At 40.9% G+C, this 112789-nt stretch overlaps 1 protein-coding gene and 1 pseudogene across 2 annotated transcripts; one reads left to right on the top strand and one right to left on the bottom strand.

Moving 5' to 3' along the window:
* Positions 1-1751: 1751 nt before the first annotated feature.
* LOC130026714 (uncharacterized) lies at positions 1752-2073 on the bottom strand (annotated as a pseudogene).
* An 11114-nt stretch (positions 2074-13187) lies between these two features.
* Positions 13188-100851, top strand: PTBP3 (polypyrimidine tract binding protein 3). Of its 2 annotated transcripts, XM_056117317.1 has the most exons (15): positions 13225-13277; positions 16550-16583; positions 47563-47644; positions 55302-55471; positions 59477-59623; positions 69287-69451; positions 73740-73850; positions 75037-75211; positions 85103-85180; positions 90938-91077; positions 91702-91735; positions 93582-93674; positions 94761-94977; positions 96914-96991; positions 97162-100851. In XM_056117317.1, exons 1-15 carry the CDS (start codon positions 13270-13272, stop codon positions 97292-97294), a joined length of 1665 nt encoding a protein of 554 aa, XP_055973292.1. In that variant the 5' UTR covers positions 13225-13269; the 3' UTR covers positions 97295-100851. The 2 variants fall into 2 exon arrangements, with proteins under 2 accessions (XP_055973293.1, XP_055973292.1); XM_056117318.1 differs by lacking the exon at positions 16550-16583 and having other exon boundaries at positions 13188-13277.
* The last annotated feature ends 11938 nt before the right edge of the window (positions 100852-112789 follow it).

Raw genomic sequence — 112789 nt, 5'->3', positions numbered from 1 at the left:
GGTAAAAATCAAAAGAAGACCACCCTAAGACTCCATTTTCAGATGATAAGAAATACAAAATCTAAAAAGACATAGTAGGGGCCAGAGCAATAGTAAAGCAGGTAGGGTGTTTGCCTTGCATGGTCTGACCAGGGTTTGATCCCCGGAATCCTATATGGTCCCCTGAGCACCGCCAGGAGTAACTCCTAAGCACAGAACCAGGAGTAACCCCTTAGCATTTCCAGGTGTGAACCAAAAAGTGAAAAGAAAAAGAAAAGAAAAGAAAAAGACACAGTATACCCATATTTAATTTTTCTAAGACTCAGTTTCTTAATTCATAACTAAAATTTGGAAGTGAGAGGCAACAGAAGAGTTAGCAATAACATGCAAACAGGCTGAAAACTGTTGACCAAAGTAAACTGAGCAAAGAAATAAAGTGACTATGAAAATATTGTGACAGGCTAGCTCTCTGGAAACTCTGCAACAACTAAAATTACTCTCTTCAATGTTAGAAAAACAAATCATCAGAACTTGGTTTCTAACACTATACTCCTACCCACCCCACACCAAAAAGTGGGGAGTTAAAAACAGGTTTTCTTGGACAAATGATTGATTCTAGCACCAGGACAGAAAATATACAAGATGAAGCAAATAAAAACTGGGCAAGAGATCTGAATAGATACTTCTACAAAGAGAACATACAGATGGCAAAAAGGCACATTAAAAAAAAAAGCCTCATCATTTATCAGAGAAATGCAAGTTAAAAAGCAAACTGAAATCGTCTCACACCCGTCAGACTAATTTTACATCCGAAAGAGAAGTGTTGGGGGTTGGACAGATAGTACAGTGGGTAAGGTGCTTGCCTTACATGCTGCCAACCTGGGTTCAATCCCTCGCACCACACATATGGTTCACCCAGGCACCACCAGAAGTGATGCCTGCGCACAGACCTAGGAGTAAGCCCTGAATACTGCCAGATGTGACCCAAAAACAAGAAAGGAAAAAGAAAGCAAGGAAACAATTAGCTATAAAATTCAGAATGATCATTGGTTACATCCTAGGGACAAGAAAGATTAGAAATGTGATTAGAAAAAGACATAGATGGACCTTCCCGCTGATAATCAAAAATTCAAGTTCTCTTTGTGGCCAAATTATAACTATTCTTAACACTTCTTCTTCCTTTTCTTTTTTTTTTAAATAATGTAGGAGTATTGCCATTTATTCAGCCATTGATTAGGCTGATTGAGCTGGGAATGAACTCCACCTTTTTTTTCCTTTTTATATATTTATTTATTGAATCACCATGAGAGCAGTAACAAAGCTTTTGGGTTTAAGTCTCGGTCATGTCACTGTCACTGTCACTGTCCCTTCACCAGTGCCCATTTTCCACCACCAAAAACCCCAGTATACCCCCATTCCATACCCTCCCCCTACCTGTGGGGCAAATGATTTCCACATTACTCTCTCTCTAATTACATTCTATATTTCGACACCAGATCCACCATTATTATTTGGGATTTTACCCCAGCATTCAGATCTGCTGAAAACGCAACAGTAGACAATTTGTTTTTTATTTGGGATTTTACCCCAGCATTCAGATCTGCTGAAAACGCAACAGTAGACAATTTGTTTTCTATTGCTGATTATAAATAGCATATGATTTTGGAATTCCAAAATTTTAACAATTAAATCTGGAGGGATTTCTGCCCAAACCTGCTGGATTCCGAAACTTGTTCCTGAGTCTCTGGGATTATGGCCGTTAAGCAGCTTGAAAAAATATGAAACACTTCAGGAAATTTGCGTGTCATCCTTCCGCAGGGGCTATGCTAATCCAATTTTAGGACTGGAGCGATAGCACAGCAGGTAAGGCGTTTGCCTTGCAAGCGGCCAATATGGTCGACCCGAGTTCAATTCCTCCACCCCACACGGCAAAGCCTGGCAAGCTCCCTGTGACGTATTCGATATGCCAAACAGAGTAACAACAAGTCTCACAATGGAGATGTTACTGGGCCCACTCGAGCAAATCAATGAATAATGGGAGGACCGTGACCGTGATCATTTCAATTTTAGTATATGTGCTGCCGAAGCGAGCACTCTTAACACTTCTATGTGGTGTATTTATTTCGGGGTAGGGCACACCTGGCAGTGCTCAAGGGCCACTCCTGGCTCTGTGCTCAGGGCCATGCCAGGTGGTGTTAGAAAACCATGTGTGGTACTGAGATTCGAATCAGGGTTGCAACTGGGACTGCATTCACATGCTAGACAAGCACCTTAATCTCTATCACTCCAGACCCGCCATGTATTTATTACTTTTTCATTTTGAAATAAAAAAGTTTTAACTTTCAGAAGAATTGTCAACATTTTACAGAGCAGGGATGGAGAGCTAGTTTAGAGCTACTTGGTCCAATTCCCAGCACCAAGGCAGGAACCCCACACAGTGAGGAGGAGTCCCTGAGGACCACAAAGGGGAGCCCAAAAACCCAACAAAAAATGTTTTGCATTCCCAAGTACTATCTTTAACACTTTGCATAATCACAGTACCATTAGCAAAACTGCTAAAAAAATATTAGCAATAGTATATTATTACTAAATAAGCTCTGCATAGAACAGAACTCTGGAGTTTTCCTCACTTTACCTCCAGTAATATCCCCCCTGATTATTTAAGCATGAGTGAAGAAGCTTCTGGGAATGAATTTTATAGATGTTGTTATAGTTCAAAGTCAGTTTACTTTGTTTTTTTTAATTTTTGGGTCACACCTGGCGATGCACAGGGGTTACTCCTGGCTCTGCACTCAGGAGTTACTCCTAGCGGTGCTCAGGGGACCATGTGGGATGCTGGGAATCGAACCTGGGTCAGCTGCGTGCAAGGCAAACGCCCTACCCGCTGTGCTATCTCTCCAGCCCCATCAATTTACTTTTGAGGTACAGGGATTACCCACTCAAATCAGATGAGGAATTGTAAAAGCAGAAGCTTTCTCTGGCGAGCAGCAGAAGAGGGAAGCAGAAAGAGAAGTCAGAGAATTTGAAGTGTGAGAAGGACATCCTGACCACTGCTGCTTTGAAAATAGAGCAGAGTACATAAGAAATCCAGGGCCTCCAGGAACTGAAAGTGATCCTTGGTTCACAGCTGGGAAGGAAATAAGGACCTCAGATTCACAGGAATTGGATTCTGATGACATTATCAAGGAGCTTGGCTGCATATTCTTCCCAGACTTTCCAGAGAAGAGCCTCTAGAGACCCATCCTCTGATTTTGCCACCATGAGATCCTCAGGCGAGAACAGAGCTAAGCCCACCTGGATTTCTGAGCTGTCCAACGTGAAGTGGTAAGTTGTGTACTGCTTCAAATTTCTAAATTCCTGACGATCTGTTATTTGTTAATTGCATTTTATCTACTTGTCCACTAATGTCTCCATTGCAGGATCCCACATTACATCTATACCTAATTGCACCTGCACTCAATTGGTACAGTGTAGGCTAATGAGTAGATCAAGTCTTCTGGGAGGAAGACCTACTCATCCTAAGGAAAGTGGTGAGGAAGGAGCCCTTCATTCACTGTGACATCAAGCCAAATGAATAGAAGAGGATTCAAAAACTTCTGTGAAAAGGTGCCACGAGAACACATAACTTACTTGCCAGGTCTCTGTACTTCCGCTCCCTTCACCCTCCCCAAGTAGTTGAAAGGCAATACAAGATTACAAACCATTGAAAACTGGCCCTGCAATAGGATTGAAAAAAGAAAACAACAACAATAACAAATCACAAATACCAGATAACCTTTCAGTATCTATATTGTAAACCACAATACCCAAAAGGGGGGGGGGGAGGGAGAGAGAAGAGAGAGAGAGAGAGAGAGAGAGAGAGAGGTGCCCACCAAAGAGGAATGCTGAGGGGGAGGGGTGGTGGTGACAGGAGGGAAACGGGGGACACTGGTGCTGGGAAACGTACAAAGGATCGGTATTGGAGCACTGCATGACTGAAGCTTAATCATGAGCAGCTTTGTAAAGGGTCTGTCTCACAGTGATTCAATTAAAAAAAATCTTAAAAATCAACCACAGATTTCTGAGCTCCCAGCTCACACTATTCTTTTTTTTTTTTTAATGAATTAATGGAAGTTTTGTCTGTTGGAGTCACACCTGGTGATGCTGAGGGGTTATTTCTGGCTCCCCAGTCCGGAATTACTCTTGGCAGTGCTCGGGGGATCAAATAGGACGCTCGGGATTGAATCTGGGTCAGCTGTCTGCAAGGCATATGCCCTAACTTACTCACTTTGATTACTCTGCCCACCCCCAATCCATACTTAATTGCTATCATGCAGAATGAACCCTTCTCGTCTGCCCTCCGTGCACAAAGGAAGCCCCGACAAGCAAACTTGGAATAAATGTGAAACAAAATATGTAAAAGTACGAACATTTTTTTGTGTGTTTGTTTGTTTGTTTAGTGGGGCCCACTCATAACAGTGTAACACCAGGGATCAAACCTGGGGCTCCCACATGCACTCCAGCACTTAAAACCACCTTCCTAGTCTAAATATTGTACTTTTATTTATTTCTGGTTCTGTTTTTTTTTGGGGGGGGGGTGGGGGGGAGGGATGCACATTTGATAGTTGTCAGGGCTTCCTTCTGTCTCTGCACTTGGGGATCATTCCTGGCTGTGTTTGGGGGAACCGTATGCGCTGCCAGGGACTGAACTCAGGCTAGCCACATGCAAGCGAGGTCCCTTACCCAGTGTAGAATCTCTCTGGCACAACCAGCGCCCCAAATTATACTTTTCAAAAAAATTTTTGGGTCACACCCGACGATGCTCAGGGGTAATCCTGGCTCTGCACTCAGGAATTACTCCTGGCAGTGCTCAGGGGACACCATATGGGATGCTGGGAATCGAACCCGGGTTGGCCGTGTGCAAGGCAAACGCCCTACCCGCTGTGCTATCACTCCAGCCCCCCAAATTATACTTTTATATAAGAAACAACATAAGAAGAAAACTAAAATATTTCTCTGTTATATTGTTAATTCAACAAAAACACTGTGAAATAAGATTTTTAAACCCCAGATAAGTCAAAGGCAAGAGATATGACATATGAGAAAGTAGCACTGTAGCATTGTCCTCCTGTTGTTCACTGATTTGCTCGAGCGGACACTAGTAATGTCTCCATTGTAAGACTTGTTACTGTTTTTGGCATATCGAATATGCCACGGGGAGCTTGCCAGGCTTTTTAAACCCCAGATAAGTCAATAAGAAGAGATATGACGTACAAGAAAGTGAAAAAAAAAAACTGGTAGAGCTAATGAAATACAGGGGGTAGATTGAGCCCCACACAGCAGGGCTCAGGGGCTATTCCTGGCTCTGTGTTCAGGAGTGATCCCTGGCAGTGCTCAGGAAAGCAATGTGGGTGTGGGGCATCTGACTCATTGGACAATATGTACTACAAGCATCTTGCCCCCTGTAATCTCTCTCTGGCCCTATTAAATAATTTAAAACCAGTAATAAACTAATAATTCAGAAAGTTGACTATTAGAGAAAATAGGGATGGGAAAGTCCTATCACATATATAAGAAAGACAAACATGTACTAAAGAAAAATATGGAACTGATAAGAGAGCCAACAAGTACCAGTAAGGCTGAGAAATATCATAATTTCCAAAATAAATACAGTCTGTACAAGGAACAACCTGTTCCATGCTTTCATTTCATAAAATACTGAATGCCTCTGATGTGCTATGCATTGTTACAGTTGCTAATCCAGCAACAAAACACATAAATATCCATGCCCTCATGAATTTTACACTTCAGTGAAAGGAAGAGAAATAATAAAATAATTAGATGACGAAATGAGAAAACAACAAAAAATATGGGTGAAGACGCGTAAGTTCCCATTTTATTTATTATATTTTATTATTATTTTGTTTTTTGGGTCACACCTGGCACTGTTCAGGGGCTACTCCTAGTTCTGCATTCAGGAATTACCCCTGGTGGTGCTTGGGGGACCATATGGATACTGGGGATTGAACCCAGGTCAGCCGCATGCAAGGCAAATGCCCTACCCGGGCCCTCACTTTTTTTTTTAATTTTGGGGGACTTTGGAACAATCCTTGACAGTGCTCAGGGCTTGCTCTTGTGCTCTGTGCTCCAGGTTCACTTCTGGCAGTGCTCAGGAGACCATATACAATGCTGGGGTTCGAACAGGCGTTGGCCATGTGCAGCCAACTTCAGGTCATAAATTCCTATCTCACCAGCTTGAGTTGCAATTTTATTATTATTTGGTGGGGGGGCATACCCACTAATACTCAGGTCTTACTCCTGATTCTGCACTCAGGATCACTCCTGGCAGGCTCAGGGGACCACATGTGATATCGGGGGTCCATATGTGCCTTGCTCATATGTGTGTAAGCAAGCACCCTGCTCGCTGTACTATCACTCTAGTCCAGTTCTCGTCTTAAATAGAGATCAGGAAATGTCTGTATGGGAAAGTTCCAAAGAAGAAATACAAAGGATTCTAGAAATAAAGAGGTAAACTGTGGGAACTAGAGTTGGGGAGAACTTTGAAGCCAGGTTCATCACTCAGAGTAGGCAAAGCTGGACCAAGCCTGTGTGTACCGGAATGTGTCAGTCTTCTTGTGTGTGTTTTGGTTTGGGACCATATCTGACCGTTCGGAGCTTCCTGGTGGGATTGGGAGACCAAATGGGGTGCCAGGGACCAAACCAGTGTCAAGTGCATGCAAGGCAAGCACCTCAACACTCTACTATCTCTCTGGTCCCAGCGTTTATAAGCTAGTTTGACTACCAAGGTGATATGGTCTGAACATATAAATTATATCCCCACACTTTTTTCTCAGGCCTTTGAAGTTTGTTATTGCCTAACCATAGAATAAATATGTATTAAGAGGATGCTGTTTTTATTATTTTATTTTGAAATAATGAGATTAAATAAAGTAAAAAATATACGGAGGACCTATATATCCTTCACTCTGTCTTCTTCATTGTATCTTTTCCCTTTTTCTCTTCTCTTTTTTCTTCTTCCCTCCTTCCCTCCCTGTCCCCCACTTTCAGGTGGGGTGTTTTGTTTGTTTTGCTAGGCATAGAATTCAGGGTCTCATTCATACATGGGGAACTAAAACTCTACCATGAGTTCCATCCCCTATCCTACAACGGTAACGTCTTAATAACTAGTAACATACCAAACCAGGAAACTGATACTGGTATAACAACAAATCTACTTTGGATTTTGCCATGTTTACACACACTTACATGTTTAAAGTTCTGTAAAGTTATCCAAGGTAGATTTGTATTACCAGACTCATAATCTAGATACAGAAACATGTCATCACCACAAACACCCCCTTCCTACTCCATGTGGTCACACCCACCCCTTCCTTCCACAAACCCTCCCATCCTATTTCTAACACCTGACAACCATTAATCTGTCCTCTATCTCTCTCCACTATATGTAACTTTTTTGATTATCTTTCTTTCACTTAGTATAATTTCATGTTTCAATTTGGGAATACAAGTTAATGATTATGATTTTGTATTAGTCATGTGATAAAATGATATTATCTACCTTCCCAGGTTCACCTAATGGCTGGTCTTATTTCTGACCTATATTAGCATCTTGGTATTACTTTGTATCTGAAGAATACAGTAATGTCGGTTAAATGTTAACTACAACTGCAGGTTGAAATAGTTATAGGCAAGTGTTCAAAGGTTACATTTTGTTCTAACATCATCATAATAGGTGGGAAGGTATCTCTTATCAGATGAAGGTATTTCTTAGGCCAATTAGAATAAAAACATGAGAAAAATAAAAATCTTTAGGTGTATGAACTAAGTTTTCATATCTTTACTTTTCAAAAGCATAAGGATATACAGTGCCTTCTTCACCATCAAGTCAGTATACAGAGAATATAACTCCAGTGCCAAATAAGGTCAAACAGGTGCGATCTGATCTTTCTAGAAATCCAGAAGTTTCTGCTGATGTTACAAAAGACTTTAAAAATAACAAAGATTGTCTTTAAAAGTGGCCCTGAGGTATGTGGGACTTGTGACTGAAAACTCCTGGTTCAACGGAGTCAGGAACGGGTGGCCTCCCCCCACGTCCCTCTGTTGCTGGCAGCTTGGCAGTCATGCCTATAAACTGCCTCTGGAGCCATCTGATCTCTTTAACAGCCATGATCCAGAGACTCAACAATAAATCTCTCAGAAGAGAGCACAGAACGACATGCCACAGAGCTGCCTGCAGACCCTGAGCAAGGCTGTTTCAGGGCAACTGGGGGGGGGGGGGGGTGAGGCCCCTCCCAGCCCCAGAGGAACCTCAGCAGTGGAAAACCTCCAGAATTCAGCCATGCTTTCGGCCACTCTCTACACACTCTGAGGAGCCTCACCCACGAGTCAACCTGTTCCGGGACATCTCGTACACCAGCAATATACCGAGAGTAGCACACCACATTTGATGGGGTTTAAAGTAGCAGGCAACCAATCTTAGGGGAAAATATATTTTTACATATTTATATATGCACATAAACTTCAACCATTAACAATATGTTACTAATTTCCTATAGAAGGGAGTAATGGCTTTTGGGTGAAATACAACAATCTTCTCATACTTTCCTCTAAGAAAACTTTTAGGATCATTTTCAGTGAATTATTCATAACAAGCAATACAAAATAAGACCCGCCTGTTTGGTTCTGCTTTGGGGCAGAGTTTGGGGTTTGAGATGGAAACATCTGAAATATGGTGGTGTTTGAATATTAAATGTAATAAATTATTGTGAACAACCTTATAAAAATAAAATAAAATAAATGAAAGTGCTCTAGAAGGTTAAATTCCATCAGAAGGACTCAGAAATCTGTGGTACTCAATACATGAGAAACTTTTTTATTGTTATTTTGTCTTGGGGCTACCCCTGGCAGTGCTCAGGGCTTACTCCTGGCTCTGTGCTCAGGGATCATTCCTGGAGGGCTTGGGGACCATATGTGGTGCCGGGGACCCAAGCATGTAAGGCAAACGTTCTACCTGTACTATCCCTCTTGGCCATCCATGAAAAGGTTTTTGAACAAGGAAAGGTTTCCCTTTGTTGTCTGTTGTGACTATATTCCTATATGGAGGATTTATATATCTTGGAGAAAACCAACTCTCTTCCTCTGTTTTAATAAAGGACCAAGCATTTTTAAAAATAATCATCAAATTTGAAAATGCTTATATCCTGTTCTGCAATTCTACTTCTAGGAATCTATGCTTCAGTGTGCCAAGATGTTGCCACATAGTTGGTGTTCTTCGCAATTTTGCTAGCTATTGAGTAATTAGTTTTATTTTGGGGGGAGGCTGGAACTGGGTCACAGCTTGTAGTGTTAATAACTTACCCTTTGTAGTGCCTGCGGGAACAGTATGTGCTGTCTGGAAGAACCATATGTAGTGCTGGAGATCAAGTCATTGCTACATGCAATGTAAGTGCCTTAACCCCTCTCTTATCTGTCCAGCGCCTCAGTAATTAGAACAAGGTATAGTTCCACTATTTTGGAAAAGATTAAATAAGTAAGAATATATTAAATGATAAATGAAAGGACTGACTTGAAAAAAGTCCCCAGGATTCTTAGGTACAGAAAGCAAATCAAGAGTTTGGTTTGCTTAGAAGGCTTAGATACAAAACTTTAGTAATTTGGGGCAGAAGATGGTTCACAAAGAAAAAATAGCTGTAACTTTAAAATATTTGATGCATGCAGCCAAGCAATAGTACAGCAGGTAGGGCATTTGCCTTGCATGCAGCCGATTCAGGTTCGATCCCCAGCATCCCATATAGCTCCCTGAGCACCGCCAGAAGTAATTTCTGAGTGCAGAGCCAAGAAAAATAGCTGTGCAGTGTCAGGTGTGACCAAAAAGAAAAAAAAAAGTTTATGTAAAAAAAATATTTGCTGTGGATCTGGAGTGACAGCACAGCGGGTAGGGTGTTTGCCTTGCACGAGGCTGAGCCGGGTTCGATTCCCAGCATCCCATGTGGTCCCAAGAGCACCGCCAGGAGTGATTCCTGAGTGCATGAGCCAGGAGTAACCCCTGTGCATTGCTGGGTGCGACCCAAAAAGAAAAAAAATATATTTGATGATATTTAAATTTTGAAAAATGAGCTTGTATCTTTATATTAATCATGTAGCTAAAATTTTTTTTTTTTAAAAAAAGAAGCTGGGAATGTGAGTCACTGGTATAGGACGTGTCTTCATGTAAGAGGCCCTGCCTGGGTTCATTCCCAGCACTGTCACTGTCACTGTCCTCCCGTTGTTCCTCGATTTGCTCGAGCGGGCCCAGTAACGTCTCCATTGGAGACTTTGTTGTTACTGTGTCTGGCATATCGAATACGTCACGGGGAGCTTGCCAGGCTCTGCCATGCGGGCGAGATACTCTCGGCAGCTTGCCGGGCTCTCCGAGCGGGGCGGAGGAATCGAACTCGGGTCGGCCATGTTGGCTGCGTGCAAGGCAAACGCCCTACCGCTGTGCTATTGCTCCAGCTCATTCCCAGCACAGCAAAATTAATAATAATAATAATAATAATAATAATGGGAATAGAGCAGGGGAGGTAGCGCAGTACAGAGGAGTCCAAGGCTTGTACATGCTAAGACTGAGTGCGCACCTTGATGCCACACAGCCCCCCACCACTCTGGGTGTAGCCCTAAAGACCCCCAGCACCTACAGTTACTGCAAGGACAAGGCAGTCCCACATTCTCATGTGGGCACAAAGGGACTATGTAGGGGAGTGGCTCCTGGGCTCCCTGAGCAGTGCTTGCAGAGCCCTTTACTTAGTAATAGTTAAGGAGGGGCCAGAGCAATAATACAGCAGATAGGGTGCTTGCCTTGCAAAATACTGCCCTGAGTTCAATCTCTGACACCCCAAACGGTTCCCTGAGCCCTACCAGGAGTGATCCCTGAGTGCAGAGCTAGGAGTAAGCCTCAAGCACAGCCAGGTGTGACCCCCTAAAAATTAAGGACAGTTCCCCCAAATAGCAAGATTGAGAGTTACCTTTCTGACATATTAATGGCCACTTAGCAACATACTTAATATTTGACTGTCACCCACAAAAATATAAGGGCAGAGAGATGTAACGGTGTTTGCCTTGTATGCAGATAACTGTTTTGGATCCATGCAACACATGTCCTGCACGACTAGAGCAGCCCCTGAAAACTACAAGGTGTGCTCCACCATCCCCCCAATACCCCCAAAAAAGAAAGGAAATATATGGGGCTGGAGCAATAGTACAGTGTATGCTTTGCACACAGCTGACCCAGGTTCAATTCCAAGCATCCCATATGGTCCCCTGAGCACTGCCAGAAGTGACTCCTGAATGCAGGCCAGGAATGACCCCTGAACACCACTGGGTGTGACCCGAAAACAAAAACAAAAAAATAAGAAAATATATATGTCCTTTTGGAAAGCAAAACTGAGGTAATGGTTTCACCAATGGAAATGGTGAAAAGTACAATAACTTTATATATAAAAACTGGGTTAACACTGTTGTAATAACGTTACTTCAACTACAAAAAAAAAAGGCTCAGTAAAAATGAGTTACCTGAGATATTTTAAAATAATTTTATAGTCCTAAAAAAATAAAGTGAAGCACACTGAAGGCTGGACCCTGATATTCTTAGGTGCCCCTGCAGTACCTGTTACAGAGCAGAAAAAAATAATAACAAATGATGAATAGATCATTTAAGCCTATTTACTAGCAGGCAATTCTTTAAAGACAGGAAATAAGCAAGGACAGGAGGATGGTGATTCTCATTACTTGCTTTTTAGATGAGGTGCTTGAGAGGGGGCAGCCTGATCCTTCCACTCAGGTTAAGAATTAGGTGGAGTCATGAAACCCTACCAGTAACAGTACTGTAAACTACAAGTGCCACAAGTTAATTAGAAAGTGCCTTAAAAAGTCAGAGAGGCGGGCTAGTGGGGGGTGGGGCGGGGAATGGGCGGACTGGTGGAGGGGAGAGGACACATCAAAGGATGGGCCTTGGAACACTGTATGCCTGAAGCCCAATCATGAATAACTTTGTAACTAAGTAAAAAAGAAATTTTTTTTAGTCGATATGATTATGATTTGAAAAAAAAAAAACCCAAAACGGAATTAGGTATAGAGTCCCCTGGCTCACGTTTGGGAACTCACTTAATTGCAAAACTCGTCGGGAGACGAATGGGGGGCGGGGGGAGCAGGGCAGCTGCCCCTCCGGTTACAGAGCAAACAGATCTATAAATCTCTGCTCGGGTTCGCGTGTTTGCTCGGACGGGAGCAAAGGCCCTAGTGGCAGGCGTTTGCCTTGGCGGCGAACGCATCTTTCGAAGCGGCGGAAAGTGGGCAAATCACGCAGCTCCAAAGTTTTCAGCCGAAACACCGGCACGCGCGCTCCCTCGTGGATTCTCGCCTGTTCGGGCGCCGGGACAGAACCGGGACACGTGGAGCGCGGCCACTCCAAAGTCGTCGCAGAAGGTCCGGCGGACAAGCCACCGCCAACGACGCGCTGTCAAGGGGTCGCCTGGCTCTCTCGAGTCGGGGGTGGGGGGGTGGGAGGGCGATCTCTCCCCCCCGCCCCCCGCCCCCCGCGCACTCCCCACCCTCCGCCCCGAGCCGTGCCCAGCTTCACCCCGGCGACACCTTAACGGTGCCCACCCGGGGCCCGGCGGGGAAAGCCCCGACCGTCGTCGCCCAGCCGGGTCCCCGCCGGCGCCGTCCCGGGACACTCCTACTCACTCTCGGGGCGCGGGTCCCACCTCTTCCCCGCGGCTCGAGGGCGGCGTCCAGGTCGGGCCACCTTTCGGCCGAGGGAGGACCCGGAAGGCCGGCCGGGGCCCAGGGGACGGCGGGTGGGGCGGGGAGAGGCGCGGAGCACAAGGCGCGCGCTCCCGCGGACGCCCGGGCGGCGCGGGGCGGGCGGGGGGCGCGCGGGGCGGGCGGGGGGCGCGCGGGGCGGGCGGGCGGGGGCGCGCGCACCCCGGGGCCCGGGAGGCGGAGCCGCCGCCCCCTCCCCCCGGCAGGAAGAGGGCGCCCCGGAGCCGAGGCGGAGGCGCGCGGGCGGGGCGAGGGCGGCGGCGGCGGCGCGAGGGGCGGGCGCGGGCGAGGCGGGGACGCGCTCGCGGCCGGGAGGGCGGGGGCGCGGCGCTGGCGGGAGCGTCCCTGGTCCCGCCCCTGCTTCCCACTCGCCTTCCAGCGCCGACCGGCCGGGCTCGGAGCCGCCTGCCGCCGCCGCCGCCGCCGCCCGGTGCGTCGCGGCCAGCCCGCGCGTCCTCCCCGCCGCCCGGGGGCTGCTCCGTCTGGGCCATGGATGGGTAAGCGCCCGCGGGAGCCCGCCGCCCGCCCGCCCTGCCCTCCGGGGGCGCCGCGGCGACGCCGGGCCGGGCCGGGAGCGGGCCCGACGGCGGGGCTTCCGGGCGCCTCCAAGGGGAGCCCCGGCCGCGGGGGCGCGCGGGGGCGTGCTCGTGGGGGTCCGCGGCGCTTCCCCCTTTCCCCGTCCCTCTTTGGAATTTCCCCCTCGCCCGCACGCCCCTCCGCACCCTGCGCGGCCCCCGGGGGCCGAGCGGAGCCGGGGGCGCGCCGGGAGCGCCGGGGCGCGGGAGCGCGGGGTCCGCCCTCGGCCGGGCGTGCGGGGCGCCGGCCTCCCGCCACTTCCTCCCGGAAAATGGTGCGCGGCGCCGGGGGAGGCGGAGGCGGCGCTCGGGGCGGGCGTCCTCCCGCCGGGGACTTGCTGTTTACCGGCGAGGTGGGGCGTGCGCTGGCGCGGGGCCCCGGCGGACGGCGGGGCGCGCGGGTCCCTACACGTCCGGGCGGGCGGGCGGGCGGCGCGCGCGGCTCCCGCGGCTCGCGCGCGGGGTCGGCGGGGGAGCCGCCCCGACGGGGCCGCCCGCGGGGTGCGGGGCGGCTGCCCTCGGGGGGCCGTGGGCGTGGGCCGTCTCCCCGCGGCGCCCACCCCGCCCCCACGCCCCGGAGCAACTTGCCGAACCCTTTCGCTAGCCGCGTCTGCAAAAAAAAAAAAAAGGGGGGGGAGGGGGACACGGGGGTCGCCTCCCCCCCGGGGCTTTCGAGCGCTCGGGGACGTTAATGAGCTCCCGGGGCCAGAATCCAAAAGATTTAGAGCCTTCCTGGATCAGTGTTTCTCGGGGGAGCGGGGTGGTGGTGGTGGTGGGGTGGACCAGGGATTAGAGGAAACGGGTCCTGTGACTGGTTTTTTGAATGACGAAGAGAACGAGAACCGGGTTGGGGGTGGGAGGATGAATTGAATTAAAAGGTCGAGGTAGATGGGTGCTTCCAGAAAAAAAAATTTTTTAAACGTCCCGCTGAGTTGCAATCTGCAAATCCATTTATCTGTTTTGCAGTGTACATCGAGGGGCTTTCCTTTCCTTTCCTTTCTTTTCCTTTCCTTTTCTTTTTTCTTTTCTTTTCCTTTCTTTTCTTTGCTTTTCTTTGCTTTTCTTTCCTTTCCTTTCCTTTTCTTTTCTCTCTTTTCTCTTTCCTGTTTGCACGCTCTCGAGGGCAAGGTTTCCGTCCACTTGTTGGTCGCAAGAACGTTGAGGAGCTGGCTTCCCCGAGAAAGCCGTGCACATGTTGCCATGTAATGACTCTTGCCTCGCCATGGAGTCTGGAAAGGCGGTGGAGCCCGTCCCGCAGTCCGCCTGCTTCCACCCTGTGAAAAATCTGTGGTGTATTGGGTGAACTCACCGACGTTAGAATACAGTTTTAGATTTCTGGCTGGGATGAAAAGCTCGGCATTTGATCGAAGAAGCAATATATATCTTTTTAAAAATTTGTGTAATTGAAGCTTCTCTGTCAGCATTGTTGAAAACTTATTTCACAGGTCCTCATTCAGTTGAACCCTTACCTGTGTGTGTTGCAAAATTTCGTTGTTTTAATAATTGGTGTAACTCTGCCAGTGTTTCGATTCAGGAAGGCTCAGGAAGGCGGTAAAATTCGTGTTGCATTCCAAGGAGTCAATTATGCCTGAGCTGCTTTTTTTGAGGAGTGGTAATAGTCTTTTGGGTCTTCGGGTTAGCTGTCTTGGTTGTGAACTCCTGGACAACTGAAGTGCAGACTTAACTCTTTTGCAAAGTGTTTAACAAGTTAAGCCTCTCTTCAACCTTTAACCCTCTCTTCAACCTGTGGTTTTAAAGCGAATAGATTATTAAAAGTAAAGGGAGCTCACAGCATACGACAAAAGTAACTTTGAGATTTGGAGAAAAATACGATGATTATCAGGGGGAGGAAGGTGGGAGGAATGGAGATCTGGGTTCAGTTGTAAATGACACTGGAATCTTCTTGGGGGGGGGTGCACTGTTGGTATCTATACATTTCCAGTTTGTAAAGGGGACTCCCAGATATTATTATCACGCCAATAATATAATAAACGTATTAAAGAATCAGTTTATTGTTTTCAATATGAGCTTCAAGTAGGGCTTTGATTCACTCTGCATCATAACCAATACCATAGTATTTTGATTTATTTTCATGCACACAATAAGGGGTTATTACCTGTAAATTTCAGGAAATAAATTAATTTTAAATCCCATCTCTAATCTGCATTCATAATTACTCCAGACGCTTTTGCATCATGGTGCTGTCTTAAATTTGCATATTAAATGATAAAGGTTATTTTGTTTTATTAGGGGAATTTGCGGCACACAGGGTCTGTGCAGGGGGTGGCCTGGACCCATGAGTACTATGGGACTCACGCAGTGCCCTCTGAGATGTAACCTTGACCTTCCCTCCGCTCAGCCCGTTGAGCTATCTTTCCCAGCCCAGGACACTAGGTTCTTAACAATGTATACAGTTTAGTTGTAACTTTGTTTTAGGAGATACAGAGGCAAACAATTGAAGACAGTCATATTCTGAGTCAGAAGAGACAGATTTTTGTTCAGCTGAGCTTTGACGGTTTTACAACTTGGCCTTAAGTTACGTGGTTTTGAACTTTTTGTTTTCAGGAAGCTTATTAAATTTCTGTATATCCCACAGTCAAAAAGGTCCTTTTTTTTTTTTTCTGGATCTTTAACAAACCCCCGTCAATGTATCATTCTAGTTCCTCCTTAGATCTCCATTGCGTTTGTGCAGCTGTGTATGTGCTAATTTCTTACAAAGATAATCTTGCTTAACCACAGTTTTGATGTAGAATTTTTCAGTAAAGCAAATCAGAAACTTTCGGTATCTTGAAATTTGGTATATTTTAGTTGTGAGAGACTAGATCCTTTTGGGTAGTAGATGAAAATTTTAAGTACCCTCTTTTTTCCTTAAGGTCTCACTAGTTTCATTTAAAAGTTTGGGCTTGGATTGTTTAGGAATAAATAAACATTTATTGAGGCACAGCTACACGTTGCTAAATACTAAAAGCAATTGATTTATTTCCTACATTGCTATTAAAGTTTTGTTTTGACCACTTTGCTGTTGCTAGACTGTCCTATCACTTTTCTTTTTCATTAACATTTCACAACTCATCACATTCTTATTTTTATTATTTAACATAAAGCTTTTTCTTTTCTCTTTGATCTTATCTGTCGTTTTAAAACTTGTTCTCTAACTTTGTTTTCCATTTTCTCTTTTTACTTTCTCCATACAGTGTTGTTACAGATCTTATAGCAGTCGGTTTGAAGGTAGGAATCTTTTACTATCCTTTCATAAACATTTTAAAATCTTAGTTTTGGCGTCTCCAATGGTGAAGTCGTCTCACCTGCTATAAAATTATGTTTTGTTGTGTGATAATATGGTTTTGTTTTTATTTTATTCATATTCAAAATTAGTGGACCTGTAGCTAATTTTGGATTTTGCATATTTATAGAGAGGGACTGTCCTTTTATCCTCTGCATCTAAAATGTGAAGAAAAAATTAGAAGCCCAAAATTTTTACTTGAACTATCGGCATTTTGTTTTGTTTTAGTATTTAAATATAACCCAGTCTGATCTGTGTTCTGATCATGTCATTTCTTATATCTTCTTTCAGATGTGTTTGTAACTATTAAATTAATGCTACCAGCTAAAGTTTCTTTTTGCTAACTGTTTTATGTGTATTTCCACTTATCATTATAACAGTTCTTCAAGGTAGGTATTAATATCTCATTTTAGAAATGAAAAATTAGGTTCAGAAAGTTTGGTTTTAGATACACCTAAGTTTAAACCTACATACACTTCAATTTTAAACCCTCACCCCTTATACCTAATTTTTAGACATGAGGGTTGTATCTGAAAGGTGAATGGCAGAAAAGTGGAATAATTAATATTTTATGGTAATGGTTTTTCTGTTATTAGTCATTTGAGTTTTTCAGTCATTTGAATTAGTCTTTTCGTTTTTTTAGAATCTCAAATAAATATCAAGATAAAAAATGAAGATTCAAGTCACAAGCGTTTAAATTTTATATGGGTTTGCTCTAGGAATTTGCTCTTTGATAGAGCTGAGAATGTAGTTCTAGAAGCCACTTTGAAAATGTAGTTCTCCAAAGGGAGTTCCCTGCCACAGAGGCAAAGGGGGATGGGGGATGGGGGTGGGAGGGATACTGGGATTAGTGGTGGTGGAGAATGGGCACTGGTGGAGGGATGGGTACTCCATCATTGTATAACTGAAACCCAAGCTCAAGAATTTGTAAGTCTACAACTGTACCTCAGAGTGTTTCACTAATAAAAATTAAAAAAAAAAAGGAACGTTACATACTTGGGGGGGAAAAAAGAAAATGTAGTTCTCGAGTACAGATACTGTAGAAAATAGTAAAAAGTTAAAAATTCATGCTTGTGTGTTTTTATGTAAACTAGTTTTATAACTTTCAGCCCACCACTCTTCTTAACAACAATTTTCAACACTTTTGCAATTTGTTTTTGGGAGTTGGTGATGGTATTCATATTCTTAAAATGCCTTAAAAGTACTAAGCATATACAACATGTGAGACAAGCATAAGGATATCCAAAATTAAAACAACTGGAAACTATCGCTTATTCTAGTTTTTGTTTTGTTCTTGAAATGGAGTGAAATTAGCTTGCATTGGCAAACTTTGAACATTGTAAATGGTGAAGCCTCTTTTGATAAATTATTTAATTAGTTTTAGATAACTAAAAAAAAGACACGAACCTTAGAAACTAGATATGCAGGCTCAACCATATCTAATGTTTCTCTTGGTGTCTCTGTGAGTGCCTCCGAAGGAATATCAATGAATGTTCCTTTATCAGAAGTGTAATTTATGATTCTAGAGCTTATCTGGGGAAAATAAATGTATGTGACATTTTAAAAATTTACCATTTTGGACTTAGGGAATTTTGCTTGAAGAACTAACCTGCGTTGTGCAGTGTGTGTGTGTGTGTGTGTGTGTGTGTGTGTGTGTAATATAATAACAAAGAAAAATGCAAGTATTAGGTATAGGAATCAATTTGAATATCTGATTTGAAATTTCCTACCATTTCTTAGGCAGCAGCTATTATTAAGATAATGAAGATCAGGTCCTATTCTGCAGAAAAATAAGTTGATTAACTCACTAACTAGATCTATATTTTATAGGCAAATATCGTAAATATCTGTAAAATTATTCATTAGAAAGGAAATTTTAAGGGCTAGAGAGATAGTACAGGGAGTAGGTTGTTTGCCTTGCGTGTGGCCAGCCTGGGTCCCATCCCAGGCATTACATATGGTCCTCTGAGCCTTGCCAGAAATAACCACTGAGCGTCACTGGGTGTGGCTCAAACCCTCCCTCCCAACCCAACCCCCGTTCCCCTCCCCCCAAAAGGGGGAAATTTAGGATTGTTATACTTTTTTTTATTCCAACCTGAAAGAGTTTAGTTATGTCTTATTTTTCTAGATTATACAAACTAAAATTTAAATATCTCTAGAGTAGCAGTTTTTATCTTTCTGTGTTTGTTCTCTGGGTATGGTGTTAAAACAGATTAGCCAGTGGCAAGAGTGGATTTCAGATTATGTACCATAATCTCCTGAGTTCAGGAAAGTAATGTGGACTTTTTAAAAAGAGTTGACTGGGATGTAAGTTTGTGTAAATTAATAGTCTAACCTTTGCAAACAAAGCTTTTCTCTTAGATTTTGGAGAAATAAGAATTGAAAATATTCTAAATTTGAAACATACTAGAGAAAGAAAACAATTGTTTATAGAGATTAAATGATTAGCTAGAATGACAGCAGGGATTTTTGGTATTTTCCTTCACTTCTGTGTTTCCTTTATCAAGTACTTAATAAGCCGTCAAAGATGCTTGATTAACAAATAACAAATTGCCACACAGGTTGCAAACTTAAATTGGAACCTGAGTCTTCTAATTTTGCTAGTATTTTTTTCAACTAGGTATGTACTCTGTGGTGAGAGGATTAAATTTATTTTTTTAGATTGGCATTTTCTGTTACTAAAAACTGTTTTTATCATAGTTTGTATAATATGGTTGCAATAGTGTTCAAATTTATGGTATTGATGAACAGAGCTACTACATCCAACCACCATCCAAGTGTCCATGACATTGCTCCATCATGAAGACAAGCAAACGTTTTCAGGCAATTTAGAGTCACATTGCTTATGAGATAACTCATACCTAGTTGTACACTCTGGATAAAGGATGATCAGTTTTTGAACCTTACCTAAATTAGAAGAAATTAGTTTCTGGAACTTCTCATGAGGTATTTATTTCCTTATCCCTTCTCACATTTGAAATGTATTTTGATAAACAGTGGAAAGTATATTTGCTATCCTTAATTTTTAATGTAAATGAAGAATCAGCCAGATGATTATGAGGAGTACTGGCCATGATTCAAGAACTTTAAATCACCAGGTAGAATAAAAGCGTCATTATCGTGGGTCATATTGTTAGTGTGTGTATTTTTTTATATTTAAGTGTATTTTAAATGTCCAGCATATTTAGGTAAATATGTAATGTATATGTAAACACACACTCACTGGAAGGAGATTTAGGGTCATACTTGGTGGTGGACGGGGCTTACTCCCGGCCTTGTGCTCAGGAATCACGCCCGGCAACATTCAGAACCATGTGTATTTCCTGGGCTCAAACTATGGTCAACAACCTGCAAGGCAAGCTCCGTAACTGCGGTTGGGCCCCTTTTTTCCATGAGCTCCAGTTCATGAAAAAACAAAAAAGCGTAGCTTGCCTATTTTTTAAAATGGGAATGCATTGCTTCTATTCAGAAAATTCACTGCACACTCTGAAGGGCGGCCATTTGCAGGTTAAGTACCTTCCTACCATACTGTCTTGCCCCATTCCCCAGCTTAATTATTTAATTATTAATTTATTATTTAATTAATTAAAATTAATCTTAATTATTCCCTGGTTTATGATCAATGCTAGTGTGTCTTATATTTCTGTTTGTATTTAAAATATATCAGTGATTGAAGCAAGTTGACTTTTCAATGATTTACAGTAAAATTTTTTTTCTGGGTTGTTTTCCTATTATAAATGATTAGATAAGTATAAGAAAAATTGAAATTTTTGAGTATTGTAAATGTCTTCTAATAATTGCGCTTGTCTTTATAGAGAAGGAACAGTTTACTATGTTAGTTACTTTTGAAGATCATTTTTTCTATTTGTTCAATTAGGGCTTAGCAAACTTTAGTTTGTGAACCAAATCCAGCTTGCTACCTGGTTTTGTAAATACTTTTATTGGAACATAGCCATGCTCACTGTTTTCATCTTTCCTTCATACCGTCATAATAATACAGTAAAAGAATTGGGTAGTTGTAATAGATCATATGACCAGAAAGTGTAGAATACTTACTTTGGCCTTTTAAAAGTTTGATGACTGCTCTGAGTGTAAAGATTAAAGGTCTTTATTGTAAATCCTTTTTCTTTTAAACAACTGTGATTTACTTAGAGGAAACTGTCAGATCTCAAGGGCACAATGTCATAAAATTTGACTATGTATCTGCCTTTGTTTCCTACTTAACAATCAGATCAGTTGATCTTATTTTAGAAGGTAGAGGACCTAGTTCTGATTCTGTCACCGTGAATGGATTAATTTTGTGGGGCTGGAGAGGCCGGTATAGTGGTAAGGTGCTTTCCTTGTGTACATCCTGCCCAAATCCAATCCCTTGACAACTTTAAAAAATATTTTTTGTTTTGGGGCCACACCCTACTCTACTCAGAACTTACTCCTGGCTCTCCGCTCAGGCATCATTTCTGGAGGTGCTTAGGGGACCCTAGGGGTGGCCAGGACTTGAAACCAGGTTTGCCATGTGCAAAGCAAACACCCTACACATCTACCCACTGAATTATCACGGGAGTCCCATTGGCTTCCTTTTTTGTTTTGTTTTGGGGCCACACCTGGCAGTGTTCAGGGGTTACTCCTGGCTCTACTCTCAGGAGTTACTCCTGGTGGTGCTCAGGGACCATATGGGATGCTGAGAATCCAACCCAGGCTGCACTGTCTAGGGCAAACACCCACCTGCTGTACTACTGCTCCAGCCCCTGGCCACCTATTTTTAATTTTTAATGCTACTTGGTGCCTAACAATATAACTTCCCTTGTACAGTAAAATTATTTTAACTTCATTCATGTTGTGTGCATGTATCAGTAATTTTTCCCCCCCGAAAGCATTCAGCGAGATTGCTGCACTCCAGTATTTAAGAATCCTTTCTCCTATTGATGGACCTTTGAGTTCTTTCCAGAATGGACTATTATGAATAATACTGCTACAAACTTCTGCTGTGATTTGGGGTAGATGTATATTCCAGTTTACTTCAGGTCTAGGAGTAGGATTTGGTTAAGTATACGTTTAACTTTGTAATAAACTGTTGGACTGCTTTGTAAAATGCTAGGCCACTTCATACTCTGGCTCCACATCCCTGTCAGTACTCTGCATTGCTAGTTTTTACTTTTAACTGTTCCAACGTATGTAATTAGTGTATTTAGTGTCTACCACTTGAGTTTGCCTTGACCTATTATCTGGTAGTTGTGCATACCTTGTCATTGCTGCTTTACTGGTTACCCTTTTTTCCCTCCTTGATTTTTGGGCCACACCTAGCCATAAACAGGGGTTACTTTTGGCTCTGCACTTAGGGATCATTCCTGGTGGGACTCAGGGTCCTTTTGTGCAGCTGGGGATTGAACCCAGGTCAGCCATGCACAGGGCAAGCACCCTTCCTGCTATACTATCACTCCAGCCTGCCTATTTTTTTAAAAATGGATTTTATAGACTATACACAGGTCTTTTTTTAATCCCCTTTTGACAAAGTGGTGTATATATGTTCACATGTCAGGAGATAATTTGGTTGAATTAAAGTTTGTTTGTTCATGAGTTTACCATTCATTGTCCTTTGTTTTTATTTTCTTCCTCTCATTTTTTGCCTTCTGATTTTAATTAAACATTTTATTACATATAATTCTATTTATTTCCTCTTCATTAAACTTTGATGTTGCAATAGGCACTTAAAATTCATTTAAGTCTTCAGAAAAAATATTGTTTCATATGAACTATTGGTTCCTTTATTGTTTTTTGGGCCACACCTGATGCGGCTTAGGAATTATTCTTGGTTCTGTGCTCAGGGATCAATTCTGGGGACCATCTTGGGTGCTGGGGATCGAATCTAGGTCAAGCATGTGCAAGGGAGGTGTCCAGTCGCCACTGTACTATCTCTTCAACCCAGTATGAGTTCCTTTTAAAAGTACATCCCATAAAGTTTTTGAGACACCACTTTTTTTTAATAGAATATTGTTACCATTCTGTTTAACTATTACTTGTTAATGTGAGTGTGTAGAGGACAGATAATGTTAACTCTTTCATGCATTCATTGTCGTTTTTGATTTCAAAATAACTTCTGAGAAAAGTATGCTTCTGTATTTTGTTCTTAGAAGTAAATTGCTATGGGCAGCCCACATTTCAGGGTAGGTAGTAACACGTGGGCTTTAATGTTTGACGATAGAGATCCTTCAAAACTATCTTAGAGGTTTTTCTTGCCATGCCAGAAGAAAAACTGTTGTGTAATAGAGTTTACCAGTTAATTCTGTGTTATTGTCTAGTGATGTCTGAGTTATTACAAATTCTAACCAACATTCAGGTCATTCTATTTGAGGTATTTTTCAGTGTAATTATTGATTTATTTTTGCTTTTTGGGTCACATCCAGCGATGAACAGGGGTTACTCCTGTTTCTGCACTCAAGAATTACTCCTGGCAGTGCTCAGGGGATAATATGGGATGCTGGGAATCAAACCCAGGTGGGCTGCGTGCAAGGCAGACGCCCTGCCCGCTGTGCTATATCACTCTAGCCCCATTGTAATTATTTAAAGCTCTAAGTTTCCCTCAGATTGAACTTTACCTGCGTCCCAAAGATAATTTGTTTCCACTTTCATTAAACCTCAGCAAAGCAGAGGAAATAATAAGTAACCTAGGAAAAAAGTTACATATTCCTTGAAAGGCAACTTCTCAGATGAATAAAACTGACACAAGTTGGGAAGTGTCTCCTTCTCTTTTAAACAAATTTGTGTAAAACTGGTATTATTCTTTCCTTAAGAGTTTCATTGAATTCATTATTATCTGTGGGTGCATTTTCTTTGTGGGTAGGTTTTTAATTATGAATTCAGTTTAATAAAAAGATAATGTGAGCGTGGGTTTCTTGGTACTACTGGATTTCTGGGCAGAGCTAGATGTACCCATAGTAGCTTCTGAACAACCAGTCCTGAGGCCCACCCTGTGTGGCCAAGAATCATCTAGAAAGTGTCATGCTGCATTCCCCCTTTGACAGACTAGTGTACCGTTGAATTTGGGAGGGATCTTTAAGTTTGCTTGGGTTTTTTGTTTGTTTTTGTTTTTTGATCATACCTACCCAGTCATTGTACCCAGGGCTAACTCCTGGCTCTGTGGTCAGGGATCACCCCTGGTGGTGCTTGGGATACCCTAGTTGGTGCCAGGGGATCAAACTGTAGTCAGCTGTGTGCAGAGCAAACAAGCAGCTTACCTCCTGTCCTGTCCTGTCTCTCTAGCCCCAGATTTTTTAAAAGTTTCTCTGCCTGCATTCCACTCATTTTAATAAGCCAACTGTTTATTTTTACTTAGTTCATAATTTTTGCTCTGTGAAAAAATATTTTGTGTGCAAGTATGGTGTACGAGTATGGATTTGGGGAAGGAGCTGGGAAGAATGACTGCAAGTAAGACAAAACTTCTTAACACGGGGCTGGAGCGATTGCACAGCGGGGAGGGCGTTTTCCTTGCACGCAGCTGACCCGGGTTCGATTCCCAGCATCCCATATGGTCCCTCGAGCACCGCCAGGAGTTATTCCTGAGTGCATGACCCACGAGTAACCCCTGTGCAATGCCGGGTGTGACCCAAAACGCCAAAACAAACAAAGAACTTCTTAACATACGTACTGTCCTTCCAATCCCAATAGATATTTTCTTGGTAGTACCAGGAATTGAACCCAGAACCTCACCCATGCAGAACAGTGGCTGTATCACTGAGCTATATCCCCAACCCTGCTTTGTGTATTTTGAAAGTCAGTTATTAGAGCATTCAAGTTTAAGAATGTTAAAAGTTTTTGATGAATTTTTTTTTTACCATTTGAAATACACACGCACGCACACACACACAAATCGTAATAGATCCTAAAGTCCAATTTGTTTGATTCTGATGCTTGCTTGCTTGCTTTCTTTCTTTCTTTCTTTCTTTCTTTCTTTCTTTCTTTCTTTCTTTCTATTTTGGTTCTTTGGGCCATACTTGGTGGTGATCAGGTGTCACTCTGGTGGGGCTCAAGGGACCACGTGTGGTGCCAGTGATTGAACCTAGGATGGCCAGGTACAAGGCAGGCACAAGCCCTATCTGTTTTACTGTCTCTCCAACCCTGTTCGACTTATGATTAGCATTTTCATAGTGTATATTTTTTGCATTCCTTGTCTATTTCAGTCTGTCAGAATTTAAAATTCAGCATGTCCTGAACCAAAATAATTTCTGTTCCTGATGTTGGTGACCAAAAATTTCTATTCTGCACCGTCTGTGTGGAGTTTGCACATTCTTCCCATATCTCTCTGAATTCTTTTCTTGGTATTCCAGTTTCCTCCCAAATTCCAAAGATGTGCGTGTTAGCTTAATTGATTTATCAGCTGCCTCAGTATGAGTGCATGGTGTGTGTTACCTGTGGGTTACAGTGGGTTACCTTGTTTTACCTGTGGCCACTTGGTTTAAATCTCCTATACCACCACATATGATCCACTGAGCGCAGCTGTGGGGCCTAAAATCTAGGAAAGGGGGGGAGGGAAGATGTGCAATAGAGGTAGCAAATAAGATGGTAGGCTTAAATATGCTTGCATGATTAGGTCCCAAGACTGTCCTGCATTTCCTGCTCTGCTCAGTGTGTTAAAACTGATTGGCCGCGTAGTGAACTTAGGAGAGAGTCACATACATACCTCGTATTGCCAGCTATCGCACAGTATTGGAAGTAGATCCTTCATTTCCTCAATTAGGCATGGATATGATTCCAGTCTGTGAGTGACTCTTAGTCAGTAGGCCTAACCAAATCATGCCCAGATTCCCCACTCAAATTTAGTTAGAAAATTTAATTTTTGGAGGTATTTTTTGCATTATCTCTTGGCTTAATTTTTAAATTTAAGTCTATTTCCCCAAAATTTTAAAACATGTTCCTGTGCATGGGGAAAAAAAATCTGATGGGGCTTTAAATACCTGTGAATATTTTTAGGCAAGAAAGAATCTATCATTTGGGGGAGAGGAGTTTGGCCACTTCTGGCAGTGCTCAGGGATCCACTCCTATTGTAGCTCAGGGATATGTAGTGCCAGGGATAGAGCCCGGGTCATCTGTGTGCTGGACGAAACAATTAAACAGTATTAAACAATTTTTAACTCAGTAATCATTAGATCAAATGGTATTTTTAAACAGGAAATAAATTAGTTTTGAGGAAGAATGCTAATTCTAAGGACAGTGTGGGAAGAGAGAAAGGGAGGGAGGGGAGGGAAGCAGAGTGGAGAAGACAGGAAAGGGTACTTGAGCTCTTTCTCGACAGACATGCACACCTGCAGGGTGGAGCACTGTATAAGAGATTACACACCCAGAGTTGGGATGGCCGCGTTCCACAGTGGAGTGCACCCAAGTGATTCGTTTTGAGGCTGTAATTATGGGGGTATGCCCACACCCACCATGTTGCTGACAGAGAAGCAGCCCGATGTCACATCTCCAAAAGAACATGATACTGCGGCATCTTCCTAGGTAGACTGGTCGGGGCTGGGAACTCTGGGACCTTCTTGGAATGCGGGCTGGCAGATTTTCCTTCCTGCCTAAAGACAGACTAACCCAAAGTCGTACCCAACACCCTCCAACATAGAAACGGCCCAGCTCCACAACTGAACCTCATCAAACTGCCAGGCCACCAAATTGTTCCAGATCTGTAGCTCCCGGATCACATGGCCAGATGCTCAGCCCGGTAGGAATACAGCACGTCTGATTGCAAAGTTGCTTAGAAGACCACCAAGCTCAGTGAGAATAAGCTCAGCAATAATACCAAGCTCAATAGTAACGGAAGACTCAGCGAGCACTTACCGGCTCAGTAGATCCTCGGTGCCTTTACTAACATCACTGAGATAGAATATTTATAACTGAGATGCAACAATTATCACAGACTCTTTTTTTTTTTCTTTTTGGGTCACACCCAGCGACGCTCAGGGGTTACTCCTGGCTCATGCACTCAGGAATTGCTCTTGGCGGTGCTCGGGGGACCATATGGGATGCTGGGAATCGAACCTGTGTCAGCCATGTTGGCTGCGTGCAAGGCAAAAGTCCTACCCGCTCTGCTATCACTCCAGCCCCAGACTGACTCTTTTTGATTCAAGTTTTGATTATTTTATTTGTGTTGTAGCAAACGATATGAAGTGAATTTGTTGGTTCCTGCGAGGGGGCAGGCTAAGGTGGTGGGTGCGGAAGTGGGGACATCGGTGGAGAGAAGGACACACTGGTGAGATTGGCGGTGGCATTGGTGTTGGAACATTTAATGATGGAAACAACAGTATTATGAACAACTTCATAAATCATGGCATTATAATAAAAAATTTTTATTGTGAGGATAGAATTTTAGGCATTCCTGGACTCAGATCTTATCTTCTCTTCCCAGTAACTTAAGTCATTGTTTAAGGATCTGTTTCTGCAAAATTACAAAGTAAACTGAGTACAGGCACAGTGGAAGTTTGGCAAAAAGTTGAGTCAATTCAAAAGAAAAGAATAAAGAAGGCTCAGGTTAATTTCTTATTTTTAATTTATTTTAAAAGTTCACAATAATTTGTTGCATCTTATATTCCAACACCAATCCCGCCACCATTACACCTTCCCACCACAATATTTTGACTGTTTCCACTCCTGCCCCCAAAGAAGGACGTAAATAATTTATTTTGTATTGCTTGTTATGAATAACCCACTAAATGTGATCCAAAAAAATTTCCTTAGAGGAAAGTGTGTGAAGATTATCGCGTCTCACCCTGGAGCCCTTGTATAAGAGATTACCAACATGTAAAATGTTGCGTGGCTGCAAATGTGGTCGCACGCTCCAAGAATTCTAAAATTTTAATTATGGTTATACAGCTGAGATAATTTAATTTTTTTTCTTAACTTGATGGTTCTCGGGGTCCAGAGGCATCTCTGATACAGTAAAGTGTGAGGAAAATGCAATTAAATATGAACACCCAGTAGTGTTGAGGTTTCACAGCTGATGAGAGGGAGAGAGAGAGAGCTCAGAGGGCTGGAGCACATGATTTGCATACAGAAGGCCCAAGTTTGGTCCCTGGGCATTGCTTATTCCCCTAAGCACCAAACTGGGAGTGACTCATGAGCACTGCTGCTTTTGGCCCCCAAATCAGGGAAAGGAGCAGGGAAAGCAGAACTGCATTAAATTGGTCTGCTGTGAACTAACTTGGAATTTGGCCCAGGAACCGGAGAGAGACATCAGCTATTAGTGCTTGCACTCAGCCGACCCAGATTAGATCCCCAGCACCACGTATGGTCCCTTGAGCACTGCCAGGAGTGATCCCTGAGTAACCTGGGTGTGCCCCTCACCCCCCTCAACTATGGCCTGATATAAATTATAAAATACAAAAAATTCCTTTGACCTCGATTCGAGGAATAGTCTTTTCACACTGTCCTAAGATTTTGACATTAGACTGCAGAGAGTATGTGTTTCCTTGAACAATATTTACATAGTCATAAAAATGTAAATGTCACTTATTGATTTTTCATTTTGAGTCAACCTTTGGACAAGAATACAGTTGACAAAGCCCAGAATGTAATTGTTGTAGGATAGAATGTAGGAACCATAGCAACTTTTTTTTGAAAAAGCAGTTATTCAGAGAGACAGAAGAGAACAGGTTAAAGACCAGGTTAGGGGCTGGAGAGTTAGTACAGTGGACAGGGTACATGCCTTGCAGGCTGCTGACCCTGGTATCCTATATGGGCCCTTGAACCCTGCCAGGAATGACTCCAGACGTTAGATCCAGGAGAAAGCCCTGAGTACTGACAGATGTTTCCACAAGCTAAAAATAATTACAATTTAGCGTTGGGAAGATACACCTCAAAGGTCTAGAGCATATATGCTTGTCCTACGGGAGGACTGGGTTCAGTTTCTCCAAGCATTGACTAGGGTGATCCCCGAAGATGCACACATACAATTTAAATAAGTAAGTGGTATACCCCATGCTAAGCACTGTATTTCCCTGTGTCCCACTTCTCAACGCTGCCGGGTGTGGCTGGTGAGCCCTGGGCACTGCTTGGAAGTGGTGGAAGGCCGTTCCTTGTCACCATCATCACTGGGTATGGTCCCTATTTAAATAAAAATTATTCATGAAAGAAAAAATTTTGAAATTTTAGTTGCGTGTATGTAGAGAACTCTTTTGCTTTGTTGCCTGCTTTCCTTTTATTTCCCCTAAGGTAATGCTTTTTTTGTTTGTTTTTTGGGTCACACCTGGCAATGCACAGGGGTTACTCCTGGCTCTTCACTCAGGAGTTACTCCTGGCGGTGCTCAGGGGACCATATGGAATGCTGGGAATCGAACCCGGGTCGGTCGCGTGCAAGGCAACCGCCGTACCTGCTGTGCTATCTCTCCAGCCCCTAATGCTTTTTTTTTTTTTTACATTTAAATTTTGATTCACTTGGTGTATGGTATGGAATGTGGAATCACTTTATCTTTTCTCAAACCGACTACCTAATTATTCAAATGCCACTTATTATATAGTTCATTTTCTCTACTTTAAATTGATGTTAAACGTTGGTACTTCTAGTTGTAGTAGCAGAACTATGGATAAAGATCATGGCTTATTCTAATATCAGTTTACCTGAGTTAGAACAATGAGTAGGGAGGGAAGGAAAACTTCCTTTTATTATTTATTTATTTTTGCTTTTTTGGGGTGACACCTGGCGGAGCCTAGGAGTTACTCCTGGCTTTGCACTGAGGAATTACTCCTGGTGGTGCTTGGGGGGACCATATAAGATGCTGGGAATCGAACCCGGGTTAGCCACGTACAAGGCAAACGTCCTAGCTATTGTACTATTGCTTCAGCCCGGAAAACTTCCTTTTAAAATAATAATTAACTACTGGGCCAAAGAGAGTACAGGGGGAAACACACCTTTGCTTCATACTGCCAGGCAATCCAACTATCCCCAGAACCACTGTCCTCTGAGCACAGAGCCAGAAGTCTTGTGCATAGCTGGTTATGACCCCAAAATAATGAAATCCTTTATATGTATTTTTGTATGTCATCTCTTTAATACTCTAAAGATACTTGTATTTTCTCTGTTTCTGATGTATCAAGTGGCATGAGATCAAATGGCATGTTTGTTGCATGATAATAGTTGATTGAAGAGATCTGACTAAATCTAGAGGTCTGACTATACACTTTTTTTTTTATTTTGGCTTTTGTGATGTTTTCCTTTATTTAGAAAGTTTTACTTTAGCAGCTAATGATTTCCCCACCCTCCTGCACAAAGGCAGCAATGTCTTTTATTTTTGAAACTGAAGAAAGCCTAATTTTTATTGTGACTAACTGCTGCTTACTAAAATTTATTTATTAAGTTATACATTTGTCAATTTCTCATGTTCATCAAGTTCATTTATCTTATCCCCTTGCATGATATTTGTGGGTCTTTTATATTTTAATATTTATTTTTTATTTTATTGAATCATCTTGAGAGCTTTACAAAGCTGTTCATGATTGAGTTTCAGTTACATAGTGTTCGAAAATCTTCTTTAACCCATTGAACCGAACAGTATAATTTCCTGTAATGGATGCAGCATGGAGTCTTCAGTTTCCCCCTTTTCAGAAATCTCTTGCTAGTCAGCAGCAACAGTGGCTGTGGAAAAAGAACCTTAACTTTAAAGGTTACTGGGAATTGCAAGAAATACTACCATTTAGTTTACCATTTGGGTTTGGCAAGTATGCAGAAAATAGTTAAAGTCACAAGCTTGGGACTACCATTTTTTTTTTCACCAAAGAGAAAATGATTTTACTTATTTATTTTAATTTTTAGTGAGACACCATGAGGTACAGTTGTAGACTTACAAATTATTGTGCTTGGGTTTCAGTTATACAGTGATCGAGTACCCATCCCTCCACCAGTGCCCATTCTCCACCACCAATGTGCCCAGGATCCCTCCCACCCATCCCCAACCCCCTTCCCCAAACTGCCTCTGTGGCAGGGCACTCCCTTTTGTTCTCTCTCTCCTTTTGGGTGCTGTGGTCTGCAGAAGAGACATTGGGTGGCAGTCATGTTTGGTCTCTAGTCTACTTTTGGCATGCATCTCCCGTCCTGGGCGGATCTTTCTTATAGAAATTTGCTTGTTAAGTTAGCCCTTGGGGGCTGGGAAGATAGTGTAGCAGGTAGGGCATGAGCTTTGTACGCGACCTGCTTGGGTTCAGTCCCCTTCAATCCCGGGCACCACAGATGGCTCCCTGAACAGCGCTAGGAGTGACCCTGAGTGCAGAGCCAAGAGTAAGCATTGAGCACTGCCAGGTAGGACTCCGCCAACAAACAAGAAATTGACCTGTGGCAGCATTTTGGCTGCTCAGCAGTTCCCTTAAGTGTGGCTGATTTTTGTCTCACGTTCATCGATTTGCTCGAGCGGGCCCAGTAACGTCTCCATTGGAGACTTTGTTGTTACTGTGTTTGGCATATCAAATACGTCACAGGGAGCTTGCCAGGCTCTGCCGTGCGGGCGAGATACTCTCGGGAGCTTGCCGGGCTCTCCGAGAGGGGCAGAGGAATCGAACTTGGGTAGGCCATATTGGCTGTGTGCAAGGCAAATGCCCTACCACTGTGCTATCACTCCAGCCCAATTTTTGCCTATACTGTGTAAGTGATAAAGTGTATGCTCTGTGATATCAGACATTTTAGTGGATACTAGGCAAAAAGGTGTGTGACAAATGAGCAAAATCCACGAGTAGTTAGTCTCTGACGACTTTCTCTTGTAGACAGCATTACACTTACGTTGTCACAGTTCATTACTAAAGGAATTAACTGTTTCTGATGTGCCTTCACTAGGCGAGAACTCTAAGGAGTGTGCCCCTTGTTTCCTCCAGATTTTGCCTCGTGTATATTTTTCCCTTTTTACTTGTTTTGCTTTTTGTTCTGTTTCCTCACTGTAACAGGTCTTAGCTGTGAACATAGCATAAGGCCAGCTCCCCTGAGTTCTAGAGCAGCAGTATCCAACTCTCGGTCAGCAGACGAGTGCCATCCCACAGGTGGAAAAAGATTGAAAACTGCTAAAGAATCAAGGAACCTCGGAGTGGTCTTACAGCTAATTAGAATTAGCAGTGACTGCTCACAATTCCCCCTGGCCCCGATCTGGATTGTCATCGTAGTTTCCTAACTAGAGACTGCTTCCCTCCTCAGCCTATTAAAAACGATTGCAAACACATAGACTAAAAAGATACTTTAACAAATAACTCAGGGGCTAGGGAGATAGTTCAAAGAAAGGACTGGAGCACATACCTTGCAAATTACTTTTTATTTTTATTTTTAGGGGGGAGAAGGGGCAACACACTTGATGGTACTTAGGGATTACTCCTGGCTCTGCACTCAGGAATCACTCCTGGCAGTGCTCAGGGGACCATATGAAATGCCAGGGATTGAACCTGGTCAGCTATATGCAAGGTAGGCATTATACCTGCTGTACTATCTCTCCAGCCTTGGGCCTTGCAAATAGTAGCTCTGTTACCACCTGGCCCCACAAATGCACCAACCACCTCATGGAGTGATCAGAGCCCGAAAGCATTGCCGGAGAGTCCCTTCACAAAATAAAATTTAAAAAAAAAAGGAATTAGATAGCTCAAAGGACTATGAGTATGCTTTGCATGCCTGAAACCCAGGTTTTATCAACGTGATCCCTTGTGCACTGCTGGGACTTACCCCTGGACACAGGGAGGAGTGACCTCTAGCTTTGCCGGATGTGGCAGAAAATAAACACCCTAATGTGTCATTTTAATGTTCATGTCTTTCTCTCTCATTTCAAGCGGTAACATTTTAGAATAGTCTTTAAGGCCCTATACACCCTCCTACCCATTTTAAATTCTTCTAGTTTTACTCTCTTTTAATCACAGTTGCTTCCTCATAGTTTTACTGGACATGTTTCATTTCCCTTCTGGTTCTTCTGCCTACAACCTTCTTTCTCCCATACTCTACACGGCTTATTTCTTGTAACTTTTAAGACTTACTATCGTTTTCTCATATTGTTCCTTGACGACTTTCTTCAAAATCATAATTCAGAACATCAGAGTTCTTGCTTACTGGCTAACCACCCCTTCTACCTGTTGTACTGAATGGATTGTGGTAATGCTGTTGAACTTATGGCTTCACATATGGGAGATATGCACACTGCGGTTCTTTCTTTTTTTGACTATACCCAGCAGTTCCGAGAGCTACTCCTGGCTTAGTGCTCAGGGTTCTATGCAGTGCTGGGGATAGAACTTGTATTCCAGCATGCAAAATGTTTGCTCTAGTCCTTTGAGTTTTCTTTCAAGTACCTTTATCCTAAATATTAAAAAAGATTTGTACTTATGACAAAATCATTAAGTGATTTTCTTAATTTGATTATTATTATTATTTCTCTGTATAAATTGTAATCTCCATAAGGGCAGAGACTTTTTTCTTTTAATTAAAATTTCCCCAGAGATTTAGGGCCTGGCATAGTTGGCTTAGTAAATATTTGATGGATTTGTTCAATGAATGAATATTACTGCCAAGACAATTGTAGGTTTTAAATTTGATATGTATAGATTATATCTATGTTGTTTGAAAGTAATAAAATGAGTAGCATTTTGCCTACATATCATTAAAAGGCTTTTGGAGGATAATTTGCTCATCATTAAAGTTACTATTTTATTAATGTTGCTTTAAAATGGAGGCAGTCAAAATTGTTTCGTTAAAACCATATCATAACCGGTATTTTGTTTGTTTGGGGACTGTTCCCAGCAGCGCTCAGGGGGCCTCCGTTCAGCCCTATGCGTAGGAGTCACTCCTACTGGTACTCAGGGTACTGTGTGGTACTTGGATTAAATCTGGGCCTCCTGCATTCAAAGTCATTGCTACAACTCATTAATGAAATTTTGAACATTGCTGCCATTTGAAGAATCTTCCCTATCTTTAACCTTTTTTTTAAGGGTCTCTTTTAGAGATCCTGAGATGGAGCGGGGGGGGGGGGGGGGGGTAATGCGGTGATAAGCTCAGGGTCTCCCACATGTTACTGCCGGAGCATCATCCTTGGCCCTTTTTTGTTCTGTCTTAAACTCTGTCTTGGAAAAGAGCATGGCTACTGCTGAGGAGAGCCACAGAGGGCCTAGGCACATGCTTCACAGGAGGCCGAGGTTCTGTCCCTAGCACCCTTGGGAGTGACACCCCCTCCCCCACACACCCCCAAGCATCAAAGTGGAAGTAGTCATCTTTGCTATCCCCCAGCACAGACACAACCCTCAGAAACAAGAAAGGAGGAAAGAAAGGAGAATGTTGCGAATGAACAATTTGATTGTTGCTCTTTTTCTTTGGGGGAGGCGCGGAAACAAACTTTCGGAAAGATATTTAGGAAGTAGTCACATTAGTTTAACAGATGAAGAGTGTTGATGCGACTCTAAGTCATCTTGCGACTCCGAGTCACTTGTAAGATGTGTTACCAGCAATAAAGTGCTGAGTTTTAGATGTGTTGCTAGTAATGAACAAATGTTAACTAAAAGCTCAGTGTTAAAAGAAACCGGAGATTTTGTGTGTTTCCTCACAGTCAACTCATCTGAAACCCTAACTGAATATTCAGTTTATTCATATATATATTTTTAAGCAATAAGTTAAACCATATTAATAGTATTAGAGTAGTTTTGGGGAAGGAGAATATAAGTGATTCATCAACAAACCATAGTCAGCAAATGTATATGATATAGTGGGACTCTATATAGTGTACTTGCTTTATTTGAGGGCCACCTCTATGGTGTCCAGGGACCCCTCCCAACTTGGTGCTGGGTGCAGGAGATCACTCTTATCAGTGCCCAAGGGATCATGGGGTGCCAGGGATCAAACTCGGGGCTCCAGCTCAGCATATGATGTCAGTTTTATTTCTCTTTATGGCAAGTACGGTAACAGCAGAAATAGCATGTGGTTTTCTGCTTGGGGACGTATGCACAAAGGGTTACTAGGCCCTCTTCTAAAAATTCAGTGGAGAGAGTTTACCTTGGCTTCTCTGTAGAACTTATGTTTTCGTTTGTTTGTTTTGGAGTTTGCTTTCTGCCTGGAAGTGCTCCGGGCTCACTCCTGGCAGGATGGGTGCTGGGGATTGAACCGAGGTCTGCTGCGTGCTAGGTAAACCTACCTACTGTTCTATTGCTCTGGCCCCAGGACTTAGGTATTAACTTTGCTATTTAATCCCCTTTTATTGGAAAAAGTTTTTGAGGGATGTGGAAAATTAGTCTTCTTTAAAAAATGACTCTTAATGGTATCTTGATAAAAGCGAACCATATCTTGAATTCCACGTTTAACTGAAGTTTAGCAGTGAGTTAATGGTTTAGAATTTTACATGTTACTTGAGTGACTGTTTCTCAGTGTGTGAATTTATCATTAATAATCCACTTCAGTGCTAAGCCTAGCCAATTGTTATCAGATTTGTTAATGAAACACTTGATTTTGTGCTGCTTAATCACAGTATCCCTTTTTCTTTGTGGGCCCCATGTATTTAATTATTCTTCAGCAGGAGGGAGCTTCTGTAATTGATACTTGAGGTAGTGAAACTGATTGGTGTGTTGATTTAGCCAAAAGCTAGCAAGTCAACACAGCAACTCCTGCACTTATGTAAATTTGCTTTCTGTCTCTAAGGAGTCTGTTGATCCAGCGCCTTTCATGCCCACCCCGCCATCACCATGATAGCTTCATTATTTGGCTTGTTAAATCCTTTCTTCACTGTTAATTTGTTCACCTGTGTTGTAATCTTCCTCTCTTTCCCTTATTAACAGACAGACTTTCCTTTGTGTTTTTTAAGTCTTTATTCTCCTTATCGAAATTTCATCCATTGCTTAAACCTGAGGTCAGATCTTAAATGATTTTGGAAATACTTTCTTTTGTTTTGTACTGCAGTGTCGGTATAGGCAGTGTTGTGTTTTCATTTTGTTTTTGGGCCACATAAGGTGGTGTATGTATAAAGCCAGGGTTTACTCCTGGATCTATGCTCAGAGATCACTCCTGGCAGGGCTCTGGGGACATATGAGAGGCCAGGGATCAAACCTGGGTCATTGTGAGCACGGTAAGTGTCCTAGCCACTGTACTCTCTCTCTCTCTGGTCCCTAGTCATCTATTTTTAAAGAAGACTTTATGCCTATAAAAGTAAAGATTTGTTATTTATTTAGTTTATTTTCTAATGTAAAATAGTTCATTGTGAGTGTATACTATTTTTAAGGAGAATATTGGCTTCCTCAGAGAGAATCCCATAAAAGAAAGTAAAATAAATTATGCACCCATATCTTCAGCATGAAGTATGCAACATTTGTGTTTAGAAGAACAGCATTTTTTGTTGTTGTTCTCTTTGTTTCTTATTTTTACTAAGACAATGTTATTTTCAAAATGGTTCGTAGTCCATCTGTTTTAGGCATACAATATTCCAACCTCAATCTTACCACCAGCGTGCCCCTCCCACCATCATTATCCCCTGCACACACCCCGCCCCCTTGTCATGCGTATAACAAATTTATTTCATATTGCTTGCTCCAACAAAACTTATGTGAATAGCAAATGGAATTATCAGAAAATACATCAATAAAAGTCAATTTGTGAAGATTGATTGCTGTATGACTTTAGCCTTTGTAAATAAATTCAAGACATTTAATATACCTACTCTCATTTACATAAATAAGTTTTCAACTCTGGCTTCTAAATTTTATTTTGTACTTCTACGTTTTTTTTCCTCCCTTTTTTGGTCACTCCACTTCTCACCCCCACCTTGCCTATATTTGGTAATTATTGTGGTGATTATTATATTGCGTCTTCCCTGTCATAAATAAATCTATTCTGTGATAATATATTCCTCCGCCCCTCTCGGAGAGCCCGGCAAGCTACCGAGAGTATCTCGCCCGCACGGCAGAGCCTGGCAAGCTCCCCGTGACGTATTCGATATGCCAGACACAGTAACAACAAAGTCTCCAATGGAGACGTTACTGGGCCCGCTTGAGCAAATCGATGAACAACGGGAGGACAGTGACAGTGATAATATATTTTAGAGTTCACATGAAAACCTACAAATTTAAAATTGATAAGAGTGAAGAGAATTGGAAAAATTTAAAGGGGAAATTTTGAACAGGCCTATAAAAGTACAAAAGTGTATTATCCTAAGAAAGGGGATATTGGTTTTATATTAGTAAATGTCATAGTACTGGTACTGCTGAAGTGCCTGTATTAATTTTTTTTATTTTATTTTATTTTTGTTTTATATTTGGACCATACTTGGCAATTCTCAGGGCTTACTTCCAGCTCTTAACCCAGGGATCACTCTTGGTGGGCTCAGGGGGGATATCTGGGGTGCCTGGAATTGAACCCAGGTTGGCTGCATGCAAGGCAAACACCTTACCCACTGTCCTATCCCTGACCTTATTGTCTACATTAATAAGTAAAAGATTGCAGTAAAAATCTCTGTGGATATAAAAATCTAATCAGACATAGAACATTCAATATAAATGAGATGCTAATTCATTATTGAAAATCTGTGAAATCCCTAAGCAAGCTAGGAGTAAATGTAAGTTTCTTAATCTACTAACGGGCAACTTTAGCACCATGTGTGAATTCCATCCTCAGTGCTGTAAGCTGGAAAGCTTTTCTTTCCTTTAAAGCAGCTCTTTTAACACTTCTTGCAAAACTGGTTTCAAGACTTTGAATTCCCTAAGCCGTTGTGCTGGAGCAATAGTACGGCCACTTGGGCATGTGGGTGACTCATGTTCAGTCCTTGGTACCACGGAGTGGTCTCCTGTGCCCCGCTAGAGGTAAACCTGAGAACCACCAGGTGTGACCCAAAAAATGAAACACAAAAAAAGAGTGGTATTTTAAAAGTAAAGCGACATTTTTTTCAAGGCGTTTACAAAAGTTTGGTGAAGTAATATGACTTGGGACTTGAACTTTATGTTATAAACTTTGTTTTCTGTAATTTAAAAATGAAATTTAAAATTCTGATTCTCAACTTGCATTTTCAAATGTAGACTGTTTTTTTAAATCATATTCTGAACTTAGTAGACGAAAAGTTAACATTTAGGCCCGTAATTGTTTGAAAAATGAGTTGTTTTGTATGTCGAGTTGTGAACCTCATGTAAAATAGAATTTCCACATATGAAACATTATCACCAAAATTTTATTTTGCTTTTGTTTGGGGGCCACACCTGGCAGTGCTCAGGGGTTAGCCCTTGCTCTCCACTCGGGAATTTCTCCTGGCAGAGCTTGGAGGACCATCCTGGATGCCAGGGTTGGAACCTGGGTTGACTGCATGCAAAGCAAGCATCCTATTCCCTTGCCTCAGGCCCATCATCAGGTATTTTAATTTGCCTTGTCTAAGTAAAGTAAAAGAAAAAGCCTTTATTTCTTAGTACTGTAGGATTTATTTTACTTTTCCTTTTTAAGGCATATCCTTTAAAATTGTTTCCTTTTAATAAGTATTAATAAAATATTATTTTGAAAGCATAGTAAAATGCTTATTGTTTTTGAAAGATCTGAGAGAATTATCAGACTTAGTGATTTTATTTAGAAGGCTTGGCATTGCTCACGGTGGGGTTATTTTTTGTTTTATTTTATTTTTTTTGTCACATCCAGCAATGCTCAGGTGTTACTCCTCGCTCTGCACTCAGAAATAACTCCTGGTGGTGCTCGGGGGACCCTATGGGATGCTGGAAATCGAACCCGGGTCGGCTGCGTGCCAGGCAAACGCCCTCCCCGCTGTGCTATCTCTCCAGCCCCTCATTGCTCACTATTTGCTTTTTACAATAGTTTATATTTTGTATGCTGGTTATATTGAATATGATTGGATATGGAGTTAATTTATAGATGCCATATAAGATTAATTTTTTCCAAACTTGAATATTTGATTACATTTGAAACTAAATCTTTTTCTTTACATGTAAAGTCCGAATTGTACGTCAGAAGATTGTATAATTTTTTTAAATGTGCAAAATTAATACTTTTATTATGCTTGCCTTATTCATCTTTTAATACTTAACTAGAGGACCAGGAGATAGTTAAAGATACTGGACCACATGTTTTGCATGTGGGAGCCCTGGTTTTTATCCTGGGCACTGTGGGGCCCAAAAACCTTGAATGAAGTTAAGCCAACTGTGAAGTTTGGTGGTACATTTCACATTAGACTGCCCTCATTTCTAACACCGGTGTTAAAATTGGGAGATTCCAAAACTCCCTCAAGTACCATACTTTGCTAGAATTTAAGGCGTTCACGGAATACAGTTGTACTCATGTGGAAACATTTTTATAGGAAAGACTGCAGTTAAGTCAGCTGAAGGAAGGAAAAAGGACAGACCTGAGAAAGTACTAAAGAGCTTGCTCCGTGTTCTCCCCGTATCATTGGGACTCATTATTTTCGTAGCATCTGTGTGTCCAGCACGCTGAGAGTATTGTCAAACCAGGAAGCTCATCTGTGCTTTGGTGATTGCGTTCTTTATTAAGTGGCTCCTTCACATTGATTGATTATATTGATTTATAATTGATTGCCTCTGATGCTGATCTCATTCTTTAATCCTTAGCCTGTGGTGTGGCCAGCTTCCACACAGAGGTAACCAAAGCACCCGGGTTGAAAGCAGACACCTCAGGGATGAACTTCCATGGCTTTGGAGATTACTTCCCAGAGCAAGGAGCAGTAGCCAAGCCTTGTTTTTGGCAAGATCAATTTATTTTTTGATGGGAGCCTGACAATTAGTGCTTCTAGGCCCAGCAGTAGACAGTGCTGTGCTCTGCAGCAGTGCTGGGGTCACTGGATCATTCCATGGCAGGGATCATATTTGGCCTTGCATATATGCAAAGCTGTGTTCCCAGCCTGAGGTTAAGCTTTTAACACACAAATCATGAGCCAGATTCTGAGTTACGTTAAAATGAGCCCGTTGTGTTAATTTTTAACAATATTTGGAAGGTGTAAGAATATAGACTTTTTAAAAAAGAATATAGACATTCAAAAAGTGCTGGTTAGTATGGTGACTTAAAACGTTTACTTACTTGCTGCTTTTATAAATTATTGGGGCCAGAGAGGTGGTAAGGCAGATGAGGTAGTTGGCTTGTACGCAGCTGACCTGGATTCAATCTCCGGCACTCCATATGGTTCCTGGAACACCACCAGGAGTGATTCCTGAGTGCAGTCAGAAGCAAGCCCTGAGTACTGTCAGGCATGGCCCCACCCTCCACCCCCAAAAGAGGGAAGAATTGTATATTTCACATTTTCTGGGTAGGATATGAAATGCCATGCTGCTGTGTTCTATAAGATTTGTAGTATAATTCATGGCATTGATAAGCTATAAGGAATACCAGTATTTAATTAGTCCATTAAAAATAATCATGCACTGGGGGCTGGAGTAATAATAGCACAGCGGGTAGGGCGTTTGCCTTGCATGCTGCCAACTCGGGTTCGATTCCCAGCATCTCACATGGTCCCCTGAGCACCACCAGTAATTCTTGAGTGTAGATCCAGGAGTAACCCCTGTGCATCACTAGGTGTGACCCTTTCCCCCCCAAAAAATTACGCACTAGTATTATTAAGACTTTGGGTTTGATATGGCCGGAATAGTAGTACAACAGGTAGAGCATTTGCCTTGCATGTGTCTGACCTAGGTTCCATACCCATCACCCCATATGATTCCCTGAGGATTGCCAGGTGTAGCCCAAAGCACCCCTCCCACCCCACCCCCCCAACAAAAGAAAAATACTTTGAATTTGGTCCTGGAAATTTTAAAAGAAAAATAATTTGGTGGACCTGGAGCAGTAGTACAGCCAGTAGAGCATATGCCATGCATGTGGCGAACCCTGGTTTCCTGGTGCCCCATATGTCCTCCCTGCCCCACCCTACCCCTCACTCCCAAGCCCACTACTTGTGATCATAGTGCAGAGCCAGAGAGCCAGGATAAAGCCCTGAGCACTTCTGGGTATGGCCCAGAAAGAGGAAGTGCAGATGGAGGGGAAGGAAAGAGAGGGAGGGAGGGAGGGAGGATGAGGTAGGAAGAGAGGGAGAAGGGAGAGAGAAGAGATTTGGAGTTGGTTAAAGATAAGTTTGCTTTTCATGTTGTCGAAACATGGTCCCCTGAACACCACCAGAAATTATTTTTTACAGAAGCATCTTTATACTTTTGTGCTTTTTTTTTTTATAGCAAGTAATCAGTTGCCTGCACGTTGACAGGTGCCCTAGACTTAAGAATCTCTAGGGGTGAAGCCTGGTATCTTTTGAAGAGCTGACATGTAATTGTAATGCATAACATTACATTGTACTATGTTCTGGCCTGTGAGGGAATATAATCAAGTATAAGCTACCTCGAAGTAGCCGAGTTAAAAAAAGAAACAACTTTGTGTATATATTTGAGGAGATAAGTGATGACATAAAGGAGGACTATGTTTGTAAACTGTACTCGGGTCCTAGAATTAGATGCATTTTAGTGCTGAAAGAAAATAAAAATTAAGTTCAGCTTTTTTACTTTAGGAGTAGAAAAAAATTTAAGAGTGAGGTAATAATTATCTGTGACCAAAAGGTAGAACTGCATATGTAGTAAAGTAACCCTAGAGACAGGAGAATGGCATATAAAGAGGTAAACATAAATAGGATGCTTGGGAGGCAGGTTGCAAGTAAGGAGTGTTATTGTAAATAGGAGGTCCAGACAAAGATAAACCTTTAATTGCTGCCAGAAAATACTTAGACTTGGTTCAGTCAGCTGTATGGAAAAACTTCACATTAATGGTTGATTGGAAGTTTGGTCAGAAGCAAAGTAAACAGAATTTGTTGAATGAAAGAAATGTGAAGAACTGCTTTTCTCACGTTGAAATTGAGCTGGTGTGTGTGTGTGTGTGTGTGTTAAAGAGACCACAGTCAGCACTTTGGTTTCTTTTTTTTTTTTTCTTTTTTTGGGTCACCCCCGGCGATGCACAGGGGTTACTCCTGGCTCATGCGCTTAGGAATTACTCCTGGCCGTGCTCGGGGAACCATATGGGTGCTGGGAATCGAACCCGGGTGGGCTGCGTGCAAGGCAAAAGCTGTACCCGCTGTGCTGTTGCTCCAGCCCCAGCATTTTGGATTCTTAACCTCACACCTTTTCTGGCACTGTGTTAACCAGCGTAACAGCACATTTACCTTTTAGGTAACCTCAAGAGCCTCCAAGAAAGTGCTTTTCATGAAAATTTCTTTCTAGCATTTTGAAATCACAGAGTAAGAACCTGCTGATTTCTTACAGCAGGAAATGTCTTGAGTTCTCAGAACAAGCTGTTAGTTGACAGCTTAACTGATATTTTCTTGAGGTGATGGTGATGACTATTTTAGTCTATTGATGATGACTGTTTAGCAAGGTTGATGATGACTGTTTAGCAAGAAATGGCTCAGGGGAGTGAATTCTCAGATAAAGTGTCTGGTGGCTTTCTTTCCTTTTTTGAAAAAAGCATTCTATTTTGAGGAAAAATTGGTGGGCTGGAATTGCGTCTCAATGATACAGCGAATGCTTGGCATATAAGGCTCTGGATTTGATCCAGACTACCAAAAAAGAGAAAAACACTAGAGATTCACAGTAAGTTACTAAGATACTAGGACCAGGTCCTGTAAACTCGTCAGGGTTTCACTAAAGTTTATATCTTAGTATAATTATAAATAATACCAAACGAGAAAACTGACAATGCCTTTATATGACTTTTCTTATTTTTGGGGGGACCACACATAACATTGATCAGGGTTTCTCCTCGCTCAGTACCCAAAAGTCCCCCCAGTACCCGAATCAAAACTAGGCCTCCTGCATACAAAATGTGTGCTCTCGCCTGTTGAGCTGTCTCTCCAGGCTGCATGTGTATTCCTCTTATAGTTTGATATATTTACCACCACGATCACCATATATAACTAGTTCCCCTCTGCAAATATTTCCTTAGTGGACTGGTACCTTTTAATATCATACGCCACTCCCTTTGAGCCTGACCATTGTCACTCCTTGGCGACCACTATTCTCTTTCCTACCCGTGTAATTTTTTTTAATGTTGTATAAAAGGAAATCAACCATGAGTTTTCTTTTGAGCATGTGATCTTTTGAAATTGCCGTGTACACGTATCACTAGATGAGTCACTGTGCCATTTTATATTCCTTTTGGCATTGTAAGAGATCCAATACCTTCCACATTCTTCTCTGCATAGTATTGTTCCCATCTTGTTTGCTTGTTTTGGGAGAGCCTGGCAAGCTACCCGTGGCGTATTCGATATGTCAAAAATAGTAACAATAACAGGTCTCATTCCCCTGACCCTGAAAGAGCCTCCAATATGGCAGCGTTAGGAAAGACGAGTAAGGAGAGGCTGCTAAAATCTCAGGGCTGACGCACACTCTAGGGGTAAAGGCAGCTCAGATAGAGAAGGGAGCACCAAATAAAGGGTGTTGGGAAGATCCACCCAGGATGGGAGATGCATGCTGAAAGTAGACTATAGACCGAACATGATTGCCACTCAATTCCTCTCTTGCAAACCACAGCACCCAAAAGGAGAGAGAGAACTAAAGGAAATGCCCTGCCACAAGAGGCAGGGTGGGATGGGGGGTGGGGGATGGGAGGGATACTGGGTTTAGTGGTGGTGGAGAATGGGCACTGGTGGAGGGATGGGTACTCGATCATTGTATAACTGAAACCCAAGCACAAAAATTTGTAAGTCTACAACTGTACCTCATAGTGTTTCACTAATAACAATTTAAAAAATAAATAAAGATAAAACAAAATCTCAGGACTGGGAAAAATGGAGACAGAGACAGTACTGGCGCCCGCTTGAGTCAATCGATGGGATGACAGTGATACAGTGTTTGTGGGAGCCACAGCTGGTGGTGCTCAGGACTCACTCCTGTTTCTGCACTCAGCAGTCATTCCTAGTGGTACTTGGGGGTGGAGGGCTGGGGATCAAACCCAGGTCAGCCGCATGTGAGTCAGGTCACTGCTGGCTATACTATCTCTCTGGCCCCTGTAGTCACTGTTTTTTTTTTAATTGAAGTGCTTGAATGGTTTTGCTTTGCATTGTCTTTTTTATTTGCATTTTCTAATGTCTTATCTTTTTCTTTGAGAACTTCTATTCATACTCTGTGCCTGTTTTTATTGTTGACTTATAAGAGTTTCTGTGGTCTGGGAGCCAGAGGTATGTCTCAAGTGGTAAAGCATGTGCCTTCTTTGTGTAAGACCCTCTGTAATACACTCTTAAAAAAAAAAATTCTGTGTTCAGGATACTAGTTCCTTGTCAGATGATTTATAAACACTCCCACCTCCCAACACCACCAACCCCCACCGTTCCTGGCTTGTGATATCTTTTGTGATATCTTTTCTTAGTGATATCTTTGAAGTTTAAACGTTTTTATTTTGAACTTGTTACCTATTCAATTTTTTTTTTGGCTTTTTGGGGTCACACCCAGTGTTGCTCAGGGTTTACTCCTGGCTCTGCCTTCAGGGATCACTCTTGGCTGGCTTGAGGGACCAAATGGGGTGCTAGGAATTGAACCTCAGTTGGTTGGGTACAAGGACAAGTGCCCTGCCTGCTGTGCGGTCACTCCTGCCCTATTACCTATTTTATTGGTAAATCTGCTTTTTCTTGTTATAGTGATGTTAACAAATCTTTTTTAATGGTGGGAACATTTGGGGAACACCAGTGATGCCCAGGAGTTACTCCTGACTCTGCACTCAGGAATCACTTCTAGTATTGCTCAGGGGACCATATGGGATTTTGGGGATCAAACCTGCATCAGCTGCATGCAAGGCAAGCACCTTACCCTCTGTACTACCTCCACGGTCCAATAAGCTATTTCCTAACCCCCCAAATATGAAGAATTATTTCTATTTTATGCTAGTATTTGAGATTTTAACTTGGCATTTCTTTGATTACCATCAAATAGAACTTCTTTTCATTTTTATTGAATGTGGTACTGATAATTTAGATAAAACTTAGAAAAACATTTTGTGTTCACTTACAGCATTGATAGTTGTGTAGAGTTATATTGGGAATCAGGCTAGAAGAGTTATCTTTGGAATGTGATTTTGTTTCAGATGGTAAGAGAGAAAAAGAAACTTGTGTAAGCAGAAACTACAAAAGAGTTATAAGTGTTTGGGATGTGCTTTTGTTGTTCCTGCTTGAATATATATTAGAGGCCAGGTTAATTTCTCATAAGTCAAACCTTAACCACCAGTATGGCCCCCAAACCAAACCAAAACAAAACTAAAACTCTTTATTGGTTCTGTACATTGCAGATAGCTTTCTTCCACTCTCTGACTTGCCATTCGTCTTATAATGTCTTATTAAAAATATATTTTAAAATAAATTTTGTGTAAGTAGTAGTATTGGGGCAAACACCCCACTTTTCATACCCCAAATTATGGGGCAAATTATGAGGATATTCTTTTCTGTTATTGTCTAGACTCTTTATTTTTATTTTTCAATCTTCACTACCTAAAATTAATATTCAGTTGACAAGTTCAGAGATAAAGCTAAAATGATCTGTTTGTAAGTTCAAATCAACTCATTTTGTACATAAAAGCATTGATCCTAAGCTTGCCATGTGTCAAAGGTGTGTCTGCTAGTAACACCTACTTTACCAGATTTCTCATTTATTAAACATGTTAGGTATCTTCAGTTTTTTGCTGCATTTAAAAATCAATTCCTTTTATAAAATCTTTTCATCTATCTTTGGCTGTTAGTATATCCATGTCATACTTGAAAGACCTATGCTTTAAGTAAGATAAAAATCTTGGTCTTTCTAGGGATATTGAGAGTTTTGGTTTTATTTCATCTTTTACACTTACTTAATTTCTTCCTCATGGCCGACCCGAGTTCGATTCCTCAGTCCCTCTCGGAGAGCCCGGCAAGCTACGAGAGTATCTCGCCCGCACGGCAGAGCCTGGCAAGCCATCCGTGACGTATTCGATATGCCAGACACAGTAACAACAAAGTCTCCAATGGAGACGTTACTGGGCCCGCTCGAGCAAATCGATGAACAACCGGAGGACAGTGACAGTGCCAGTGTCCCAAGCTGTCTCTATAAGCTAGAGTAAGAACTACAGGGATATTTAAATGGGCAATCATTTTTTAAGTTTTCTCTTTATGTAGGTTTATAACTTTTATTTATTTTTATTTAACCACCATGACATACATAGTCACACAGTTGCGCCAACACTAGCCCCTTCACCATGTACATTTCCCACCACCATCCCCTGCCTTGATGGCAGACACTTTTCCTCCTCTCTCTCTCCCTCTCCCCGTCTCTTCCCTAACTCCCACTTCTTCCTCTCCCCGTTTGGGCATTATGGTTTGCAGTACAGGTACTGACAGATCATCGTGTACCTCTTTTCAGCGCTTAGTTCTTGTCTAGCGTGGTCATTTCCAACTATCATTGTCATAGTGGCCCCTTCTCTATCCTAACTGCCCTCTCTAATTGGGCAATCTTTAAGTAATTGAATTTCTCTTATGCAAATACATTGGTGGTTTGTTTGCCTTTCTTCAACAAAGACTAAAACTCTCTCATTACTGAAGTGATACTTACCTCTAAACACTAAATTTGTGTTGTAGGAGCCAAAGAGATAAATGGACTGGGATACATGTTTTGCTTGCAGGCGACCAGGGTTAGATCCTCAACACTGCCTGTGTTCTCCTAAGCACTGCCAGAAATTATCCCTGAGCACTTTCCCCAAACAAAAAATATATAAAATAAAACAAATACCTCTTGAAGCATTATTATTTTAGTATTTGTAGCATGGTTTTATCATTCAGCTGGTGAAAAATTTGTTCTTAAAAAAATTGATCATGCTGGGAGGGATGGGGGTGGGAGGGATATTATCCTGGTGGTGGAAAATGGGCACTGGTGGAGGGATGGGTATTTGATCATTGTATAATCGAAACCCAAGCACAAAAAATTGTAAATCTGCAACTGTACCTCATGGTGTTTCACTAAAAATAATTAAAAAAAAAAGTCGATCATGCTAGTAAATAGAGTAATATTTGAAATAGATTGATTTTTAATATTTAATTTTATATTATCCTTCCTAAATGAATTTTTTTGCATTTGTAATAGCTATTACAAAAAAAACTGTCTCATATGATTCTAGGATTTCAATAGTTTAGTTTTGGGATTGGTCAAAATTCTTACATGAAATAAATGATACTTTAAGAAAGAATACAGGGAGTGGCCAGAGTGATAGTACAGTGGGTAAGGTGATTATTGCCTTGCATGCTTCCTACTTGGGGCCTGACACCAGACATGATCCCTGAGTGCCGAACCAGGAGTAAGCCCTGAGAACCACTGGGTGTGAATTCCCTCTCCACAAAAGATAAAAAGTTGAAATTTTTTCCTCACAAATTATTTGCATGCACATTTATGCTACAAAAATGACATCAGAATGCAGCCTCTAAGTGTAATTTCTGGCACTTCCACTGCAGTGTCTCAGAGAACAGCATTTTGAATAAAGAGAGTTATATTAACAGTTCCGTTTTTTGTTTATTTAAGTATATAGTAGTCAGTTGGGTGTGTAGTAATTTGTCTTTACTGTAGAAATATAGTTTACTGCTACCTTTAGATACTGTGGTTCTAGTCAACAGTGGTTTTTAGAGGATCGAAAATCACTGATTGTCACAGTGGTTATTGATTTGTGGCCTGGAGTTTCTCTATAAATATCTTGATATTCAGGTGAACTTGTATTTTTAACTTAATTTTGTTTGTTTTAGTTTTGGGGCCTCAGCCTGCTGGGTATAGAGCCAGCTTACTCTTGGCTCTATACTTAAGGGTTGCTCTTGGCAGTACTCAGGCGACCAGGGCACTGGTCCTATGTGGTACTGAAGATCAGGCCTCATTCAAAGCAAGCATCTTCCCCACTGGAATCTCTTTCTGGACAGTACCGTTTACTTATTTAGCAGAAAGTGTTGACTGTTATCTAAAACTGACTTTAATAACAGAATGTTGCTTCTTGCCTTTCAGCGGGGATCTGATGAGCTTCTTTCTTCTGGCATCATTAACGGACCTTTTACCATGAACAGTTCTAACCCAGCAAGTGTGTATGGTGAGTTTTCCAAACCTGAAATGTTTGCTTTACTTGTGTTTGCGCGCGCACACACACACACACACACACGCACACACACTTGTTTGTTTTTGAACTACAGCTTTCAGTGTAGTTCAACTACAACTCCTGGCAAGTTGCTCTGGGTTGTTTTCCTTGGCACTTGGAACAAGAGCACTTGCTCTTTGAGCTAACTCTGGATCCTCCAACTTTTTTTCTTTTAACAACATTCTTAGTTTTCTCGTCCTATAAACTTGTTGAAATCCCACTGTAACATAGCTAGAGAAGGTTTAGTCTCCTTATTAAATCATGCTCTCTACCCCAGTCATATTTTAATTATTAATATTGGAATAGATAAACAATTTCTATTAGTGCCATATTTTGATACTAATAGAACGACTTCCCAAATGCTTTTTATAAATTCGTTTGGATTTATTCCAGTGTATTCAATTGGAATGATTTGATATGAAATCATTAATGGGAAATACTTGATTTTCTAATATTAGTAGATGACATAACTCACATAACCGGGGCACGGGGAGCTCAGAGGCGTGGAGCACAGGCATTGCATAGGAGAGGTTCCAAGTTATAATCCCCAGAACAGTATAGGTCCTCAAGCACTATGTCCACCCAAATTCCCCAACAGCACTGGGGAGGCCCAAGATCCCAAAACAAAATAGCTGGCATAATTGAATTCTTTGAAGAATTCTGATGATAAAGTATTTTGTTGTTTCCAATACTGCTCACTGTCACTTGCTCACATATGAGGAAGTTTGCAAGTGAAATTAAGAATTTTGAATTGAACTGGCACGATAATGCAAAGATTGAAAGTGCTTGCCTATCATGTGGCTTCGTCTGCCATCCTGGTTGTAATCCTGGCACCACACATGGTTCCCTGGGCACAGCCTGTGCGGTCCAAAAACCAGACGACCGAACAAACATACAAAGATGTATGATTTTGCTGCAAGATGTCAACTGAAATGATGATAAACAGAATTGTATTTCATATGCATTTGGCCTGTAAGTCTGATGTTGTCACTGGCAACCTGTTAAACAGAATAGGAAGTAGGTTGCATATTGGTAGTAGGAACTAGGAGTTAAACTTTGCTGCTTGCATCACGTTCAACTTTATTATTTAAATTTTTTGTTTCTGTGTTTGGGGTCACACAAGGCTCTGTGCTCAGGAATTACTCCTGATGATTCTTGGAGGACCATATGGGATGCCAGGGATTGAACCTGACTCCTCCTTGTGCAAGGCAAGCGCACTACCTACTATACTATCTCTCCAGCCCCAGTTTTATTTATTTATTTATTTATTTATTTTCTTTTTGGGTCACACCCGGCGATGCCCAGGGGTTCCTCCTGGCTCATGCACTCAGGAATTGCTCCTGGTGGTGCTCAGGGGACCATATGGGGTGCTGGGAATCGAACCTGTGTTGGCCATGTTGGCTGCGTGCAAGGCAAACACCCTACCTGCTGTTCTATCGCTCCAGCCCCAGTTTTATTATTTTTAATCAAAAATTTCTGAATGTCGCTTGTGAAAGATGTGTAATTTCTCACCTGTTGACTTTCAGATTTAAGCACTCTTCATGTAATTTATAAATTATTAGATAAGAGGATGGCAAAAATTGTTAGAGAATTGGATCTGCAAAGTCTATTCTGTTTTAATTTAATGCAGTTACTAATAGCTTTTTTTTTTTTTGTAAAGATATAAACTACAGGATACTGGAACAATGGTGTTAAATTTTGTATTGTCCTAGGCATACTGGGAAGATGATCTTTCTAATTAGCTGTTACTTAACTAATTATTAATTTTCCTTTTATGTTGTTATTGACATACCTTCTTTCATGGACTTTAAATACTCTTCTAAAAAACTTTACAAAGTTGTTCATAATACAGTTATTATGGTCTCTCGATATTTCAACACCAGTTCAAACACCAGAGTGACCGTCCCTCCACTATTCTCTCTATTTTCACAATCACTCCCCAAGCCTGTCTCCTTAGCAGGCATACAATAATTTATATTTATATGTTAGAACTAAATGGCTAAAGGATTTCTCAAAAATACTTCAGTCAACGAGGTTGTGAGTCATTAAGCCCTCTTATACTGTGTTTCTGAGTTCCTGTAAAAGCAAGACCTAAAAGCTCTATTTTCTGACAAACACAGGATGATCTCATTTATCTGAGGTATATAGAATACTGGATAAGGAAATTTATTATAGTTAAAGGTGGGTGCCTAGATCACTCATTACTCCACTGTAGGAGAAGGGCAGAGAAGGAAAGAAATCAAGGTGGGAAGAGAACAGGAAGTAACGGGTGAACAGGCCTCAGGGCTTCAGTTATACCGGTGATATGGGTGAGTGGTGTAACCATATATCCAAAACACAGACTCAACAAAACTAAAAACAAGAAATCTAAGGTGGAACCACTGAAACCTTGTAACCTTCCTGTCAGAATGACAGTTGACATCACTAACATGTTGTTAAAGGTTGAGCCCTGTGTGCTTATTTACATACATATATATTTATGTAAATACTTATATATGAATATATATATAAATATAAAATGTATATGTCTGTAAAAAAAATTTCCCTCTCAGATTGGTTGCCTCCTACTTTAAATTCCATCAAATGTGGTGCGGTACTATTGGAGTGTGGGTGGTGTGAGGTATGAGTTGAGTTGTTGTGCGGCCACAAATGTGGGTGAGCCCTCCAGAAATACGTTCACTTCTAGGTGAGGCCTCCCCCGAGCATGTGGAGGGCCGTGAGCCTGGCAGCAGTTGAGTTCTGGAGGTTTTTTGCTGCCGGGGCTGGATCCCTTGGAGTGGGGAGGGGTCTCACCCGCCCCCCTCTGGGATGCCCAGAGTGAAGCAGTCTGGCAAGGGGTGTGGTGGCATGGATATGATGTGTGTCATGTTATGCTCCCTTCCTGGAGAGAAGGACAATGTGACCTGTTTCAGGTACTTTTTTAGAAGAATCATTCGAGTTTTCTTTGTCATCTGCGAATGTTAATAGTTCAATGTCTTTTTCAACTTGAATTTCTTTTATTTTTTTTTTCCTTGCCTAATTTTTGTACTGAATAGAATTCCTGTACTATTTGAGGGCCAGGGAAAGATAGCTCAGAGTTGGACCATTTGTTTTGCTCGTGTGAGGTCCTGATTTCCATCCCCAAAACCACCACAATGAAATAGTTCAGCCAGGGGACCAGAGGGACAGTATAGAGGGAAAGATTCTTGTCTTCTATGCAGTTGACTGGGTTAAATGCCCAGTACCACATACGGTTCCCCAAGCTACAAGTGATCCCTGAGCACAAAGCCAGGAGTAAGACCTGAGCACTGCCAGATGTGGCTGAAATCCCCATCTGCCAAAAAACAGTTTAGCCAGTACTTCATTGAATAATAGTGATTTAAGGGCTATATATCCTAGCCTGGTCTAGAGAAAGGATGTTCAGTTTTTCACCATTGGTTATGATGTTGGTTGTGGATTTGTTGTATATGACTTTTATTGAGGTATGTTTCTTGTGTCCCCATATTGCTGAATAATTTTTTTTTCTCAATCAGAAATGTGTTTTGAATATTGTTAAAAGCTTTCTTTCCAGTTAAATGATATAATTATGTTGGGATTCTTTCTTATTTTTAGTTGTGGTTGTAGGTAGGGGAACTCCTAAGCATTGCTCAGGAAGGCTGGGGGCCCCACCAGCAATTCTTGGCCAACCGAACTGTTGATTCAGTGCACGGGCTAAAGGATGTTATGCCGCTTGTGCTCTGCAGTGCTGGGATAGCTTGTTATGGTCTGGTCCTGCTGCTTTCTATATATATTTTTTTCTCTTTAGTTTTTCCCATATTAATTACAATGTCTGTGCTCCTCTTTGAATTGAATTTGATTGGAATTTTTTTTACATTCTTTCATTTGGGTTTTTGGCTCCTGCCTCAAATTGAGGAAGTTCTCAACTATAACTTTTGACCAGTAATTTTTCCCCTTTCTCCTTTTGAAATTCTTACTATGTATATGTTCCTCTTCTTGATATGGTCCCATAAATAGTTTTTTTTTTTTCATTTTCCTTCCTATTCTTTCTTGATGGTTTCATCTACCTTTTTCTTGAGCATACCACTTCATCCCTCTGCTTCTGTCATTTTGCTGCTGAGCCCTCTGTTGTATGTTTTTCTTCACCTATTTTTGTATTTTCAGCTCAGCAAGTTTTGTTTGGTTGGTTTTGGGCCCACACCTGGAGATGCCCAGGGGTTGCTCTGCATTTAAGAGTCACTCCTGGTGGCGCTATCTCTCCGGCCCCATTGACTCCGTGATTTCTGACTTTACGTCCTCTCGTATGTCCAAATTTTTCTTTTCTTGTTAGAGCTTTGTTGATTTCTTTAATGCATATTGGACATCCTTGCCATTGTTGCTCTCAAGTTTTCATGAGGCCATTTGGAAACTCCTGATGTTCCTGGGCTCCTTCCTGGGCCTTTGTCTTTCTCCTTCACTGCATTTTGAATTCCTCTTCTCCTTCATTTTGCTAAGTACTGTGTCAGAGATAGGGGTGAGTGTCAGTTTTGTACAGACCTAGGCAGTCATAAATTTAGATTAATGCTTGCAACTTCAAGACAGTGACCGGCTCTGAGATTGTATCACTCTGGACACTGCTGGAAATTTACTCATAAGCTTACTGGGGCACTTACCCCTTGAGAATTGGGAGCCTGGATTGTTTCCCATAGTGCCTGACAGTGGCCGTGGTATGAATGCCCATCAGGTCTGAGTAGCAAATGGTGCCTCACACTAACGAGTGCCCAGGAGGAGCTAGAGAACCAGGCAGATCTGTGTAACACTCCCATGGTGTTGTGTTTGCTAGGTCCTGACAGCAGCTAGACTCACGCAGACCTGGAAAGTGTCCTGTGGATTTATGGCAGTGTTTGGCGTCAGGTTTGAGCAACTCCTACAGAATTCCTGCAGTTCAAAAGCAGCTAGACATGAGCAAGCCTCCTAGTGTTTTTAATTTCTGACTCCAGAAAGCAGATTTTAGGTGGTTGTTCGGTGGTTCTGTGAGTCAGAAGTGGTATTGAGAGGAGCTGACTTTGTTCAGCCTGACTCTGAGGAATGCCACTCAGTTCCTGTGGCCCCACCCTTCCATTGCTGAATGGTGGAATTTGCCCTCGCTTTTTTTTTTTTAACTGAAAGAACTGTTAAGAGGATGGCTCCCTGGAGGTTAGCAAGGGGCTGCTGAGGTGTGTTCAGTACCTATGCCAGGTTTTAATTCTTACTCAGGTTTTGTTTTATTTTCTGGATTTCGGGGCCATACCCAGCAATGCTCAGCTAGGCATTACTCCTGGCTCTGCACTCAGGAATTACTCATGGCTGTCTGTGCACATGGAAACATACGGGATTCTAGGAATCAAACCACGGTTGGCCAAGTGCAAGGCAAGCGCCCTATCCATTATAGTATCTCTCCAGTCCCCCAGTCAGATTTTCTAATAGTTGAATTTTCAGGGTGGAGGGCTGGTTTTTGTTTGCTCCTCCATTTTGCCAGGACATGATTCTGCACAAAACAATTCAGAACAGCGGGGAGGGTGTTTGCCTTGCACGCGGCTGACCCGGGTTTGATTCCCAGGATCCCATATGGTCCTTCAAGCACCACCAGAAGTAATTCCTGAGTGCATGAGCTAGGAGTAACCCCTGTGCGTCTCGCTGGGTGTGACCCAAAAAGGAAAAAAAAAAAATTAAGAGCAATTTAGAAATCCCTCCAGGCTGTTGATTTCTGCTCTGCCCTGCCCCCTTCTGTGGTACAGTCACACTCCTTAGCCATTAAATTGAACTGCTGCTGATCCATACCTCTGCCTCCTCTCCTGGAGATTGGAGCTAGATTCTCCTGTCATCTTTTCCAGTGGGGGCTCCACTCAGAAGTCTGTGTTTCAGTTTTGGTATAGATTTTGCTGGGAGTGTTCTATGATCGCTCCCTTTCCGGTCATCTAGTCAACATTGGTTGTAAGGGAATGGTGTGAGGAGGGTGCATAGTGCAGAGAGGTTGGTGAAGACCCAGGAAAACCTGAGCAGATACAGTGTATGCTTTTAACAATGCTCAGGCACTTTTTATAATGTAGAACAATTAACCTAGAGCAGTGATTTAGAATTGCACTTCATTTGCCTCAAACTTGCCAGAATGGGTCTTGAATAAGGCCTGTGCTGGTGCAGCACGGGCTCAGATGGTATTCATTTGTTCTCACACAATTTTTGTTTATTTTTGGCCTCCGGAGCAGTGCTCAGGAGGCCCCTCTGGCTGGTTCTTGGCCAGCCAGGCTAGGGTTCAGTGCAAGGGTCAGAGGGTGCAGTCAGTGCTGCTGGAGCCCTGCCGTTATGGGGTTACCTTGGCCACCCCTGCAGTGCTGCAGGGTGTCACACACGGTTTCATAGTGATGACCAGTACCTCTGTGACAATTGCAACTTCATATTCTTTCATTCTAGAATATTTTGTGTAGTTTTTTTTTAACCCTGTGCTGCTTGAGAAAGCCCAAGATGGTTGATCCTGTCGTATAGTCATCTGCGTCCACTAGAAGGGTCCATGAAAGCACTTTATGCTGCTCGTTCCTTCCTATCCAGTACCTGATTGTGACTCTAATCTTTTGATAGTGTTATGTAACCCACACAAATTTGCATTTATTTTCTAAAGATCAGATTACTGTTTCCTAGGAATGGTATTTTTGTGATTAAAAAAAATACAATGACCCTTAAGCTTTATTTTAATAATACTTCTTAATTACTAGCTATGTACAAAAGAATTAATCTGCATGACATCTCATACTCTGTACCAGTGATGTCCCAAAAGAAGCACACCACATTTGATGGGGTGTGAAGTAGAAGGCAACCAACCTTTGTTTTATATATATATACACACACACACACACGCACACACGCACACACACGCACACACACGCACACAAGGCTCAACCTGTAACAACATATTAGTATTCTCTTTTACAGGGGCTTAATGGCTCCAAGGTGAGATGCAGTAATCTTTATACACTTTCCGTTAAGGAAACTTTTGGGATCATTTTTAGCGGATTATTTATGACAAGCAATACACAATGAATTATTTAGGATCTGTCTTTTGGGGTCAGGCTTGGGTGGTGGTGGGAGATTTTGAAATAATGGTGGTGAGAAGGTGTAATGGTGGTGAGATCAGTGTTGGAATATGACTGTAATAAATTATTATGAACAACTTTTTAAAAAATAAGAATAAATATCAGAATGGCCTCTTAAGCTTGTCAGGGTGTAGCCTCGAAGGCCTCCTGAGCTCCAGGCCACCTCGTGGTCACAGCAGCATTATATTCTCAGCTCTAATATTGAAATGCCAGTCTGTTTGGCCCATTATTGCTGGGCGTGGCCTCCCAGACCCCTTCAGCACGGCTTGTGAGGCCCCGTCCACATCAAAATAATATTTTAAACCAGGCATTAAAATAATTGTGCTATAAATTTTTGTCTGCAGTTAAAAATAAAAACCATCGTTGAGAGGTGGGTGGGTGGTTTTGTTTTTCGTGGCGTTTCTCCCCTTTCGCCCATTACTGAGTCCCCTGAGTTTCAGAACTTGAAACTCTTGGAGGGTGAAATGTAATAGTAATGTAGTATGTCAAGCCAGATTCGTGTCAGTAATTCAAAATTGTTTGTTTTGTAGCTAATGGGAATGATAACAAGAAATTTAAAGGCGATAGACCTCCCTGTTCACCTTCTCGAGTTCTCCATCTGCGCAAAATTCCAGATGATGTCACCGAAGCAGAGGTCATCTCATTAGGTCTACCCTTTGGCAAAGTAACTAATCTTTTGATGTTGAAAGGAAAAAGCCAGGTAAGTAATAAAGATTGACCCAAACTCATCTCTGGATGGTAGTTTTAAAGATAATTTTTGTTTTCTTGAACTTTTATTTTTTACTTTTCATTACATTTTTATAAACTTGGGGTTTGAGTATTTTTTTGGCGGGAGGGTGAGGATGAGAATAAGGGGTGGGGGGAGCTCTCCTAAGCAGTGCTCAGGGAAGTCCAGAGCTTTTTCAATATACCTTATCAGGTAGATTGGTGGTCCAATGCAAGGACCCTAGGCTGATCTTAGGCCAGCAGTACTGGAGACCAATAGACCACACCCAGCAATACGGGTCTAAAACTCAGGGCATTGTACATGTAAAGCAAACACCCCTGTGCCCAGAGCTATCTACCTAGCCATTCATAAAGAAGATTAAGATGGTTTTTGGAATGACAGGAAGCAACAAAGGAAAGGTATTAACCTAGGAAACAGATTCGCTTACTCATCTGTCTACTTACCTTTTCCTTCTTAATAAAAAACACATTTTGTATTCCTCTTCGCAAGATGGTTATGAAAATATCTTGTGATTATCAGAGGGTTCTAACAGGCTAGAATTTTTATCATTTGGAAAATTAACAGGAAAAGTCTTCCGAAATGTATGTTAAAATCTTTAGTTTGATTTCGTGTTAGGGTTTTTATGTCACTTCTTTAATAATGTGAAAGTATGTTTCTTAATTTTATGAGTTTCTTAATTTACAAATAGACTTTCATTTCGCTTATTTTATTTAATCATCGTGAATTACAAAGTTGCAAAGATATTTATGATTGAGTTTCAAGCATATTTTCTTTCAACACCAGTCCCGTCACCAGCGCCGACTTCCCTCCACCAATGCCCCCAGTTTCCTTCTCATCCCTCAGCCTGCCTCTATGGCAGTCACTTTTCTCTTTCCCCATGGTCCTAGTGTTCTCTTCCTGAACATAACCACATGCCCCTGACTCAGTGGCAAACATTTTACTAAAGACCAGTTCTTCTGCTCTTCATGTTGCCTTTGGCACTTTATATTCTTCTATGAAGAATATCCCACATCTGAGAGAAATCATTCTGAGTCTTTTCCTCTCTGTGATTTCAGTCATCAGATTTATAGCTCATCCACATTGTAACAGAGTGCATGGCTTTTAAGGCTGAGTAGTATTCTTATAGCTGAGTAGTATTCCATTGTATGCATGTACCATAGTTTCTTTACCCAGTCATGTGTTCATGGGCTTTTGGGTTATTTTCGTATTTTGGCTATTGTATACAATGCTACAGTGAACATAGGAGTGCATGTCTCTTCTGCATTATACTTTTGGGCTGTTGGGGTATTCCCAGGAGTGGAATTGCTGGGTCATACGGAAGCTCAGCTCCTAGTTTTTTGAGGAATATCCATATTGTGTTCCCAAAAGGCTGGACCAGTCAACATCCCCATCAGCAGTGAACGAGTGTCCCTGTTCTCCACATCGTTGCCAACACTGATGGTGCTTGTTTTTTATTTTTCTCTCTTTTTTTGGGGGGGGCGAGGGGGGTGCTGTGAAGGAGGAAACAGGGGTTTGGACCATACTTGGCAGGGCTTACTCCTAGCTCTCCACTCATGAATTACTCCTGGTGGTGATAGGGGAACCATATAACATGCGAGGGATTTACCTGGGTTGTCTGCATACTAGGAAAACTCCGTATATGCTGTATTATCTCTCTGGTCCCCACTCTCTCTCTGACCCATGATGGGTGTGGTTTTTGTTTTTGTTTTTGTTTTTTGATAAATGCTAGTCTCTGTAGTGTGAGGCAATATCTCATTGTTTTAATTTTTATTCCCCTTAAAAAAATTTTTCCCCCTGGTGATTTGTGATAGAAAGCATTTATTTCATACACTTAAAAGATCTTGGATTTTAAACTCATTGTCAGATGAATGATGGGCAAATAATTTCTCCTGTGCTTCTGTTTCTTCTATTTCCTGGAAGAACCTGAAAAGGATTGGCAGCAGGTCTATTTGGAAGAACTCACTAGTGAATCCATCTGGGCCTGGCCTTTTCTTTGTGGTTGCCTTTTCAGTTTTTTCAGTATTTATAGATCTGCTCAGGTATTATTTATTTTTAGGTTCTCTTCTTTCATGGCATAAATAAAGACTTTCAAAGTAATATCTGATGCTCCTTTGAATTTCTGTGTTCATCTGTTGTGATATTCACCCCCTACCTTTCATTTCTGATTCAGTTAATTAGGGTTCTCTCTTTCTTTGTAAGTCTTGCTGGTGGTTTATTCATCTTGTTTATTTTTCAAAGAACCAGCTCTTGGTTCATTAATCTTTTGTTTTTTTTTTTTTATTCCAATTCATTAATTTCTGCTCTAAGTTTTATTTCTTTCCTCGTTTGCTTTGGACTCCTTTTACTGGTCATTTTCCAGTTTCTCAAGCTGTGCAGTCAGATTATTTATGTAGATCTTTTCTTCCTTCCTGATGAATGCTTGCAGAGCCATAAACTTTCCTCTTAGCACTGTTTTTGCTGTGTCCCACAGTTTCTAATGTCTTAGAATGAAAACCTTTGTTTCCAGAAATCTTTTGATTCCCTTCTGACCTACTGGTTATTCAGTAGTGAGCGGTTTAATTTCTGAGTGTCAGAGTTATTTCTCTGTTTCTGTTTGTGGTTAACTTCTATTTTCAGAGCATCATGGTCTGAGAAGATAGTTGATATGATTTCTATCCTCTTTATGGAGATATGTTTTGTGGCCTAGCATGTGGTCTGTCATGAAGAATGTCCCTTGTACATTGGAGAAGAATGCGTATTCTGCTTTGGGGGGATTAAAAGCTCTGTGTGTGTGTGTGTGTGTGTGTGTGTGTGTATGATGTGTGTATGATGTGTGTATACATATATATGTTTATATATTTATATAAACTAAAAAGGTAAAGGTAAAGGCCCGCCCGTTGTTCATCAATGTGCTCGAGCGGGCCCAGTAACGTCTCCATCATGAGACTTGTTGTTACTGTGTTTGGCGTATTGAGTACGCCACGGGGAGCTTGCCAGGCTTTGCTGTGCGGGCAAGATACACTCTCGGTAGCTTGCCGGGCTCTCCGAGAGGGGCGGAGGAATCGAACTCGGGTCGGCCATGTTGGCCGCTTGTGAGGCGAACGCCCTACCGCTGTGCTATCGCTCCAGCCCTAATTCTCTTCTATTTCTTCCTTAAAGTTCAGTATTTCCTTGCTGAGTTTCAGTCTAGTCAATCTATCAAGTGGTGGTAGGGAATATTTACCAACTAGGAACATTAGGCAGGGTAACTAGAAACTAAGAAATATGTGGGCACATAGACATCCTTGTGTTCAATACATTTAGTTAATACATATTTTATAGATTATATATAATTTGAAATGTTTGGTGCATACTTGCTAGGTAAATGTCCTTCTCTATTAATAAAATAGTGGAATTTTCTAATCAGAAATTTGTATTGAGTCAAGAGTTCTTTTTTGCATCTCACATTTTATTTATTTTGGCTTTGGGGCCACACCTAAGTGGTGCTCAGGGCGTATTCCTAGCTCTGCACCCAGGGCTCACTCCTGGCAAGTTCAGGAGACCTAATGGGATGCTAGGGACTGAACCTGGGTCAGCTGTATACAAGGTAAAAGCTTACCCACGGTATTATCCCTCTAGCCCTGTATCTTACATTTAAAAGTTATCCTACAGATAGTACTAACTGGCTAAGTGATCTGAGTAGTTTCATCCTAGACTATGGGTTTGACTGGCATGCTTATTTTTGCATTTTTAGATTTTAGAAAAAACTAAGAAAAAAAACCTACATATGGTCATTTACAGCTTGCAGTTTTCCAATTTAATATCCTTTATTGAATCCAACATTTCAAATATGTTTCCATTTAACATCAGTGATAAACTTTAAAACAACTGTTTTTCTTCTGCTTGAGCAGTATTACCTCTGTAGAGCAACATGAGTTTAGAACAAAGTCGAATGACAAATTGTTCTTGTCTTTCAAAAACATGAGCTTTTGCTTTATCCTTATCTTATATTTATTGCAGGCTTTCTTAGAAATGGCTTCGGAGGAAGCAGCTGTTACTATGGTGAATTATTACACTCCTGTTACTCCTCACCTTCGAAGCCAGCCTGTTTTTATTCAGTATTCCAATCACAGAGAACTTAAGACTGACAATCTACCTAATCAAGCTGTAAGTATTAATGGCATTTAAAAAGTTATACAAATGTGTGATTCAGTAACTTACAATGAATTTCCAGTTTTTTGGAGGGAAAAAAAGATTCATGTTTTCCTTCTTAGGATACTTTATTTGTAAAGATGTAAATTCTCACTGAAGTTTTAAGAAAAAGAAGGTAGTGTCATTTAGAAATGTGTTCATGGGGAGAAGAAGAAAAAACTGTATTGTATGGTTTTATTATTTAGGTGTTGTGATTTATGTAGTTGTGTGCAGTGTTTTTTTTCAGGCTGATGCTTTGTTCCTTAAGATTAGCATGTAATGAAGAATATCAGGATCTTTGGGGAGAGGACCACACCAGCTATGGTCAGGTTTTACCTCTGGCCCTGTGCTCAGGGGTCACTTCTGGAAAGCTCAGGACTACATGGGGTGCTGGCGATCAAGCCTGAACCAGCCGCATGCAATGCAAACACCTCACCTGCTGTTCTGTCACTCTGGCCCCAAAATACCGGGTTTTTTTTTTTTTAACCTCATTTTCTGGTTTTTACTTTGATTTAGTTTATGTTGAATCTTTCATGTCTCTACAGGTTGATTTTTAAGTAGTTAAATGGTCATTTACAGTTAGTTACGAAAGGATAGAAAAAAATTACAAATCAAATACCTTACAAGAAGATTTTTGATTATGTTAAGAGCCTTTTGGCTCATGTACTCTTCTCATCAGAAGAACCATTTAGTTCTTTGATTCTCGTTGAAAGTCATTAATATACAAGCTATGAATATAATATTCCACATTTAATTATGTGACATTTTCTGCATATAATCCTTAATATGTTTTGAGAGGTTCTATTATTCTATAATAACCCCTATAAACTTAGTAACAAATAAAATGTCAGATACTTTTAAGTTTGTATAGACTTCCATAACATGAAAAAATTGAGAGAGAGAGAGAGAGAAGGGTTTAAGGTACTTGCCTTGCATGTGGCCAGCCCTGATTTGGTTCTCAGCATCATGGAAAGTCCTTGAGCAGCACTAGTAGTGACCCCTGAGCACAGAGCCAAGAAAGGCCTCTGGCATCACTAGGTGTAGCTCAACCTCTCTTTCCCCAAAACAGAGTAAGAGAAGTCAAAGTTGCCAAATTTATAAACGGGTTACAGACTTAATAGTAAAAAATTCAGAAAAATCTAAGGAAAGTAAAAGTGAGAAACAACAGGAAAAAAACCAAGTTGTCTAGACATGACTAATAATAACTAAATTGCAAATACTCTGGTATGCACCTTTTCTCTATTTGGGTGTGTTTTTGTTTATGCATATCATTAAATCAGTTGAATCCTAATGGATTTATTATAATTTATAACAGTGTTAATGGTTTATGCTTTTGGAGTACAGACGACTGCACCATCACCACTGTCACTGTCACTGTCCTCCGTCGTTCATCGATTTGCTCGAGTGGGCTCAGTAACATTGTGAGACTTGTTACACTGCTCTTGGCATATCGAATACGTCACAGATACCTTGCCAGGCTCTGCCGTGCGGGCGAGATACTCTCGGTAGCATGCCGGGCTCTTCTCCGAGAGAGGCAGAGGAATCGAACTCGGGTGCCAAAATGGATATTGGACCAATACCAAAATGGAAATTGATAATAAACATAGAAATCATAGTCTGTGTTTGAGTGTTGGGACAGCAACCTTAGTACTTGGGTTGCTCAATGGTGCTCGGAAGGATTTAGCAGTGCTGAGCCTAAGCATCCCATCTAGCCCCTTGAGCTATCTTCTCCACCCTCAAAGCCATAATTTTATTTGGGGATCATACCCAGTGTGCTTAGGACTCACTCCTGGCTTTGCACTCCTGTTTGTGCTCGGGGAGCCAGTGTGGTCCGAGGGGATCGAACCCAGGTCAGTAGTACTCTCCCAGTTATCATTCCAGCCCTTTGAAGTCATGATTTTTGTTGTTGCTTTGGGGCCACTCCCAGCAATGCTCAGGGCTTTTTCTTTGACTTTGCACTCTGGAATCATTCCTGCAGTGCTCAGGGAGCCTTGTGGGATGTTGGGGACCAGATCCAGGTCAGTAGTGTGCAAAGCAAACACCTATCCTGCTGTACTACCTTTCTTGCTCCGGGGTCATAGTTTTTAAATGACTGTAATATCCTTTCTTAGACAGCACACCCATAGTTTACCCAGTTTCTTGTTGCTAGTGATTGATACTGTTTCTAATTTTATAATTTGTTACAAATTGTACTGTAGTAACCTTCCTTGTTTTTTTTTTGTTGTTGTTTTTTTGGGTCACACCCGGTGATGCACAGGGGTTACTCCTGGCTTATGTACTCAGGAGTTACTCCTGGCGGTGCTCAGGGGACCATATGGGATGCTGGGAATCGAACCTGAGTCAGCTGGGTGCAAGGCAAATGCCCTACCCGCTGTGCTATCGCTCCAGCCCACTGTAGTTACATTCTTACACGGTAGCATATCCCTAGCATTTATTAGTTTACAGTTGTAGCAGTAAAAAGCTGGGATAGCATTTCTACATGTTTCTTATTTAATCATGTTGTAATCTTTCTATATTAATATTATGTGCTGATACGGGGCCTCATGGGATGAGGGGTGGAACCAGCCCAGCTCCCTGCCTTGACAAGGCCCCGAGTTGCCACCCACGAATGCCTACTCCAACTCCTGAACGACCATGATCCCAGAGGCACACAAGCCAATCTCAGAACCCAGCGGCTTTTGGCAGTAATCCCTCAAGACTTATTACTAAAATGCCAGAAATACAAAATCACGTGGCTGCAATAGCGGCCGTGCGACATCATATGCGCTTCATAATCAGCAATAGAAAACAAATTATCTGATGATGTCTTTTTGGCAGGTCTAATGTTGGAGAAAATTCCAAATAATAATGGTGGGTCTTTTGTTGTAATATTGAATGTGATCAACATAGAGAGAGAGAGTAAAGTGGAAATCTGCCACATAGGCGGGGCGGAGGGGGTATACTGGGGTTCTTGGTGGTGGAAAATTTGCACTGGTGAAGGGATGGGTATTTGATCATCATATGACCGATCGAGACTTAAACTGAAAGGCTTTGTGACTGTTCTCACGGTGATTCAAAAAAAAAAAAATATGTGCTGATCTAGGATATTACTGACAATGTTTGAGTAAGATGTTTTTCTGTCTAAAATATGTGAGAAATTGTATCTTTATTTTTATTTGATAAAATATGTTTACTGTAGTTTCTGTAAATATATTTCTTACTCATTAAAAATTGTGGTAAAGACACAGATGAATATTTCAAGAGTTTAGGTACTAGCCTTGCTTGCATGCAGCTGACCCTGGTTCAATCCCCAGCATTGTCCTAACCCCTGATTATGGTCAAGATCAAGCCCCCGACACTAAGTTGTTAAGTGCGACTCAAAGGTTTAAAAAAAATTGTGGTTAAAGAAATATAAATGTGTGTGCATGATATATGTATCTCGCCCGCACGGCAAAGCCTGGCAAGCCACCCGTGACGTATTCGATACGCCAAACACAGTAACAATTGTCACAATGGAGATGTTACTGGGCCCGCTCGAGCAAATCGATGAACAACGGGAGGACAGTGACAGTGACATCATATATGTATATATATATATCCCATAAACATTTATTGATAACATTATTTAAAATTTACCACCAGGACCTTAAACATTGACCTTAACAATCAGGATCTCAAACTCTCCCACTGACCTACACTTTTAGCCCCCGTTTTAATCGTTCTTGAGAGTTGTCATTCAGTGATATAAATGCAATGTGCAACTCATCACCTGTATTTGCAGGATTTTTCATCTTTCTAAACTAAAACTCCAGACTTATGAAATACTTAACTCCCCAGTACCCTTCTTTCTTACCCCAGCCCCCTCCTCCCACGAATTTTCTTTCTGCCTTTATGATTTATTTCTGCTGGTGCAATTTGAAATACATTTTTAGGCACCTGGAGAGATAAGATTAGCGTGTTGGAGTGCATGTTTTGCATTCAGGAGGCCTGGTTTGGACCCCGGCACAGCACAGTCCATAACCCTGCTAGAACCCCTGAAGTATGTCCCAACCCCCCCCTCAAAATACTAAAATTTAAAAATATTTTTAGGGTGAGGGATATGACTGAAAGGACTTGAGTACATTCTTTAAGGACAAGAGGCCCAGGAGCATAGGTGCAGGTCAGCTAGGTTTGTCCCAAAAATAAAACAAGTCAGTTTTTTTTAATTAGAGTAATTTAAGTCTCTTAAAATCGTATTTTCTAACTTTGGTACCATTCTTGGCAATTACCTAGCATACAAAAAAAAGTTTTTTTGTTTGTTTTTAACCTATTTGGGTTTCCCCCCCTCCTCCCCTCCCCCCATAGTTCTTAACCTTAAGATTCAAATACATTAGTATCATTTTGGAGATGGAGGGTAAGGGTAGCATTTTGGTCCCCTCCCCCACCAGTTTCTTTTAGTTACTTTTTTGGGAACAATCCGTTGCTTCCTTATGTAGAATTTGTCATCCATCTTATTTTCATACCGGAGCTGTACTTATGTACAAGACACATTTATAAAACTTCCTGCACACTCAGCTTGCACGTCCCCAATATACTTTCGTGTGTGTGTGCCCCCGTGGAATGCACTCCATGTCTAATCTAGGCTCTTTTGGGATTCCATTCTGTTCCATTTCTGTTTCAGTACGCCCTTTGGCTTAATATATTCTTGGTTTGGACCCTATTCATTCTCTTTTTTTTTTTAAATTAACTAGTTAATATAGTTTGTTTTTCTTTTAAGTACATTGGAATTTTTAAAGTAAAAAAAAAATTTATTTAGGAAACATGAAAGAGATTTCTCTCCATGGAGTAAAAGAAAGGATTTAACACACCCCTAGGTTGGGATGTGGGCAATTTATATCGGACTGTACCTATGCATTATGATTATTTTAGTAATTTCTACCCCCAAAAATAGAGTTAAAATTGACTTGAATTTATAGATTAATTGAAGACGGTAGGTTACATTCCTTCTGATCTTTATAAGGAGGAAGTTAAGTCATTTCTTTCAGTAGGATTTTAAATTTTCCTTCATTTTAACTCATGCAAGTTTCTCATTAGTTTGATTTCAAAAAATGGTAGTGTATAAATTTTGAAGAGCAAACAATTTAGTAAAACTCTTACAGACTATATTACTCTGAAGGGAAATGGTGAGTAATCCAAGTTGCATGGCAACCAAAGCCAACCCAGATGACCTAGTTTATTCTTGGAGAGTCTTGATTTCTTCCCAGTAGTACCCTTTATGTTGTGATACTTTTATGCCATTTTTTGTATTACCATTTGATGAAATACAGTTTTTCTTTAATTCAAAATTTTACACCAAAGCTGAAGTCAAAATTGAAGGTACCTGTTTGTAAACATAAAGTCGTTTTTTTTATTTTGTCTGCCCCTGGAAGCTGATAAGTTGTTTTAGCTCCTTTTACTTTCTGAATAATCAGATATCCCCAGACATGTAAAAACATACTTGCTGAAGGGTTGAATGAATATGAGTATTTTTGTGTCTCTGCTTAAATTAAAACAATATTTAGATTATATTTTAAAGTATGGCATTTGAGAAATGGTTGTTAATAACAATCATTATTCTATAGTTTTTCTTGTGCTTATGAGTATGAGTTTATAATTCTACAAAGACGTAACCACTAGAAGAACTTCCCTTTAAAAATTGCCTAAGGCTGGAGAGATAGTTCAACAGGCCGAACATATTTTGCTCAGACCTCTGAGTACCACTGAGACTAACCACTCACCAGCCACCAAATGAGAGTAACCCCCAACCTGATCTGCATTCAAAAAACAAAACAAATCATCCTAAAAAATAATCACACTGAATAGTTTAAATCTATGTATGCTTATTCATTTCCAGCTCATTGTTTTTAGTGTCATCACGTTATTTTAGGTGCGCATGTTTAAGTTTTAAATCGACTATGTATTTCCCACCTTAATAGAATACTATTCATGTGGTGGCTGTTTTCTCTGTTAATAGTTAATGTGGCCATTCCAGAGAGTTTGCAGCTGAAACATTTAAGAATTCTCACATGTTAGGGATTCTGCCTTTTTGTAGCAACAGATACACAGATCATTTACCATATACTGGAGCGATATATACATATATATCAAAAATAATGTCTTCACTCTCAAGTTATTTCTTACTCGCTGGCTTATTTGGCATTTCCATTGTCCTTAGTAATAAGTACTAAGTAACAATAAATCCGTTTTGTTTTTGTACTAAAATGTTTTTGCCTAATTGAATGTTGGAACTATAGCCCTTCTTTTTTTGTTAGTTTTTTTTTGTTAGTTGTTTTTTTTTGGGGGGGGGCTATACCTGGTGATGATCAGGGGATCAGGGGTTACTCCTGGCTCTGCACTCAGGAATTACTCCTGGAGTTGTTCAGGGGACCATATGAAGTGCTGGGAATGGAGACCAGATTAGCCCCTTTCAAGGCAAATACCCATACCCGCTGTACAAGTTCTTTGATCCTACGATAGCCTTTTTTAAAAGTCTTTTTTTCAATGTTATTTTTCTCAGATTATTATAAAAATGAATTTTTTTATATGCCTACTAATGCCAGAATGGACGATGGAACAGGCTTAAGGGCCTGGAATGCGGCTTTGCATGTGAGAGTCCTGACTTTGCACCTCACATTACGTGGTTTGTGGGCATTACTGGGAGCAGCCCTTAGCCCCAGCAGATGCCATCCAAAAGCCAAAGGCGAACATGGGGAAGAAAGTTAAAAGAATGATTAGGATGTGACTCTCATCTCTCTTGACTATGGTATCTTTGGCCAAATATGAAAGAATAGAGAAAGAAGCAGATCAAAAATCATATTAGCAATAATACTAGAAATAGGAAGCATATATAGAGAATTTGTCAGTAAAAAAATTTGATAGGTTGATGGAATGATCAAATAAAGTCAATTTACTCTTGGTTTTGTATAATATTATGGTTGTATCGGTATTTAATCATTCTAACAACAGCGGAAAGGAATCATACGTCATTCCACATAGAACTTTACTATGATGATAATTTTTCCTAGACATTCTAGGGTTGTGACATTCATCATGGTAGTCACTAGCTACATGTTGCTAAATATGAATAAATTTTACAGGTGCTCACTAGACATCTGTCGTTTTGAGGTACTGTATTGAACAGTGTAGATATTTAACATTTCCGTCATCATAGGACATTATTGCATACCACTGTGGGTTTCTTTTTTTTTTTTTCCGATTTGTCTTTTTACCTCGTAAGTGTATGGAGGTGATGGTGAATACAATTAAACCAACTAGTTAAATGTCCATGTCTGCACATCCCTATGTCATTTATGTATCTTTTTAAATTGAGTGACCTCCCCAGTTTACCTTTGGCCATACTACAGGTTCAGGTTGGAACTACGAATCATTTTCAAACTTTTGAAAGTAGTGGGACCTTTTGTTTCTTGTAGAATCTTATTTGGGAGCCAGTATATCAAACATTACTGTCAGATCCTTTCGAGACATGTTTGGTAATTGTGCATCTGTCCATGGTCATGGTGTGTGTGGTGTACAGGTACAAAAAGTTTTATCAAAGTATGAAGGTAAATACCCTTCAGTTACTGACAACAGAAAGAAAATGACTGCCAAACTTTAGAACAATACTTAAATTTTTTTTAATCAAAATGTTGGAAACTACTTTTATTAGGTTGTTTTAAAATTACTTAAATCATGAAAACAAAAGACACGTAAAAAAATTAAAAAAAAAAAAGAAACGTTAACGTAAAATTGCACAGGAAAATAATGTGTAAAAATGAAAGTCACCAGGGACTGAGGGATGACTCAGTGGCTAATGTGCTTATCTTGGAAGTGTGAAGCCTTGAGTTCATCCCTGGTGCAGCTGCATGTGCTGAGCACAATCCTAGCGGTATTTCTAAGATCCCCACCGCTTGAGCAGTTTACAGCCACCACATCAAAAGGGTGTCACCCCCAGTGAGCACTACAACCAAAATAATGTACAAGGAATGTGGCCAGAAGTTCGACCTCCAGCACGCAAGCATGTGAGCACCATAGCAACACCTGGCAAGTACTACGTCATTGTACATGAGCACCACAACACCACATAACAAGCCTCTGACAAGCACTGTGGCCAAGTGTGTGACCACCACAACAAGGCCTGTGTGTGTGTCCACATACCCTACTCAACAGCAAAAGGAAGATGGAAAATGAAGAAAATAACTACATAAAAATGGCAGGGTGTGTGTGTGTGTGTGTGTGTGTGTGTGTGTGTGTGGCACAAACATTTTACAAATTATCACCATACTTAAGAAATCAGGAAGAAACTGGAATGATTAATTTTGTGTTTATTTTCAGCAATCATTAACCATGCTTTTTCCCCTTCAACATTCCCTTTTTTAATTTTATTTTCATAAAGTTGTTCACAATAATTGATTACATTCACTATTTCAACACCAATCCCACCACCATTACACCTCCCACCACCATTTTTTTGAATTTTACCATTACCACTCAAGCCTGCCCCACAGACAGATGCTAAATAATTTATTTTGTATTGCTTGTTATGAAATGTCAGCCACATGCTCCTGGAATTCTAAAATTTTAAATAATTGGAGTCTGGAGGCAACTCTGTGGTCCGCTGCTCTCTTCTGAGATTCCTTTGTGAGTCTCCTGATCATGGCCGTTAATGTGCTTAAATGATGCCCGGGCAGGTTTGCGGGCATGACCCAGCAGGAAACCGGAAGGGCTGGGAGATGGGAGGAGGTGGCTCATGCCCGACTCCAGGAAGCCTAGAGTTTTCAGTCACTAGTCCCGCATGCCTGGGTTTTTCAGCAAATTCATTCTTGTGCGTGGGGGCCTCAGAATGAGCCTGGAGATCAGTTGTGAGCAAGGCTGCGATTGGGTTCTGGAGGTTTGCAGCTCCTGGGGTTCATTTGGAGCAGGCAGGGGGACATCCCTCCCCACTTTCAAGGCGCCCCAGTGATACCAGCCTGGCACAGGGTGGGGCATTTCTTTTTTTTTTTTTTCAAAAGCTGTCTTTAAATTTTGATAGCTATAAAATTGAAAGAGCTGCAAATAACAATACGAAGAACATTTGATTTCTTCCCAGTCTTTCTCTCCCTCTGCTGTTGTTGGCAGTGACCAAGGGTTGCATGCACTTGGCTGCCTTGCATATACACTTTAGTTCAACAGGGTATACATACTTCAGTGATGACTATACACACACACACACACACACACACACACACACACACACACGGTTGTGGCACCAGGAGTCTTGGGATTGCACTTGGCATGTGGGACAGTCCTCCAGGGATCCCACTCAGTATGTGAAGCAGCATCAAGATCAAACCCGTGATCTCCTGTCTGCAAGGCGAGCGCTCCTCTGGGTCCCAGAACTCTGAGATTAAATTTGGGACCTCACATATGGCAAAGCAGCCGGACTACCACTGAGCCACATCCCATTTCTTGAGGCATTTGGACATGAGGTGCTGATCTGGTTTGTCTTTATCATTGGTTCTTTTGACTTTTGGCTGATTAAAATGTTAGTCTATGTGCATTCAAAGAGATAACTATTTTGACTTAACTGTTACTCTGCATCAGATAATTTTTAGTTCCTATAATGCATTTGAGTAATTAAAAGTTCTCATTTTTGATTGTTTATAGAGAGTCCAAGCTGCGCTGCAGGCCGTCAGTGCTGTTCAGTCGGGAAATCTGGCCCTTCCTGGAGCTCCTGCCAATGAAGGCCCAATCTTACCTGGGCAGAGCCCTGTCCTTCGAATAATTATTGAGAACCTCTTTTACCCTGTCACTCTGGAAGTTCTTCATCAGGTGAGGAGGAACACTTGCAAAAGCAGTCAAATGTGACCTCAGTAACTTTTCATATGCCTAGTGTTCGTTTTTAGATTATTGATTTTGCTTGGTAATATTTGTTTAAATAAGAAATTTCACAAAGTTTGGACTCCTGTAAAAGCAGTGACTACTTTTTCTTGAGAAAATAACACTCAGAGAAAACTACTGACCCCTTTCTTACATTTGAAGGTTTTTAACTTCATAGGGGGGTTAGTACCTTAGACGTGTGCCTAACCTGGAAACCTCACTGGGTGCAGCCTTACAAGCCTTCAAGCACCCTCAGAACTCATGGCCAGAGCAGCCTGGCATGCAGCATCTGTGGACCCTGGCATTGAGCCACCAGCCTGATTGACTGTGAATTACCCATGAACCTCCTGAGCACTGTTGAAACTACCAAAGATAAATGAATAAACAGAATGTCTAAGAGAGGCCCTTTCAGGTAGCTCAAATGGTGGAGCACATACCTAACATGTACAAGACCATGAGTTCGATCCCCAGCACCACATGGCCCTTCAGGTATCTCAAGGCTGACCCTGGTGGCACCCAAAATTGTTGTGTCAGAGCAGCATATCATTGCTGGACCCACACACTGAACTGGCAGGCTGACACTGCTGTACCTAATATGTCAGGACAACTCCTGGCCTTCCGCAGTACAGCTGGGCGAGGCCCCTATTTTAAAGAAATTCTTAAAGGAAAGTATACGTAGCTTAATATGTAATAAAGAATATCAGGTTAGGCACTAATTAGTGCTCAATATCAGTTACCAGGATGACAGATACTGATAAGCATAACTGCCTTGATAAAAGTCATTTTATAGTCATGATCGGTAATGAATGGGATTTAAGAACGAGGTCATAGACCACAGAGAGTGAGAGGTAATGGACTAGAGAGATGATACAGCAGGTAGGGCTCTTGCTTTGCACAGCTGACCTGGATATTTGATACCACATATTATCCCCCTAGCACTGCCAGGAGTGATCCCTGAGCACAGAGACAAGAGTAAGCACTGAGCACTTCAGGGCTCAAAGTTGCAATACTTTCCTAGAGTCATTATGTCACTTGGAGATAAAGACTCATATATGTATCCCATTATAGTTCTGTGTGATACATCGAAGTATCAAAATATGCCATTCTTCGTGTTTTCTGAGTTCCAGTCTCCGAATAGACATGTTTATGAAGCATATCCTAAGGCCTTTAATAGCCACAATAGCCACTGTTGCTCCATAAAAGAGTTCAGTAGGATTTTTTTTATTCTGGTGTATTTTCTTCTCTTTCTCCCACAAAGTCGCCTTGAACTTTGTGTGGTCCATCCAGCAGGGTTTGTTTACTCTTGCTTCTGTTGACACTGTAACTATTGCTAACTTAAACTGACTTATAAAAAGGTTCTTGCATTTGTGGCTAAACATTGCCCACAGTCAGCAGTGAGCTTAGTCAGGGTCATGAGGTCTTGTCGTCTATCATTTTCCTGAGGGAAGTAGCTTTGTTTCTCTCCCCAAAGATCATGTGGTCCTTCATGTGAGAAGTAGTAATACTTTTTTTTTAATGTAGTAATTCAGATAGTCCTCATTAATATCTATTGGGATAGAACTCTGAGCCAGTTAAAGCACTCCTTGCTTAAGCCTTTGGTTTTATTTTATTTTATTTTATTTTTGCTTTTTGGATCACACCCGGCTTTTCACAGGGGTTACTCCTGGCTCATGCACTCAGGAATTACTTCTGGCCGTGCTCGGGGGACCATATGGGATGCTGGGAATCGAACCCGGGTCGGCTGCGTGCAAGGCAAATGCCCTGCCCGCTGTGCTATTGCTCCAGCCCCATTAAGCCTTTCTTATCATTGTTGTTAGAGTAAAATCAAACTCCCAGGCAAAGCCCATAAGGTCCTACATGCACAACCTCTTCCCCCATCTCTGTATCCTCACATCCTATTAGTCTGTACTTAGCTTTCCTGGTCTTTGATTTTTTTGGTCCCAACTCATTCCTGCCTCAATCCATTTCTGTTTTCAGTTTCCTAGAGTTTCTGTTTCTGAAATAATTGCTTAGCTTCATCTCTATCCAGTTTTCAGCCTAAATTCAACCTTTCAAAATATTTCTGTAGTTAAATAAGCTCTCTCCCCCTATCAACTAAGATGGTATAACAGTGGTTCAGGATTTGCCATTTACTGTCCGGACTTTATTTTTACTCCTGGTTCTAAACATTATCCCTTCTACATCTATTTTCTTACTTAATATAAAGGAATTACCATGGGACTGGAGTGATACTTCAGCGTGTAGAGCTTGGCTTACATGTGGCCAATTGGGGTTCTATCCTCAGCATGCCATAGAGTCCCCCAGGCACTATTGAGCATGATTCATGAGCACACAACCAGGAATAAGCTCTGAGCTCCTCCGGGTTTGATTCCCAAAACTGGAAAAAAAATGTTTATTTTATATCTTCATTATAAGGATTACATATATTTAAAGCAAGTGTAACAGTGCTGATAACATCACTCAGCTCTAATGGTCAGATACCAAAAAATTACATTGTATAAAATATTGGTCTTTGGGCAGGGGAGGTGGCTCAAATGTAAAGTATATGCCTTACGTGCATTAGACACATCCCTACCACCACAAAAATTGGTCCATGATCTTACAGTTTTGTGGTTATTATAATTTCACAAGTAGTAGCGTCAAATATTATGCATAGTGTGATTGAGAAACCCAGAGATGTATGGAGTTGGTTGTGCCTGTTATATTTACTTCACTGGTTATGTTCTTTTCTGGAAAGTTGGCATTTCGATAAATTGTTCTCTGTTGTCAGTAGAAGTTCATTTTCCCTTTAGCTCATGATAAAGGAAATCATGACTGACATGGGAGCAATGCTTTTTCAAGTGAGGAATGCTAGGGAAGATAGTTCCAGTGTGATAACATTTGAGCAAAGGCTTGAAAGATGTGAGTGTTTAAGTTTAGATATATGAGGCAAAATATAAGAGACAGTAGGTCCAAAGTCCCTAAAATGGGAATGTTCTTAGCGTTCCAGTATTAGAAATTGGGGCTGGAGAGAGAGTACAGAGGGTAGGGTGCTTGCCTCACATGTGGTCGACCCGGGTTCAATTCCTGGTACCCCATATGGTCCCCTGAGACCCTCCTTGTTATTCCTGAGTAAACAGCCAGGAATTGAACCCTGAGCATTGCCAGATTGTATCCCCAAAACAAAAAAGAACTAGGCTCTGTCATTAGAATAGGAATATTGGGACGGGGAGGTAGCTTAGGGAAATGGAACGCAAACCTTGCTTGCATGAGGCCCCACGTCTGAACCATCGGACCTGCTCACCCAGGGCAGGTATCTCCAGGAGTTACCCTGAGGCAGCTGAGTCCTGCTTGGGAGGCCCCAACAATGGAAAAGAAGCAGTGTCATAAGCGATAGGGTCAGAGACAAGCTTAGGGGTTAGTTGAAGCAGTTTTTATAATCTTTACACTAAGATGGGAAACCATTCAAGAATTTTGAATAGAGAAGTGAGAGAATAGATTTGTGCTTTAACAAAATTTTATTGCTGCATTAAAAAATTTTATTGCTACATTCAGTAGAGGCTCTTGTTACTGTCCAGATGAAAGATAGTGGTAAGCTGGTGGGAGCATAGACTTCAAAAGTAGTGATTATGGACATATTTCTAAAGATTTGGTAATGAGTTTGATAGGTATCCCAAGAAGAATCTTGGGGATTTTCTTGGGGAATTAAACTTTGAATTGAATTTGAATTTTGAATTGAAAATTGAATCTTGGGGAAGAGAATGAACCCATTGAGCTTTAGGAGAAGTTGAGAATTTTCTAGTGACATGGTTACATAACCTGAGCTTTGAAAAAAGATCATTTGAAAATTTACCAGGTGGTAGGTAGGCAGAGAAGTCTAGAAAAGGGCTGTATGAGCATAGGAATCTAAAACCATGGGCTGCACTTGTTTCCACAAGTCTTCTTGAATGATATTGTCTCCTACGAGAGGAAATTTTATTTAAAATTTTTATTTAAAAAATTGGATTTGCGGGCCATAGAGACAGTACAGGCATTAGGGCCTTTGTTTTCCTTGCACACAGCTGACTCTGAGTCAGTCCCCAGCACCACATAGCATCCTCTGAAAACCTCCTGGTGTGATTACTGAGCACAGAGCCAGTAGTAAGCCCCAAGCACCACCAGGTGTGGACCCATCATTTAAAAATACAGTTGGTTAGTGAATCAAATTGAATACAATAAAGATACGTTCACTTAACTTTTTCTAATGTGAACTTTTTTCCAGATATTCTCTAAATTTGGCACAGTCTTGAAGATAATCACCTTCACAAAGAATAATCAGTTTCAAGCCTTGCTTCAGTATGCTGACCCATTGAATGCACATTATGCAAAAATGGTAATTATGATACTTTTAAATTTTATATTTATACTAATTACAGTTATAATGAAGGAAGCCATTTTGTCCTCTCCATCATTGAGTTTACTGTGTGTGATACATGTGTGTCCATATATTTATACATGCATAAAATGAAATTTACTGCTTTTGGATGTAGCATGTGAACTGCTCTCTTCCATAATGAACTAAAAATGATTCCTTCATATAAAATGGTTTCAAATTTTTTGTGGTGTCTCAGATCTATGGGTACTCATTCTTATTTGCCATGTTTAAATTCTAGTTTTGAGTACGTTTCACCTGATGAAATATGATTTATTGAATAGATCTGTTTTTCCTTTGTGCCTTTCTCTATTTTGTCAAATCAGCCACAGACGAATAGGGTCAGTTGTTACTACTGTAACACCACATTCACTTTTGAATCATTTTGTCTTTTTTATTTGTGTACATACGTCCTTAATAGTTGAGAAGATATAAAAATTTACATCCAGTTGGTTATATTTGGCTTATCTATTGACGTCTATCACTATTTCTACTTCTGTTGTGTATATGTATTGAAAATATTTTTGTATATTTGTGCACTTTTTGTTTTTATAGGTTTTAGTTTCTTTCACGTATTTTTATATATTTGAGTATTTTTGAATATCATACTTGACCACAAATATCCCTTTAGTAAATTTTTATTACTTAAAATGGGGAATAATCTAATATTTGGTCATTAATAATAACGGACTCAAAAATTATCCTACATATTATCATGCAAGTGTAGAAAAGTCTACAGATAATTATATTTCATATATTGTGATTCTGACAAGTAACATGAAAATGTATTTCATACTAACCTTTATAAATTTTGCTGTGAACAAAATAATTATAATAATTTCTAGCAAAGAGGCATATATAATAGTTGCCTACATTTTTCTATTAATCCTTTTCGGTTAAATATTAACATAAGACGTATAAGATATGGATGATTCTTATTTTACAGAGGGAAATACTGAGTTAGAGATTTTCTTTTTCTCTCTTAAGCTCAGACAGTTAGTGCCAGAGGTAAAAATGAACAAGTGTTACTTAGACCTTTGCTCTCTGCTTGACATCCGATTGTTGCTTTCTGTCAGAGTAGAGGCTGCTTGCTTGATTTGTCGGTATTATCTTGCAAAAACAACAGTCCCTTTCTCACATGCTTTAGACTCTGGATGGCCAGAATATCTATAACGCATGCTGTACTCTGCGCATTGACTACTCCAAGCTCACCAGCCTTAATGTGAAATATAATAATGACAAAAGTCGAGACTTCACTCGCTTAGACCTTCCTACGGGTGATGGCCAGCCGTCCCTTGAGCCCCCAATGGCTGCTGCTTTTGGTGAGTAGTTGTATTTTGAATAACAAAGCAGGTTTTCTGAAGTCTAAAGTTTTATTGATTAATCGTGTATGCAGTTATTCTTTTTTTCTTGGATTTTTTTTTTCAGGATTTCTAAAGAAAAAAGCAAGTCCTAGAACAAAATTTATCCATTAATTATATCTTAAAGTATTAGATAGGTAGACATCCTAATAAATGAGTATCAAGTTGTGTTACAGATTTACCTCTCAGACTTTATTAAAAGTTATTTTCTAAACTTACTCAATTTTTTTCTTTCTCTTTGTAAAATTTTTTTGTTTTGTTTTGGGGCCATACCCAGTGGTGCTCGGGGCCTACTCCTGACTCTGTATTCAGGGATCACTCTGGCAAGGCACCAAAGACCATATATGGTTCCAGGGATCAAACCCACCTATGAAGTGTGCAGAGTAATTGCCTGACCTACTGGACTGTTGCTCCAGCCCTCAAATTTATTTTCTGTAAATAGTATAAGTAAGAATAGTCTTTTCACCCATGTAATCATTTGTCTCAAGTCTTACATATTAATAATGATTTGTTTTTTAAATTTCAGAATGTCAAGGTATTCGGTGGATAGGGCACTTAACTTATGCAGGACCCAGGTGCCATATGCCCACTGAGCCCTGCCTTGAGTGATCTATAAGTACACGGCTAGGAGCGAGCCCTGAGCACTGTTGGTATGGCCAAGAAGAAAAGAAAAAGCAAACAAAAAATACATCAGAATGTCAGTGTTTCTTTGTTTGTTTGTTTGTTTTAATTTGTTTTTTGGACCACACTGGTGGTGCTCAGGACTAATTCCTGGCCCTGTGCTCAGGGGTCACTCCTGGAACACTCAGGACTCTAATGCATACTGGAGAACTAACCTAGGTTCACCATGTGCAAAGCAAATGCCCTACCTGCTGTACTGTCGCTCTGGCCCCAGAATGTCGGTCTTTATCTTGAGTTTGTGTGAAGTTGCATTTTTGTATTAACCAAAAAAAAAAAAAATCATCTAAATTGTCTCTGCAAGTATCACTTTGAAGAGTTTTCTAAAGTTACTTAAAATTTAAATACATCTAGTATTTAATATATGTGTGAATATAGTTATGAAAGAGCAGCAAAATTGTCAATTTTAAGGAATATTTAGTATTGAATTCTGGGATGATAGGTATTTTTCAGCATATTAAGGTAATCATTCCATGTTATTGTGGTTTTGTTTTCTCGTAGAAAGTTGTCAGCCTAAGTTCCACTTTCTCCCTTTACCTCCTTCCAGCACTCAGTTCTTGTCCAGAGTGATCGTTTCTCGGTAGAAAGTTGTCAGCTTAACTTCCACTTTCTCTTTAAGTGTTCCTTAGTTATTTCACATATTTTTTATATTCTGTAAGTTGATTCTCATTAAAACTTTTTGGATATCTTGATTAGTCTTTTATTATTTGAGACACTAACTTTTTGTATATTTTTATTTATTTTTCCTTTGCACTGTTTCTTTTATGGGAAAGAAGGCCTTTTGTGTATCCTTTTTTTTTCTTCTGGAAAAGTATCATATCCTCTCAGTTTATTCTGTGTTTCTCCAGCCTACATCTGTATTTCCTATTCTTTATTTCTGTGAGCTCTATTTTGAATATTCGGAACAATTTATTAGAAACTTCTTTTTTTTACTGGTGATCTCTTTACTTTTGCTTAATTTATTGTTAAATTATCCAGTAATTTAATTTTGGTTTGGGAGCCATATCCACTGTGCCCAGGGCTTACTCCTGGCTTTGCGCTCGGAGAATCACTCCTGGTGGGCTCTAGGGACCATCTGGGGTGCCAGGGATCGAGCCCAGGTGGGCCTTCTTTGTGAGGCATGCACGAACTGTTGTTCTAGACCATGTCCGGTAATTTTAGTTTCATTACCTGTTCTCACTTTTAGATATTGGTTCATTTTCTTGCAAGGTGACAGGGCCTCTCAAACAATGCTCGGGGGCCCACGGGCCACTCCCTAAATGATGCTACACCTGACTTTGAGGACTTGAGGTTTGGTGCTCATTCCTTCCCGGTGGTGCTCCTCAGGCTCATGACCTCCAGGAGTACACTGAACAATGCCAAAGAAACCATGTGGGCCTCCACATGAAAGCATACGTGGCAGCCCTTTCAGAGATCTTCCTTACCTGGTTGACCCTTTTATAAGTATCTCTGGCTCTTATGCTTTTCAACATGTCCTTTTCAGGCATACTATTTATTTTACTGTTTTATTTGGGGGCTACACTTGGCGGAGCTCAGGGCTTACTTCTGGCCCAGTGCCTAGAACTCCATATTGTGGTGCTGGGGATCCAACCAGGGTCAGCCACACGTAAGACAAGCTCTATAATATTGTCTCTCTGGCCCTGTTTCTTTTATCACATTGTATCTTGGAATTTTTTCATAGGTCTATAGTATTTATTTTTTCAAAAAAGAGAATTTTGTTTAGTTTTGGGCCAGACCTCAAAATGCTCAAGATTACTCCCGGCTCTGCACTCAGGAATTACTCCTGGAGGAACTGGGGAAATATATGGGATGCTGGGATTCAAACCCAGGTCAACTATGTGCAAGGCAAGAGCCCTTCCCGCTGTACTATCTCTCCAACCCCAAGAACTGTATTTTTAACTTAGGCACTGTGTTTTACAATAGATTCCCGACATGATATTTCTGGAATACTGTGACTGCTGTACCACAACTACCAACAGAATGCCAACATCCTTCTATCACTGTCTTTATTTATTTTTTGTCACTGTGATAAGTTTTGGTTGTACAGTGTTTCAACACCAGTTCCTTCACCAGTGTACATTTCTCATCACCAATTTCCCCAGCTTTTCCCCAGTTTCCCTTTTTCCACCAAGACCCCACCCTTAGTCTGCCTCTACTGCAGGCACTTTCCCGCCCTTTCTCTCTCTCTCTCTCTCTCTCTCTCTCCTCTCACTCTCTCTCTATCTCTCTCTCTTTCTATCTGGGCTTTATGGTTTGCAGGTACTGAAAGATTATGTGTATCCCTTTACCTCCTTCCAGCACTCAGTTCTTGTCCAGAGTGATCGTTTCCAACTATCGTTGTTATAGTTCCCTTCTTTGCCCTAATTGTCTTCACCACTGTCTTGAGGCCCCCTTCCATTGCCCTCTCCCGCTCTACTTCCCCACTCCCATCCATAACAAATTCAGTTCTCTGTACCCTCCCTGAAAGTCTGGAATCATTGGTCACCTGTTTATTTCCTTTATGTGTTTATTTATATTTCGCATGAGTGAGATCATTTAGCATTTGTTCTTCTCCCCTTGACTTCTTTTGATCCGCACGATACTGTCAAAATTTCTTTCCGTTTGTAGGGAAACTCAACTTTTTAGCTCTAGCTTTTCTTTTAGATTTTAGATTTTTCTTTCAGCTTTTGGCTTTTCTTATAGCTAAGTAGTATTTCATTGTGTGTATGTGCAGTCGATTTCTTTATCCACTCATCTGTTCTTAGACACTTGGGTTGTTTCCCAGATCTTTACTTGTAAACAGTACTGCTATGAGCATAGTGTAATTTTTCTTCAGTTTAATTTTGTTTTGTTTCATTTGGGGGCAGTGCTCAGGGCTTATTCCTGCCTGTGTGTTCAGGGATTACTACTGGCCATGCTCAGGGGATCATATGCAGCGTCAGGGATTGAACCAAGGTCAGACATGTGCATGGCAAGTGTCTCAACCTCTGTGTTTTGTCTCTGACCCTTTATTAGACATTTTCTGCACTAAGAAAATGTTACCTTGCCACTGTTGTGCTACATTAAATTTTTTTTTCAGTTGTGCTTCTTGTTTAATCTTCTTTTGGTTCTTGGGTCACATCTGATGGCCCAAGAATACTACTCAGTGACTACTGGCAGGTTTCTCTGGGGGTCACTCTGGCAGTGCTCAAGGGACCACGCATTGCTGGAAATCACATGCCAGTCTGTTGGCATGCGCATTATTCGCCCTTTGGACTATATCTCCAGCCTTAATTGTGCTTTTTTTCATGGCATATACTCTTGAATATTTAAATGGCTCTGTATGCTGTCTGGTGATGGTTCGTGATTTAGTTTATCATTGTCTGATAGGGACATAAAGAGTGTTTCTTCAGAGTTTTGTTATTATACAAGAAACACTGTGGGAAAACTGACTCCGATACTGAGTCACCAGCAGCATTTGCCCATAGTCGAGATAACTTTACCCCTTAATCCCAGACCTTTCATCAGTGAATTAGCAGAAGCGTCAAACTGGTTAAACTTCAGTGGGGAATGGAGTACAAAGAGCACCGAGTATCTGTAGGTGGTTAGATGAACATGCAGAACATTTTAAATACAGAATACATAGATGAGACACTGTTTGGACACTGGATAAAGTTGTTTGGTTTTTTTTCGTTTCTGTTTGTTTGTTTTGCCAAAACTAGTGGTGCTCAAGGGGTTACTCCTGGCTCTACACTCAAAAATCACTCCTGGTGATGCTCAGGGGACCCTATGGGATGTTAGGGATTGACTGCATTAAAGACAAGCCCCCTACCCACTGTACTATCTCTTTGCCCCCCTCCCCCAAAGTAATATCTCGTTACTTGGTGGTTATATGTTTATCACTGTATCACGGTCATCCCATTGTGCATCGATTTACTTGAGCGGGCGCCAACAGTGTCTCCATTCGTCCCAGCCCTGAGATTTTAGCAGCTTCTCCTTGTTGTATTGGAAGCTCTTTCAGGGTCAGGGGAATGAGACCCATTATTGTTACTGTTTTTGGCATATTGAAATGCATGGGGATCTTGCCAGGCTCTGCCGTGCGGGCGGGATACTCTTGGTAGCTGGCCAGGCTCTCCAAGAGGTGTGTATATATATATATTTTTTTCCCTCTATGATTTGTTGCTTACTGTCTGCACCCCATCAAATATGGTGTGGTAATTATGGAAAATAATGATAATTATGGGTAATTATGGGGCTCGAGTGATAGTACAGCGGGTAGGGTGTTTGCTTTGCACACGGCCAGCCTGGGTTTGTTTCCCAGCATCCCATATGGTCCCTTGAGCACTGCCAGGGGTATCTTGACCTTGTGCATCACCGGGTGTGACCCAAAAAGCAAAAAAAAAATATATATATATAATGTTTGTTTATGTACTTTCACACACAAAAATGACTTTTATTAAAAAATATAACTAATAAATTGATTTTAGTTTAAAATGCTTTCTGTTAATTTGTATTGGTATTTTGGTATTTATAGTTTCCAAATATAAAATATGGACCGGAGCAGTAGCACAGTGGGTGAGGTGTTGCCTTGTATGTGTCCGAGCTGGGTTAGACATCCCACATGATTTCCAAGCACCATCAGGACTTCATATCTGAGTGCAGAGCCAGGACTAACACCTAAGCATCACCAGGTGTGAATCAAAACCAGAAAAACCATAAACCTTTTCCTGAAAAGTTTGTATAATCTTTTCGTAAAAAGAGATCTCATAGTCTTTTACTTTGCTTAAATATTTGTTTCTGTTTCTTTGAGGATCATAGCTTTCTGGAGATTTTGTATATTATTTTGGCCAAACTTTAATTCTTTATTACAGTTTACTTAGAAACAGTGATTTTAAATTTGGCTCTAGTATTTGTGTACCAATTCTTCTGTTTATTGCAGTTCAGTTTTCTGTAATTGTTATCTCAAGTCGTTGGTTTTTTTGTTTGTTTCTTCGAAATGTTTTGGTGGATTTCTGCTTTACATTCCCACCATCTTCCCTGCACCCCCAAAGCTTCTCTGTTTGTTTTTTGTTGTAGTTGTTGTTCAGGAGCTATGGTCAGTTGTGCTTGAGATTATTCTCCAGTTCAGTGCTCTGGGGTGGATTCTGCAATGCATGGAGAACTGTGCAGCTTAGGAATTGCGCCCAGGGCCCCCATGGGCACTCCATCCCATCTGTCTTTTCCTCTAGACATTTTTGGTCTATCTGTTGTGTTTGGAAAATTCGACTCAGAACCAGAGATACAGTACAGCAGATAAGGCACTTGCCTTGCAAGCAGCTGACCCAGGTTTTATCTTTGGCGTCCCATATGGGTCCCCTGCGCCCACCAGGAATAGCTACTACTGAGTTAACTGTTATACTGCGTTAGCTGTTACGCTGAGTTATACTGTTATACTGAGTTACTCAGTTATACTGACTACTGAGAACAAAACTAGGAGCCACTCCGGAGCACTGCTGGGTGTGGCCCCAAAACAAAACAAAAAAAGAAGAAAGAAAAGAAAAATGCCTGTCTTTCCTCTCCACGCCACCCCCATGTCTCTGTGGATTATAGCAACTAATGTGTTCCTTATGTGGTAATGTGCAGGCAGCTATGAATCATCTTCGCTTGCAGACTGAAGGTGTCACTCGAGGTAGTGGCGGAGAATCAGGAATACGAGAGCTGGCATTAGCATATAAAAAACCCTTGAAGCGCTTGTGTCTGAGCACTGTTTGTCATGCCCTCGCTGTCTGTCATGTGGTTAAGTTAGTAGGAATTGCATAGAAACGCAGCTTCTCCCACAGGAGGCACTTAAGTCAGCTGACTGGCTGGATTTCTAGAGGAGGAGCAAATGAATACTTAGCCGCAGTAATACAATCAACCATCGCTTTTGTTTTGTTTTATTTTATTTTTGTTTCGCCACCATAGCTGTGGGTTGATGCTTAGGGTCTACTCCCGATTCGGTGTTTGGGGATCCCTACTGAGGAGCTCAGGGACCACGGAGTGGGGGATAAGACTGGGTCTTATGCAGGGATAAGATTGGGTCTCAGTGTGTAAAGTGTGTGCTCTGGCCTTTTAAGCTATCTTTGTGACCCCACCGTCTCTTTATTTTTAGCTAATTTGACTTTCATAACTACTCATGTCCATATCAAAGTCTCTTCCTTGATGCCTTAAATGTTCATTTTTATTGGGTGAATTTTTGCTTTTTGCGTGTTTTTTTTGGTTTGGTTGGTTGTTTCATTTTTTTGCTTTTTGGTTTGAGGCCGTGCCTAGTGGTGCTCAGGGGTTACTCCTTACTTTGCACTCAGGAATTACTCCGAGTGGGCTCAGGAGAACCATAGGGGATGATACGGATTGAACCCAGGCCAGCCGTGTGCAAAGCAAGCACCCTGCCTACTGTACTATCTCTCCGATCCCAGTGAATTCTTTTACCTCTGAGCTTGCGCCTGATTGAAGTTTATATCTAACAAGAATATGTGTTAAATAGATATTTATATTTAATAGGAATAGGCTATCCTGATTGGTTTTCACTTTTCATGCACCGGAAAAATGCTTGGCACATATGTGCATTCAGAACATATGTCTGGAACTGATTTCACTTTCCCATATTCATTAATCATTTTTTAATCTTCATTTATCCTCTCTGTTAGCTGTATCTCTGGAATCACTTAATAACTATATTTCATTGAATTGTTATAAATTATAACTGTATTTAACAAATTGTGTTTAGTTTATCTTTATTGACAGTGATAAACGTGGGTTCTTAAGTCTTGAAACTATGTCACTGTCACTGTCACTGTTCTCCCGTTGTTCATCGATTTTGCTCACGCGGGCCCAGTAATGTAGTCTACTTTTTTTTTTTTTTTTTTTTTTTGCTTTTGGGTCACACCCAGCGATGCTCAGGGGTTACTCCTGGCTCTGCACTCAGGAATTACTCCTGGCTGTGCTTGGGGGACCATATGGGATGCTGGGGATCGAATCCAGGTCAGCCATGTGCAAGGCAAACGCCCTACCCACTGTGCTGTCGATCTTGCTCCTACATATTTCTTTCACAAAAATATTTTCTCCCTCCTGCTCTTTAATATTCAGTTCTATCTTTACCGATCCCCCAGTCCCCATTCTCTTTAACCTCTGTTGAGCTTCAGCTTCTCTTACAGAAGAACTGCTTGTAATTTGCTGGGTTTGGGTTTTTTTTTTTTCTAAAGCTGGTTTTTTTTTTTTCTTTCTCCCTGTGCCACTTATGTATATACTAGTATTTCTAGTTTCATTTTTAGCTCTCCATTTTTTTGTCTTGTACCATTTTATTGGGATCTTTTGCATGTGACTTTCATTGGGATCTTTTGCATGTTTATTTCTATGTAGATAATTTACAAATCTCTCCTTAAAGCATTCATTCTGAATCACCATCTGATTTTCACTCTAGGCATTTCCCTTAGTCATACTATTTCCTCAACTTTGACATGTCCAAAACCAAATTATTTCTCTTCCATTTTTTATTTTGTCTGAATACCTCACTCAGCAGTGCTTACAAATTACTCAGTCCCTCCAGGCAGTGCTCAGGGGATCGTGTGGTGTCAGGAATCAAATCCAGGACTCCAAGCATCAAAGTGGACGCTACAGTGATTCAAGCCATCTTCCCAGCTCAAAACCCAAGTTGTTTTTTTTTTTACTAATATTTTCATGCCCATAGTTGTGGGAAGCTGGCCCTTTAACTAACCAAGGCCTAAGTGCCTGTATGGTCATCCTGACCTACGACCCCACGGCAGGCACAGCCTGTGCTATGTATGGTCATCTTGATGTATGGTTATCCTGAGAGAACATCTGTCATGGCTGTCAGTAATAACAAGAAGTAACTATCTCGTGTCTGGTACGTGATGCATGTAAATTTTATAAATCATATGGACATGGCTCTTTGTGTATCTACCTCATGTCTGGTAAATCATATGGACATGGCCTTTGTGTAATCACCTCGTGTTTGGTACCAGATACACATAAACCTTGTAATGCATGATAGGTGAAAACAAACCTTCCTAACCATATATGGGCACGACCTTTTGTGTAGCTGCCTCACTAATGGATATATACCCTGATTGCCCCCAATAAAGTCCTGTCCCTTTTTCTCTCTGTTTCTGAGCTGCATTCTGTCTCTTGTGTCTCGTGTTCATTCGGTCGGTCCTTCCCAGCACCTACGGATCCTAGGGCCACCTCCGCAGACAGAGAGTGGTCTGGCAGGGCTCCCCGCACATAGTTAGCTTCTTTTTTCTCATGATACACAGTCCCCAATCTTCTAAAAAGAAAGAGAACAATCATTTGACATCTAATACACACTTTTTTAATACATGGTTTTCAAATATGTGATGTCTCGCTCAAGTTTCATGTCCTGAGAAGCCCGATCACTACCAATACAGGTTCCTTCTTTAGCCACATACAAAACATTTATATATAAACCACTATATCCCAGCATGGAAATGAGTCTTGTAATTCATAAATTTGATTACTCTCCAGAGGAAAACTATTCTTGTGTTGGGACCACATCCAGCTATACTCAGGGCCTTACTCCTGGCTCTGTGCTCAGAGGTAACTTCTGGTGGTTCTCAGGAAACATGTAGTTTTAAGGAATTGGACCAGGGTGAGCCATAGGCAAGGCAAGCTTCTTAACCCTTCTGCTGTTTTTTTTGTAATTCATGTTTCTTATTAGCACATTTCATAGGTCAGTATACCTTTATAAGTTATTGATACTTTCTCATAAATACAGTGGTCTGAGGGTAAGAATCTCTACCTAATCTCAACTGAAGTACAGCTTAGTTGCGCTTTTGAACATTGAACCCAGTTGGAAGAGGTTAGCTGATGCCAGAGTGATAGTACAGTAGGTAGGGCAATTATATGGGACGGATCCAGGTTCTATCCTTGGCACCCTGTATGGTCCCCTGAGCCTGCCAGGAGTGAGTGATCCCTGATTGCAGCGCCAGGAGAAAGCCTTGAGCACTGCCAGTTGTGCCCTCCACCCTAAAAAAAGAAAAAAGAACAGAGGTATAACATTAAGGTCACCGTTAAACAAATTATTAATTTCATAGCAATGTATCAGTAGTCCCTCATAGCTATTGTACGTTGTATTGACAATCATATTTATAGAAGGATATATATGAAGGATATACATATATATATATATATATATATAAATTAATGTCTTTTCTCCATTAGGTGCACCAGGTATCATTTCCTCACCATATGCTGGGACTGCTGGATTTCCCCCAGCCATTGGATTTCCTCAAGCAGCAGGTAACGCTCTTATATTCTTTTTTTTTTTTCTAATTTTTATTAATGAAACACTATGAGGTACAGTTGTAGATTTACAAATTTTTGAGCTTGGGTTTCGATTATACAATGATCAAATACCCATCCCTTCACCAGTGCCCATTTTCCACCACCATAGATCCCAGTATCCCTCCCACCCCCATCCTCCCCATCCCACCCTGCCTCTGTGGCAGGGCATTCCCTTTTGTTCTCTCTCTCCTTTTGGGTGTTGTGGTCTACAAAAGAGGCATTGAGTGGCAATCATGTTCAGTCCATAGTCTACTTTCAACATGCATCTCCCCTCCTGGGAGGATCCTCCAAACACCCTTTATTTGGTGCTCCCTTCTCTATCTGACCTGCCCGTTCCCCTAGAATGCCCGGCTGGCCGCTAAGCCATGGAGTAATCCTCCTGGTACTGATCTCCGCTATTCTTGGGTATTAATCTCCTATTTTGTTACTTTATGTCCCCCAGATGAATGCAGTCTTTTTATGTCTATCCCTCTCTTTCTGACTCATTTCGCTTAGCATGATACTTTCCATGTAGTACCACTTGTATGTAAATTTCATAACTTCATCTTTTCTAACGCTCTTATATTCTACCCGTGATGTATTTAATATGCCAAACACAGTAACAACAAGTCTCACAATGGAGATGTTACTACAGGGCCCGCTCGAGCAACTCGATGAACAATGGGAGGACAGTGAACAGTGGAAATGATCTTTTAATGATGTTTTTAAATAATGTTTTGTATGAACTTATTAAAATTACCATACTTGAAGAGTTTATAATGAAACCATTACGTATAGTAACCATTGTATGGTATAGTTTTGGGTTTTTTGGGGGAGGGTTCTAGCCTGGCAGTGCTCAGGGCTCAGTCCTGGTGCTTTTTTCACTCCTGGTAGGCTCAGAGGGACATAAGGGATGCTAGAATCAATTCTAGCATCTGCCACGTTCGAGGCAAGCGCCCTACCCACTGTACTATTGCTCTGGCCCCACTCTGCATGCATTTGTAACTAATTCTTCCAGTTCTGCTCTCAGTCCTAATAATTTTGTTACATGTTCTATATCTTCTATACTTGTCATTGAAACAAATAACTATAGGTTGACTATATTAAATAAACAAATGTGCCTATTATATAAAATATATGAGCTGCTTTTATTTTCGCTAACAAGCTCATCATTTACAATTTGAATGGACCTGCATTCTTAGTGCCTTTGATACATCGTATCCACGAGTAATTGTTTTAATTAATAGGCATTTATTATCACCTTATTCATAAAACCTTTTTTTCCCCCCAGTTATTTATGGGTTTAGAAATTTACCATAGCAGTGCATACTTTTTATATAATGGATTTTTTTTCTTTACCTAATGTAGATGATTAAGACATAAAAAGTCTTGATAGTTTGATAGTGACTCTCCTTTCAGATAGTAAACAATGAATTTGATCATTACTTTGGGATTAAAAATTTACTTTCTGATTTTATCTGATACCCCTAAAGGAAATATTTGAGGTTGGTGATTCACAGGGCAGCGTAGTATCAAACCTTTTTTTAAATATTACATTTCCAACTTCCAGCTGATTTGTGAACGTAACTGTATTTTAAAGTGGAATGCAGATGATTGTTCTTCGTTTTGTAATATTTTTATTTCATCTTTCTAATTCTGGAGATAGTATTTTTTATATATAAATTTATTTATTGAATCACCGTGAGAGCAGTTTCAAAGCTTTCGGATTTAAGTCTTGGTCATACAATGATGAAACACTCACCCCTTCACCAGTGCCCATTTTCCACCACCAAAAACCCCAGTATACCCCCCATCTCATACCCTCCCCCTACTTGTGGGGTAGATGATTTCCACATTACTCTCCCTCTACTTTGATTACATTCAATATTTTGACACCAGACCCACCATTATTATTTGGGATTTTACCCCAACATTTAGATCTGCCAAAAAGGCAACAGTAGACAATTTGTTTTCTATTGCTGATTATAAATAACATGTGATGTCACGTGGCCACAGTAGTAGTCACATGATTTGGGGATTCCAAAATTTTAACAATTAAATCTGGAGGGATTTCTGCCAAAACCTGCTGGGTTCCAAGATTTGTTCCTGAGTCTCTGGGATCATGGTCGTTAAACAGCTTGATCAGGAGCCAGGGAGGCTGTTCGTGGGCGGGACCCGGGGCCTCGAGGCGGGGAGGAAAGGGCCGGCTCCACCCCCGTCCCATGAGGTTCTACATGTCTTGTCACCGAGGGCCCAGACCTGACTGTCCAATGGCCTTTGGATGATGGTGACCACCGTGCCACCAGGAGAAACAGGCCAAATCACAAAACCTATTTCCACCTGGGGTGGCCCAGCACTGGTAACGTCCTGCGGAGACCGGATGCATTTCTGCCAAAAGCTGCTCGGGTCCAAGATTTGTTTCTGGTCTCTTGGATCATGGCCGTTAAGCAGCTTGATTAGGAGCCAGAGAGGCCGTTTGTAGGCGGGACTCGGGGGTTTCTTTGGAGCAGGGAGGAAAGGGCCACCTCCACCCCCATCTCGTGAGACCCCACGTTTCTCATCACTGCGGGCTCAACCTGACTGTCCAATGACCTATGGAGGATGATGGTCACCGGGCCACCAGGAGGGAACAGGCGGAGGGATAGCACCCTTTCCCCCTGGGTGGCCCTGGTGCCGGTAACCTACTGTGGGGACCAAGCACATTTCTGCACCAAAAGCTACTGGGTTCCGAGATTTTGTTTCTGAGTCTCTGGGATCATGGCTGTTTCAGCAATTTGATCAGGAACCAGAGAGGCCTTGCCTCCAATTATATAGCTGAGCCATACCTAACTTTTGACCATTTACTTTCTTGGTAAACTTTGCCCCAAGTTTTGGGGTCTGGCCAAAGGCACAGCAGCAATTTTGGGGTATCTGGAGTCTGAAGGCGCCATCAGGCTACTGGTGCACTCGCCTCACAGGTACAGATTGACCTGCAGGCAGCACCATACCCCCTGACTGTTCTTTCTTTGACGAGGCTGTGTTGAGAGATACGACAGCAGGTAGGCCGTTTACCTTGCACACAGCCCACCTTGGTTAAGTCACCGGCATCCCACTTGGTCCCCCAAGCCCCACCAGGAGTAGTTCCTGAGAGCAGAGCCAGGAGTAACCCCTGAGCATTGACCCAAAAAATATTAAGGGGGGGGGCAGGGGGAATGATAACTTTGAAGTTCTAGTTTTTGGTGGGTATTAAGATAACTAACATGTGTAAATATTTTACATATTCCATTATAGTATGGGCAGTAAACATAAGGTTTTTTTTTTAAGTTCTCAACAGTTTCATTGGTTCTCTTTTAAAGGTAATAGTTAGATACTTCATTTTCATACCGTCTTTGTAGAAAACAGCATACCTGAGCTAAAGTTTTTTGTTTTAGTTTCGGGCCTCACCTGACAGTGCCAAGGACTTGCAGGAATCAAAAATGAGTCACCTTAACCATTGTACTACCTCTCTAACCCTGAGGGAAATCTTTTTGAATGCATAAAGAGTTCTTCTGGGGCCTGGAGATAGAGTACAGGGATGAAGGCACTTGCTTTTCATGCCACTAACTTCAGTTCGCTCCCAGAGCACTGTTAGGCGTGAACCTTCAACACAGCCATGAGCGTAGCCCCCCACACACAACGAAGAACACGAATGCTTCTAAGTTGATAAGCCTTTTCAGGTCCAATAGAGTAAAAAGTATATACACATATACCCCATGCATGCACACATACCTGTATCCATCCTACAGCCTAGCTGTTTTTGGTGGAGAACACACCTGGTATTAATTACAGCAGGCACTGCTCCCACTCTGCTGAGGCAACTGCAGTGCCATCGAAGTAACAGCCACAGGCAGGCGTGTTCCTTCACCCTTACACGATCTCGCCAGTTACTTGGATTTACTCTTTTTTTTTTTTGCCATTTCAGTTCACTCTACTTGAGTTTTACAATACTGTTATTGGTCGGGTGTCATGAGTGTAACCTTTCTGTTTCTCTGTCATGAGTGTAGCTCTCCCGTTTCTGTTTCTCCCTCCACCATGGTTCTCAGCGTCTCCCTCACAACTCCTCCCCCCACCCCCCCACCCCCCACACACACACACACTCCCAAAGCATTGCTCTTAAGTGTATGTAGTAAAGGTAAGGTAAAGGCCCTCCCGTTGTTCGTCGATTTGCTCGAGCGGGCCCAGTAACGTCTCCATTGGAGACTTTGTTGTTACTGTGTCTGGCATATCGAATACGTCACGGGGAGCTTGCCAGGCTCTGCCGTGCGGGCGAGATCCTCTCGGTAGCTTGCCGGGCTCTCCGAGAGGGGCGGAGGAATCGAACTCGGGTCGCCCATGTTGGCTGCGTGCAAGGCAAATGCCCTATCCACTGTGCTAAGTGTATGTAGTAGATCTCCAAAAGTTGTAAGGTTGGGTTGGAGGAACCGGGATGAGGCCAGGGAAATTACTACTGATAATAGATTTTATGAACTGCATCCAGCCTGGGAAGGTGTCCTGCACCACATCGCTCAGCAGCCTAGATCATGGTAGTGATGAATTTATTAGATTATCAAGCAGCAGAGGCTACCTGTAAACTATATTGTAATTACATGACTTGTGGTAAAATGATTAGACTTTATTATAAGCACTTCTGAGCTAAAGAATCTATAAATTTAAGAAACTGCTTTATTTTATACAAACTGGAGATCTTTGCTTCATAATTGTTTTATTTGGGGCCCATACACAGAGGTGCTTGGGGACAATTTCTCTAAACTCAGAAGTCATTCCCAGCTCAGTTCTCTTGGGGTTCAAATCCAGGCTTCCTAGGTACAAAATATGTGCGTTAGCCCTTTAAGCAGTCTCCTTGGCCCTTTACATTTATTTTTTTTTCAAGCTCTGACCACAGTTCGCAAGAACATCTGAGAAAGTTTTAAGTATAGTGTATAGTATAACGTATAGTGTCCATATTTTCAGTATTCTAGAATTTGCAGTAGTTCTTCAGTATTAGAGAGCACAAAAACTCTGAAAATTCTTGCTACAAAAGAATATTGAATTCATAGCTGTCAATCTTAGCATTGATTATAATAATGTTTATATTATACTTCACAAGGCTACACAATGCTTCTTCCAAACAGAATATCTTAGAGCACTGTGTAGTGTACATGTAAGAATATTTTCTCTGCCGAAAGAATTTTTTATAATCTGATTTTATGGTAGAAATAAAAATAAAAATTGTACCTACTTTATAGAAATGTACTGGAATATATTTTCCAAAAAAGCAGAAAGAAAGCTTTTAGTTGATCTTCCGAAAAGCCTAATGGATTTGAAGACCAGTGAGGTTGGTTGGTGTGTACAGAACTGTGTAAATAATACCTCCCTTGCTCTTCAAACCCCTCTTCTCCCTCAGACGCGTATCTTGCTTGCTTGTCTGTTTCTATGCTTGCTTATTAATACTCTGGAGAAGCCTGTGTTCTCTCTCTTGGACCACATTTTTCTCATTGTCTCTCCTCACATCTAAGCAAGTTTTGTTTAATAAAAACTACCTTGCTTCACACACAAAAATGCTATTTTTATTTAAATACCAGCTATGATAATGTCAAACTAGCTTTGATCTCTTTCTGTTAGCTATGACATAACAATTTTTTATAATTTTGCTTTCTTTTTGATTAACTTAAGTTTTGTGAAATGTTATAATTATTTATGTAACTAGAATGTAAAATTCTTTGATGTTTTTCAAAGGCCTCTCAGTCCCTGCTGTCCCTGGAGGGCTCGGTCCTCTCACCATTGCCTCCTCTGCTGTCACTGGAAGAATGGCCATTCCTGGGACTGGTGGGATTCCAGGAAATTCTGTTCTACTTGTCACAAATCTCAATCCTGATGTGAGTTGAAAAGTATTATATTAAAATAGTCTTTTGAGAATGGGAAGGGTAGGTAACTTTTGGTCTGGACTCAACATGATCTCCTGCGCTTCATTGGGTAAAACCCCTTGTGGACCCAGTACTCCTGGGGAATTCTCACCAAAGAAAACTGAAAAAAATTCACTACTGTGACTGTCATCCTGTACATATTCACAGACTCCGACAAAGGGTAGGAAATCTGAACTTCTTAGTCAGACCCTCATTAGTTGCATTTATTTTGGACTTTCTCTAACAATGACAAGATTTTCTCTCTTGTCATCATTCCCTTAACAATATAATAACAGCCAAATATGTATTCACATGTGTTAGGTGCTATAAGTAATCTTGAGGTAATCTGAAGCATAAGAAAGAATACATGCAGGTTTTAGGCAGTTACTCCTCCAGTCATAAAAGGAACTTGAGGATTTGTATCCTGCAGAAGTGCTAGAACCAGTCCTTCTCAGACAACAAGGGACAACTGTATAGGAGAAACATACAGTTAGTGTTTGTGACAAAGTCAGCTGTCATTCTGGTGTTGGTTTTAGGTAAAAACTAAAAGTTTTACTTAAATGATACACTTAAATTTCGTGTTTTCCTTTCAAACAGCTTATCACACCACATGGACTTTTTATCCTATTTGGTAAGTTGTTTTTGTTCTTAATATTTGTGATGTGGCCTGAACACCTGCCATTATCAGTAGTCATTTGTGATCTCTGTGTGCCATGTAATGTGCTTGATGCTGAGAATAGAATAGCAAGTAATACTTGATAGAAATTAGAATTACAATGAAGTCTTAAACAGAAGGAAAATAAGGGATAATGGGAGCATATGCTGAGGGAATCAAAGGGATATATCCATAGAATTTTTTTTTTCTTTTTGAGTCACACCCTGTGATGTACAGGGTTTACTCCTGGCTTTGCACTCAGGAATTACTTCTGGCAGTGCTCAGGGGACCACATGGGATGCTGCTGGGAATTGAACACGGCTTGGCCGAGTGCAAGGCAAACACCCTATCCACTGTACTATGGCTCCAGCCCTATAGAAATGTTTTTAAGGCCCAGAGGAGTACCACAGTGACTTTAGGGAGACCGCCTTTCAAGTGACCAAGTTCAAATCCCAAGTGTTCTGCAGGCACAGAGTGAGATCCTGGCAACTCTACTATTTGTTGAGCCTGGTAGCTTTACTACTTACAGTTTCTGGTGCTGCCTGCAGTTTCCAGCCACACCATAGCAGGTGTGTATAAACACTATTAAAGGGGCGTACAGGGGCCACACCAATAGTATCTCGGGTAGGCCGTTTGCCTCGCTTGATCCACAGCTTCTCATACGGTCCCCCAGGCACCGCCAGGAGTAATTCCTGTGCGCCTCACCAAGAGTAACAAGCATCGCAGCTTACTCTGTGACTCCAGAAAGCACCAGAGCTGAATGTGCAGTTTCCACAGGCAGATGTGCACATAAACTCTGATTGCTGCAGTAACATTGAAGAGCATGAGGGATAAAAAAAAAAAAAATAAAAAAGAAATGATTGTTAAGCTCTCGTGTGAAAAATGAGCTAGTTAGCCACATAGACAGAGGGCAAATGCCTATCACTGACACTAGCAGTAAGAAAGAACTAGTGCTAAGAGAGCTCCTAGATCGAGGAAGTGAAGGGAACCTGAAAGCTAGACAGATAGATGGGTAGTGGCAAGGTCAAATAGCTTTGTAAGATGTGTTTAGGAGCTTGGGTTTTTTCACCTAAGAATGACAGGAAGCCATCGAGGAAAGAGGCATAACGAGATTCAGATTTTAAAAATAGTCTCCAGACTCTCTAATAGTCTAATAGGCTTTGTTTCTCAGTTTCAAAGAAATAGCCTGAAATCCTATCAGTAAGTGTTTTGTAAATCACAGTGCCGCAAATGAAATTTCTTTTAAATAAAAGAGCATAGAACCACACTGGTAGGATAGGGCCCCCAAACAGAAGAAATGATAATGATGGCTTTGATGGTAGAGGGGATGAGAAGAATTGGACAGATAATGAGATTAATGCTATAGAATCAATGGGACTGGTGGTTGAGTTGGATAACGGGCACTGGTGGAGGGATGGGCACTTGATCATTGTATAACTGAAACCCAAGCACAAAATAAAAAAAAAAAAGAATTTAGGAGAGGGAAAAGACAAAACGATGATTCCCAGGTGACTTAGTCCAGCAAATATGCGGACGATGGTGCTGTTTATCAACAGTGTTAAGGAATACAAAGCAGGGAAAGGAGATAGGAGATGAATTCGTTTGGGCCAGACTAAATCTGAAGCATTCATAACACATAAAGAGGTGAATAGAAGTAACAGGTCAAAACTATAGAAAATTGAGAACATAGATATGAAGCTTTCTAGGAAAAGTATATGTATTGGCAAAGAAGCATCTTTATATATAAGCATCGTTAGATATATTGATAAAATTAAACATTTCATAAGCAGACACTAAAAACTTGTTTTCTCTTATTTATTAGGAGTATATGGTGACGTACACCGAGTGAAGATTATGTTTAATAAGAAAGAAAATGCACTGGTTCAGATGGCAGATGCAAATCAAGCTCAACTAGGTAATGAGGATGATGATGGTGATGGTGATGATGATGACAGCCCGTGCCATGTTTGTGTTTTACGTTTTATGTTCCTATGAACAAACCTCACGGCAGAGCTTGGCAAGCCCCCCTGTGGCATATTCTATATGCCAAAAACTGTAAGTCCCACAATGGAGATGGTACTGGTGCCCGCTTGAGCAAATCGACGAACAACGGGAAGACAGTGCTTCAGTGCTATAAACAAACCTATAGCTAATAGAAATAGTGATTTCCGGGACCCTATCTTTATGCTGATGCATTTTTATTTATTTATTTACTAATTTATTTTGGTGGATGCCTTGTTATTTAAAGCTCACATTTGTAAGATTTGGAGGTCTGAGGTTCGTTTCTCTTGGTAGACAGATTGTTGCTGTTCAGAGCTTTGCCAGGGGTCTTTTCCAGTACGTGTAATGCATGACTTGTCTTGTTTTCCTTTCAAAGCAAGTTTTCTAGAGCTGTTGTATGTCGTGAAAGTTGGGACATGCTTTATAATGACCGGGATTATTCCATGAAAATGTCCCATGACCTTCCTTGTCGTTACCATAGTGGTGGCTTCTGAAACACTAGATTTTTATTTTTAATAGAAAGGTTGGGGGGTGGGGAGTGGTGGCTGGAAAGATGGTACAGTGGGTAGGGTGCTTGTCTTGCATGCAGCTGATGCAGGTTCGATCCCCAGAATCCCCTATAGTTCCCTGTGCGCTGCCAGGAATAATTCCTGAGTGCAGAGACAGGAGAAAGCCCTGAGCTAGTGGGGTTTAAAACAAACAAAGAATCATTTTGTTTGATATTAAACTATTTTCTTTAGAAACCATTTCCTGAGTATTGTATTCAAGGTACTCTGGAATTACCCGGCTCTATACTAGGAAGATTTTTTTTTTGTTTTTTTTGTTTTGTTTTGTTTTGATTGTTTTTCTTTCTCTGTAAGACAGACTCATTTAATATATTCCCATATGGAAGATTTGGGTTTAAAACCATTTTAACCTTTAAACTGCCGCATTTGATAGTTCACACAAATATTACAGAGATCTACTAGCTAAATTTTCCTTGTTTTTTCCTCTGTACTAGCAATGAATCATCTGAGTGGGCAGAGACTTTATGGAAAAGTGCTTCGTGCTACACTCTCCAAGCATCAAGCAGTTCAGCTTCCTCGGGAGGGACAAGAAGACCAGGGTCTGACTAAGGATTTTAGCAATAGTCCTTTGCATCGCTTTAAAAAACCTGGCTCTAAAAACTTCCAGAATATTTTTCCACCATCAGCCACGTTGCATCTTTCCAACATCCCGTATGTATCTACTATTCATTAAATGATTAATAATCTACAGTTTATAGTTTAGGAGAAGTTTAAAACCCTGAAATTATTACAGCTTTGCAGTTTTTGTGAGATGGCTTATTTAGCATTATGTCTTAAGAGGGTTGCATTTTCAGTATATAGCCAAAAGTGAAAGACAGGACTAGGACTGGTTTGTCTTCCGCTATCCAAAAGTAGTTAGCAACTACTTTCACCTTTCAGTTGCAACAGGACACAAAAATAATTGAATGCAGAAATAATCCATTGAGATGTACGTGCTCATCTCCTTTGTAGAAGTAAGAACCAACCATAGTTTTTTGTTTTGTTTTGTTTTAATTGGCATATCGAATTATGCCAGACACAGTAACAACAAAGTCTCCAATGGAGACGTTACTGGGCCCGCTCGAGCAAATCGACGATCAACGGGAGGGCCTTTACCTTTTGTTTTAATTGCTTTTCTTTTTCTATAAGGTAAGCCAAAAAAAAAAGTGCATCTATGAATTCGGTCAAAAATTTTTTTACACACAAGTTACCCAGAGCGATAAACCAGATGAATGAGGGATATTCATTCATTCCTTCTCCTTGCAGAGCTATTTCTTCTACTCTACCGTCCCTGCTTGCACTCATAAGAAAAGGCATAAAGTCTGCTTTTAGTCAGTTGAACCTCACGTGATCAGACACAATTAATTGCCTGTTGCTGCATAAATTTAACAGCTTAATTCATTAAAAGTTCATTAACTTGCACTATTACTTTGAGTGAGGAATCCAGAAGTGGTTGAGTGAGGTTATTTTGGTGAAGAATCTCTTCTAAGGTTGCATCTGAAGGCTGGGGCTAAAGATTTCATTTCCAGTGTGGCTCACTCATATGCCAGTTGTTGGCAGGAGATCTCAGTAGCTTGCCACACTTTCTCATATGATTGTTTCTTCTCATATGGTTGTTCAGATGTCCTCAATAAATAGCAGTTGCTTTCTTTCCGAGCTAAGTATTCGAGAAAGACCATGGTTTACATAAGTGCTTCTGAAGTGACAGGTGGACTGGGGATGATGTGGCTTAATATCAGGGGTATGACCTGTGGTAGACCACATACCTTTGATCCCCAGTACCACCACCCAGCCTGCGGGTTGCAGAAGACACCCCTGCTCACTGTGGGAGAAGTTCCATTCTATTCTAGAACTATTCTAGAAGTTAGGCCTAGAAGGCGTAACTACTTGGGAGGACAAGGGTAATTGGTAATGATTTCAGTGCCTGGACACCACCTGTACAATTTTTTTTTATTATTATTAGTGAAACACCATGAGGTACAGTTGTAGATTTACAATTTTTTGTGCTTGGGTTTCGATTATACAATGATCAAATATCCATCCTTCCACCAGTGCCCATTTTCCACCACCATGGATAATATCCCTCCCACCCCCATCACCTGTACAATTTTTAGTTTCCTTGAAACTGTTTGAAATGTATGACCTTGGTTTAAACAAACAGAGCTAGCTAGGAAAAGTAACTTTGGACCTACTAGAATCAGTGGTATTCTCTGAAAGAACACAGATATTTTATACGCCCATATCTTATGAGGATGTTTGGGATATATTCTGTTGATGGGCCAGGTTGATGGCTGAAGGGCTGCTTTTGCATGCAGGAGGCCTGAGTTCCATCCTGGGAAATAGATGGTTTTCCCGTGTCACATACCATTAGTAACATCCGCACACTGCAAAGTGTGGCACAAAAATAAACAAAAATTCCATTGACGGTGTATTTGTGTAAGCCTTAAACACCTTTCAGTTACTTCCAAATCCTACCTGTGTTGTTTGGCTTAATTATTTGCTTTAAAATGTGAAATGATCTGGAAGTTTGGTGATTGCAAAAGTTATTCCTTGCTTCATTTAAAAATGAGAGCTGAGACAGTTGATATTCTCTCTGATGTTTTCACAGCCCTTCTGTTACAGTGGATGATCTGAAGAACCTTTTCACAGAAGCAGGATGTACAGTGAAAGCTTTTAAATTCTTCCAGTAAGTCCATGCTTTTAAGGCCTACATTAATTTTGTTTAATATGGCATGCAAAATTTTAGGGTGACTCTATAATAGAGGGAAACTAAGCAGATTTAATTCTGTGTGTCGGTGCGTGTCTTTGTCTATTTTTGTGTGTATATACGTGGTTTTTTTCTTTTACCTTTTCTAGGAAAGATCGCAAAATGGCACTCATTCAGTTGGGATCTGTGGAAGAAGCAATCCAAGCCCTAATTGAGCTTCATAACCACGACCTTGGAGAAAATCACCACCTCAGAGTTTCCTTCTCAAAATCAACCATCTGACTTTCTGTGAATTTTTCTTCTAGGACTGGACCATAATTTCAGGAACCTTTCACACACAGACTTAAGCAACTCAAGACCAATTCTGCCTCTTTCACAGAAATTAACTTTCAGAGTTTGTTCGATAGTCAAGTATATTAAAAACAAACAAACAAGGGATATTCTTTTTACCAACTATTCCCCCTACCAGTATGTGATCCAAATCTTGTTTCTTTGTACCATAATTTCTATGAAAATAACCATCAAAAAAATTTTTTTCCAATAATTGAATTTCTTCTGTTAAATTGGATTTTAAGAGGACAGGTTTTCTTTCAGTTTGGGTCCAGATTTGCCTTACACAGCATTTCTAAACTCCTTTGTACTTTGAAAAATTTAAGCAGATACACTTTTTAAATTATTTACAATCAGGTTTTTAACTTGGTGATTTAGAAGTTTGATCCCTAACGAAAATTGTGTTCACTTATAAATTGCGTCAGTCATTAGGCATATGTTGCTAATTATTATACATAAATTGAATTATATTGGAAGCAGATTTATAAAATTGCATGTTTTCTTCCAGTGGTTCTTTTTTTCCCCCCACTGTAAGACACTCCTGTGAATACTGCATATGTTTCAACTTTTTACGACTCTATGGAGAAATGAAGTGTCTCAGCTGTCCCCAGGGAAAATAAGTGGACTCCAACCAGGATCTGTTAGAGGGTCAGCATAGGTAATGATTTTATTAGGAGAATCATGTGGCAAATTTCAGAATGATACTTATTTGCTGAATAACGTGGTCTTGAAAACTTTAAAAGAAAAGAATCCTTATAAACTACTTGTTAATAATTATTTTCAGAAAAAAAGTTTACAGTCTTAAGGAAAAATATTCAGGTCTATCATATGGTTTGACAGATTTTTTAAAAGTTATTTTTGGTAAGGTCTTCTTTTAGAAAAAAAATTAATCTCAAGGGTTTTGTACCACTATAATCTCTAATACTTAATTCAAAATTACTGTGTATTTACTTAATTTCTTACGTGCCTTATTACGTGCTTATGAAATGATAGGTTAGGATTTTAAGTATCTTGAAAGCTATATGTGGGCTTGGTGAGCGATTTTTGTCTTTTTGGATTTTTGTCTTCTCCCTTTTTTGGTGAGGATTTTAAAGTTACTTTCATTGCAACTTTAAAAGATTTTCAGTAAGAGTCTTCAAATTTTTGGTGCTTCGTGCAGAGACGGGGCAGGGAAAGGGGAAGGGTGAAAGGTCTGGGGAATGACTCAGTGCACACCTGTAGACAGACATCTCCGCATTAGGACCAAGAGCAGTCACTGCCAGGTCCAGTGTACACTTGCAAAATGCAATCTCGGTTTCTGAACCTTGTCTAATCCTTATCATTGTAAGAACTTGTCTCAGGATTACTTGCTTTGTTTTGTTGTTTCCTCTTAACTCACGTGATAACTTGCCTTTTTTGTTGTTAATATAACTTCATTACTCAGTGCCCACATACATGGAGTATGAGAAATTGGGTTCTTGCTCACACCTTGGATTGAATGTAAGAGTACACTTTAATGTTACTTCAGTGATTGTATGATTCTTTTTTAAAGAGGAACTTTATGCTTTTGTTCACTTTTAAGTGCTTAGGTTTTTTTTAATAGTTTGTCAAAAGGGTTATTTTTGTCCACTCCTTTTATACTTTTCAGATTCTTAGAGTGACTCATCTCACCTTTTAAAGTAATATCTCAAATCTCTGCTGTATTTCAGCTGTTAATTTGAATGCAGGAAAGTCTTTCTAAAAATTAAACAAGAAAGTTGAAGATTACGAATTTTAATAGGTTGTTTGAGAAAACAATTCACTAAGCAGCAAGAGGGGGAACAGAAAGGTAGATCGAGATCTTTCAGATAGATCAGTTTTAGTGTTCACTGAATTGATATACGAATTTGTCTAGTTACTATTCACTTGGGAAATGTATTTTTACCAAAGCACTGAGAAAAGCAAGCGAGGGGTTCAGGGTGGGGAATATCTATGAGAAATCTCCCACATTTATTTATATAAGCATGATTAAAATTTTCAGTGGCATGTTAATTGGATTAGTTCATTTACTTTGAGTTAGGATTTACTGTTGTAATTTTAATTCATTATTCTCTTAGCATTTAGTACAATTGTAGCATAGTGTAGCAGAAGGGAGATCATAATAGTGTTGAATATAGTTTTGAAGTAGGAAATGGCCTTTAAATCTAACAGAACATTTGAATCCTTTTCAGGGATTTGTGTATGTGTGTGTGTGTGTGCGCGTGTTTGTGTGTAGATAAGTGTATATACATGCATACGTACACTCGTCTAATGTTGTACATACATATGCACATTACATTTTAATTTATTGACAAAGAACATCAAGATTTGAGAAAGTGAGGTTTTCTTGTTTGAAATTGTGTGCTTGAAACCATCAGTTTTTGTCTAAAATTAGCTATATCATGTGGATGTCCACTTTGGTATGTTTGCTGTTTGAATTATAGAGATCCGCAGTGTTTGTGTTAGCATGATTTCTGTAAAAAAGACTTCAGGGTAGTGGAAAAACTAGGTCTTTGTATATGTTTGGCATGTATTATTCTTAATCTCCAAAGCATTATTTTATTTTTGCTGTTAAGCTTATTTACTTTATCTTACAAAGTATTGTCTCATAACTTTTGGAGGTATCTTGGCTTTTACACATAGTGTAAAATACATATATTCAGGACTTTAAAAAAAATAGCAGTACATGCTTAAGACTAGCAATTTTTGGCAAGACTTTTACTTTGAGATTTTAATAATTTGCATTACAGTAAAGTGTGTTTTATGTGAGATTCAAATAGGAAAATGAACTAGTACCCTAATTAGTAACTTATTGGAGAATATCAGAATTATCCAGTTGCTTCCACAGGATGCCATAAATTCATTAAGACTAAATCTTTAATTATTTGTATTAATGTTTCTGAAAGTTGTTTTTAGAGAGAGTGTCTGCCTTATTTCTTATGGAAGCGCTTCTTCGGCTCCACCTAGCTAGGTTCTGCGACAGATGATTAGAGGGAGCTCATGAATATCTCTGCTCAGGTTTTGTATAACTTTCAGAGCTTCCATGTCATTAGGCAGGAAGATTTATACCTAGAACATATTACCACGCAATTTTTCTTCCATTCCCACTAACGTTTTAGGACAGATGTCCCCGTGAGTCACTTGAGTAAGTTAAATAAAAGTCCAACTTTGCCAAACTATAAGCCTCTTAGAAAACCTAACACGTACTGCTATTTTTAAATCAAAACAATGAAAGACAGTATGACTATGTGTAAAAGCATTTTCTTAGCATTTTTTTGTCTTGTTCTGTTGTTAAGAATAAAACTGCCGGACTTAAAATATTCTACTATTGTGCTAAAATAAATGAAGTTAGATTGCACAAATTTTTTTCCTTTAAAGAAAATGGAACTTAGTTGTCTTGAAAGAATTGTGTTGTTATCTACAAGATTATTTGCGGTCTTTCCAGAGCAAATTCTAATGGCTTGTTATGAATGGTTTAAAAACTAGAAAGTTACAAAAATACTAGTTTTGAATGGGGGGAGGGGGGTGGGCATTATGGAGGGGGGAAAAAACAAAACAGGACCAAAGTTTATGTGCCTTCTTTAGCAGTTCTAGTTGATATTTCCTTCTATTTGAAACTAAGGTAGTATCAGTATTCTGGTTTTCAGGAAATATGTACTATATTGTTTGAAAAGAATGTTATTCTATGGACCATATACGCAAAGAATTGTGACTATATAAATGAAATCACAGTTTTACTTTTGCCTTCATCACATAACATTCATCATAGCATTGTGCAGACCCAGGAACAGAGCTGCTCCAAATCTCTGTGGCAGTCAGTCATCTTAGTTTTTGTGATCTGAGGCATATGTTCCAGAGAATAAGAATATTTGTCTGGTCCAGTGACCTCGGTAATCGAAGTCATGATTGAAAGCTGCTTATGGCCAGCTTGAATCAGCACTGTAACAGATTTTTTTGTTATGTTATTTTCACTTCTTGATTCTCTGTGGTAGTTGTAGTCACAAATATTTAGCTGTGTTCAGTGTGTTCGTTAGAAATCATAAGCTGGCTTTTTTTCCCTCTTACTACTGTTATTGAGGTCTCATAAAAAAAAAAAATTAGCCCACATCCAGAAAGTACTAATGATAAGGTTGCTGACCAAGCAAAGTTTTCATCAAAATGTCACCTCATTGCTCTGACCAAAGACTGTTTTGATTTTAACTCTTCTGTTTTTTTTCCCAAGCTCCTTTCTGAAAGAAAACGCGGTGCAAAGAGGCCTTTACTTTCTATTTCCTATTTAGTGAATAGATACTCAGAGAAAATGGGAGTTTAATGTGAACAGAATAAAATGGTGTACAAGGGTTTGATGGGCATTTTCAGTACTGTATTTAAGAAAAAAAATAGCACAGCTAGGAGCCTCTGACATTGTCTCTTGTTTTATATGGTCTGTTCATAAAATTCCCTTTTTCAGTTTATAAGAATATTCATCTAGCGGGAGAAAATGCTGTAAATATTTGTAACAACATTTTTTTAACCAGGCCAAAAAAGAAAAAAAAAGGGTTTTGGGAACAAGTTAACATATAAAGTGGTTTTATATGAAACATCAATTGTCTTGTATATTTTGATAAGCAGCAGTACCAGCTTTTGTTTGTAACAGTTTGTGGCATTGGACGAAGAGGATTCTGTGATTATCGAAGTGGTTTATGTTATACATGAAGAGAAGATAAAATATTAAAAACATATTTTCTAAATGCGTAGTGCATGGTTAATTCAAGCTTCTGTACACTACAGTATATCCCATTTCATTTCATTTGTATATTTGTTATTATCTGATATCTTGAATCTCTTTTCCTAACAAGTATAGCATTTGTAGCATGCCTTTTAATAAATGTCATGACATCTGTACTCTCTTAAAATTTTCCTGTGTTCTTATCTGTACTTTGGGTTTCCTCTTTGTCTTACCTTGTGATTCTAATGATGTCATGTTTTCTTTTCTTTTTCATAGTCATCCACCTAAATTTGTCGTAATTAAAGAACCAGAAACACGATAGATACAGTTTTTAAACTGGAGGGTGAAACTCAGTCTACTAGCCGTCTCTCTTCAGTACGTAACTACTCATTTCAAGTGCTTTTGTAGGGCAGCATCGTCTATGATTCTTCCCTTTGCTACATGTGTATGTGACTGCTGTCTCTCTCTGTGTCTCTGTCTCTCGCTCGCTCAGAGGTCTGAGGTGCATGCTTTGTATGTGGGAGCCCTGGGTTTGATCTGCTCCTCATGGTACCCCAAGAGATCAGGAGCGGTCTCTGAGAACTGCGCTGGAGTTCTGCGCTCCATGCACTGCCAGATGGGGCCCCCAAAAGAGAGTCATTATCAAATTGTAGGAGTCTAAGCAGTTATTTATTTTTTACCCATTGGAACGGAAAATAAGGGAGTAACCCTGCTTGTGTGTCTTACCTGTAAAACCTGTTGTTCCTGTAATGTTACATAAATGTTTTAAAGCATGAGGCATTTTTGTCAGGAAAATGTAGTTATTTGTGAAACTTACCAAGAGCTTATAATCTTCAATGGAGGCTTAAAGGTTTTTAACAGACATCACTCTAAGAAATCACTTTGTTTTGTTTCCACTGTAGGGGCAGGGTGGGTAGAATTTACCAGGTACCAAAGCCAGGGTTCCACACATGCAGAGTATGTGTTCTGCATCTGAGGTACATCCTGGCCCCTCACTTTCTGCTTTCTGCAGGGACCACACCCAGCTGTGCTCAGGACTTATTCCTGACTCTGCTCAGGGATCACTTCTGTCAGGGCTCAAGGGGGATAGTAAGGGGTGTTAGGGATCAAACCCAGTTCTGCCATGTGTAGGGCAAGCACCCTATATAGTTCCATTGCTCCAGGCCTCAGTTCATACTTTTTAAAGAAAACTGGAAATAAGAAAGTGGCTTGCCGGAAGCTGTATTCCAGAGCCTGGACTAGAGACCTGCTCATTACTTTAGCTAGTTCTCTCACTTGCACCCAGGATCCTATGCTGCAGGAGTTAAGTATTTAAATATTTCATACCTGGTGAGTGTATTTCTAGCAAGGAGTAAAACTACGTGCCCACTCTAGTTTTTTTTAGACGAATTGCATATAAACTTGAGAAAGCTAATTGCAAGAAACATTCCTTGACGCAAAAACTCCATCCATACTCACTCATACTGGGCTACCCATATGTGCTGCCACACGTGGCAGTGCTATAAGACCTGTTGATTATTTCTCTATTCGTTATTGCCTCTTTTAAGGCCCCTTCTACAAAAAGTCAAATTCTGAGACTGGGGTTTAAAGCTTCAATTTAAGATTTACAAGGAGGCAAAAGAGACGATTCAACTTTTGACCTTTACTGAAAACTCTTCAACTTGCCAAGTACCAGTTGTCACAACAATTGAACTAGGTATTGTTACAATACAAAGAGTTAAACAATATTAATTTAGCTTTTAAAAATGTGTGGTCTAGGGGCTGGCACAAGTACAGTGCAGGGTAGGGCACTTGAGTTACACATATGCCTGGCACCATAAATGATCTCCTGAGCACCACCTGGTGGGGCCAAAAAAAACAGAAAAAATATGTGATCTAGTGAACAGAGTTTAAATTCACAATTTTTTGTTGGGTGTTGAAGGAAAGAGAATACAGCCAGTAGGACACTTGCCTTGCACGTGGCTAACCTGGGTTTGACTCTGGCATCCAATAACAGTCTCCTGAACCGTCACCAGAAGTGATTTCTTGAGTGGAGAGCCACAAGTAACCCCTGAGCACTGCCAAGAGTGGCACTGAAAACTAAATCCATAAATTCGAGGCTTTGGTAGGTAGTCCCAAAAGTGAATCAGGTTGTCAGTCTCATCAATTGAGGTCAGCACACATACATACGGCTAAAACTTTCCTATAGCTAATTAAGAATATGTGGGAATTCTACTTGATAATTCTTCACTCCAGAAAGCAAGCCATTTTTGAGCAAGTCTGGTACTTGAACAGTTTCAAAACATATAAACCCGCCAACTTTTAATGCCCAACATTTGTTTCTAATTATAGGAATAGAAGTGTTAGACTCACTTTATAATTTGTAGCAGTTCCCACCTCAGTGATTTTTTTCCCTCCCTGTTACCCTATTTTATTTCCTGTGGGATCACTCCTGGCAGTCTTGGGAGACCATGAAGATTGCCAGTATTTGAAACAGGGGCCACCGCATGCAAGGTACCTGGCCCCATACTACCTCTCCAACCTGCCTACTAAGTCCTCGATTCTGCAGAATGCAGGTGTCAAATTCTAGCCTGAGATCTTCAACCAAATAAAAGCTGATATTAGAACAATATTAAACAAAGTACAGCTCGAGGCAATAGTGCCTACTATTAGATATTTCATAATGATAATATAATGGAAATAGAGATACGCAAATTAACAGTTTATGGAAGAATCTCACAATGTGATGTCTGAACAAAGGAAACCAGTGAAAATTGCATAATGTGTTCTTCTAGCTACACAAGCTCAAAACAAAAAATAGTGACTACATTTGGGAAGGGGGTGACTGAGAGTAGTGAGGTTTCTGATGGGTAATTATCCAAGGGTGTTCACTTTGTGATAATTCTCTGACGTTGTTCATTTAGGTGTTATTCATTCCTCTGTTCATATTTCCACTAAAGGGATTTTGGGAGAGAGATTTAAGACTAGGATACATGCTTTGAATGCTTGAGACCTGAGTATACATATCTATAGGAAAACTTCCCTGACAAAAAAAAAAAAAGACCATGTTTACAAGTAAAACTTTGAATGTAAAGTTAAAATTAGCCAGTTTTAGAAAAGATGTCATTTGTGAATTTCCATTTTGGTCTTGCCACTGTAAATCTTATTTGATGTTTAACCCTTGATTTTTTCCATGAGATAATCATGAACAAAGATGCCAACGTAAAAAGCCTGTGTTGACCAAAGGCTGGCGCTTGGGTTCTGACAATCTTGAGTGTCACAAAGCATGAAGTTAGGATACTGAGTAATTCAAACGTGTGAAGTTACATCAGGACAAATTTTATATGATATGCAATTTTAAGGAGTATTCGCTGTAAAGAGCCATGAAAATACATTAATTAAGCCCATATTAAGTCAGTCACCTTTAGCTATTTGTGGCGTATTAAAGTGTAGCTAATTTAAATTCAGATATGTGTAACTATAAAATCCACTCTAGGTTTTGAAGATAGAACAAAAGAGTTTATAACTCATTGATAACTTCATGTGTGTTAGAATGGTAGTACTTTGGTATATAGGTTAAACAAAATATATTAAAATTTTATGTTTTTAAAAATGGGACTGCTGGAAAAGTTTTTAACTGTGGAGACTTGAATTCGTATATTATACTTATACTGGCTGTTGCTGCTTCCTTATGTTTCTGGAGACTGGAAGGTCAAGATGAAGATCTCTGGGTTTGTTTTTTCCTGACACTTCTTACTTACAAACAGCCATCTTCCTTGTTCTAATGTGGCCTTAACCCTGTACACATGCTCCCCTGATGTTTCTACCATTTATTTATAAAGACACCAATTCTGTTGGATAAGGGCCCATCCTTATACCTTAGAGATCTCTTTAAAGATGCTGTCTACATATACAGTTACATGGAGGGTTACACAGTTGGGGCATTATAAATTCATAACACTTGTTAATTTGGTTGTTTTTATATAACAGGGTGATAATAAAATCTCTTTCTTTAAGGGACCATAAAGAATACAGAGGTAAAGGCACTTGTCTTAAGTGCAACTGATCCTGTTTGATTCTAGGCATTTCACTTGTCCCTTGAGCACTGCCAGGAGAGATTCCTGAGCAAAGAGCCAGGAGCAAACCCTGATCGTTGGTGGTTATGGCCAAAACAAGCTCACTTGCAAGTTAGCTTTCTTTGAAAAGTTTCTCTTTGTGATTCATGAGGAATGGAAATTATTAAAGACAGTACTAGCATGTGACATTATGCAAAGTTATTATTAAATCACACCCACCACCTGGCCCCCTGGCGCCGTGTAATCTCATCAACGGCCAAGACTCAGAGACTATAAAATCCAGCTCCTGGAACCGCACGGCCGCAAATGCGGCCACGCGACATCTTAAATCAGGACATCTTTTATGACATCTTATCATCTCATTCCTACTTTGGACAAACTTGCAGGCTATCGAATGTAGCCTGCCCACAGGGCAGAGTCTGGCAAACTCCCCGTGGCGTACCAAATATGCCAAATACCAGTAACAATGATGGGTCTCATTCTCCTAAAGAGCCTTGAATATAATCTCAGGGTTAGGATGAAAGAGACGTTACTGGGGCCTGCTCGAGGCAATCGATGAAAAAATGAAAAAAAATTATTAAGTTCAATGAGCTACCCATGTCAAGTTACATACCTGACCTTCATGCTCCTAGGGAAATTACCCAGAACTTCTAAATTCTCCTTCATCGGAAAGATATTTCCGCTTTCCTTACAATCCCAAGAATATAAACCTGGCTAAAGGGATGAATCTAGGCAATCTAATAGGAAGAAAAGCAGGCTCTGCTTCAAAAGGTATTCTTTGGTGTAAAGAAGTCAAGATTCCAGGGGCCAGAGTGATAGTACAGCGAGTAGGGCATTTGCGTTGCGTGTGGCTGACGCATGTTCAATCCCCAAAATCCCATGATTCCCCAAGCCCACCAGGAGTAATTCCTAAGTGCAGACCCAGAAGTAACCCCTGAGCATGCTGAGTATGACCCAAAAATATTTTCATAAGCCAGAGGAACGGGTCCTAATACCATATCTTCATTTTAGAGAAATAAGATGAAGAACGGTTTTACTAGAAGATCAGCAATTTAGCATCAAGTTGAAAGGGAGACCATGATTTGCCATGTTTGACTTCTTACAAGCTGTCTGCAGGCCTGGGTCATAATCTGAAATTATCTCTGGACATGGCATTCAAGGAACAAGAAAAATTCTGCTCATTTATCCAAGACCCAGAGACTGTTTAAATGTAAAATGTTTTCACACTAAAGTATTGATTATCCTAAAATCATTCTCCTCACGGGATCAGATATACCTTAACTAAGCCAAGAACTGAAACTCACCATGGTGCTGACAACATGGAGCCCCTGAAGACAGTTTATTCTTTCCATGCCACCAGTGAACACTTTTAGCACTGTGGTTTTGTTGTAGAGAACCATTTCCTCCTATTTATTCTATGTAAATTTCATGACTGCATTTTGCTCAGGAACACTTGAGAGAAAGCCCAACAGGCAGAGTACATGCTTTGCATGCGAGAGGTACGGGTTGGATCCCGCGCTTCTGGGAACCACCCCTGAAAATAGCTGGTGCTCAAACAAAATGTAGATACAGATGGTAAGGATACAACGGCATACAAAATCACTTCTTTTAGTTATGGCACAAGAAACTGCTTTATAAGTCAATTCTTCACTATGCCTTGTAAATGCTTTCTCACACAACAGACTCACAAGATGTATCACTTAACCTTTCTTGAAGCTTTTACTGGCGAAAACTGTCAGGAAGAGTTTCCCACCCCCAGAGGTTCTCAAAGAAAATGTGAGTCTTCTGCTGACACAAGGAAAAGTTAGCTCGAATTTATCTGACAGCGGGATGAAGCCTAAAACTTCATCTTTTTCAGTTTTTCTTGGAAACCAATCTCAGATCCTTGTCCTTTAGTACATCATTAATCACTTCACTTAATCACTTAATCCCCGTTATTCATCGATTTATTCGAGCGGGTGCCAGTAACGTCTCCATTCATCCCGGTTGCGTGCTAGCGTAGCCCAATGGTATCTGTTCGTTTTAGGAACATGTAGAGCCTCAAACCGATCATTTAGGGTCTTGACGAAGAAGTCTGACCATCTTATAGGTGGGCGTCCACGTGATCTTTTGATGTCTCGTGGAATCCAATCAGTAATGGCTCTAGTCCAGCGGTTGTCTGTAAACCTCATTACATGTCCAGCCCATCTGATTTTTGATGTCTTGGCAAATGAGACAGCGTCTCTGATTCTTGAGCGTTGACGAAGATCAGAACTCCGGATTCTATCTCTCATTTGAGTGAATCGTGATATTCCAAGCATAGTTCTTTCGATTCCTCTTTGAGAGACCCGAATAGTGTTCTCATCCTGTTTTCGTAGGGTCCAGGTCTCTGAGGCATATGTTAATGCAGGAAGAATAGTGGAATCAAAGAGATGTGCTCGTAGTTGGAGGTTCTTTGTCCTTTTAGTTATTTCTTCAATGCTCTTGAAGGCATTCCAAGCCGCTCTCTTCCTCCTGCGTAACTCAGGTGCCAGGTCATTCATCATGTTGATTTCTCGACCTAAGTATATATAACTGTTGCATTCGGAGATGGTGGTTCCGTTGAGAGCGAATGGAGCGTCAGGAACAAGGCTGTTTCTCATAAACATTGTCTTCGTAAGATTCAGCTGTAGTCCGACCTTTCCACACTCACGGTCAAAGTCCGCAAGCATTTGTGCCGCTTGGCTGATGTTTGGTGTTATTAGAACGATGTCATCAGCAAAGCGGAGGTGGTGTAGTTGCCGACCATCTATCTTCACTCCCATGTTTTCCCATTCTAGTCGTCGCATGATGTTCTCGAGGGTGGCACTGAAGAGTTTTGGTGAAATGGTATCACCCTGCCGAACCCCTCTCTTGATATGGATGATTACTTCTTTGTAGAATGGTGAGATCTTGGTAGTGAATCCGCAATAGAGCTCACGAAGGATCCTGATGTATTGAGTTTGTACGCCCTGATTGGCTAGGGCTTCCATGACCGCTTCCGTCTCAATAGAATCAAAGGCCTTCTTTAAATCAATGAACGTTAGACAGAGCGGCATCATTAGGATGAGAAAATGATTGGAATGAGAAAATGAGAAAATCAAGACTTCTAATATCAACTTGAAGAATCTAGGAATGGATTTTTCCTATAAATGCATAAAGGAACAAATAAGATTGTGATATTTGAGCCTTTATATTTTAGATTTGATGACTTCAGGGCTTCATCATCTCAAAACAAGCTCCCTTGCAAGGTAGCTTTCTTTGAAAAGTTTGAAGAATTAGACTTCCCCCCAAATAAAACAAGGTTTTTAAATTTAGCAAAGTGAATATTTATTTACCCACCCACAAACCAGTATGGAACTGAAAATTGTGCAGATAGGGATCCAAAAAAAAGTAGACAAATTGTTTTCTTCCCACCCCCTTATCTCCTTGATAGTGTGCAGACCTCAGCGAACCAACCCGGGCCTCTTAACACTTTACTGTAACCAATATCAAGTCTTTGTTCCTTTTTTCTGTTTCCTCCTGCTTACAGGTTCTCATCCCCGTTACCTACTCGGGGGTCTTATTCTACTCAGAATCCATTGTCTGTAGCCATTGCCCTTTCTTGCTTCCTTTTCACTGCTTTGCCCTACTAAATTTTCCTATTGGCTTCTTAAACATACTAAAGTCTCTCCAATCTTTTTTTTTTTTTGGAAGTGGGTGAGGAGCACACAAGCTGTTCTCAGGGTTACTACTAATTCTGCATTCAGAAGGCACTTCTGGTGGGCTCAGGAGACCATATGGGGTGCCAGGGATTTAACCTAATCAGCTGCATGCAAGGCAAGTACCTTACCTGCTGTATCTCCAGCCCAAATCTCCCCCATCTTAAAATAAAGAAACAAGGAACCAGAGGCATAGCTTGACAGGCTGGAGCACAGACCTGGGTCTGTTCCCCAGCACTGCATGGTCCTGTGTCTTTCTATTCCTCTTCTGCTTCTTCACAGTCAAACTTCCAAGTAGAATTCTCTGCTCTTTCATCTAACTATACTCATTCAAGTCCTCTGTCTATATGAGGGTTTTTTCCCACATGAAATTGCAAACTCAGAATTTGTTCTAATATGAAGATCTGCACTTCGCATAAGACCCAGAACACTTACTTGATATTTGCATCGGCAACTGGAGCACGAATGGTACCAAACCTACAGTTTAAATCACACCTTTAGACAACTAAGTCAGTGATGGTTGGAGGGATCGCTCAGGGTTGGAGATGTGTGCTGAAAGTAGACAAGGGACCAAACATGATGGCCTCTGAGTATCTGCACATACTGATTATATATATATATATATATATATATAGAGAGAGAGAGAGAGAGAGAGAGAGAATATCTACATATACTGCGAGTAGCCATACCCCACTCTACCCCAAAGTAGAGTAAGAAGGAAGGTGCCTGCCACAGAGGCAGGATGTGTGGGTGGTGGTGGGGGGGGGCGGGGGGACGATAGGAAGGATGCTGGGGATATTGGTAGTGGGAAATGTACACTCATGGAGGGATGGGTGTTTCATCATTTTGTGACTCAATCACATCCTTGAGGGGTGTGCGCACTCAATGCTACCTTGGCCCCACACTTGTTCCTCAGGCGTTTTCATTCTATATTCTCCACGTGCCTTCCAGCCTACAATGTCACACTTGAATCTCTGTAGGAAAATTTAATTTTTTTTTCCTGCTTCTCTTCCTTCTGACATTCGGATACTTCCTGGTTGAGACCACTGATTTAGGGGGAAATAAAAACTCATGGAAATAATCGTTCTTTTAAGTAGACTGTGGATACTGTCCTTCTGCACCAGTGATGTCTCCAGGAAACAGAGACTTTCATTCAAATGTAAACCCAGCCTTGTAATTAGGACCTCGGAATGCCAGTGACCTTTTCTTTCTCCTGGTGGAAATGTCATTGCCATGTTCCTTCCTTTAATTTGTGACTAAGAATGAATGTCATCGTCCGAGGCATCTTTGATTACCAGCCTCTACAAAAATTACACCACTTCATGTCATTGGCTTTTCCCTGTTTAAAAAGGAGGTGATTCTTTGTGTGAGGAAGAGAATAGATGAAGCTTGGAGATAAAATGTCCTTGGTGCAACCAGGGCTTGGATAAAGATAACCCAAGTCTCCCCTGGAGAAACCAAACTGACTCAGTATCTGCTCTGCCTGGGGCCTTAGAATCAAAGCTGACAAAGTTCCTGGGCCCCAGGTGGAGTTCAGAAAGCTGATCCCCCCGCCCCCCCCCCCTTGCTTACTAAGCCCTGGAAGATGCCACAGGCTCAACAGAGCCAGACTGCAGCCTGGAAGGAAAATCCACAGCTTCCAACTGTGAAAACAACAACAACACAAAAAGGGTTTTATTGCCTGGCAACCATCCTCCTTCATGGCGCTGTGCTGTCTAGAACCAACAGTATGTGAACTTAGTCCTATACAAAGTTCCTCCCTGCTTGGGTTTTTTTTTTTTTTTCCCTTTCCCTTCTACTTCCCAACAGACTTATTTCCAAAAATAAATAAATAAAACTCACAGCATCTGTTGGCCAGTGGTTCTTAACTGCCCCCATCTTTAAATGCCTTGTCTGAAGAGTGACGAATGACATGGTTGTTCCAGCCTAACTGCTACGGAGGTTGGGCATCTAAGGGAAGTTCACAGATCTTTGCCCTCTCAGCGGGTGCTACATTGAAATTCACTTCAAAGAGGAAGGAACTGGCTCTGCCAAGGGAGAGGAATGAGTGGTGGAAGCCTGGAGAGCAGGCCAGTGAGAAAAGAAGGCTGAAGGGAGGGAGAAATGGGGTGAGGGAAAACAACCCAGGCTGAGGAGTTGGGGTGTCAGTCGCTTCATACATGGGAGGCCAGGGACTCAAGGGACAGAATGGTATCTGGGTCTTTCCCAGCACGGCCCCTGACAGGAAGCCTGGAAACCAAAAGATGCAGGCCGAGTGGCGGGAGGGATGTAACAGCAGGGACGGCACTAGCCTTGCATGGGTTTTGATCCCCAGCACCCCACGTGGTCCCTCGAGCCTGCCAGGAGTGATTCCTGAGTACAGAGCCAGGAGTAAGCCCTGTGCACAGCAGGTGTGGTCCCCAGACAACAACGACGACCAAAAGAGCAGTCTGAGTCTGAGCCCTTTTAGCGTCTGAGCTCCCAGGCCCTTTCTCCCTGGCCCTCTCCCAGCCCCCAGCCTCCTCTTTCTCTCCACCTCTTCCTCTTTCCCTCCCCTGTCCTCCCCGCTCTCTCTTCCTCCCCTTCTCCCACCCCCACCCGCACCCCAGTCTGTCAGAGCCTGAGTAGCAAAATGGTTGGGCTTGGGTTGCTCTGGGTGGAATGGTCTTTCAGCTGCCTATTAAATACAGTATGACTTTTGGCAAGTTATATAGGCCACCTCTGTCATGGAGAGTCTCCCTGTAGGATCAGGGTCCTAGCTACTATGAAAGATCATACAGATTCCATGAGTAAATGTTTTATTTTTATTTATTTATTTATTTATTTGCTTGTTGGGTCACACCCAGCGATGCTCAGGGGTTTCTCCTGGCCCTGCATACAGGAATCTCTCCTGGCGGTGCTGGGGAGACCATATGGGATGCTGGGGATCGAATCCAGGTTGGCCTCGTGCAAGGCAAAAGCCCTACGCACTGTGCTATTGCTTCAGCCCCTCGATGAGTAAATTTGTGTA

Source organism: Sorex fumeus, unplaced genomic scaffold (genome assembly GCF_029834395.1).
Source record: "Sorex fumeus unplaced genomic scaffold, SorFum_2.1 ptg000034l, whole genome shotgun sequence".
Classification (NCBI taxonomy): Eukaryota; Metazoa; Chordata; class Mammalia; order Eulipotyphla; family Soricidae; genus Sorex; species Sorex fumeus.
The sequence above is the reverse complement of the archived record's forward strand: the minus strand, read 5'-3'. Positions and strand labels throughout refer to the sequence as shown.

Bases quoted from the DNA above. Each gene is read 5' to 3' on its own strand.
- PTBP3 (XM_056117317.1), top strand. The intron at 91,736-93,581 runs GTAAGTTGTTTT...CTTATTTATTAG, and splicing joins TGGACTTTTTATCCTATTTG to GAGTATATGGTGACGTACAC. The intron at 96,992-97,161 runs GTAAGTCCATGC...TACCTTTTCTAG, and splicing joins AAAGCTTTTAAATTCTTCCA to GAAAGATCGCAAAATGGCAC.